At 39.2% G+C, this 144,179-nt stretch overlaps 5 protein-coding genes and 3 long non-coding RNA genes across 17 annotated transcripts; 2 read left to right on the top strand and 6 right to left on the bottom strand.

The window, feature by feature from the left end:
* Positions 1 to 1,093: 1,093 nt before the first annotated feature.
* On the bottom strand, positions 1,094 to 25,389 carry enpp6 (ectonucleotide pyrophosphatase/phosphodiesterase 6). The gene is made up of 8 exons (XM_088009266.1): positions 25,051 to 25,389; positions 20,799 to 20,978; positions 14,308 to 14,419; positions 12,701 to 12,842; positions 11,811 to 11,990; positions 10,634 to 10,771; positions 5,869 to 5,992; positions 1,094 to 4,188 (listed from the first exon to the last, which is right to left on the bottom strand). Exons 1-8 carry the CDS (start codon positions 25,304 to 25,306, stop codon positions 3,980 to 3,982), a joined length of 1,341 nt encoding a protein of 446 aa, XP_087865392.1. The 5' UTR covers positions 25,307 to 25,389; the 3' UTR covers positions 1,094 to 3,979.
* Positions 25,390 to 34,176: 8,787 nt separating this feature from the next.
* On the top strand, positions 34,177 to 67,040 carry abhd18 (abhydrolase domain containing 18). Of its 2 annotated transcripts, none has more exons than XM_088009264.1 (14): positions 34,177 to 34,382; positions 37,178 to 37,283; positions 38,193 to 38,277; positions 38,359 to 38,459; positions 40,293 to 40,368; positions 41,578 to 41,720; positions 42,331 to 42,363; positions 42,509 to 42,647; positions 43,701 to 43,790; positions 44,919 to 45,020; positions 45,250 to 45,416; positions 45,785 to 45,912; positions 58,453 to 58,615; positions 65,584 to 67,040. In XM_088009264.1, the coding sequence occupies exons 2-14, from the start codon at positions 37,192 to 37,194 to the stop codon at positions 65,639 to 65,641; spliced, it is 1,377 nt and encodes a 458-aa protein (XP_087865390.1). In that variant the 5' UTR covers positions 34,177 to 34,382; positions 37,178 to 37,191; the 3' UTR covers positions 65,642 to 67,040. The 2 variants fall into 2 exon arrangements, with proteins under 2 accessions (XP_087865390.1, XP_087865391.1); XM_088009265.1 differs by having other exon boundaries at positions 34,178 to 34,382; positions 41,578 to 41,664; positions 42,338 to 42,363.
* On the bottom strand, positions 48,758 to 49,972 carry LOC148156633 (uncharacterized). Its single transcript, XR_015764397.1, has 2 exons — positions 49,549 to 49,972; positions 48,758 to 49,291 (listed from the first exon to the last, which is right to left on the bottom strand). It is a non-coding gene; the product is annotated as an uncharacterized LOC148156633 (long non-coding RNA).
* On the bottom strand, positions 52,000 to 53,180 carry LOC148156632 (uncharacterized). The gene is made up of 2 exons (XR_015764396.1): positions 52,986 to 53,180; positions 52,000 to 52,460 (listed from the first exon to the last, which is right to left on the bottom strand). It is a non-coding gene; the product is annotated as an uncharacterized LOC148156632 (long non-coding RNA).
* Positions 67,041 to 69,448: 2,408 nt separating the features above from the next.
* ccdc142 (coiled-coil domain containing 142) lies at positions 69,449 to 97,582 on the bottom strand. 3 transcript variants are annotated; one of them, XR_015764394.1, is made up of 16 exons: positions 97,221 to 97,582; positions 94,711 to 94,948; positions 94,433 to 94,591; positions 92,484 to 93,730; positions 91,925 to 92,226; positions 90,394 to 90,480; positions 88,482 to 88,670; positions 85,098 to 85,264; positions 83,849 to 84,001; positions 81,855 to 81,969; positions 81,017 to 81,194; positions 80,108 to 80,218; positions 73,635 to 73,735; positions 73,366 to 73,525; positions 72,472 to 72,701; positions 70,452 to 70,589 (listed from the first exon to the last, which is right to left on the bottom strand). XR_015764394.1 is itself a non-coding variant. In XM_088009263.1 (15 exons), coding segments are annotated over exons 1-15 (3,318 nt in total). In that variant the 5' UTR covers positions 97,223 to 97,567; the 3' UTR covers positions 69,449 to 70,480. The 3 variants fall into 3 exon arrangements, 1 of the variants encoding a protein (XP_087865389.1); XR_015764395.1 differs by lacking the exon at positions 72,472 to 72,701 and adding an exon at positions 70,668 to 70,783 and having other exon boundaries at positions 70,519 to 70,589; positions 97,221 to 97,578; XM_088009263.1 differs by lacking the exon at positions 72,472 to 72,701 and having other exon boundaries at positions 69,449 to 70,589; positions 97,221 to 97,567.
* A 2,715-nt stretch (positions 97,583 to 100,297) lies between these two features.
* On the bottom strand, positions 100,298 to 116,719 carry immt (inner membrane protein, mitochondrial (mitofilin)). 6 transcript variants are annotated; one of them, XM_014986234.2, is made up of 14 exons: positions 116,517 to 116,719; positions 115,229 to 115,296; positions 114,918 to 115,107; positions 113,428 to 113,551; positions 112,530 to 112,625; positions 110,127 to 110,291; positions 109,666 to 109,799; positions 107,686 to 107,789; positions 107,355 to 107,490; positions 105,611 to 105,740; positions 105,275 to 105,498; positions 105,065 to 105,196; positions 102,972 to 103,101; positions 100,298 to 101,196 (listed from the first exon to the last, which is right to left on the bottom strand). In XM_014986234.2, exons 1-14 carry the CDS (start codon positions 116,556 to 116,558, stop codon positions 100,589 to 100,591), a joined length of 2,283 nt encoding a protein of 760 aa, XP_014841720.2. In that variant the 5' UTR covers positions 116,559 to 116,719; the 3' UTR covers positions 100,298 to 100,588. The 6 variants fall into 6 exon arrangements, with proteins under 6 accessions (XP_014841720.2, XP_014841723.2, XP_087865388.1 ...); XM_014986237.2 differs by having other exon boundaries at positions 110,127 to 110,246; XM_088009262.1 differs by having other exon boundaries at positions 110,127 to 110,246; positions 112,530 to 112,622.
* Positions 116,720 to 117,106: 387 nt separating this feature from the next.
* On the bottom strand, positions 117,107 to 123,007 carry slbp (stem-loop histone mRNA binding protein). 2 transcript variants are annotated; one of them, XM_014986240.2, is made up of 8 exons: positions 122,786 to 123,007; positions 121,986 to 122,099; positions 121,611 to 121,724; positions 121,449 to 121,514; positions 119,903 to 120,025; positions 119,632 to 119,790; positions 118,401 to 118,509; positions 117,107 to 117,639 (listed from the first exon to the last, which is right to left on the bottom strand). In XM_014986240.2, the coding sequence occupies exons 1-8, from the start codon at positions 122,842 to 122,844 to the stop codon at positions 117,577 to 117,579; spliced, it is 807 nt and encodes a 268-aa protein (XP_014841726.1). In that variant the 5' UTR covers positions 122,845 to 123,007; the 3' UTR covers positions 117,107 to 117,576. The 2 variants fall into 2 exon arrangements, with proteins under 2 accessions (XP_014841726.1, XP_014841724.1); XM_014986238.2 differs by having other exon boundaries at positions 121,449 to 121,520; positions 122,786 to 122,988.
* A 3,136-nt stretch (positions 123,008 to 126,143) lies between these two features.
* Positions 126,144 to 127,532, top strand: LOC148156631 (uncharacterized). The gene is made up of 2 exons (XR_015764393.1): positions 126,144 to 126,593; positions 127,234 to 127,532. It is a non-coding gene; the product is annotated as an uncharacterized LOC148156631 (long non-coding RNA).
* The last annotated feature ends 16,647 nt before the right edge of the window (positions 127,533 to 144,179 follow it).

The following is a 144,179-nucleotide window of genomic DNA, read 5'->3' as shown; positions in this document are numbered from 1 at the left end:
GAGGTGTCTGTCCCAGAGCAGAGGGTGCAGCACAGTGAATGCAGGCCTCAAACCATCAGTCCAGATGTTCCCACTCAGCCCATGTTGGTCAAAGATTGATAGGTCTACCTTGTATGCTATGTTTTGCACCTTTATAGTCTGTGGGCCAGAGGCCAAAATTTCACATTTTGGTCCATTTCTGGGTGGCACAGTCTATCCATATTTATTTTTTTAAAGATGCATGTCTCTAGAATAAAATTTTTGGTATGATAGCCCTTCCAAAGTGGTAGCTGAGCCATAGTTGTCAGCTCATGAAGTTAACCCCTTTAGACAAATTCTGTTTTTTGAGATTGATGTATGTCTAGTTTAGGCTCATGATATGAGCATTTGTTAAAGGTATATAATAGTGTTTGGTGTCATCTTAAAGGGGACACTCTTGACTTTCATTTGGGGGGATGGTGTTTAGGATTTTTAGGGTGTCACTGGTGTCTAGTTTGTTAGTTATAAAAACGTTAATCAGCAATAGTCAAAATTTACACTTGCATAAACTTTAGAATACAGATTTTAAGTTTTTCATCCTGGGCTACCATTACATAGCCTACGGCAACCACATAGAAACATGACAGCGTGGGAGGAAACCACCCTCACTAAATGACCCATTCTGAGGTAAAAAAATAAAATAAAATAAAATAAATAAAAGATATTTAGGCAATGACTGACAGCATAATTCAGATTATAGAACATTTCTGCCAACAAGATGATGACCTTAGACATATCGGTACCAAGTTATGCTTGCTGATGTTGATTTTTGTCCGGCCCACAAATGAGTTCATTAAAAATAAAATGAGTAAGATGTACTTACTTAGAAAGCTTTCAAGTCATGTTAACAACAGAAAACTACAGCGGGTTGTGTTGATGTTAAATATATTGGATAACATTTGAGTGACGGGACTGAAGTGGAAGCTTAGGAGTTATGGTTAGATTAGCATTGGAACAATTTATATACATTTAAAATTAAAAGCTGTAGCTGTATGCACTGACCCTTTTATTAGAATATCCTACCTGTTTAAAGTATTTTAAATGCAGAGGCGTTTGAAAGAATAAAACAATATCAGACAGGGGAAACAGGTTTTTATTGGAATTAAACAGATAAATACAGATCACCACAACTCTTTTTTGTGCATTAATACGTCGTATGACAGACTTTATTAAATGCAGCTCACATAGTTCGGTGGGACAATGTGTCCACCAAACTGCGCAGGTCACTGTGCACCTGAAATGATATGATTCATGTACACCAATATTATGCAACCATTTCAATTTGATGTCCATCACATTCCTAGGAAGCTGAACTCTACCGCTGACTACCTAACATGCTGGCCCATGGAGTTTCCAGAAGAGGGCAGTATGTGGAGTTTCCTTCAGCTTTTCCCCACCCAGTGATTGGCTGGGGAAGAGGACTGGTTGTAAGGCAAAACCAAGACGTGGAGCAATCCATCAGGGGACTTGACTCTGGAGAATCTACCTTAGTTTTTAGTTTATGGTACTAAAAACTAATTGGTTTTAGTACCATAAACCAATTGTACTATTAGTACTAATTGTACTATTAGTACAATTGGTTTATGGTACTAAGTTTTGTTTTCACATTTGTGTTGTAGTTATATGTTGGATTGAATTAGTTGTTTAGGTTTGCTCATTGTCTGTCTTGGTCTGTTCCCCCCGTCCCCCTTGATTGTGTAGGCTAGCCTTTGTTTGTGTATAAATACCCCTTTGTGTTCATTGTGTGAAGTCAGTTCTTGTTTGTTATTAGTGGTGGGTCAGGTGACCGACACCTAACAGATACGTACTCAACTTCTGTTTGTCTATAGCTGTTCTGTTGTTACACCTATATACAGAGTCCACCCCCTCTGCTTTTACCAGAATCCAAAGTCCTATCCCAGCAGAGCAGAGAGCGACCTGCCAGTTGCAGACTGCATTGGGTATTCCCTGGTGAAGCCCCGTCTCAGAGATAATCTGAACACAACGATCCCATTGCGATTTCCAATGTTGTAGTTCCAAATAAGCAATTTCTTGCACCAAAGATATGGGATTGGAAAGATACAGGCTCAGAAGAGGTGGCTTGTGTGGTTGATTCCCCACCTTACCCATCAGTCATCAATGACTGATGGGTAAGGTGAATGTCCTGGAGAAATTCCTGTTGTTCCACTTTACTAAGCATTCAAGCACATATCAGGACCCCCTGCAGTTTGGTTATCATCATGGAGTTGGAGTTGAAGATGCCGTCATAAACCTGCTTCAACAAACCCACTGTCATCTGGACAAAGCTGGCAGCTCTGTGAGGATCATGTTCTTTGATTTCTCCAGTGCATTTAATACAGTTCAGCCTGATTTGCTTTGTCAGAAAATTCAGAAGACCCAAGTGAAGGCCTGAACAATCACCTGGATATATGACTAGCTCACAGACCAGTTTGTGAGACTGACCAGCAACAGCAACACAGGAGCACTGCAGGGAACTGTACTCTCAGCGTTCCTTTTCACTCTACACTTCAGACTAATGGCACAACTCTGACTTGTCATCTACAGAAATACTCAGATGACTCTGCAGTTATTGGTTGCATCAGAGATGAACAAGAGGCTGAGAAAAGAGATCTGGTGAACTGTTTTGTGTCATGATGTGAAAACAATGATCTCATTTTGAATACAAACAAAACAAAGGACATGACATATCTTACATGTCCCTATAGGCTTAGAAAAATTAGATATACAGTTTGTGATTCTAAAACCACAGCAAAGCAAGTTTTACAGCCCTTTTCTGAATTTCTTTGAGAGATTCCCTGTTCCTTTTTTATTTTATTTTCCATTTTTATTTTTATTTCTTTGAGTATTTTTTTATTAATTAGTAGGACAGCTAGCTTTCAAGAATTTATCTGCTTTGTGTCTAGGGAGAACATTTAAATGTGAAAATTCTGATGCTTTCAGTATTATTGTACATTGCTTTATTTATGTGATAAAATACCTTAGATAGGAAACCTGTGGGGTCAGTTGAGTCATTGTGCAGAGGCTCTAACTCTATATCCCTCAGCCACAATGACCTGAAGGCTGCTCTTAAAGAAGAAATGGAGAACAAACCTCAGCAGTTTGTGAACAGCATGACGTTATTTTCAACCTGCAATTGATGCTAAAGGGCACATGGCATTGTTGTTGAGACACTGCAGGAAAAATATACCCCAAAATACTGCGTTTCTAAAAAAATGTTCAGTATCTTATAAAACAACAAGCAGTCACTGTGGAACAGAGCACCATGTGATTCCAATCTGAATCACAGGGTCCCATCAATTTTTTCATAATGCTTTTTTCCCTCTTCCTCTCAGTCTTATAGCCTATATCAAATTTGGACCTATTAATTGTTTTGTAACAATCAACAAATTTCAGCTTTGCTGACAGAACTTGTCCATTATCCATTTGTTAATTTTCAAAACTGCACCTCTGTTTTCAGTTTAGTTCACTGCAGATTCTCAGAAAGCTCACAAAACAAGTGGTGCCAATTTCTAACTGTGAGACCAACCCATTGTGGTCATTTTTACGTGAAGTTATTCAGTTTTTTGGGGAACAATTTTTGTAGTTTGACTTTTGGCCAACCATATATTCTCCTTGAATGTTACAGTTTTTTATACTGTTAATTAGTTCATCAGTTTATGGTAACTAAAAATGTTCTTAGATAAAAAAATAAAATAAAAAAAATAAAACAGAGGAAAAAAACATTGACCAACAACAATACAAAGCAAAATGATATCATGGATAGTATTTATCAATCTAAAAATCAAGCAAAATAAAAACAGAAGTAAATTGAAACGTATGTTAAAAGTACAATTACAGTATAGTCAGATATGTACATGTACTTGTCAGAAGTATAAGTGTAATTAAATTTGTAATTATTTTTTCACTAACCACAGCAGATCATTGCAACTAAAATCTATACATGATAATTCATTTGCATGCTCTAGTAAAATTCTAACAGTACTCCCAGTAAAGCCATACTGCAGGTCCAAAGCATTCCAAACTGTAACGGACTTTCAAAGCCATTTAGTAGGTACTCAACTCGAGACCAAGATCCATTATTAGGCAAAGGATGTACACCTAAAGTCCAGCACATCAGGTTGTAGACATCCACTGATCTAATTGGAGCTGCTCGAACATTCTTCTTGAAGTCTGGGTAGACAAAGAAAATATATTTAGGTCTCTACTTTATATTTTCTCATTCCAGTTTGAACACAATTTCATAAAAACCTGACAAGGCACCAACACACATGTCCTGTTCCAAATATACATCTTGTATTTTTTTTGTAATTTTTTTAATTGATTTTATAGATTTCCAACATGAAAATACCACACCACAGTCACCTCCCAAACAAACACACAACAGTGGGAGGACATAAGATAACAGGTGGTATTCCATAGCATATCCATAAAATACTGTGTATTATTTAAATTTATCCATCAAGCTAGTAATGGTTGTCAAATATCATAAAATAGATTTCTTGGTTGGTCAAGGTAAATCAGACTTTCTCCAGATTGTTATGAATATATGATTTTTTTCTCCTTCTCTTATCTGCTCACATGCACACTGCTGCACGCTTACATAGCCATAACATATAAAACTGATGACAGTCACACATAAACAAAACTGATCAAAGCAGGCCGATGCCTCTTAGAGTGGATGCAGAATGAGGAAAAAATAAAAGCAGATCTTGTGTTACAATCTTTAAGGTGTGCTGGGTGGAGCCCAACTGGACAGTGAATGTCACTGTATCTATTTCTTTTATATTACTTGTAACATTTTATCATTTTTGGCATTAAAAATTGTTTTATACTTAAACAAATCCCATTGTTTCTCAATGTAGTGTCTCTGAGGGGTAATGGTCTGGTCCCAGAATTGTTCAACAGACCTGGTTGTTGCATGGAACAGAAAAAGGGAACAACACAACAACTGGGGGCGTGTCCATAATAATTTACACAAGTTACAGTTTTCTAAAGCTATCAAAAGAAATAACCACCAGACCTTTACCTTTTTTTCTGGAGGTTACAAGAATTTAAGGATACTCTAAACTACACCAAAATAGTTTTACTTGATTTAAATGTATTTTCTATTTTCAAACTATTTTCAAACTGCAAGCATTAGTAAACAAATCTGAAATGGTATATAAGTAATGACTCATTTTTGAATTTTATTTAGATATATGATTGAAAAACTGAACATTTAAGGCTCTTAACTTAATGTTGTTCTTGACTTGTGATAAGTTAGAGTAACCCAAGATTTCCTAAACTTTTCTAGAGGAGAACCAGTCACAACTCTGAGTTGTTACTAGTATTTGGGTCCACTGGACCCTAATATGAAATAGTTTGTAAATGGGTTGAGACATTTACAAACCATCTGAATCGACACCTTTGGTAGAGAGAAGCTGTGGTTTTACTTTGAGGGATTTCTGAAAGCAGATGTTGAAGTCCATATGCCGTGGTCCTGGGTGAGGGTCAGAATGCAGATGGAATGGTAATCAAGAGTTTTGCTTTTTGGCTTGGCTCTTTTTTTTCTGTGCTGGCATTTCAGCAGAAAAAGCCCAAGTCAGTCTGTCCATCTCCCACTTTATTCTACCATCACTCATAAACAAAACGATGGAGCAGTCAACTTTTCTTAAAGGAGCTAACTGTCATCCCAATCCCAAAGAGTTATTTTTTTATCTTATGTTATAGGAAATCTTGTATTTTTGTCTCTTTTTGGCAAATGTATCTTTTGTTACTGTGTTACACACTAGATGTTAAAAGTGGTGTAAAAAGGTGTTACTAGATCACAAGTAAAACAAAATACCATAGTAACATTTGAAATTAATTTACCTGGTCCTACCGCCAAGAAAAAGCCTCTCATGTCAAGGAACTCATTATCATAACCATGCCAGCCATTTTGCCAAGCTGATGCCTCCCCAGAGTCATTTTTCCAGTAGGGTAATGTTGTCTTGTTCTGCAGAGAACACCAATAAATACTGATGACATGAGACATAACATGCTTTCACACAAAGTAAACAGCATGTTACGTAATATTATTGACAGAATGTATGTACTGAATACATAATACCAGTGTTTACTGAAAAAAATTATGAACAAGATGCTTCAGTCTTGCCAACATATTTTAAAAATTAAATCAGACCAAACCTCTCTTAAGTTTAGCTAGAATTATCAAAATTTTCTTCTTTTTTTTTAAAATTAATTTTAGATCAGTTACAAAACAAAGAACAAAAGAAAATTCTGTGCTGCCTCCCACATACACACACAAAAGAAACAAAAAACAAAACTATAACAAAATACCCCACATGAATAAGAGATCAGGAGTTATTAGTCTCTTCCTCCAGTTCACGTCACCTCACAACCAAAGGGGAAAAAAAACACTCCAGAAAGAATAAATAAAGCAGTAAAACAAAAATAATAAAAAACTAAAATCTTAGGGATTAAGTAGGAAAGACTCAAGTGGACCCCAAAGCTTCAAAAATGTCCAATTTGTGGTTAAGATCATGAGTCAGTTTTTCCAAAAGAAGGATGACACATATCTGTGTAATCCACAAATTCACTGTGAATGTGCATCCAAATGGTTAGGGGTATCATTTCAGTTTTTTAACTAAAACATACAGATTCTGTTCATTACCATCATGGACAGAATTTGTAGGTGCAGCTGAGGTGTTGAGGGGATCCGTTTTGGTGCCCTTAGGATCGCGTCTCTGCTTTTTGTGGATGATGTGGTGCTATTGGCTTCATCAGGTCGTGATCTGCAGCTCTCACTGGAGCGGTTTGCAGCCGAGTGAGAAGCGGCCAGGATGAGGCCATGGTCTTGAGCCGGAAAAAGGTAGAGTGGCCTGGGAACGCCTTGGGGTTCTCCAGGAGGAGCTGGAACAAGTGAACGGGAAGAGGGAAGCTTGGGCCTCCCTTCTTAGGCTGCTAACGCCACAACCTGACTACGGATAAGCGGAAGAAGATGGATGGATGGATGGATGGATGTTAACAAGGGGATGCATTTTTTTGGCAAAGTAAATTATTAGTTTGCCAATATTTGCATGCAATGTGTATTTTACCCAAATATTATCTTATCGATATGAAACTCATACCAGCAGTCAATGGACTGAAACACAGAAGCTGTCTCTTCCCTGTCCATTTTCAGATGTGTGATGTAAGATCTATCTATTAGCTATTAGCATTAGCTCCAGTTCGCATTCCAGACCAGATGGTGGCGGTAATGCACACTTTCAGTTTTTTTTAAAAAGTTCTATAAAAAGAACAGCTGTAAAGCTGGTGTTATGGCGAGAAACGCATCCCTGCTGAGAATGTCCCCTGTCCCAAAACTCGCGCTCCCTTCCTCGTTCCGCCCTTGTCCTTCAAATGCTCCTTCATCCTGAAGGTTAGAGGTCGGAGTGTGTCCAACATTCTCCACATCCACCCTTCACTCTGCCCATTTTGGGTCCTATTTCCGCCCTTACACAAAGTCCGCATTTTTATGGACTTCGGCGAAGTGTATTACCCACAATTCATTGCTGAATGTGACGTTTTGAGTTAAAAGGCGGCTTCATGGCAATGTTTTGTTTTTTTCAAGTCTTTATTGAAAATTAAAAGAAAATAGCATGACAAGGCACACGATAATAAAAAGTTTGATATGATAAACTGAGCATAAAAAAGAAGAAATAAAGAATAGTCACAAACTAACTGTGAGGAAAGAAAAACAAAATGTCATAAATGCAAGACATTCTTCAATTAAGATATTAAAATATTAGTATAAACATTGGGCTTTTATGATGTTGCAATATTTAAAGGTTGCAAAGGTTAAAATTATTTTGCATTAAAAAATTGAGGTGATTTTTAGAAAGTAATGTTTGCAAATAAAACTTAGCCAGAGGATTAAATATATCATAAATTAACTGTTCATCCCCTGTTAGAAGACCAAATTGTATTATATTAAAACTTAAAGATGGAATAGATTTCTTGTAGAATATCCACTTTTAAAAATCTTTCTAAAAACATTAATGAAGCTGCGGTTGAAAAAAGTGCATCGTCTCAAAATCTTAGCCACAAAACGCAAAGGAACTGATATTTATTTTGAATTTCTTTTGCATAAAGTCATTATAGGGAAAACTTTATACTTAATAAGGAAATTAATACCTTAAGTTTTTTGTGGGAGGGGAATAGAAAGCTCATCTGGTTCTTATTTTTTGTGATATCATTGTGATTTTTAAACAATCGTTTTCTTCTCAGGGTCGAGGGGAAGAAAATTGATGTCAGAGTTCCTTATGAATTTCTTGCAACATTTTTGGTCTATAAAGTCACAACATTCATAGTTTCTTTAAAAATGACATTTTAGTTCCATTAGTCTTTCTTTTTTCAAATGTAGCATCTGGCATTTTTTTTATATATGCCATATGTTTGTCCTTAACTTGATCTTTGTTGGCACATTAGCTCCACTTTATACCAAACTAACTTTTGAGTAAACATAAATCGTGTCTCTAATTAGTCAAATGGCAGACTGTTAAATTGATTATTAGTACATTCTAATATGTATTTTTTGCCATCTTGGAGATATGGCAAAGTTCATTGAGGAAGCTAAAATATTTTCAAGGTAAAGTATTGAAATAATTTTTGTTTCACTCTACCGAAAATGTGTGATTACATACAATTTTCTGTTTTCAACAAGTCATAACAAAAATGCATATCTCCAACAAATATCTCCACCAATGACTTAGAAAAGCAAAAATACATTTACTGTACATTTAAAATAATTTGTTTTGTTGTAGTTGTACTTTTTAGCAGCACAAATGCCTAAACAATGACCAGTCACAGCATTTTGGATGTTGAAGTTACGACACAGGAGTGTTCTGTCCCAATTCTCACATTTTTACACGCTTGTAAACCTACGTACTCGAACCCTTATGTGCACTTGACTGAATCCACACTTCACAGAGGGGTGCAGGGTGAGCACTGAGCATTAGGACCGGGCCTTGCAGGTCCTGTCGCGGGAAGGCGCATCGCTCTAAACTCTTGCAATATTGATGAAAAAACAGACTGAAATATGACCAAAGAGGCAACTTTTAAAGATACTCATAACATTATTGTGTTTCTTAACCATATAAGCTCTAAAACGGTAGGTTTTATTTCACAGATGAATTGAAATAAATACGGTTTTGACATCTTTACTGAGACATACGAGTTGAACGTTTTACACTCGGTGTCGGATGAATATGTTCTCTGCTCATGGTTTGCAATTTCCCGCTTTTTCTTTTAACACTGTTACGGCCCTGGGCCTTGTGGGCCTGGGTTGCAGGTCTTGCCTGTCTTTGTGCTCCTCCCTTTACAGGTGCTGCTGATTTGTTCATTTGGAGCGCAGAGTACTTGAACCTGCCTGTCTCCGTCTTCTGGGTCGCCTTCAGCATCCACTCTGCCGATTGACGCCTGTGGTGTTTGGTGGCCAGGCCTCAGCTCCCCTCCTGTTGCACTTTTGAGTTTTGAGTTTGTCTTTGTGTCGGCACCTCAACACTTCCATATGCACTCATACAACACATCCAAGCATTTGCTTTACACTACTGATACTGATATCCACAATCTATTGTTGTTTTTGTTAATATTCATTTGTATGCACTTTAACCACGGCATGGTTTCACGTTTTTGTTATGACCTTGAGCCAGTCGTAACACACAATAATAGCTTAACGCATGAGAAAACAGAGCCCCATTATGAAGAAAATGTGATATCAACCTTCAATGTCTAGTAGTGTATGAATGTAGGAGGGGATGTATTTGAATTTCAGAGCCTGCCAATATCTGCATCCCCCATCTATTGTCCTAATGATGTGAAACTTATACCAGTAGCTCAGAGAACAAGTGTGATCATGTAGAAAAGGTTATTTCACTCTTTGCTCTTTGTTTCTTTGAATTTGGAGGGGGATGCAGTTTTTGGCAATATGGGATTGAGCCTGCCGATATTTGCATGCCACATCTGTTTTCCCCAAATATTGTCTTATTGATATGAAACTTATACTAGTAACTTGGAGAATAAGTGTGACTATGTACAAAAATGAAATCCCTCTTAACTCTTTATTTTATACATTCTAAAGATATTTTAAATGTAATTGGATCACAAAAATAGTATACTTAAGATATACTAACCAAGCACGTTTATATTACACAAGAAGCCATATACTTATACAAAGAATACTGTTAGTTGTTCCAAAAAAGCACATTATAGTACACTTAGTACACTTTAAATAGTGATTTACTACAATTGAATTACTACTAAAATACACCAAGTAAAAAATTAGTTGTTCCAAAATAACACATTAAAGTATCCTGACGGTTAGTCTGGCTTCAAGTATGCTGAAGTTTAACATGCTTAGTATATTTATTTTTTACCTGGGCAGTTACAGTTTTTTATTTTGCAATTGCAAATGAGCAATTTTGTAAGTAAATACATTGAATTTAAGGTGATGTTGTTTTTTTACTCTGATATTTCTTTTACTTTGTAACTAAACTATTAGCTGCAAAATCATGTTCTATTCTCAAAGGCAAATACTCTAAAAAAGATGAGATGACAAATAAAAAATTACATATGTTGATATAATGCTATTTCATACCTTAGTGATAAACCAGCCTGGTTCAGCAACCAAAGTGAGAGAGGAAACAAACTTCCCTTTTTTGTAAAGGAACCGTTCAGGGATTTCCTGCCTGGAATAGACTCGCATGTTATGGACCTGGCTCAAGGCAGAATAGACCTGATAATACACACAAACAGAAACATTCACAACTTCAAAAAACTAATTTTATAAAGCAACTCTGAAATGGCTACTAATTAGCAATCAGAAATGTTATCATAGGCGTAGGAACCAGGTGGGACGGAGGGGACGTGTCCCTCCCAAGAAATTCACCACAGTTGCGAAAACTATTTGATTTTGACATTTTTTATTTTGAAGGTGCAACGCTCCACAGAGGCAGGAGACAGCAACGAGTCAGAAACTCCTTTGCATGAGGTAAAACGGTCTGTCGAGAACGTTGCCATGAATAAAAAAATATTTGGAAATAAAACTACTCTGAATTAATATTTGTTTTTAAATTTAACATTGAGCAAATTCTAGTATTTTAAAGACTAAAATGAGAAAGTTAACATAAATAAATAACATGAATGCAAACTAACAAATTTAGGCAAAAGAAAATCTTTTTTTTTTTCAATACAAGAGGCTGAGGAACAGTTTCTTCCCTTCAGCCGTCAAACTACTGAACTCAGGCTGCACTAAGTACAGCTTCACCTCAGAGATTATTTACACACAGACACAGAAACTACATATATATCACTTAAATTACTCTATTGTTCATTGTTTATTTATCGATTTTTTTGTGTAGTAAATTCTTAATCTGGGACCTGAGTACAAATTTCATACCACAAATGATCAAGGTGGTATGACAAGAAAAAAAAATCCTTGAATCCTTGAAAAGTCCTGAGAACAGAACCAGAATTCTTAATTCCTCCTTGTCTGCCTGTCAATTCTGATGGATTTGTAGAGTAAGTTAATTTGTATGTTTGTCATATATTTTCCATTTTCAAGAGATGCATATTGTTGGATTTTATTTTAGAACAAAACATTGGTTTAAATTTGATTCATCTTTGTTCCTGATATGTTTGTTGTGGTCCTTATTTTTATGACACTGTGTAAGCTAATGTTCTCTATCAAAGCTCTGAGGCAACAAAATTGCAACATTTATGCATAGTTTTATTATTAAAACATGTGAGTAAAGAAAAAAGTGACACAGGATTACCTTTTGGTATGTGGTATTTTTAGGCCACAGGCTGACTACTGGTCCTCTATCCATCATCTTCACAATGTCTGACATGTCTATATATTTGTCCAATTCTATCACCTTCTCCATCCACTGGATCTTTGTCATACCATGGTCTGAAAATAACATCACATTTAGCTGATTCTCCAGGTTGCTGTCCTGAAAGAAAATAAGCAACACAAAATTATGAACACACACACACACACACACACACACACACACACACACACACACACACACACACACACACACACACACACTTATTTCGCTTGTGAAATCAGTATAGCTGAACATGTTTTTAACATTCATATCAACATGAAACTCAAACCAGATGCCTGTAAGAGCCCCAGTGGTTCCCAGACAGAAATTAATTAAAGCAAGTTAATTTCTTAAATGAAGTGGCATAGTACAGGGAGTGAGTTTTGAAACCATAAAGACTGTGTAAAAAGGCCTAAAACCAGCTAGTTTAACAATAAAGGCTTGTAAAAAGGTTCATAATTTCCAAGTCCTTGTGCAATGCATGTGTGCAGTTTCTCAATAAGATCTAAGTCTGGAAGTTATTACCAAAAAAGTATTTTCCACAAACTATGCAAGACATTATTTTAAGTTTGTTCAACACTTTTTAGTGTTTGTACATCATCTGTGGACAATTTTGATGTTGTGCCGGGGCTTTAGTGCATTCCTTTTGACTTATTACAGAAAGAAAATATGTAGAACAGGGAGAAATCTTCATTTTAAACATTTCAGTTCATGTGTCTGAACTGAAGTGAACAGTCTTGACACTAGACTTACCAAAAAGAAGCATACATCAAGTACATAGATATACATACAAAGGTAAAAATCTGCAAAAGCAATAGTGATGTTATTACCTTGATTTTTTGGTTTAGGATCTGCATGGTGAGATCGAGGTGTTGCACAGCAGTTTTGACCTGAAGAGACTCTGGGCCAAAGTGATGTCCTTCCACATCTATTTTCTCATAGTAAACAGCTGCCATGTCTGCTTTTCCTGAACTACAAAAACAAACAAAGGCATATTATAACAAATCTCTAACCAATAGTATTGAAAAAATGTATATTAAAACAAATGAAGCAAAACATAAAGAGCCTCAAGCATGTGCAGAGGAGGGTGGGGCTGGGGGCTTGAGACCCTGCCCCTTTTATCCTTGACGCCCCAAGTGCCCTTTTTGAGGGGGTTTTACCCCCCCAATTTTCTCCTTGTTTTTCACATATTTTTATCTGCGCATCAGGAGACCTGCTTGTGCCCCTCAACAATAATATTTAGCTAAATATAACAATTTATCATTAGTCCGGCAACCCTTGGTCTAATAATAAAGGGGTGGCGTTGGGGGCGGAGGGGTTCGGGTCAAGAATACTTTATTTTCAACATACACACTTGTCTGTGAATAAAGATGTAGGTCTGATGTAGAAGTTAGAAAAAATATTTCTATTTATTTTTCTAATTGTCCTTGTAAATGAAGCATTTCTGTGTTTGCAGGCCCCAAACAGAAATGGTTCAGCTGCAGAGAAAACTTTGGACTTTAATTTCATCATTCTGCCCCAGTGCTGGACTAAATGCCCAACAAAGTTATTCGTTGTGTTGACTTTTTGGGAATTTGTAAGACTTGATTGAACTTGCATTTGTAAATAATCAATTTTAAAAAAGGAGAGGAGAAAAAGGCAGGAGTATGGGACTGAAGCCACAGAAAAAAAATATATTTGCAGTGACTTTGGAGTTGGGAATAATAATTTACACATTGCATTTAAGTCATATATTGAATTCCATCAAAAATATACACATTTTACGCAAATTATGTGTGTGTGAAAAAAACAAAACCACACACACATATCTCCATCCTCACCTCCTCTATCACCATATGGTACCCAGGGGCCACAACCAGCGATAGACAGACCAAATCGCATTGTGTGCCTCTAATAAGGTGACCGGCTACAACCGCCAACCTTTAAAGGGCCAGTACTCCATCAGAATTCTAGATACATTGTATATTTTAGTTTTTCATGTTTTATTTATTATTGTTTATTTACTTTTGTGCCATTACATCAAAGCAATTTCCTAGACTGTAAACATGTTTATTGGCTATGGCAATAAAATGATTCTGATAAATTTCTTTATAAGATTTTTATTTAGTGTTGACACAATAAATTGCAATTAAAGTTTGAAAACCCTTAAACCTGTAGAATCCATATTATTTTACTAAACTATCTACTGTTTTCTTTTTCAATAAAGGTGTATTGATGAATAGCAATACATCAATAATGTGGCCAGCAGGACAGGGACCCTGGGAAACTGCATGTGCATGCTAAGAGTATTTTTCTTTTTGTTAATAAATCACACAATTAAACAAAAAAAAAGTGAACCTTTTTTACAAGTGAGTATTACATGTGTTGCCAAAGTCTTATAGATTTTATTTTATAATATCTTTATAAGATATTATGTTTGAAAAAAAAGTCTTCTTACCTCAAGGCAGCAAGTGAACTGGTTATCGAATGTATAAGATCTTCTTCTGATGGACTGCTAACATATTCTTTGCAGAATTCTGGACGGACATTTAGAATTTCCACTTCACAGCCTAAAAACAAGTATAGGAAATCATTGTGCCTGTTATCTGTTACCTGCAGATGCATTAACAAATAACTAATATCACAGTTCAGATGAGTATGATTAGATTTGGATTTACTTTAACCTGAAATATATAATAGATTTGACCTTCTTTGAATCTTTGTTGTCTCCATAACAAACACAATTTTATTTCTATTCATGTGTTGCATTCAACAGGTCCATGATAAATTGACCTGTTGAGTTAAAAGGTCAATTTGACTCAACAAATTGACCTGCTGACAGGGGCATTTGTATTGTGGCAATACAAATGCCCCAATACATTGGGACTGAAATGTATTTAAGCCCCAGATTGATCATACATCTGGCAGATTTAGTTTTAAAGTAAGTTTAATTGGACCAACATGTTTCTTCTGACAAGTTCTAACGTTTTGATCAGCAAAGCCAGAATTCAGACTAGGATGTAATATGGAGATTGTGAATGGAGGTAAACAATAGAGCAGGGGTGTCAAAGTCAAATGGATGGAGGGCCAAATAAAAAATTTAGCTACAAGCCGAGGGCCGGATTGATCGAATGTTCATTGAATTTTTTTTAAATGACGCATATAGTCTAGTGAACCTAATTGAACCTACTGAAAACCTAACAAATATATTCCAATATGATCAGATAAATAAAGCAATATTTTCTTATGGCTCTGTCAGTAATCTTTAATTTTCAACAGACACAACTGAAATATTTTTAAAATATAATTGGATTGAAATACAATAAAATAAAGTGCAAAAATCTATTAATCCACATATGTCAGAGTCAAGGCATTTAGATGTGTCGCCGGCGACACATCTAAATTTGCAGTACCGTAATTCCGCCACACGTAGCGCTAAGTGGAAAAATTCCAACGGTTTCTGAAAGGGGAGATGTTGCACTTTCCAGCAAGTATCGGGTTAATACGGTAACTTCGCAGCTGCAGCTGCAGAGAGTGTAATTAATCCGGGGGGCACTCGTTTAATAGACGGTATATTTCGGCAATAACTTGGTGGATATTGAAAGTTCCGGTTGTTATGGATACATGGGTAAGTACATCATCTCACAGAACATTTAAAGAACTACTTACAGTTCAAATAAGGAAGATATTTTTTTTCAGACGGGGTGCCGGCTTGCTGCGGTCTGCGGGCCGGTTCTAATAATAAATCAAGATCATCCCAGGGGCCGCAAAAAAACTTCTCGCGGGCCGGATGTGGCCCGCGGGCCTTGACTCTGACATATGTGCAATAGAGTAACAATAGAGAGGCCTGCTGTGCCAAAGCAGAAGTCACATCAATAGGAGTTTTATTTTGTATGTTTGAGCTGCTTAGTAGGCCCAAGCAGAGGAAGCGCTGCGAAGGCCTATTATTTCAGCTCATTTTGTTGTTCTTTTCTGCCCGAAATTTCAAATTTGGGGGCTTAAACATTTTCAAAAACTCACCAAACTTTGCCCAAAATTGTCCCCTGCATGAGATGAACTAATTTTAATGAAATCACAAGTGGGCTTGGCAGACTGCGCCCCCAACATGTACATAGTATGTAGATAGATCGCCTGAAAGAAGAAAAAAAAGTCTCCTGAAGGTATGCTCAATGTAGAGGGAGGTGTCCATTTTGGGTCAAAGAATTTTATTTTTTTTGCCATTTCTCATGTTAACACCTTGAACTTTGGTGAGTATCTCCTAGGGATTTCAAGTTATCAGCCTCATATTTGGTCAGTATGCGTTTAAGGGATGGAGGATTAAACATTATCAAGATTGTGACTTTTTGAGCATCTTTAGGGGACGTGGTCAAATTAAGACGATCTTATGTCAGAAGAAAGAAAATAAGTTGACCTGACTTGCTTTAAAGCACATGGGGCCTCATGCATAAAGCGGCGTTGCGCACAAAAAATGTGCAGTTCCATATTTTACACAAAAGTCAGCATGTACTTTGCGTTAAGGTTTGCAAAAATATACATACACTTTTTCACTGGCGTGAAAATGTGCAGCCACGCAAACTTTTTCTGTGGATAATATCGAACTACAAAGCATCAAAAACTCACCTAAATACATTGAAATCTGACTACATTCGGTGTTATTTAGACTAAGAAGCATCAAACCTGATGTTTTTCATGATTTTAATATTTTATTGCTTCAACGTAAACGATGAAACTGAACCTCATTTATCCTCAGACAATAAAATAACAAGCACACAAAATAAAGGAAATATTCGCTCGAATGTAAATAGTACTTTTCCTCAGTTTTTGTCTCATAAAGATGTAGCGCATTGGTCTGTGAGCCGAAGCGCAGGAAATGCATCTATGGGGTGATTTCTGAAAGAAGAAAACAGGGTTGGATCAGCAGATTAACTCAAAGCTGCTGATTAAAAATAATCAAAAGGTTTGATTATTTTTTAAGGTGATCAAGGTGTGTATGCAATCACATGTATAAAAGTAGCTGCGCAAAGGTGAGCCGCGTAATTGTGGAGCACTTTGGCTCTGATGGAGAACATCATCAATGGAAGGATTCAGAGGAAGCGATTGATCATATTGATCTGCAGGGAAATGATGATGATAATGATGATGGTTTATGAGCGTTAGATTGCTCAGACTGATCATCCTGGATCTCTGAGCAAAACCTAAAGAAGGAGCAGTGCGGTACCGGTACCGGTCCAACTGCAGCCATCCTTCAGTCCAGCCACCCACTTTGTGAATGCGCCTTATGGACATAAAGCCTCTCTATTCTATAAATGTACAAGTTATACACACGATTCTACTATTTAGTCCACTTTCCCCACTCAAATGACCCTCTGACTCTCTGTCTGTCTTTAAATCCTGGCTGAACGCTCTACTGTTCAGACAGGCATTTGCACGATCTCTTTATTTTTTATGTTTTTAATTTGGATTTTTTTTCTTTAAAATGTAGTTTTTTTTGTGAGGTGACATCATGTGCCCTCTGAGTACCTTTTAAATAAAAGAAATAATAATAATAATTATTATTATAAATACTTAAACTGCTTCAAACAAGGACTTTGTCATGGTTATTGCTTCACGTGGTTCCAGGTATTTATACTAATTTACATATGTATTTGTGGGTGGCGAAGGGGCGGACCAGCAGCTGCGCTCTATTTCCCGCAAATTAGGATTTATAAAGGAAAGGTGTGCGGCCACATGCGTGTGCATGGCTTTACGCATCCGATTTTTTTTTTTTTTTTTTGTACGCCGCACTTTTCTAAATTTTTCCATACTCCAAGTTTTAGTGTCAAAACTGCGCAGTCTTTTATGCATGAGGCCCCTGGAGTTTTCGGTGGAGGACGTTTCTGTGGCGAAGTCACAGGTCATGCAGTTCCCATCCATCCATCCATCCATCCATCCATCCATCCATCTTCTTCCGCTTCATCCGGGGTCGGGTCGCGGGGGTAGCAGCTTACGAAGGGAGGCCCAGACTTTCCTTTCCTCAGCCACTTCTTCCAGCTCCTTCGGGGGAATCCCAAGGCATTCCCAGACCAGCTGAGAGACATAGTCCCTCCAGCGTGTCCTGGGTCTTCCTCGGGGCTTCCTCCCGGTGGGACGTGCCCAGAACTCCTCACCAGGGAGGCGTCCAGGAGGCATCCTGACCAGATGCCCGAGCCTCAACTGGCTCCTTTCGACGTGGAGGAGCAGCAGCTCTACTCTGAGTCCCTCCTGGATGACTGAGCTTCTTTCTCTAAGGGAGAGCCCAGCCACCCTGCGGAGGAAACGCATTTCGGCCGCTTGTATCTGTGATCTCGTTCTTTCGGTCATGACCCAAAGCTCATGACCATAGATGAGGGTGGGAACGTAGATCGACCGGTAAATCGAGAGCTTCGCTTTTCCACTCAGCTCTCTCTTCACCACGATGGACCGGTGCAGCGCCCGCTTCACGGCAGATGCTGCGCCAATCCGCCTGTCGATCTCCCGGTCCCTTCTTCCCCCATTCGTGAACAAGATCCTGAGATACTTAAACTCCTCCACTTGAGGCAGGACGACCCTCCCTGACCCAGAGAAGGCACTCTACCCTTTTCCGGCAGAAGACCATGGCCTCGGATTTGGAGGCAATGGTCTCCAAATCCGATTCCCATGCATTTGGCTCTAAATTCCACATTCTTCAGCCAAGCTGCACCAAATTCCCTGTGATCAGTCCTTGTCCACGCCTCGACAGGAATGTTGTCCAAAATTTGGTGGGGTTTGGCCTAGTTTCTCCACAGCACCCCATAGAAATCTTTTTTTTTTTTTTTTTAAATCAGCCCAAAGCCATGCTGTGACTCACAATCAAAAAATTCAGTACACATGTGTATCTTGACAGGACATACAAAAAAGTCTCCTGGAGCCATGGTCCAAACCCCACAAGAAGTCGGCCATTTTGGATCAAAGCTGCCATGTTGTCTCCGTTAGACATATTGTATCGGAGCAAAATCCTCCTACAGCTTTTGAGATACAAGCACACAATCACTCAGCATAGTATTGAGGTCAATAGCCATCTTTTTTTCCTATATCAAAGCATGTGGGTGTGGCTAACCCTCAAAATTTGATTATTTGTCATTAAACATCAAGTGTGCATGCCCCCTTTGAACAGGAAGTCACCTGTTTTCCTACAGATTCTCCTCCTTTTACTAGGTTTAAACTTGTGTTTAACGACATAGAATACCAAGATGGTAAATCCTGTGGGTGTGGCTGAATGGCGAATTTTAATCCCTGATGTTTGAATATTGTTGCCTCTCCATCACATGTGTTGTGTGGGCCATTGAAAATGAAGGTATTACATTGAAGGATGACATTTCCCTATTGTAACTAACCATTCATTGTTGGTCTGGGTATTCAAAACTCAATAACCCAGTACTTGACTCTCCATCTCTTTTACTGTTGAGTATCGAAAAGTAAAATATAACACAATTTCGGATGCTCTGTCACAAGGCCCTATTGGCATTTCAAACCATTCCCCACTTTCCTGTGCAGTTGTACTTCGGTCAATGCGAGACACTTCTCGTCTACACTGAACATCTGGAAGGCTCAACAACAAGATTCTTTTGTACAAAATCTTTATCAACAAATAACAGATCACTACAGGAAACACCAACCATCAAGTACACCATTCTACAAGACAAGATTTATAGGATTGTCCTATAGATCAACCCTATAGATCTTGGGTTGATCTATAGGATCAACCCAAGATCTATAACTGATCTACAGTTTTAGGGACGTAGACCTAAAACTATTAGGTCTACATCCCTCCATCATTTCCTCCACAATTATTGCATCACAACCATAATGACCCCTTATCTGGACATTTCGGATTATATAAAACCTATAAAGCATTGGCGTATTGGACAGGGTTGAGCATGGATATTCGGGTCTACATGAGATGTTGCCAAGTCTGCCAAATGCACAAACGAGAAACTGACCTGCTGACTGAGAGAGCTTAACAGACAGAGGGAGACTGTTCCAAATTCTAGGTGTCGCCTCAGAAAAGGCTCTGTCCCCTCTAGTTTTTTACCTAGCTTTAGGGACAGGCATTAAAAGTTGGTGGGTGGGCCCTACAGCCATTCCCCACTTTCCTGTGCAGTTGTACTTCGGTCAATGCGAGGCTGCAAGAGCTCACTTAAGTAAGAAGGGGTCATAGAGTTTAAACACTTAAAAACAATCAATAAAACCTTAAATTTTAATCCTAAAAACGTTTTGGTATATTTTTTAAAATTAACTCCCTTATGACCAACTACCTTCGAAACAAGAAAATAACGTTTATCTTTCTCTCTATTAGAATGGTTGGAACAACAGTACAGGACAGACTTTAGACATTTTGATCCTGGATCAATAGAAATAAATGGGCTGAATTTACTTCCTGCCCTCCATGTGCATTGGGTGACGTGCTACGTCATCTGAAATTCAGCAATTGTCAGTGCTGCCTTCAAGGAGTGCGGGATATTCCAGAACCAAAGAGCCGCACATGATCCGTAGAAGAGACGCATGCAGCTTGAGAGCAGCAGGTTTGCCACCCCTGAACTAGAAAGAATAAGTAACTGTAAGAAATAAACATAACTAAAAACTCTAAGAACTTAACTAAAGGAAAACAGGGACAAGATAGATCTAAACAAAATAAGTAACACAAAATAATAATGAAACAAGTGAAATCAAACTACAAATAACCTAACAACCCGGGATCTAGACAATAAAGTGCCTTGAATAAAGACCAGTTCACAACTTATGTTGTGAACTGGTCTTATTTACACCAATCTGAATGAAAAAGAAATAAGATACAACAAAGTCACAAAAAAGAAGCTATAGCAATGGATTTATTTACAGACAATCTTTCAGCTGCAGTTGAAGAAATTTTATCAAAAGTGTTAAGGAGTCCTTAAGTTAACAGTGTGTACTCACCAGGCCAGAAGTACATGAAAACTTTCTTTCCCAGGTTTTGCATGGTGACCCAGAGAGGTTCTGATCCATTCCACCAAAGAGGCAACCGACTATCAGGATTGGTTCCGATAAGAAACTCTTTGTTTAAGACTTCATTCCACATGTAATTTCCAACCATCTGATGGGTCTCACAGTGACGGCCTGAAAAAAATAATAGCATTGTAAAGTTTTAAAACTAATTATTTAAAATCTAAAAAAACTACTCACTAAATCAAAAACATTAAAAACATGGACATTCTACTATTCACTTTAACAGTGAATAGGGGCCTACAAGTACTTAAGAACCTGCCTCTTCAGCCTGGATGTTCAAAGTGCCTCTCAGAGAATAATACTTTTTTTCTGACAGATTTAATAAACTGTAAACAAGATGCAGTGGAGGGGAGAAAATAAATTTAAGTTAGTAAGATTTTATTTGTATAGCACCTTTCACAGATAAAAGTGCCTCACAAAAAATATAGGAAAAACATAATATCAAATTGAATTAAAATATGGCCTGTAGTTTAGATTTCTTGTCATTGCACAGCATTTTTAGCAGTGCAACAAGATTAATGGAGAAGCTCTGCTGAAAGCTTTATAAACAATCAAGATGCATAACATTAGACAGAGCGGCTGGAGTACCATATTGTGATGCAGGATGCCAGAACCCACTCAATAATGGACACATAGAAAGACACCAGCAACTGTTGTTGCAGATGGTTTTTTTTGAAGCAGACACAGGTAGCGCAGGCATCACCAGGCCTTCTTCAACACTGATGTGTTTTCTGACCAGTAGAAGTTCTCAGAGATGTGAACACCAAGGAACTTGAAGGTCTGAACCCTTTTCACATAGGTTCCATCAATGTGGAAAGGACATAGTTCAATTCTATTTTTCCAGAAATATAGCACCATCTCTTTTGTTTTTTGTTGTATTTAGCTGAAGGTTGTTTCTTCCACACCATTCTGCCAGTAGAAGAATTAACCTACTCCTGTAATAAGTCCAATTACAGTGTGTTATCATCAAATGTTATGATTGGAAGAGTGAGTAGCTTTGCAGTTATGCATATACAGAGGTGCGGGCTAAGCACACATCCCTGTGGTTGTTTTGTTAACAATAATCTGTGAAATTATTGAGTTAAAGCAGAGAAGTAGTCCACAAAGATCACTCCATAATTGTCTTGTTCTAGATGAGCCCTCTATGCAAATTGATAAGGATCCAAAACCGGTGGGAGCAGGTCTTTGATATGTTGAGCTACAAGTCTCTCAAAGCACTTCATGAATACTGATGTTAGTGCAGTAGCAGGGTTTCCCCCAGTGTATTAGAAGCCTGGCAGCTGCCATGCTTTACTTGGCCCCCCACCAGGCTAGTTTCTATGTTTGGAGAAATTAATAATTGTAATATATATATATATATGTGTGTGTGTGTGTGTGTGTGTGTGTGTATAGAGCTAACCCAGGGGTGGGCAATCCGGTGTCCTGCAGCTCTTAGACGTCTCCCTGGTTCAACACACTTGAATCTAACAGCTGAATCTCCTCCTCAGAGCAGTCAGGTTCTCCAGAGTCCTGCTAACGACCTCATTATTGGACTCAGGTGTGTTGAAGTTGAGATACATCTAAAAGTTGCAGGAGACCCTCCAGGCCTGGAGCTGCCCAGCCCTGAGCTAACCTCATCATGCAGGTTCAGCCCATTGAGGAGCTTTTTTGCTCGCCTCGTAGTCACGCTTCACGTTGGTTTTATACGGAAGCGCATTGCTATCATGCAGTAAAAAAAAAATTTTCGATCGCTATCTCGTTATAACGAGTCACGTATCTCGTTATAACGAGTTACGTATCTCGTTATAACGAGTTACGTATCTCGTTTTAAGATACGTCGTTTTAAGCCAACTTCAATCGAAGCTGAAGTTGGCTTTCGATTGTAGCTTCTGATTCGGGAAATGGCTAAAGGGAGATTATAACGGAGGCTCAGACGTATTTGCTGAACAGTTTCTGTTCAGATTTGTTTTAACAGTACACTTGCTGAACTACGGCTGTTCGTAACCAAGCAACCGAAATCAACAGAAGGCTCGATAGTGGCAAAAGACAAAACTAGATCCTGTTAAGCATTCTTCAAAATAAAAGACTTCCTCTCTCCAAAATAAATCATACATAAAGCTTTGAATTTAATTATTTTTCACGTCACCTTTTGGAATTGTGTACAATCAAGTTAAATTCGGTGAATAATTATTATCATGTAAATTATACTTAACATATGACTTGACATATGACTGTAAATAAGTAACTGGAAATTATATTTAACATATAAATGTTAAGAAATCATTTGTTCTGCTTTAAAAACGAACATACATCGACACTTCAAATCTGGAGTAGATTATTCTAATCTACGCTAATGGCAGAATATTTCAAACCTAGTTTGTGATTTGTGAAATCTTTATCTGAATTGAAACCTCAGTAATGAGAGATTTAAAAATATGTTTGCATCTGGAATGCATTAGAAATAAACTCCTATCACATTTACAATATTTGTTATTATTTTAACCTTCTGTTTTCTTTCACTTTTTTGTCCTAGAGCACCTGCCTTTTTGTGTGGCTTACAAGGATCCATCAGCTGGGATAATAATGCCAACAACTTTTCAGATTCCAATTTATAGTGATGCAACATAGCATCAGAGATGAATAATCTATTCCAGGTCGGAAGTGTCTAAGTATGTTAGCTTTAAAAGTTTAATAGTTAAAGATGCTACTCATCTCCTTAATTGGTCACATCAATATTATAAAAATTACAATATTGCCAAAATTCTTATATGTTTTCCAATCAGTTTCAATTTCCTCACTCCCCTTCTTCTTTAAGGAGCTAAATATAACTTTTTCCAACTTCACTTAAATGGTAAACGCCCGAGAATGAAACTGTCTGTCTTATATCAGCCATATGACAGAGGGTGTTAACAATTATCAAACCTATTATGTTATTTCAACCCAGATCAGGGCAGCAATGTTTTACTTTACTGCCAGACAGCCCCCAGCATGGGTTACTATTGTGTCCCACTGGATCTCTATTGCTATAGACTTGTACATGTACTCATCAGGCAGGAAAATGTTAATTAAGCAAACAAAATACCCATTTCTGAAATCTGATCTGAAAATCACATTTATAACCCCTTAGTTTCTCTGATTTAGCATTCACTTATAATATTATAATAACCATTACTTATTAGTTACTCTTATAATCATAATGTGTTATTACAGACATTTCTGAAAAGAAACCAAGAATAATTCATTATTCTAATTATTTGACACCATGTTACAGTTACTTGTTTCACCTTTAAGTACTTCCATAAGTATAAGAGTAAGTGTAAATATTCTTATAATCAAACCAACACCAACCACTGGTTAAACCAATATTAATTATTGGCTTAATAATACGTTATCATTATTAATTCAAGTATTTTACTCTGGGTTTTATCCAATTACTCAAAATGTTTAGATTTTATTCCTTAAACCTTTAAAGCTCAAAATGAGCAGTCTGAACTATTTTTAATCACTGCAGGCTGGAAACTTCCTCTTTTTCCAGGAAACCTGCTTTTCCTCATAACTCTCCTTCTGTCTGACTATGATTTTTTATGATTAAATAGAAAAAAGTACAATTAAAGCAGGACACAATAACAACACACACAACCAGATTAATTTTATTACCATCTGACTCTACTGTTGGGTCTTGATGTCACCTGTGTAATCAGTTTTAAAGATAACTTTATTTATTGTTATTATTAAACTAAAATCTCCAGCATGGGGAAGTGGGATGAGCTCGACTTTTCTCAACAATAAATATATATACATATATATATATATATACATATATATATATATATATATATATATATATATATATATATATATATATGTATATATATATATATATATACATATATACTTGCTTCATATACTCACAGTAGGAAGATGATTTGATACATGAAGAAAGTTTGATAGAAAGTCCTTTTTGAGTATGGATAACAGAATACTATGCCTTTCAGTCTGCTACAGATTGCTTAAAATCTATATTAAAATATTATCATGGCTGAGACTTAAATAATTTCACAACATATTATAGTTCTGTTCAATCAAAATTTACACTACCACAAAGGTATTTAGGCTGTGCAAGAAAAATGATGCTCATTTAACTTATAATCTGATATCATAGGGTTTGTGAACAGATAACTTGACTGATGGTTTGATAACTTACCTGTCATTAAGGAATAGTAATTTGGGTATGACAGACTCGGAAAATCTGGAGTCATGTAGTCCACCTTCACTCCTCTCTCCACGAGCTCGCGAAACCCCGGAAGTTCATGTAGTTCATCTATATAGTCATAACGAAAGCCGTCGAGCAAAAACACAAGTAACGGGCGGGCAGCGAGACCCGGTTGTAGCGCTTTAAACAGAAGTAGCAGAAAAAAGCACATATGGGAAAAACACGGGGAGATTTGTGTCGTGGACATATTAGGGCCTCGTTCTGAATCGTTCCACCAAATACCTACGGTGAATGTGGCCTGGAGCGTTCAAACAGGCACACTGTGGTGGGTGTGGTTACACGAAGCTGAAGTTGGTTTCCCGATTGCAGCTCCCTATTTGGGAAATGGCTAAAGGGCGATTCCTCCTAATTTTTCACTACCTTCAGCATCTTTCATCTACTCTAGTTAAAAAATTATAACAGCTAGATTCTTCAAACCTGGACTAGATTATTGTCAGTTAATAGCATAATATTTAAAACCAAGATTGTGATTTGTGAAACATTTATCTGATTTGTGAAACTTCAATAAAAGGCAATGTCACCTAATTTTTTCACTAACTTCACCATCTTTTATGACAGAAAACAAAACCCAAAACTGGATATATTAGCAAAACTAATGGAAATTTCACTCCTTTCACTCAAACTGGACACAGGCTGACCTATCTGGATATTTAAATCAACCCTCTTTGAGGATCTATGTTTCTTTGCAGAGTTTTTCATTAAGGTAGAAGTCAAGATTAAAAGGATCCAGGACTAGTTGAACATGCTGGCTTAAATATGTTGCAATATTCATATTATTTAAAAAAAATGCTGTTTTTGACACACCAAAACTCATAATTACTTCAAAAATGTACATCTTTTGTTATACTTTTCACCCATGGAGGTCGCCATTTTTTCACCACTGGGTTGATGATGCATAATGGTCCATTCAGTACTGTAGTCTACCGAGTAAACACAGGAAAGCTAACTTTACCCCAGTAGTTGTTTATCATATTCTATTTGACTGGTGTCATTTTAGAAAATGCCACACTGTGTCACTATCGGCTGTGATAAAAAATGAAAATTGAGACAGAATCTGGATAATTTTCCACATGAAAGAAAGAAGAGCGCAGTGCGAGAGGCGGGCAATGAAGGACCTGATCTGGACCCTGGACATTAGTCCACAACACTTTGAGCCATTTATACCAGCAAAACCAACGAAGGCTCTAACAGCCAACGTTAAGGTAGCATTAAGGTGATGGCTACCTTCCATCCATCCATCCATCCATCCATCCATCCATTTTCTTCCGCTTTATCCGGGGTCGGGTCGCGGGGGCAGCAGCCTAAGAAGGGAGTCCCAGACTTCCCTCTCCCCAGCCACTTCTTCCAGCTCCTCCGAGGAATCCCAAGGTGTTCCCAGGCCAGCTGAGAGACATAGTCCCTCCAGCGTGTGCTGGGTCTTCCCCAGGGCTTCCTCCCGGTGGGATGTGCCCAGAACACCTCACCAGGGAGGGGTCCAGGAGGCATCCTGACCAGATGCCCGAGCCACCTCAACTGGTTCCTCTCAACGTGGAGGAGCAGCAGCTCTACTCTGAGTCCCTCCTGGATGACTGAGCTTCTCACCCTATCTCTAAGGGAGAGCCCAGCCACCCAGCAGAGGAAACCCATCTCGGCTGCTTGTATCCGTGACCTCGTTCTTTCGGTCATGACCCAAAGCTCATGACCATAGATGAGGGTGGGAACGTAGATCGACTGGTAAATCGAGAGCTTCACTTTTTGACTCAGCTCTCTCTTCACCTCGACAGACCGGTACAGCGCCCGCTTCACAGCAGACGCTGCGCCAATCCACCTGTTGATCTCCTGCTCCCTTTTTCCCTCATTCGTGAACAAGATCCCCAGATACTTAAACTCCTCCACTTGGGGCAGGACATCCTCCCTGACCCGGAGGAGGCACTCTACCCTTTTCTGGCCTTGGATTTTGAGGCACTGATCCTCATCCCGGCTGCTTCACACTCAGCTGTGAACCGCTCCAGTGAGAGCTGCAGATCACTACTTGATGAAGCCAATAGGACCACATCATCCACAAAAAGCAGAGATGCGATCGTAAGACCAACAAAACGGATCCCCTCAACACCTCGGCTGTGCCTAGAAATTCTGTCCATAAAAGTAATGAACAGAATTAGTGACAAAGGGCAGCCTTGGCAGAGTCCAACTCTCACCGGAAACGAGCCCGACTTACTGCCGGCAATGCGGACCAGACTCTGGCAACGGTCATACAGGGACCTGACAGCCCGTATCAAAGGGCCCGGTACCCCATACTCCCAGAGAGTATGGGGAGTATGTCCCCGTGTCCCTCGGGGGGCCACATGGCCCCCCGAGGGACACGGTCGAACGCCCAAGTCCACAAAACACATGTAGACCCAAGCACCCTCCAGGACCCTGCTGAGTGTGTGGAGCTGGTCCAATGTTCCACGACCAGGAAGAAAACCACGCTGCTCTTGCTCTTCAGGAAGAGCAGTGTGATGGCTACCTTAACGAGCTAAAAATAAATGTTGTGCTCCCGCTGAGACATGCAGAGCTGGACGCTCTTTAAGATGATAACAGGAGCTATACTGCCTGCGGTATTGACATCACCAATCGACCAGGTCCATGGTGGTAATTAAGTCCAGTGTGGCTGTTACCACTGCACTGAACTCTAAGCAGCACAGCTGATGTCGAACAAGACACAGCGCTACAGACGCTGAGAGAAACTTCAAAGACAAGCAGCGCTAATGGGCTATTACTCCTGGAAATGCTAATGGAGCTAGATCACCAGAACTGTAAAACCACAAGTACCAACACCAAACAAATGACGCAGAGCTACAGAAGTACTTGCCAGATCACATAGTCCGATAAGTGACACTTGCCACTTTCCAGAGGTAAGTGTCATTCATTGTTTCATTATGAAGCTGAAGGCAGCAGCTCCTATGGCCAACTCTTGTCCTCTTCTTCTGTTTGCTCCTCCTCATCTTCATCACCTCTTGTTATTTCTACGTTCCGATTGATTTCAATGCGCTCTGGTTCAAATTAAAAAGGCTTAATAATGTTTCTCATCACTGTTTTGGCTAGAGGAGCCAGGCAGTTGGACCTGTACACGTCATTTACCCAGAATGCATTGCAGTGTGAAAAACATGGCGACATTCCTGTGAAAATATTTTATTAAAATTTATAAAAACTAAATAACCTACAGCATTATTACTGTATTATTTTTACATCTGAGATAAGCATTTCCCAAATAAGGTCTATTTTTATAACTAGTTGTAGTTCCCTTTTAGTCCCACCGTGTGCAGTATGGAGAGCCATTTCAGCCAAAATTAAATAAATAAATGGGTGAAATAAATAAACACGAGTAAAATAAATCAATAAATGAAAAAAATGAGTGAAATAACTAAAAAATGAGTTAAATAAATGTAATTTTTATCCCATTTATATTTCTTCATTTATACATTTATTTATTCCCAGATTAATTTAACCATTTTTTATGTTCCCATTTTCATTAGTGCAATTTTAACTTTTCCCATTTTTGTTTACCCATTTTTCATTTATTCCTTTATCCATTTACCCATCTTTCATGAATCTATTTTTCATTTAACCACTTTTCAAATTCCCCTTTTTCATTAACCCAATTTTTTATTTATTTATCATATTATCAATTTCCCATTTTCATTTATCTATTTTTCATTCATCCCTTTAACCATTTTTCATTTACCACTTTTCAATTTCCCTTTTTCATGATTCCAATTTTCAATTTCCCAGTTTAATTTATAAATTTCTCATGTTTCTCTTTTTTATTTAGCCATTTTTCCTTCATCTGTTTTTCATTCAACATTTATTTGAAAAAATTATAATTTTCCCATTTTTCAATTTCCCTTATTCATTTGGTATTTCCTTATTTTCTTATTTATGACATTCCATTTTCCCCTCTTCGTTTCTGCTTTAATATGATAATGAGGAGTGGGGGTCTTCAGGCTACAATGGCAGCCTCTTGGTTGATTAGATACAACTGACCTTTTTCACGCTTCCGCGTTTTAAAGTGATTCCACCTAATTTTTCACTACCTTCCGCATTTTTAATCAACTCTAGTTTAAAAACTACTACACCTAGACACTTCAAACCTGGACTAGATTATTCCCTTCTACAAGCTGGATATTTAAAAACATGTTTGGTATTTGTGAAACATTTTTCTGATTTGTGAACTCAATAAAGTTCGATTTTCACCTTTTTTTACATCTCTTTCATACTAGAACTGCTCTAATTATAAAACTACTACACCTAGATACTTCAAATCTAAACTAGATTATTCTCCTCTTCAAGAAGAATCTTTATAACCATGTTTGGGATTTGTGAAACCTTTTCCTGATTTGTGAAAACTCAATAAAGTTTGATTTCCATCACTATTTTGCATCTGGATCGTACTATAACTGCTCCAGTTCCTAAAATACAACTCATAGACTCTTCAAATCACCCTTTTTTAAGTTTCACAAATCAGAAAAAGGTTTCACAAATCACAAACATGGTTTTAAATACCCAGCTTGAAGAAGAGAATAATCTAGTCCAGATTTGAAGTGTGAGGTAGATTTTTAATTAGAGCAGTTCTAGTATAAAAGAGATGCAAAAAAAAAAAATTGTGAAAATCGAACTTTACTGAGTTTTCACGAATCAGAAAAATGTTTCACAAATCCCAAATATAGTTTTAAGTATCCAGCTTGAAGAGGAGAATAATCTTATCCAGGTTTGAAGTGTCTAGGTGTAGTAGTTTTTAAACTGGAGTCGATTAAAGACGCGGAAGGTAGTGAAAAATTAGGTGGAATCGCCCTTTAACTATTGGAAGCTACAAATAGAAACCAACTTCAGCTTCGTCTACTTTGCTCAATCAAAACAGCAGAAGATGCCTCAGCACTGAGGGATATTGTTGTTCGGATCGATGGACTATTGATGTGAGGGCTCCACAGACAACATTTCACAAGTAAGATGGACATATTATTGTGTATATATTGTGATTAGAATATTACTTTACTGTATTTATGTCCACCGGCGAGATACCAGCTAATATTAGCTACAGTGCTTGGTGTAATACGAAGAACTGTATAAGCATATATATAATAGTGAATTACTTATATATATATATAATTAACTATTAATCATTATTATCACTATTATTCACTATTAATCATTATTTATTTGTGCCATTGTTAATCTTTATTTATTAGTGTTTGTATAGTTATATAAATATATATTGATATTACCAAATAATTTATTAAATAAATTATGAACGGCTGTGTGCTTTGTAATATGCTCTTCATACATCGATATCAGAATATTCCATTCCTATTCTATTGTTATAGCCACTAAGCATATTTAAATATGATGAACTATGTATTAAAAACATACTTAAAAAATACAATTGTTTATAAATGTAGCTTTGATAGATGTTTGAATATGGTTTACAGTAACAAAAAAGCGTGGTATGATCGATTAAATGTCTTTACCACTTGTGTAAACTTTGCCGGTGAATGTTATAACACATAATATAAGTTTTATAATATGTGTTATATTGTTTCATTTCTAATATAGGCCCTTGTGTCAGATAATCTAAGTCAATGTTAGAGAATAATTAATGTTTTTAGATTTACAGAATCTCAGTTAGCCTTCATAGCGGGGCTGAACCCGTATTACACCAAGCACTGTAGCTAATATTAGCTGGTATCTCACCGATGGACATAAATACAGTAAAGTAATATTCTAATCACAATATATACACAATAATATGTCCATCTTACTTGTGAAATGTTGTCTGTGGAGCCCTCACATCAATAGTCCATCGATCCGAACAACAATATCCCTCAGTGCTGAGGCATCTTCTGCTGTTTTGATTGAGCAAAGTAGGAGGGTATACCGCTCCAAGATGGCCGCCGTATTTCCTGCGCCGGAGCGGCCAATGCGGGGTCTACTCTTATGTTATGTCTATGGCCTCCTGCATCGTTATGTTAATGAGGAGAGTTGCCTTCTATGTCAGCTCCTCTACAATTTTTTCCAATAGAGCTTTGGAATCAACGTCACTGCGTCAGACGTTGTGAGGCGTTTAGGTGCAGTCGCTCGGTGCCATCTTTACAGGTCACAGATCAAAACAAATTTTATCCCGGTGGTTTTATTGTGTTACCGACTGCAGTGAAGTTATTTTCGAGTTGGATATTTGAAGATCCAATATCCGCCGAGCCAGCGGCGTTTAGCTCAAGTTTGATCCGATTTATGAACGCTAATTTCGGCTAGCCGTTCTCCTCAAGCACTCGGAGGTTCACTTCACTTAGGGACCGTCAACAAATCTCCGAATCAAACACTCCTGTCAAACAAATGTCAATAAATGCCTTGCCTTGTGACCAACTGATAAAAAAGTGGTAATTCATGCTTTTACGTGAGACACACTAACCTCTATTAAAAGATCAAGTCATATTCAATATTTTAAATAATTTTAATATTAAATAATATGTTTTCTTCAAAGCTTCCATATTGTGTGCCACATTGACTAGAAATCAGTGTGTAATTGTACTAAACTGTATATATGAGGCACATGCATTTTTATTCCATTTTCACTAAATTTTTATTTTTGTTACCGATTTTTTTTAGTTTAAATTTAGTGTTTCTCTTCAGTAGCTTCAAGGTTATGTGACCTATTGAATCAAAATCAGTGAGAAATTGTTCTACCAGTCTGTACTATGTGCAATATAGTGTATCTGTTGGTTTATAATCAATATTATATATAAAGATTTTGTTTTATGTTGGGATAATATTGTCCTTGATTTCCATAATTATTCAAGAAAAGAAGAAAACAATTAATTTTTAATTAATCTGATTGTATATTTAGCAAAGTTTTTTATCCACTTGTAGATTTAATAGAAAAAAATCCTTGTTTTGTGTTGTTTAAAATTTACATATTTAACTTCTTTCAGTTATATATCTCATTGAAAAACTGTTAGGCAATTAAAACAATAATACACACTGTGTATTAATTAACTTTAATTTATGTACAGCATGTTGTAATATCCCTGGCTAGAATAGAATAGAGTATAATTTATTGTTTGTCAATGCACATAATGTACAATGAGATTAGATTTTGGCTGATGTTGCTACTTTTATATAGTTTACTTTTATACTTGTTGTATCTTGTTCTTTAATTTAAAAAAAAGGTTGACAAGGAGTTTCATCTTAAACAATGGTCAAAAGAAGAAAAATCTCATGTCCTTTCAAATAGTTAAGTTAATCTGAGATAAATTATCAAAGCTTAAGACCGATAAGATATTGAAACTCATATTTCATTTTATGTAGACATTTAAATCATCTGAAGTCATTCATTTCTGTATTTCTGACTGTGTAACAGAATATGTCATATTGTTTCATCTTCTATCTTCTTCTAATTACATCTTCTATGTTTCCCTATTGTAACTAAGGAACCATTTCATCGTGTGTTCAAATCTAAGACATGATTGTTATGGAGTGAAAGTTTCTTCAATCACCACGGAGGCTCAGATGTTTTTTGCTGAACATGTTTGTTCAGTTTTTATTGAGGAGAAAACCTCGACAGCTGATAATGGCAATAGCTGTTTGTAACCTAGCAACTGAAATTAACAGAAGGCAAGATACAAAAGACAGAACTAGGTAGCATTCTTCAAAAATAAAATACTTCCTCTGTCCAAATAAATCATGTCTCACACTTAAATATCCTCCTGACTACCAGGAAAAAAAAAATTGTCCAATCACCATTTTTTTTAAATCCCACATTCTTTGTAAGGTAATAAAAGGTTTTATGCACTTACTTTGTCTCGTCCCACAAAATGTGTTATTACTGATGAATGCAATTTTTATGTATTAGAAAAAGATACAAACAAAAGTCCCACCCCTTCATAAGTGGTATCATTGAAAGGCCCTAAATGTCCTCTCCAGATACCAAAAGGAATTAATTCAGTAGAATGCAGGGGGTGGGAGATATTCAAGTTTAGAAATGTCCTCTACAGAGGACAAAAATGAACTACTGGTAGTCAGGAGGATATGTTCACTTCACCTTTTGTAATTATATTTAATCATGCTAAATTCAGTTAATAATAATCATCATATAAATTATGCTTGACATACAATTGTAAATAAGTCACTAATAACATCACTTAACAACATATAAGTGTAAAGAAGTCACAACAATGACTTCTTGTCACTGTACATATGTACCCTAACCCTCTGTGAAGGTTTCTGTAACACTGAAACCTTCACACTACATTCACTCATTCACTTATACAAGAAGTGTATAAGTAGTAAGCTACTGGATTGTCTGACAGGTGAAGCAACCAGCAGGCAAAGGGGTGAAGTGTCCAGCCCAAGGAAACCACAACAGAGATGGACAGAGTGGGGACTATATCCTACCTCCGTTATCACTAATTCACATTTATTGCATATAAATAAACTGAATTGAATTGGAATGATAGTAGAATCAACTTTGTACAATTCATGGCCAATCAACATGCACAGACAGGGGAAAAGTGAAAAAATAAGTATTGTCTGTGATTCCGTTTTTTTATCTCCCTGTTTGGACCATTTTTGTCACCCTTCATTAAAATACCACTAATTAATTTTGGTGTTTAGTCAAGTACTATTATTTTAACTTTACAGTGGTAGAAAATACAATTATCAGTTTTAAAATGACGGACAAAACTAATTGGTTTCTGTTCGGTGTGACCGCTGACTGAACAGATCAGGCATCAGGCTTATCTAAGCCTGTCAGTTAGTCTGGTCTGAATCACCATGGTAATTTAGGTGTTACCTCTTTTGTGAAACCGAATTGAGGCTTAATTAAACCAAGATGTCCGGAAAACCCGGACTTAATCCGCTATCCTGGTTTTGTGAAAAAGCCCTAATGTGTGAGTTTAAGGAAAACGAAAGAATACAAAATAAAGCAAAAGAAAGTAAAACAAAATAAAAGAAAAAAAGAATCGCAATCAAGATGCTTTTTTCTGTTCCTCTACTGTTTCATACTCCAGTCCAGTTGGTGGCGGCCGCGGTCCTATTTGTCGATTACTGACAATCAAAAGAAAAACGAAAATCCATTTGGACGGAGCTTGAATTTACTCGGTTGTCTTCCTTCCACCCAGAGGTCCGGCCGCAGTTTTCTGCAACCTTAAAAGCAGCCTAAGCTTCGTAAGAATGCTCTGAGGTAGCGTGACCGTCCTCTGCTCATCATTTGACTATAATGGATCCGGCAGGCTTCCGTCATGCTTCTAACAGTGAGCTGAACTTTGACCAGCTTTCTAACAAGTGTTTTACTACTTTGCATTGGCACAGGAGGGGCAGTCTGTCTGTCTGTCTGTCTGTCTGTCTGTCTGTCTGTCTGTCTGTATGTATGTATGTATGTATGTATGTATGTCTGTATGTCTGTGTAATAAGCGACACGAGTGTCAGGTTTTCGATGTGTCGCTCGCTGACCTTCATTCATTACCTTACCTACATTGTCATCTCGGTTTCTCCGATTGTTCTGGTTTTCTTGTCTCGTTTCTGTCACAGCGCTGTCCTAAAATCCCTTTCTACTGTGTTGTTATCTGGAGCTAGGGTTAAAGATTTGTTGAGGGCTGCTTCACAAAAATATATGAAAGAAAAATGTGTTATGCCGAGAATTGCAGGCCCTGTCGCGGGAACGCGTGTCGCTCTAAACTCTTGATGAGAAAACCGACTCAAATATGACCGAAGAGGCAACTTTTAAAGATATTAGTAACATTATCATGTTTCTTAACCATGCAAGTCCTAAAATGATGGGTTTTTATGTCGCAGATGAATTGAAACAAATACGGTTTTGACATCTTTATTGAGACACATGAGTCGAACGTTTTACAATCAGTGTCTGATGAATATGTTCTCAGCTCATGGTTTGCAATCAGGTCGCCGCCAGGAATCTTGGGCCCCATGACAAAAAATGAAATTGGGCCCCCTCCTGCTCACCTGCTGTTATAATTCTTGAGTCTATTTGACCCATCAAAAGTGCCACAATTTTAAAGGCTTGCAACTGCTTCTGTTTCTTTGGTTCAATACTGATACTAGCACAATATTTACTGCTAATGAATTTTACATGCAACAGTCTGCATACACTATGCAAATAGGTTGCTTACATTTTTTTATTAGTTTTAGCTTACTTAAATGTCTCTCCCCACCAGCAACAGTCATAGGCAACTTGCAAAATATACATGAAGCAATCCAGACTTCTCAAAAAATGCCACATAGTTGCATTTTCTTCAAGTTGCAGGATATAACTTTAATAAAAAAATATGTTTTCTCCATATTTGTTAAAGCTGTTAGCATGTCATGATAGTTTGCTATGAGACAGATAATTGTGAAAAGATCAATTTCCCCCACCTCCTCCCTGAGCTGCTATTGCTAGCTAAAGTAATGCAACGCTCCGGCCTAAAACATCCAATCAGAACCAGGAGGAGGGTCTTAGTGCTGTCAATCAACCTCATTCGCTTACTGCTAAATATGCTAATGGTGGAGAAACAACTTGTCATTTCAGATAACCGTTTAGCTGCCTAACTAGACTTAGCATTCACAACAGGCTGTGCTAAGCTCCAGCATAGCACAGAGTGAGAGGATGAGCAGCCATATGAGATTCTGATTTGCAGCGCTAAAACCCGCCTACTGCCTCTGATTGGTTGTTTCTAGAGAGCACTGGGAGAGGGCAGAGGATTTTTCTTCTCACATGATCTCTCATACCATACAGTCACAACATCTTGACAGTTGTAACAAATCTGTAAAAAAAAAAACAAAAAAAAACAAGACAGACAAGATGGTAATGGAGAACCAACTGGACATTGTGGTGGTGGATAAACAACAGAGGAAAGCCGTTGTGGTGGATGTAGCAATACCAAGTGACCACAACATCAGGAAAAAGGAGCAGGAGAAACTGGAGAAATACCAGGGCCTCAGAGAGGAACTGGAGAAGGTCTGGAAGGTGAAGACCACAGTGGTGCCTGTGGTCATCGGGGCCCTCGGGGCAGTCACCCCCAAACTGGAGCAGTGGCTACAACAGATCCCAGGAACAACATCAGACATCTCAGTCCAGAAATGTGCAGTTCTAGGCACAGCCAAGATACTGGAGGAGAACCTGAAGCTCCCAGGCCTCTGGGAGAGAGAGAGAGAGAGAGAGATAGCTAGCTAGCTAGCTAGCTGGCCCGGGGTCTTTTTGCATGGAGTTTGCATGTTCTCCCTGTGCATGTGTGGGTTCTCTCCAGGTATTCCGGCTTCCTCTCACAGACTGTCGGGTTAATTGGTCTCTCTCTAAATTCTCCCTAGGTGTGTGTGGGCATGGTTGTATGACCTGTCCAGGCTGTACTCTGCCTCTCACCCGGAATATTAACTGGAGATAGGCACCAGCAACACTTCCAACCCCACTAAGGGACAAGGGTGTTAGAAAATGGATGGATGGATATATTTATATTTGTGTAATTAAAGTTACATACTGTAGCTTTAATTTCACAGGTTAGGAGGGACAGGAGATTGTTTTTTAAAATCATTTTATAAAGACTTTGAATTTCTGTCAGTAATAAATATATTGCTTTTGTTGTGTAATTGCAAAAAGAGCAGAGAGACAGGAAAAATCCACATAGACTCTGGAATGATGCTAACTAGCTTGTCACCGAACACAGTATTGCTCACCTTTCTCACTGGGACATGCATTTCTCGGCATAACATCTGTTGTGGGCACTGTATCACACAAGTGAATGAAGCAGGCAATTAGCGCGTTCCCATTGCTGTCTGTCTTCATTTTGCCAATATACTTGTTTAGTTACAATTGTTTTTACATATGTTGACATTCCACAGACTGTTTGATATATTTAATAATTGTGTGTGACATATTTAGTCTCTGGTCGGCCATAAATAAAATGTTGAACATTTGTCCTGAACTTGCACACAACCCCTCTCGCCCTCTGTTTCTCACTTTTACACCATTTTTGACTTCAGTTTGTAGTCATTTGTGTACCATAAAGTTCTGGTTGATCTACTTTGTGAAGGCGGCTCCTGTCTCTCTGTGTAGTCCAGGTCTAGTCCATGGGTATGAGTCGGCTGGATGTATTTTACAGAAGGCTTCTCCTCACCAAACTTTTCATTGGGGGATGGGGGAAGCCCGAAGACCTTAAAAGGTAACAAAATCCTAAATAAACCTAGAAGTTTCTTTACTAGTTGTCTGTTGTATGTCGGAGCTTACATTCTTAGAATAATGCAAAACTCCCAAAATAACTTTGGTTGAATATTCCACTTATTATTCCACTATGTTAAAGGTTCACCTGTCTATTTCAGGCTCTTCATCATACCCTGTTATATAATCCGAAAGAGAAAAAGCCATGCTTCTTTTCCTTCCACCTGAGACAGATACCTTTTAAGGATGTTTTACCTGCATGAAACCTGACTGTGACACAACACCAGCTAATGAGAATTAAAATGGAAAGGGTTATCTTTCTTCCTTGAAAGGCGAGTGGATCAGAAAGGGAGTGAGCTGAAATGCAGAAAGTTTGGATTTATGGATATATTTATGTATACAATTTGTAAACATTATTGAGTTAAAAGCTTGAGGATTGCTGAGTGTGGAACTTTCCAGAGGAGAAGTGAGGAGAAAAGTTAGAACTGAGATACTGGTGACTTTCCAGTGAGTTGGATCTGGTGGCAGAGGAGGACTGCATGGCAGCAGGGGGGAACTAGAGCCCTAGTAGGCTCTTTATCATTTTTAGTTTGTGGTATTAAGAACAATTGTGGAATTGCCCAAGCAGCTTCTTGCGACTCAGGTTGCAGACTCAGAACATGATGGATGACTGTCTCCCTGCCTCCTGACCAGCCCTGGGTACGGCCCACAGTGGGCGGGCAATGCCTGCCCATGCCGCCGGACCTGCTCCTGACCCCCTGTCTCGGTACCAGGACCGCTCTCACCAAGCTGACCTTGATCTTGCATAAGCAGACAATGTTATTGAATGGATATTTATGACCTCCATTATTCCTCCCAACACTAAATATACACAGATTTCAAACATTCATTCCTTGTTTTTTGTGTTTTGCAGAATCTTTGAGTTTCGAAAGATCATTGGAGACAGAGAGAAGTGCAAGACACTTGTGCCTGTGGATTATCCTGTTTATGTAAACAAGGTTTGTTGTGGATTTTTATTAAAACATATTTGGTACTAAGTTTTTGTGTTCTCAGCATCTTTTCTTCTGCATTTTGTCTAGACAGAGGAGCTCACTGACTGCCACATCCATGATGGTTTCTTCATTTCTCCACTGGAGCATTTGGTGCCAGGCATCCTGCCACAAGAGGCCGTCAAAGCAAGGTACCCAACAGGTGATCCTTTGAATCTGTGATGGAAACATTTGCATTTAGTATAATAAGAACTTTGAGTTTTTAGATAATCTCAAACCATTTTTAATTCATATTTACAAAATATCAAAATAAGTTGTGGTTTAATTTTGCTACGATTTTTTAGTTTAAATATAATACCATATAATTGTAGAAGAATAAAGTTTGTCCTCCAGCAGCCTAACATAGCAGAATATCTTCACAGATAACCTAAACCCTTAGGATGAGAGAAGTGGAGCCATACAGAAGCAGCATTCTTCTCCACCACACGCAACTGGGTAGTTGAATTTAGATTTTTGCTGAGAAACACAGGAGTTGTTGTCTGGTTGCCACGTTACCCAGACGACTTTTGTGACCCTTTAGTCCACCAGTTTGACATTTATCGTTTCACTAAATGGTGAAACTGCCTCACTAGCATGCAGTGAAGTTTTATAAAGCTTTGCTAATAAGTTCATATTGGAGCCAGGGGAGCTGAAGGAGAGAGACATCTAAAAGTTACCGGACCAATTTTTAGTCTAAGAAACATTGCCCTGTGTTTAAATATGAGCTCTACCAAAAAGGAACGTTTTAAGCCTAGACTTAAAGTAGACGTGGGGTTTACCTCACAGACTAAGCTGGTTCCACAGGAGGGGAGCCTGATAAAGGATCTGTCTCCCATTCTAATGTTAGAACCTCTAGGAACCAGCAGTGAAGTCAGTCTGAGAGCAAAGTTCTCTGTTAGGAACTTTGCTCTCAGACTGCAGGTTGGACAGTGTTGAAGAACATATTCAAACTCTGTGCTTACGTAAAAACTATTACGCTAAAATTTTTACTTGTGTAAAAGTAATTACTTTCTTTTAAAAATACATTAGTCTTGAAAGTAAAAGTACTTGTTGAATATATTCCTCAGGTTCTAGAAAGGCCTGAGAACCTTCTTCAAATCAAACAAAATTTGTGTCAAACGTTTGTGATCAGCACAGCACAAACATTCCACACAAAATTTGTTTGATTTTGTAAAAGTGGGGATGCTGGTTGACCTTTTGACCTTTAAACTTTCATTAATATATTCAAAGCCAAAACGGCACAAGCAAAAGTTTTTGCTGCACAAATGATGTTGAGTTGATTGACACCAATTTTGTTTGATCAGAAGAATGTGTGGGGCTGATTGACCCCTTTCATGACCTCTGGAAACATTTCTTCATATCTTTAAAATGATAGTGGTGCGCCCTGGTTCCGGTGATCATTCTTAGATCTGTGGAGCCAATTAAGCTGTAACGACTCCAGCTTCTTCTTTGAACACAGTCGTGTCAACATCTGGCCCTTTTTGCTAATCATTTTCACTCCTTGGTCTGAAATCTTGCGAGGACATTTGGTCCCTGTTTCTAATGTAATGATGTTCTTGTCACTTCTGGAGTTTGGCCCAAACAGTGCTCACTGGAAAGTACAACTGGATAAAAGCTTTATCCAGACATGTTCTACAACAACTATTTGAAGAGCATCATAAACATAGAATAAACTCTAGAGCTGCAGAAATGCTGCGCTTCTGTAGCTTATCATACACATTGTCATATGACAATGATTAATAATGACTTATGGAATGTAAGAATGAGACTGAGAAATATTCTTGGAAAATACATGGATCTAGAAGTTATTAAAGAAGGTATTAAACTTTTCTCCATGCTGTAGCAGATTATTTTCATCCAGAGTAATGTTTTAAACTAGAAAACAATAAAATCTATTTTGTCCCTTTAACTCTTATTTTAGCTTACATATAGTAATGTGTTTTTCTGATGGGTAAGCAGTACTTCCAGTGTGTGTGTTGTTTCAGGTTCCAATTTATTGTACCAAAGAGGTGGCAGAGGAACAGACCAGTATGTATTCAGTTAGCTGGGACTGGAGATCATGTAAGCTCTCTGCATTTTCATCTCCATATTATTAAATGTCTGAGTTTTCTTGTTTCAGGTCATAAAACAAAATCATTTGATATTCACTGGGTTTCATAATTATACAGATTCAGTTCAGTTTATATAGCTCTAGTTCACAGCAAATGTTGTCTCAAGGCACTTTACAAAAAAGACATTTCAATTCAATCATACATCAATTCCAATTGATCCTAGTTGTCAAACAATGCAGTATTCTCAATATAGTGTCTAAGGAAACCCAGTAGATTGGGTTTCCTACTGGGTCACCCCTCCTGGACCAGCAGGGGGCAACAATTACTTGTGTCGTTAACTTTACAGCAGTACCTCATTGCATGTTGCAATGTGTCATAATTTTAATACATTTATAACAAACTCTAGCAAAAATTATGAAACAATTATTTGTTCTGGAAAAATGAGAGTCTGTATATTTACATCAAGATTGGAGTCACATATTAAAACCTTGAGTATTTTGTCAGAACGCTGGTAGCAGTTTTTTGGACAACTTGCAACCACTGTATGAAGGTTTTGCTGAGACTTGCTTAAAATTAATTTCAATAATCCAAACATGATGAAACACAAGCATGCATCATTATTTCCAGCTATGGATGTGACGCAATGGATCTTAATTTGACAATATTTCTCAGATGATGGAAATAGCATGCCTGTCGAAAGTTAAACTAAAGTTCCTAACATAGGAGCAGTCAAAGCACCGAGAGGTTCATGTGTCTAGATGATGTTGTCACACAGTTCTTTTCATTTGAAGCATTCCAAAGAAAACAATACTTGGAGGAATAAAATTACTTAGAACTAAATTAAAAGAGTTTAAATATAATTTATATATATATGTGTGTGTGCGCGTGCAGTTGGCTTTGGGTGGCGCAGTGGAAAGGCGTGTGTACAGAAGCCTCAGTTAGCAAAGCAGTTGTTGCGGATTAGCTTCCCGTCCCATTACTGACCTTTGGCGCATGACTTCTCCCTCTTTCATAAACCACCATCTTGTCAGTTCATTATCAAATTAAGGTCACTTGGGCCAAAAATATCCTATAAAAAATCAAAACAAAAAACAGTGCAGTCAGCTTTGCAGCAGTAATCTTTCTCACACGTCTCCAGTGACAGTCCAAGCAGAACTACACATCAGACATACTATGAGATTTCCTCATTCTGTTCTGTTTGTCTTTTCTATGTTTGTAGTTTTTTTGGCGTCGTCGGACCTTGATGGCCAGGCCCATGATCAAGGAGGCAGGAATGGCTTCTCTGCTTCTGGAAAATCCATATTATATCCTTTATATGTCTTTGAGCATATGCCTAAACAGGCATTGTGTCCATATACACAAGTAAATACATTTATTTACATTTTTCTTTGTTAAACTGCTTTAATAGTGTATATATGTTCAATGCTTATGTTAGATGATTGAACTTCCCTTATTGTTTGATACTCCTGGCCTAGTTTTGGTTGTGTAGAGAAGTGGTACCCCCTAACAAGCTCAAGGTATTTGGTTGGAAAAATAGTCCCTAAATTATTCTACTTTGTACCTAATAAACCAAAAGTAATTATGTACCTGAAGATCCGTCTTTGGGATCATGAAAACATTCTCAGCTTATTATTATTTGTGCATAAATTCCTTCATTTGTAAAGAATAAACTTTATTTCAACAAAACTTTGGCTTTAATTGACCTTGCATTGTATTTTTAAGGATATGACAAGGTTATACTTTGCTTGAAAGAATGAATGAGCTCTTGATCTTGTTCAGTCTTCTTGCTTTATTTTGATTTGATAACAAGCAGTGGAAAGAAGGTGTTTAATAGAAATACATGGATGCAGATGCTTCAAAGATTTCTCTCCCAGCTCAGGTTGTTTCTGGGAGGACCAGGATGAAGAACGCCTCACCAAACCGATGCACAGTTTGGAGTAACATGCAATCTTTTATGTTCCTTGACCAACAGATCACATGGCTATCGTAAACCCAAAGATCAACTGTGAGTGAACTCTCCTAACATGTGGTGGCCTGTTTTGTAGAAGCAGATAATAATCTGAGATTTCCCAACATGGCAGTAGCACATGAGATAGTATTTGACAGCTGTAAGACCCGCCAGTTAACATCAAGTTATTTTTATACCTCAGGAGGTCGTGTCTAAAGAATGTGTCGGACCTGTTTGTGATGGGAGGGGCTTTGATCTTGGAGTCAACCGTGCTGCTGCGCTGGCTGGAGAGAGAAGGATACTGGCCCTTAGGAATGACTGGCATCTCTATGGGAGGATATGTGAGTAGATGGAATATGTTCTTCTGGAGAAACTGTTTGTGGCAAACGCTAGGAAAAAATGTGAATTATAGTCATTTAGCAGGTGTGAACATATGAAAACGGCAACATCCTTTTGTCCTGTGTCTTTGTTAACATGTTAAAATAAGTTTCAATGTTGGTATTTCTATGTCAAAAGCAATATTTGAGAAGACGAGGCCATCTATGCTAGTGATTGTAGATCACCTGTTGCTCATGTGGTGACTTTAGTGAGTGGGTGATGGGGAAGTCTACTTTTTGCTGACCGCTTTATGTTTGTATGATTTTTTTTGTCTTTGATCACTGTTTAAACCTGCGGATCCGTTTTTATGCTGCTTTTGGACGTGGTTGTCTGTTATCCACTGATGTTCAGTCTTGGATTTTGGAAGATATCGGATAAAAATAATTGATAAACAGATTGTGTTGGGTACCTGTGGACATTAACACACAGAAACAATGTTTTTCCTGTCTATTTCCTGCCTTGACCTGCAGTGCTGATAATTCCAAGATGCCATTGAACATCGATGTTTATGTATGTTCCTTGAATGTGCCTTTTTGAATCCGTCTACTGCTTTGTTTTGCTGTGGCGCGTTATGTGAGACAAGCTGGGTTATTACGTTCAGCGGAAAAGATAAATAAAACCTTTTTTGCACAAAAACAACTCCAGACGTCTTCTGTGCCTGATCCCAGCAACATGTTTACTGTGTTTTCGATACTCAGCAGGAGGTAAACTTGTTGCTAATTTCCAAAGTGAACTTTTGGAACTGATGGCGTAATTGCTCTGTTTCCAAACAGCCAATCACTAAACCTTGAAGCTCTATGGACAGACATATTTGATAAAATGATACCAGCCAGTGTCGCCACATTATTTCCTAGGGAGTCTTTTTCCCACTCTAATCACCAAGAAAGTCATCTTTCACCATCTTTCCATAAAGTTACTAAAATCTTTTTGAATAATGAAAATAAAAGAAGGCTACGTTACGATGAGATGATTTCTATGTACCGATCATTTGATCATGGACCCTGTTTTGTGTCTAGATGGCGTCTCTGGCAGTGACTAACTGGCCCAAACCGATTCCTCTGATTCCCTGTCTGTCGTGGTCTACTGCCTCCAGTGTGTTCACCACGGTAAGGCATTGTTTCTAAAATCCTGCAGATAAACAGGACAAAAGCAAGGAAATACACGTCTGGTTGATTATTTGTAACAATATTCTATAAATCTTTTGTCCATAGAAAGTATCTTTCACATTCATAAAGAAAATGCATTTATGAGTTGAGTATTTGTGCTATGGCCATGAAAACCTTCCAAAATACTATTTTTTCCAGCACCAAAAAGCTTTGGGTGGAGGCAGTGTGGTGGTGTGGGGCAAAGCAATGCTTGTAATCATTGGAGGCAATCTCAGTGCAGAGATGTTGAGATGAGAATCTGCAACATATTTGCACTCTATGGAGCCAAACTCCGTCCTCCAAGAAGTCAATGTTCTCCTCCACAGTTTGGGATTTATTAGACTTCCTCCAATCCAGACCCAACTCTACTGAAAACTGGTGGGATCAGCTCAAGAGTGCTGTTAGTTTAAAAGTGCAAATTCTTCAAGTTGCAGAAATGCAATTGTTTAATTTGAGTGGCTTTGTGTGTATATGTGTGTGTATATATATATATATATATATATATAATTAACATAATGTATGTTTAATGTAATTATGTGGTAAAATTGAGTGTTTTTAACCAAATGCCGCCATTCTTAACCAACTCGCAGCCAGATCTTTAGATCTTAGTGGGACAAACCTAGTAAAATAAAAATTATAGTTATTTATTATTATTATTATTATTATTACTCCCAGAGTGACTGAACTTTTAAACTTTTCTTGATTGAAGAAAATATTGTCATCCCTCAGCAGTTTGTGAAAAACTTCTAATGTCCATTGCTGAAAAATCTAAACGCCATCAAATAAAAATTTTGGCTCAAATTTCGGCAAAAACATGGACCAAGTTTAATTCCATGGCTACAAGTTTCCTATTCACTATATTTGAACCAGCTGTCCAGCCACAGCTGGTTGACTTGTGTTATGGCTGTTCAGTGTCGCCTGCGATGGTCAGATACAAAAATAAAATGACATAATGTCTAAAGAAAAACCCTGAACTTGTGCTTTAATGGATGGTTGAAGGCCTGCCAACTAGTGTTTCTGTTTTCCTTCAGTTGTTCCATCAAACTAAGAGTGAGCTGGTGTAATGTCTGTGTGTGTGTGTGAGTCCAGGGTGTGCTTAGCAGAGCAGTGAACTGGGCCGAGTTGGAGAAGCAGTATGCAGTTAATTCAGTGTATGAGACGGAGATCATCAAGCTGCTGGAGTACTGTGGGGTAAACTTCTCATCGTTCCTTCAACATCACTGAATTACTGCATAACAATTCCATTTATTCACAACCTTCATGGATTGAATAGTAATAATCTCATAATTCCATAATGTTTAAGAAATTTGAATTTAAAAAAATCTGTTAATTAGTGAGGTGAGCAAATTCAAATATACATACCTCGTCCCACAGCAAAGGGTTATGCTTATTGTTTCCTCTTTATGCCTCTGCCTGTCAGGCTGATTCTTTTAAGATGGGAACAGAACTGCAGAGGAATGTGGACTCTTTAGGGAATCTGCTTGGCCTTGATGGAGCTCTGCCAATCAAAGATGGTCGCTTCGTTAAAGTGGAGACGCAGTCTGAAGTCGGCTCATCACTATTCAGCAGCGGCAGAACTGTTACCGGGTAATTGTTGTTTGAGACCATAGTACATCTGTTTAGTCAATAATAAGAGTTCAGTGAATAAAGCCAGCAGATAAATGTTACATTTCCTAAAAAAAATCCTTATAGTTTAATAAAAGTATTTTTTCAGACAGGAAGCCAAAATCCTCAGTATGTTAATCTAAAACAAGATCTAGAAACACAGGATAAAGAAATGAACTGATGCACATAAAAATACTCTCATACATGCAGCTGTCCACCTCTCAAGAACTTAATGCATGTCACTGTTTTGAACTAATCTTTATTATTCACTTTAAAATCATTACTTCCTCTTACAAAGTGTTAGCACCTAGATTTGAAAGTTAAGGAGTTGGTTCCTCTCTGTGTTTCAGAACCATCACTGTGGGTCATAGGAAGAAGATGAACTCCCACAAATGCTGTCGGCCATCGCTGCACACAGAGTCAATCAGCTTCATGAAAGGAGTGATGGATGAATGCACACACATGGCCAACTTTTCTGGTAAGTTCTTCTGCCTGAGTGCACAGGTTCCTCCCTGCCAGGTGTCTGGAAAATGATCCTCTCCATGATAAAAGGCTTCAAGAGCTGAACACAGTTTTTCATCTTACACTCCACCTCCTTTTTCCATGTCGGTGCCTCCTCAGGACATGCCAGGTGTCCTGGGTTTTACATTTTTTTGCAAGTTCAAGTAAAATTTGATGTTGCAATCTTGCAACTAGCACTTTGGACTCAGGAATTTTGGCAAAATTAGAAACATCTAGGAGTGACGATGAACAACTAGTTCATGCATATGGTACATCAAGGCTGAACTACTGCAACTCTTCACTATCAGGAAGTCCACAAAATACAGTCAAAAGCCTCTGACTGATCCAAAATGCCACAGCAAGAGTTTGAATCAAAATTAAAAAGAGAGATCATATTTCTCCCAATTTAGCTTCTCACTCTGCTACATTCTCCTACTAGTCTCCGATTTTGCATTATCTCCTATTTTTTTGTGATTTTAGCTATCTTTTTAATCGTTTTTTTATTATTGTGGTACAAAATTGTGAATACTCAAAACCAGAAAATCAAACATCAGAGGATGTCTTATACATTGCTGTACCAAACTGAGGCACATATTTGTACTGAAACAATTTAAGGACCGCCATGTGGAGTAAAGAATCTGACGACACTCAGAAACTATATCTTTTCTTTCTTGGTGCATTTGAGTGAATATTTATTTTCCCCACATTTTAAATGTCCCAGTATGTCTTTTATTAAAGCCAAGTGAGGTAGGTGTAACCCACGTTAAAATCACGTTAAAATAGGAATAAATAGTTGCCCATGTTAAAATCTGACATAAATAGGAATAAATAGTTGATTAAAGTCTGTGAACAGAAAATAACGTCGCTGCCCCTTTAAGAAACCAGCGTCACCGACGCGGCGCCTGGGTGACGCTGCAGCGCATAGACATAATATAAGGGACAAGACATATAAGACACATAAGACATATATTATGTCTGGCTGCAGTACACAAACCTGAGGGTGAGAGCAGAGGAGGAATCGGAGGAAAAGAGCGGTGATTAATTAACAGAAAAGTTAATATTATAGTTGAGAAAACATAATTTACCTGGTCGGAAATTGACGTGGATTTTATGAGAAATAAGTTACATCGGTTTTGGTGAGTTTTGCGTTTATTTTTTTACATTTTCACCGTGTTGTACTTTTCCTTTTGGCGGAGAGCTAACGCTAAAATCGTAGCTGTGGCAAAGAAATGCTCCGTCATATACTTATCCGGTTAATATATTGGGTTTATGAAGAATTTATTTGTATAATTTAAGGATTTAAAAAGAGTTCTGTCGTGTTTGTGACCTGTTACACAGGTCAGGGTTTTTTGTTCGGTTGGAAGCTCGGACAGAGCGAGGATCGGTCTGCTATGTGCGACGTGCACATTTACAGACGGGATTCAAGATGGCGAGCCAGACCTAGACCTTCAATGGGGTATAGAGCTTTGGAGTTGACGTCACAGGATATGACGTTTTCGTCGCTCGGCGCCATGTCAGGGGTCCACAGACCGAAACAAACTATTCAGAACACCGGTGTTTTCATTGTGTTACCAACCGCAGTAAAGTTGTTTTCAAGTTGGATACTGGATAAACCGAGCTCCACGGAGTAAGAGACGTTCAGCTCAAGGTTGATCCGATTTATGAACGCTAATTTCGGCCAGCTGTTCTTAAGTCTCCACAAGCGCTCAGGGTTTCACATAGCTGCTGTCAATTTCCGAACACTCCTGTGCATAAATGCTTTGTCTTGTGACCAACTGATACAAAAAAGTGGACATTCATGCTATTGCACGAGGCACACTATCTTCTATTAAAATTTTAAGTCATATTCAATCATTTTAATATTAAATGTTTTCTTCAGTAGCTTCCAAATTGTGTCCCATTAACTCAATCTGCCTGAAATTGTTCTACTAAAGGTGAGTGTGCCTCATTGTATAGATGAGGCACACTCACCTTTACCACATTGGAACACCTTTTATATATATTTTTTTAGCTATTTCTGCAAATTTTTTTATTTTTCTTAGCTTGTAGGTCATGTAACCTATTAACTCAAAATCTGTGTACAATTATTCTATTAAACTATATAGATGAGGCATATTTTTATTCCATTTTGACCCATTTTTTATTTTTTAACCAGAATTATATATTTTTTTTAAAATTCATCAAATGTATTACCTCAGATGATCATGATGTTCAATTGCATAAAATTCTAGGCCAGGATCAATTTTATTACATGTTCACTTCCCTGAAATATGTTAAATACAACAAATATTTATTAAAGTGTGGTCTATTTCATAAAATTTGTCACCTTTATTGTTTAATTACACATTAAATGTTTAAAGATGGGCTCTTTCATCTGGTTTGTGTCATGATGTGGCAGTGGACACAAATGCAGCAGGCAGTGGACTTACTTTATGTGGATGTAGAAACAAGGCTGATCTAACAATAAGAACTAAGGAACACAGAGCAAGAGAAACTAGAAGATCTAAACAAAGAAATAACCCAATTAGAATGACTAAAGAAAGATACAGACTCAGACGTGGAACAATAACTGAACCTATGCTGATCAAATTAAGAAATAAACATTACTAGAAACCCTGCAGGGAGGCTGAAATAAGAAATAACTAGAAGGATAAAATAGAATAGTCATTAAAGAAGGCTTGACATGGACTCAGACAAACAAGGAAAAGCAATAATATTATTCTAACTACACTAAATACCATGAACCACTAAAGTGAATTGAAACACAAAGTTAATAAAATGAAAAGCAAAACAAACCCAAAAACCCAGTGTCTTGACAGATGTCTGATTATATAATTGTTTACTTTAATCACAAAAAATATTTAAAAATATAATCTCATTACATGTATGTTTATTATCTGAATATTTAAATATCAAATTGTTACTTAAAATGTGATTAATTTCTTCACGTTTACATGCAACTTGAAGTGCTTGAATCAAACGATTCATGGATGTTTAATACATTAAATTATTAAATGAGAGAACAGCCACTTCCAACTGTACACATATTTCAACACAAATGGTTCCTGTTCCTCTTCAGAGTCTGCAGCCTTGCTGAGCTCCTCTCCTGGGGTTCCTTCCTCCTCAGCCTCTCCAACTTGCTCCTCTTCTGTTGCCTCTGCTACTGTGTTTTCATTATTTACCTCTTCTGGGGTAAATAATGAAATCAGTCTCAGTAACCTGTTGATGGCTTTGCTGTATCGCCTCTTTAATTGACGCCCATGTCGGTCCGATGTTGTGGCGTTTACCTCAGTGACCCACATTCTGCACTGGACCCCAGTCAGGATTGAGCTCATCCATTTCATACGTCGGTTTGCCTTTAAGAGGACATATCAGAACACATCAATATTAAAGCTGTAAATTTAGTATGATTACTGTAAATTTGATAAAACTAGTAAAATAGTTTACTTCACAATAATGTAATAACCTCGATGTCCACTGACAAAACTCGCACTATGCTACATAAACAATATTAGCCCGAGCTAAACAACAGAAACTGAACGTAAGAACACTCGGACAAAATCATAGAACAAAATTATGACACAAAACCAACAAAGCAAATTTAGACACTCACCAGAAAGGAAATGTCTGGAGGAAACTTGTAGGTATCTGGGGATGTTGGAGAACGTGATATCAAGACGTGTCACCGCTGATATTAGGACATTCGTCTTCTTCTCGTTAGCACCGATAGCTTAGCCTCCTCACGTTGTTTCCAAGCAGGAAAATAGTGAAACCAAAGTCCGTCTTACATCCTTTTACCGTTTCAGTCATGTGATCGGACATTACAGACAATAACGTAGCAAGTTCGTACCAAAGCTAAATAATTTTAAGTAACTTGGATTGAAAAAAATCTGCGAGAGTTTTTTTATACTGCGAGACTGTTGTCTATGGACCCCTAAGATGGCGCTGATACCCCTCCGACTAGAGCAGTGACGTCACGCTCCAAAGCTCTATATGCCACGAGAGGTGGTGACGTATTTCCGTTTGAATTTATTCCACATAGGTTGGTTCCGGGTCCTGCTTGCTCCTATTGTTTTTGGCCGAAGCTGCAAGATCTGTACCATGAAAAAGACGCAAAACTTAAAATATCTGTGAGCTGCTGGTACAACAATCGAGTTTTGTTGTGTGCCGTTGTGTCCAGTAATTAGTCGGTACCATCCAGTGCTTAGTTTTTTCATTTTCCTGCTGATATCAAGGCGACAGCAGACTAGCCAAAACTTAGCCACTACAGCTAACACACGGTTTGTAGCTGTCTGCTATTTCAAAGCTTGAGGATATTGAAGATCCAGCGTCAGAAGCGGGAAGACGGAGGTTAAAAGGAAGCTGTACGTGCTTCGTTCACTGGAATAATTTGTTGGAGGAAAATAATGCCGGAGGAAATCTACTGCTACAGAAACGGGCTGAGAACAGAGGCAGCGATTCGGCACAAGGTAAGTCAATATGTGTGTTGATGTGTTTGTGTTATACGGAGTATGAAATTATTCTTAGGCAGCTCCTTAGCTTTTGTTTATATGACATATATAAAATACATTTAACATGCAGTCGGAGCGACCCTCCGATACCGAGCAGGTAATTTAAGAACAGCCGAGAGCAGCAACGCTTCAGCCCGATCCAAACCACACAGGTAGTCGGTCAGATTAAGGTCCAAAACCTTCGCTTTACAGCCGTTTAACTTTCACCGATCCACATGAAAAACCCACAGAACAAATGGTACAAATCACGTATTTCCCGAATACCGAAAATATGACATCTACCTTTGCTGTTTCATAATTATAATCCACGTTAGATGAATTTTTCCACTTGGCTGCTGTAATCTGTTCTTGCTTTACCCAACGTAATTTCTCTTTTTTTTTCTCTGATATTCTGCTTAGAAAATGAAGTTATGAAGTTACATCCTCCCGCTGCTTTTTGTTTTTAAAATGGTAAATTTAGGTTTGCCTCCACTTTTATAAACTAATGCCTCTATGCATCATTTTTTGTATTACTGTTGGTACAGATATCAGGTGAACACTGTGCTTTGTCTGCTAGTAGTTTAAATTAATTTCAGCTGCACACTTTCAAAAGAGTATTCAGATTTTAACATGCATTTCTAAGTAGTATTTTAGTTCACTCTTACTCAGTGACTTCAGTGTTGTTACACCTCTGAAACATGTTTTGCAGTTTCTTTGTGATACCAGAACTATTTCACTTAGACGTTTAATTTCCTGAGATATTGTCAATTTGTTTTCAAGCAAAACTCTCAAAAAGAGCCGAGGATTTATTAGTTTTGATTACGTTGTTCAGCTAAATATGGACGCTTATTGTTTTTTTTTGTGTGTTTTTAATTTTTCAGGTTTGCGTCGCAACACCTCGTGTTTCTGAGCCATGATCACAGTGCCGATTACCTTTCCATTGGATCCAAGCACCTGGACCTGCTGAAGGCATCCATCAGTCCACGGATCATCACAACGTGGACTAACTTTTTTTTTTTACAGTACTTGGTTAAACTATGATCTTGAAACTGGAGCACCAGATATGCAAAAATCTTCCTGCAGACTTTGTTGGCTACCCTGATGGTCATCCTGGACGGGGCTGAGCCGCTCTTCCTCTCTCCTCTTCCTCTTCCTCTCTCCTCTTCCTCTCCTCCAGAGTGACGAGTTTTCATCACCAGTAAAGACAAACAAGTCTGATGTCTGCTTAGCTGCTAGGAAGTATATTATATATTCACTGTTCATTTTGCTATCCTGTTTGTACCTACAATAAAATTTAATCTCTACATTTTACAAACCTTTTTTTCCCCTATTCTCAGTGTTTACATTATATCAAGTATTTTCATGTAGATCAGGAATTCAAGTGAGATGTTAAAATGCAACACTTTTAGGTAAACCAGCAAAGAAATGTGAATATTAGGTAATATGTAGTTAGTCATATAATTTAATATACTGAATAAGGCTGGACGATATGACTTACAAGATTTTTTTTCATACCAGATTTGATTTTAATCGATTCCTCCCGTCCTCAATTCCTATAATAAAATCACAGAAAATACTTTCAAAAAGTGCCTTTATTTCAATCATCTGTTCTGTGAGTTGTATAAAGGAGCATTACGGTCAGGATACAAGATTTTTTAATTGCAAGAATGCAGTCATCGTTACAGCAGAATAAGGATGCAATTTTATAACAATGTCTTAAAATTACAAGAAGTCGTTTTAATGAGAAATAAAGATTCAGATTGATCTGATGTAACCAGCTCAGTCCATGTGGTTCTGACATTTGTCAGTAATCAAGAGGATGTACATTTCCACCTCAACTGACCAGGTAAGCATTAAGGTAAAAATAAAAAATAGAGCAAATACTGTAAACAAAATGGAAAAAGCAACTGATAGAAATACTTTCTATATAAAGAAAAACAAAAACGTTAATAGCAGGAGAAAAGTTGTTGGTAACATTAGCTGAGCCAATCTCTCCCTCCAGGAAGCCACCAAACAGAACTCTGTCCAACTCCAACTATAATAAAGATTTAAAAAAAGAAAGAAAACGGGAAGTTAAAATAACAATGCCACTTTAATAATTCAGATCTAATGCGTTCTGGAATCTATTATTGATATTTTACAAATTTCACAAATCAATTAGAAGGTTTCACAAATGTTTTATTTATTCTGTTGTTAGTACAGAATAATCTAGTTAGGTTTGAAATGACTAGGTGTTATAGTTTTTAAAGTACAACATATTAAAAAAGCTCAAGATAGTGAAAAATTAAGTGTAATCGCCCTTTAGCTATTTTCCGAATTAGATGCTACATTCGGAAGCTAACTTCAGCTTCGACTGATAGCTTGGACACAATATAGACAGATCTATATATGTTTATATAGATATATATCTATATCTATCTATAAAGCATAGATATGTAGATTCCACACTGCACAGATAATCAAAACACTGAACGTTTACATAGCACCTTTGTAAGCTTGTCCCTGTTAGCTACGTCAGACATGAGGCATTATGGTGAATACAAACGATTTATTAACTTACCTTTGAAGTTATTGTGAAGTTTTGACACATCCAGTTTAAATCCTTTGTTGTTGTTGGAGCGTTTCAGGACGTCTGAATAATTTTATAAGCATCATTAATAGTCCTGCAGCGACTGAGGAGCCACTGTTAACATACTGCTGCCTGCGCACCGGAAGCAGGCTATGTGGGAAAAAAATGCGGAAGTGCTAAAACGGAAGTCAGTGGCATATACCCCATTCATCTCCTCCATCTATCAGGGAGGGACTCTCCTGCGTGGCGTAATTCGCTGCCGGAGCGGTAGGAATATCAGGAACTAGTTCAAACTGAACTGGACAGGATTAAGAACTGATTGAGTTATTATTATTTTTGGACTGAATCAAACTGAAGCTTTTCATTGAACTGAGCACCTGAACTTACATTTGGACTTGAACTTGAATTTAAAGTGCCATACTTTGATTTTCATATGTTTATGTCTCTGAATGTGATTTGAATAATTGTGGTCCACTTTGATTTCATTGTGTTTGAAGGTATTTCCTTACCTGTAAAAGACAAGAAAACGAGTTAACTCAGAAAAAATAGGAGTACTAAAATAGGTGTAAGCTAGGAGAAAAGAGACTGGTCTAATTAAACTAGATTAGTTTTACTAAAATAAACCAGGTGAACTAAAGAGTAAAAAGAAGGAGTGAAATACTTTTCTTTTTTTTCGAGGGGTTTCATGTATTGTATTTTATGTGTGTGTTTTGCATTCAGTAAATTGCTGGCTTTTTCCATTTAAAGCAGCGGTCTCTGGCGTTGTTATTCTTGCTTCCCCACTCCTTAGAGCCTAGAACTGGTCCAGTAGCTCAGTTAGCGGTGTGATACCGGTGCTACATAGGGGTTGGGAGTGTGTGTGTGTGTGTGTGCGCGCGCGCGTTTGTTTGTAATGCCTTGTGGGGACGATTTTCCTGACACATACTATGTTGTGGGGACTGAAGCCTGGTCCCCACGAGGGGAAACCCTGTTTTTGGGTCAGGGGTCAGAGTTAGGACTAAGGTATGAATTGAGTTTTGGTTAGGGTTAGGTATGTGATGGTTAGGGTTAGGAAAAGGGTAAAGGTCAGGGTTAGGCTGTAGAAATGAATGGAAGTCAATGGAAAGTCCCCACAAATATAGCCAGACAAACATGTGTGTGTGTGCGAGTTCTGTTTCCAAACTCACAAAATGGTGCCATTAAAATCACTAAACCAGGGGTCTCAAACTCAATTTACCCGGGGGCCGCTGGAGCACAAAGTCTGGGTGAGGCTGGGCCGCATAAAGGATTCCACAAAAAACATTTAACAAAATATCCTCAAACGTCATCAACATTTAATGATTTCTCCAATACATGAACTTTCCTGCAAAAATTTGAAAAGTGGCTCTGTGCTTCTTGAAGTCTCCAAATCTGTGATCAAATTCATTCTGTAGCTTCAAAATAGCATTAATATACTTCTCACCACTGAATGGTGTGCCTGCATCCATAAGTGCCTTACATGCTGGGAAATGGCAAAGGTTTGTCTGAGAGAGCTGGGCTTTCCATAATACAAGTTTTGTGGAGAATGCTCTCACGTTGTCATAGGCAGCACTGACAAGCTGCCCCTGGCCTTGTAACTTCCTGTTCAGTGCATTCAGCTCATGTGTGATGTCGACAAGAAAAGCTAAGTCCATGAGCCATTTCTGATCATTCAACTCAGGAACAGCCATCCCATCCTTCTCCATGAAGGCTTTCACTTCTTCTCTCAGATCAAAAAATCTTTTCAATACATTTCCCCTGCTGAGCCAACGTACCTCAGTGAAATAGAGCACATCTTCATATTCTGACTCCAATTCCTCTAAAAAAGCACGGAACCTCCTGTGCTTTAAAGCCCTGGATCTGATGTGGTTGATGCATTTCACAACAACAGACATCACATTGTCACACTTCAGGCATTTGCTGCAAAGGGCCTGCTGGTGGATAATGCAGTGCAGAGCAATGGCCTCTTCTACACCCTCCTCCTCAAGTTTTTTTTGAACAAGTGCCACCACTCCATTTTTCCTCCCCGTCATTGATGGCGCATTCTCAATGGCATCACACAGCTGGTGAAATATCTCATGAGCAGTGGTCTGGCCATGCATTGGAATTACTCTGAGCAACTCCTCTGTCACTTCACAATTGCAGTCAACACCACGGACATAAATTGTGAGCTGAGCAGTGTCAGTTATGTCTGTGCTCTCATCAAGAGCAACTGAATATGCATCAAAACATTTGGCTTTCTCACACAGTTGATGATAAATGTCACTTGACAGGTCAGAAATGTGCTCTGCCACTGTGTTGGCAGAAAGGCTGATGTTGCTGAACTGACTTTTCTTTTCCGGACAAACTATACTTGCAGCCTGTAATATGCATTTTTTTTACAAACTCTCCTTCTGTGAATGGTTTTCCAGCCTTAGCAATCATCTCACTAACCATATAGCTGGCTTCGACTGCTGCAGCATTCTCTTTGGTTGCTTTCTTGAAGAAACATTGTTGCCTCACTAGACATGTTTTAAGGCTGGCAACCTGGTTGGCTCTCTCATCCCCCTGGTATTTTGCATATTCATCAGCATGTTTAGTTGAATAATGACGTTTCAGGTTGTATTCCTTGTGCACTGCAACTTTTTCAGCGCAAATAAGGCATGTCGGGATGCCCCTGTGCTCCACAAAGAAATACTGTGTCTCCCACCTTTGCTGAAATTGTCTGTGCTCCTCACTTATCTTTCTCTTCACTGCAGGCTTTGACAGACATGATGAGGGTGTGACAAAATTTACTTTATTTCACTTGGCGTTGCTCTTGTTTCACGTTTCATAGAAGTGTTTAGCTAGCTAGCGACGCACGGAGAACGTCTCGACGCGTGACGTCATTTTCGCTTCTATTGGTTGCAGCATAGACATAATATAAGGATAGACGCCTCATGCCCCGCTGTCGCCTATTGTCGCTGACGAGATTTAGGGCGGCCATCTTGGAGCGGTATACCACTCTACTCGGTCCTATGTGTTTAACAGGCACAGTGACGGATCAGCGCATTTAATCGATCATAACACGCTTTTTTGTTACTGGAAACCATATTCAAACAGCTATCAAAGCTACATTTATAAACAATTGTATTATTTAAGTATGTTATTTAAGTTATTTAAGTATTTAAATATGCTTAGTGGCTAAAACAATAGAATAGGAATGGAATATTCTGATATTGATGTATAAAGAGCATATTACAAAGCACACAGCCGTTCATAATTTATTTAATAAATTATTTAGTAATATCAATACATATTTAAATAACTATACAACACAAATAAAGATTCATAATGGCACAAATAAATAATTAATACTGAATTATATATATATATATATATATATATATATATATATATATGTTTATAAAAAATAAAAAAAAAATTCCCCTCTCACCCTCCGTGGGTGGTCTCTTTCATCCTCTGAGCTCGGGTCCTCTACCAGAGGCCTGGGAGCTTGAGGGTTCTGCGCAGTATCTTGGCTGTGCCTAGAACTGCACATTTCTGGACTGAGATGTCTGATGTTGTTCCTGGGATCTGTTTGAGCCACTGCTCCAGTTTGGAGCAGTGGCTATATATATATATGTATATATATATATACATATATATATATATATATATGTTTATATATATATATATATATATATATATATATATATATATATATATATAATTTTTTTTATAAAATAAATATATATATATATATATATATTTTTTTTTTTTTTTTTTTTTTTTTTTTGCCGACTTCTAGCTTCAGAGATTCAGCAGTTGAGATTAAGTCCAAAATCTGATGAGATCCATCCTGCTGCAGTGAATTCGTCTCTCTTTATAGATTTCTCCCTCTTCTTCCTCACATCGTGTCTTTATGAAACTTTCAAAACAAAAACGGAAGATTTGGGATGTATCTTACTAGTGAAAGAATTACATATAAATAATAGTCTTTACCACCTGTGTAAACTTTGCTGGTGAATGTTATAACACATAAGTTTTATAATATGTGTTATATTGTTTCATTTCTAATGCTCTTGTGTCATATAATCTAAGTCAATGTTAGAGAATAATTAATATTTTTAGATGTACAGAATCTCAGTTAGTCTTCATAGCGGGGCTGAACCCGTATTACACCGGGTTCAGATACCAGCTAGGCGAGATACCAGCTAATATTAGCTGGTATCTCGCCGGTGGACATAAATACAGTAAAGTAATATTCTAATATATAATATAATCACAATATATACACAATAATATGTCCATCTTACTTGTGAAATGCTGTCTGTGGAGCCCTCACATCAATAATCCATAGATCCGAACAATAATATCCCTCAGAGCTGAGGCATCGTCTATTGTTTTGATTGAGGAAAGTAGGAGTTTATACCGCTCTAAGATGGCCGCCGTATTTCCTGCGCCGGAGCAGCCAATGCGGCGTCTACCCTTATATTATGTCTATGGGTTGCAGCGGTGAGGCGGACGACGGGCAGCCCGGTAGCAGCCGCCTGTCTCTGTGTTTGATTGTGGCATTTGTTGATGGTAGAAGATACCGGAATAGCGACCGCAAGGGAGGCGGGGGAAGCCCCCCTCCCCGCGGTCGCACTGAAGCGCCGCAACCGTGCGGCGCTTTTGACGCACTGTTGTTACAAGCATAGTGTGCATTAAGTCGGTGTAGCTTAATCTAGCACCGAATGTCAGCAAGGATGAGGAACAGTGGGAACAGCTGGGGCTCCTTCAGAGGTCCACTCTCCCTGAGGGCCGCACTAATATTATACTTTAACATGAGGGTGAGGGCCGCAAAAAATCGTCCCGCGGGCCGCGAGAATGAGACCCCTGCACTAAACAAATCATTTTGTCCTGTCAGCTGTAGCCTCAATGAGGCCCATCTGTCAAAGGAAGGGTCAAGAGAGGGAAACATCTCTGAACACTCGAGTTTAGATAAATACAATCTATGAATTAGATCTATGTGTAGATCTAATTCATAAAGAATGAGAATAAACATATGCTTGGTTTATTATGTGTAAAAATCACTCCTCGGTCTTCCTGCCAAACATTTTAACTTTAACAGAGTTTCAGACGAGTGCTGACCAGACCTCTGTGTTTTGACTATCCGGCGTTGTCAAAGGAATTCCTCCCCCAGGACAGATTCGTCTAATCACTGACTCAATTTAATCTGCTGGTTTTCATTTTCTAGAAAACATTTTAACCAGTTTCAATAAGAAATTGAACTTGACTGCATTTTTAATAACTTGGATCAACTGACCTCTGAATTAATTTAATTTGCCTTGAAAGAATATTTGATTGAATTGACTTTATTTAAGTCTTGCCTGTAAATAAACAACTTAATCCTGGCAACTTGCCATGAAAATCATGCAGCTGAATATGTTTTTGTAGAAGATTTTTAAATACCAACAATGTATACAAAAGTAAAAAACAGTTTTTCTGACTCTTCCAGTTCCCGTAGACACTGGTCTCATAATTGTGGTGCAGGCCAGAGAGGACGCCTACATTCCTCGAACAGGAGTCCTCAGCCTTCAGGAGATTTGGCCTGGATGTGAAATCAGATACCTGAATGGAGGACACATCAGCGCTTACCTGTTTAAACAGAATTTCTTTAGGTAAGCTAAAGACCTTTTCACATAATTCCTCAGAAACTGGTATTATGGTCAAGATCACACAACCCGAGACCAAGACTAGCGCGCCATGCTACATGACATCATCAAATGTGAAGCACCATCCAAACCTTCTCAAACTGATGTGAAGGATCCACATTCCAATGAAAAACTCCTGGGTATCAAAAATTGAAATGAGTCTAACCAGAATCATTGTCGATTCAAACTCTTCTTTGTTTTGCTTTGTTTCCACCTCTGTGCAACAATCCGCACAGTTTGGAGGTGGTGCGTTAAGCTGTGATAGAAACCAATAGAAATACAGGTAAGGAAAGCCGTTACCATGGAAACAGATTTAAATACCAAATTATTCCGCTCCCACCAGCCACCAAACTGAAACAACTACTGTAGTGGTGATGTGACGCAGACCGGATCTTCTCTTCAAAGAGCCATTCAAATGACTTGAAAACACGTTTGTGAGAACATGCCATTTTATCCCGCGGCATAAAATGGCAGTTTTCTAGTTTTTGTGGTTGAAGCTCACAAAAAAGTTGAATCATTTCAACTTTTTTGAAAAAGTTTAACACACATGATATGTTGTTAAAAACACATCATGTTCTTATAAAAGATAAAATTTCAAGATATCAATGTAAAATATATATATGTGTTGTGTGGATTGATAACATTTTAGTGCCATTTGTAATACAGAAAGAAAATCAAAGGAAAATGTGAGAGAAAAAAAGTGGACTTGAGTTGCTTTGGCAGAGACAAAATTGATCTCATGCATTATTAAATATAACAATTAAGGCAGCACAATAATGGTAAAAAACACTCAACTGTGAACATTAACTTAGCAGCAACAAGCAAGAGTGAAGCACATCATCCTCATCCTCATCCTGCAGCGCCCAGCCGAACAGAGCAGTGAGCATGCTCTCTGTCATCCTATGATGTTCTATTTAATTTATTCATTGCAGATTAGATATTTTTAATTAAAGAAAATAATAACTTCTGCAATGTGTGCAGAAAAAATGCCTAAGGTGCTGATAATGCCCGACACTCTGTTCGAGATGCAACAGAGTGTGAAAGACTGATATATTACAAATTAGTTCAGTGAAAGAAATATTTTCTTTTAAAACTGCAAAGAAATACTATTTTATAAAGCATGTTTTGCACATATGAATTATCAATGACTGTCTGACAAAGCAGTAAAACCCTTTTTGTAAACTGTAAAAATATGAAGGAGCCACCTTCATATGTTTACACAATAATACATAAAAATATATAACATGGAATACCATTCGAAGGAAGACGGGTTCTGCGTCACAGACATGAAGGTTTTGTCTTAGCAGATGTCAAGTCGTTTGAGCACAAATGGGAATCATTCAAATTGTCGAGAAAAGTCGAGCTCATCCCACTTCCCCATGCTGGAGATTTTAGTTTAATAATAACAATAAATAAAGTTATCTTTAAAACTGATTACACAGGTGACATCAAGACCCAACAGTAGAGTCAGATGGTAATAAAATTAATCTGGTTGTGTGTGTTGTTATTGTGTCCTGCTTTAATTCTACTTTTTTCTATATAATCATAAAAAAAATCATAGTCAGGCAGAAAGAGAGTCATGCAACAGGAAAAGCAGGTTTCCTGGAAAAAGAGGAAGTTTCCAGCATGCAGTGGTTAAAAATAGTTCAGACTGCTCATTTTGAGCACTAAAGGTTTAAGGAATAAAAACTAGACATTTTGAGTAATTGGATAAAACCCAGAGTAAAATACTTAAATTAATAATGATAACTTATAATTAAGTTAATAATCAATATTGGTTTAACCGGTGGTTGATGTTGGTTTGATTATAAGAATATTTACACTTAGTCTTATACTTAAAGGTGAAAGAAGTAACTGTAACATGGTGTCAAATGATTAGAATAATGAATTATTCTTGGTTTCTTTTCAGAAATGTCTGTAATAACTCACATCATGATTATAATAAGAGTAACTAATAAGTAATGGTTATTATAATATTATAAGTGAATGCTAAATCAGAGAAACTAAAAGGTTATAAATGTGATTTTGACATTGAACTGGAAATGGTGTAAAATGTGTAACTGTAACTAAAGGTCACTGATGTTGTGTTAGAGGTAGATGGTAGGTGAAAGGTCAGGTGGAAAGAGGAACTGATGGGAGAGCGGAGGTGTCCAACGCCTTATTGCTAAACTTCAACTTACCTAAGAGAAGGTTAGACACAAGAGGGCTGTTGAGCAACTCGGGGACATTAGAACAGACATCAGGACATGTCCAAAGATGGTGATGGATATGAGATTATCGGTCCAAGCAGTCAGCCAATGAAACAGGCACAGCAACAAAGCTAGCCAATGCAAATGCACCAAAAGGGTGGATAAACCCTATATAAGGTGAGTGCAAAAGAGGAATCTTTGGTTGGATCCTTCAGGCAGCTTCGAGCCAAGATCGAGATGGACAAAGAACTCTGCAGCTGAAGAAGAGCCGGGGCCACAGAACCGAAGACTGTTCTGCACATGGGGACCAACCCGTTAGCCCCGCAACATGTGGCTTCAAATCGCACTTTTCTCAGCTGGGTTCGAGACCCCAAAGACAAAGCCAAAGACAAAGACCAAGGCAAAGATGAAGATAAAGACAAAGATAAAGAACAAAGGCAAAGAGGAAGAACTGGTGTGTTCCTTCCGTGAGACCAGCTCGTCTACATCTCGAAGGACCAGAAAGATCGTGAGACGAGGAGAAAGGAGCTACAGAGCTGCAAGACAAGAAGGAGAGGGCCGCTACGAGCATGAGGAAGTCACCCTGAGGCCCGAGACCTGCCGCTCTGACTCAGTACTCTTCCTGTACTGGGAGCCTCCTGCTGCTGCAACACCTTTTTCATCATCAGGCCAGTTCTGGGGTTCAAAATGCCAAACTCCGTCCGTCTCTTTCAAAGTTTTTCTTTTTTAGTTCAGTGTCAGCATTAGGGAAAGATAGGCTAGATTATTGATTTTACTTATTTGATTATTTCTGCTACTGATTTAAGCTGTACTGACCCTTGCAAAACTGCCTTACTAATAAAAATACTTAGCATTAAGAAAATCTAAAAGATGTTGTGGACATTCAGTTAATGAGTCACCTTAAAGTTCTTTGATGGTTGTAGAATAGCTATGAAGTTTGATTCTGGGAGGAGAAAGTGGAAAATGTTTTATAGGTTGCTTTTAGCCAAAACTAAAACAACACCCTTGGGACTCGCCCGAGTCACTAAAACCAACCTGGTTCAATAACAAGTGCAAGTTGTAATAAGAGAGAGCGACCGTTAACAGGTGTGCTCTGTGAAACTAGCTGATTCTGGGCTGCTCTATCTGGCTAATTCACAGGGTGAAAAAGGGTGGGACATCTGGATGGAGGTCGTTAGAAACCAGGCTAGTCTTTCTCGCACCCAGCTTAAACAGAGTTTACTTCAGTTCTGGGTAGGGTAAATCTCGGCAGATTTAGGAAACTCAATTCACCCGTTAGACGGAGAGCTGGGAGCAACATCTCCCTCCTCTCAGAAGAGGAAGTAGAGAGAGAGAAGGGGGGGGGAGGTGTTGTGCAACAACAAGGTGGCGCCCAACGTGGGGCGCCATGTTCGTTATTCTGCAATAGCCAGCCACGCCCTAACCTCACCACTGACTGACTATTGACCAGTTCTCTGTCTAACAGGTCCGGAAAATCCCTGAAACCTGGGTCTTACCCTATCATAGGTTTACTAGAGAATTTCTGTTTAAACTGGCGGCGGAGAAAACTCGTCTAGCTCTAACTACCTTCAGATCCAGAAGTTACGGCCCTTTTCAGTTGAGAAACAGTCGACAGAGTAGCGCTAGCTGCCGCGTAGTTCCAACAACCACTCCTGTTAACGGTAGCTTTCCTCCTTAAAATAACGTGCACTTGTTATCGGCTAGATTGGATTTAGTGACTTAGATATAAGTCCCAGGGCCATTATTTATTGCTCGCCAAAGGAAAGTACGAAGCCACCAATTTCTAGAATCATGCATTTAAATTTTACTTATACCAGAAGAACCCTCATCAAACAGTGACTCAATTGAATTCAATGTCCACAACCTCCTTTCTTATTTTTATTATATTTTATTAAGCAAGCTTTAGCAAGGGTAAATGACAAGCAGATTTAATAAAAGTAATTGTAAACTTGTAACAAGTATTAATCTCAAATTATAAAATCAACCAAATCAACCATATCCTATCTTATTTCTATCCCTAACCTGTGTCACTAATCTCACTGAGCGAGGCTTTAGGGGCAGGGCAACTCACACCCGATGTTAGTCGATCTTGGCAGCCGAAATCTTTAGACGTCCTTGGTTAGAGTCTCTGTCCTGGCCGGGCAAAGTCCTTTTCCGGAAAAGCAGCAAAGTCAATCTGTCCAACCTCTTTTAGACGGACAAAATCTTCATCACTAGGTGACCTTTGTCTTTTCCCCAAGTCTGCTGCGGTTGAATAGGGATCGTAGGGTGGAGGTAGAGGAAACGGTCCGATTCAGGGGCCAGGGCTGGGGCTGACGGATCTTGTCCTTCTTTGCGGCGAGAAGTCTCAAACTTTTCCCCCGGTCCCAGGGTGTGGTCCTCCGCTGATCTTTCGCCTGCGTCCTCTTGTTGATTCTCCTTCAGCGCCGCGGACTAAGAACAGTTTCCTCCCCGGCTCGCTGGCTTTTAAACCCTCTTGGCCCACAGTTGTGTATGGGAGAGGTCTTATGACTAACCCTTCCCGATTATCTCATCGGAAAGCACTCGTCCCACCCAAACCTTGTTCCACCCTGAATTGGTAATACACCAACCTCCCTCTTTTGACTGTTGCAACTCCTTTGCAACACTTCTCTCTTTTCTGTTGACCATCTGGTAGTTATTACCTTTTTTGGCAATTCGTTCTGAGGACCCCGCCCAGCCAGCTCAGTGCTTGTGACTTTTCATTCTTTTATTTTACTGTGCTCAACTCTGCAATCTTCTTTATAATGTACCATGAAACACAATTAACTCAAAACATAATCAATTTGTTTTACCATTATCTGAAATCGTGTATAACAACTAAATTGTTACTGTTACCGCAGATCATGAATACAAATTATACATTTCAGTCATACATTACAGACATTGTGATTACAATACATCAATCATTTTAACTATTACACTACTATGTCTTTTGTATTTCATTTCTTTAATCATTCCTAAATCAATACAAGATTACTGTTACTTCCCAGGCCTTTACCCTGCTTTCTGCGTGTACCTAGAGAGATCTCACAAGTCCATGCCAGTTTTCTTGACAAAATAGACGGCAACCCTGAGCATTCTGCCAGGTTGGTGACAAAGTAGAGGTTTGGTTGTGACCATCACAGGAGTGTGATGTTCTGTGAACCAGGTGGCCGACGTGTCAGACTGAGTTCTGAGTGAAGGAATTGGGCAAAATTCCTTTTAACTATGGTGAGAAGCTTATGAAAGGATTTCTTAGATGTTTGACCCAAATCAAATATTTTATACTCTTAAAGTTTTAGCACCTCCAGGACACGGAGCTGAACAGGGTGAGCCAGCATGTAGTTACTACACTCCTCAGAAACCTGAAACGTACAGAAACTGCTGGGCAGTATTATGGACTTTTTTCAGCTTTACATCATGTCATAGTGTTATCCTCAAAAATATACCTGAGTGTTGCCTTTCATGCAAGTTTGAGAAATTCTTCAAACAAGTATTTTTGCATGTCGTGCAAAACGCTTGATTTCAGACTAGCGTCAGCCGCAGTTAGCAAACACCTGGTGGAACTGTGCATCTGCTGAGCTCATTATATGAGCAGCTTCTCAGAGCAACTCTGGTAAAATAAAGTTTAAGTGGTCAGTAGAGGAGCCATGTGATAAAAACCTGAAGACGGAATTTCAGAAAGAGCAGGACTTTCCTAAAGAGACGGAGGCCCAGTTTCAAGGTATTAAGTTACAATGTCACATTTCTTTTGTCATATTTGATATATATATATATATATATATATAGTCAAGTTTTTTGGCCTCTACAAATCACCTTAGCTTCTGCCCAAACTTGAAAAGGGCTTGCTCCCATCAAAGAAACCTAGGACCAACTCTTCTCAGTGTCATCTTTTCTCTTTTTTTTTTGAATCACTGTACTTTCCAATACATGACACCCAAGCAGGTTGAAAACCTACAAACAAACAAATTACAAATTACTTTTAAGTAATCAAAAAATAAACAAAATAAACTACTTTCATAAATCCATTTTTGTAAAGCCAGCTAGGTCCTCCGAATGCAGGTTTAAAGTTCAGTTCCTACCAGTGGTGTTTCTGCAGGAGCTTGAAGATGAGGTCTTTGTTTGTAGAGATTATTCTACCACAGGTGTGCTGAGTTGCCTTATAGGCTCCTGAAGGCCTGAGTGAGAGAGATGGGTGTGCTTGATTTTCTGTGAGGCACGTGCCAGCTGGGTGGAGATGGTATTGCACTCACACAAATACACCATTTGCTGTTTTAACTTGACATATGTGTATATATATATATATATATATATATATATATATATATAATATATATATTTATAGCGTTTTATTACAGCTGAACCCAACATAGGGTGAGGGTTAGGGTAACCCTACAAAATGGTATTATGTGCCTCTGAAATACTGTACATGATAATTCCCCTTTAATGACTGAAAACAACTTTTTTTGCAACTTCCCACAAATGTAGAGGTTATTTTATTATTAATGTCCCTTTGGGATTAATAAAGAATTTTTGAATTTCATTAATCTGCCATGATTGTCATTTGTTTTGAAAATGCATTTTTACATTTATTTGTTTACTGTTTTACATTGCAAAGACCTGGCTTCCTCAACAGAGTTATGGCTTTTATGTATTTTTTCACTTAATGTAATTTTCTTTCATCCTTGGCTTTAGGCATCATTATGTCAGCCAAATAATTAGATGATGTTTCTCTTTTTCCTCCAGACAGGCCATTTATGATGCATTTAACAGGTTTTCCCTGAAGTATCCAAGCTCGCAGTAGATGTGGGAGGCTGAGGCCCTGTTGACGCTGCGACAGGCACCACAGCCTGAAGAAAGGACAAGAACTTCATGGACAGCAGCAATGATCAGAAACACTTGAGTTCATCCAGCAAGCAGTGGCAGCTCTTGTATTGCCTCCTCCTGATTTTCCTGACTTGCCTGGCGTGTGTCTCTGGAAATCTAAAACTAATGTGGATGACTGAAGATTTGTGTGCCAGTATGTGGTGATTAAGGATAGATTTAGACCTTATTTTGTTAGGACCCTGTAGGAATCATGGTGATCTCCTGTTTTTATTATTTTGAAATCTCTGGACTTGGAAATCTCTGGATTTCGCAAGTAGGCAAATTTACAATAAGCTACAGAAATCATGAATGTGGGAGCGTAATTACAGAAACTAAGTATTCTTTTAAAGCTGCAAAAAATATCAGCCTGAGAATTTCTTGCTGTATTTGGAACACTGTGCAAATTTCATAAATTAAAATGTAGTTTTGTGAATATTTTAATCATTTTTTGTACCTTCTTAAATATAATGAATCTGAATGCTGTTGACTTGTGTGTTCTTTGTTCTTCCTCTTTTGAGTTTATGTGTTGGCTGTGAGTTTGTTTGGTGTGTAGATGGTTCAGTCTTTGACCAGCCAGAACTGATTTAAACAAATGTTTAAAATCTCCCAGACGCTCTGCAGCTGGGTTGTTGTCATGTCAGCAATCATTGTGCATCTGTAGTGTGGGTCCAAATCTGCAAGATGCTCATATGGAAGCTGTTTTATTCAAAGATTTTATAGGAGAACATAGATCAATTTTTATATGATGTTTGTTATCATGATGTAAACATTGTCTCCTTAACAACTGATACTCATTTAATTTGGAAACATTTTAAATTTGGAGACAGTTTTGGTGATTTCTGATAACTATGCTCCATTTAGAACTGGAGTATCTGACGCAGTTATACAGTGGGCCAACATTAAAGACTTGAAGAAAGTCAGCCTTGAAAACGTGCCTACTAATTGAGGATATTTTTCCTTTCCATGTGAAAATGAGCAAAACTTTACTGTAAGCACACGTGACATCAAATAAGTCAATCAATAATTTGCATTTGACTCACTCTTTAGCCTTCTGAGTAAAATGTCTATGTAGCAATTTTTTTCTAAACTCTAATGACGTTAATCCATCCATCCATTGTCTAATTGTTACTCTACTTTATTCTTTTCATTTTTTTAAACTACTTTCCTTGAAACAGTTTTGGTCTATGTAGATTCTTCCATTTTGATCTTGAAACCCTAGAAGACATTCAAATTGAGAAGTACTTAATTGATCCCAAAGAGAAATTAAATGTAAAGCATTTAATTGAAGAGTCATCATATTGCTTTGAATGTTGACAATAAAAGACTTTATAACTTCACTGCATGATCTTAATGTATGGAAGCTGGTTTCTGCCACTAATTTTAAAAAAGGTTATCTTTTTATGTGGAGATGACTATCTCCATCAGGCATTGCATTTTCTAACAACGTTAAGATAATAAAAGTACATTATAATGAGATACTATATTATGTTACTAAAATATATATTATATAATATATATATATATATATATATATATATATATGACAGTTAACATTTAACTGAAGTCCTCAAAAGGGTTGCTGGTTTTAATGTTTTTATCTTTTTAAATCTTTTTCAAAATGTCTTTCTCTTTCTCACTGTTTCAGTGATTTTAATGTTTTTATCTTAAAAAAAAAAAGTACGAGAGGTTAGAGTCCTTGTCAAACGGCGTTTTGACTAAAGTCCAAAGGGTTGGAGTCCCAGTTGACGGCGTCTCAACTAAAGTTCTACAGCTTTTTATTTCTCTTTCTCACTGTTTACGTTTTAATGATGTTTTTTAAATCTCTTTCTCACATGGTGTTTTTATTTTAATTATGTAAAGCACTTTGAAATGCCTTGCTGCTGAAATGTGCTATACAAATAAAATTCGATTGATTGATTAATATACCACTATATATACAAATATATTCTATTTCATAATTATGTTTTAATCATGACTGGAATCCAAAAAGATTTCTAAAGAAAAAAAACCTTCACACCATAACTGAGATAGGAAATAGCACCCCTTCAGTTCTGGAGTACAATGGCCCCACTTGCAAATAAGGGACTGACTGACATCTGGTCTGTCCCCGCCCCTTTCTGTCTGCTGCAGCGAGGTTCTTCTCCATAAATTGTAACTGAGTTTATAAAATGTATTTTATTATCAACCCTCTAGAGACAAAATGTATGTTTATGATGTAAATAAGTACTTGTTTTAAATATTGTGTGATTTAAACTGCATTTGTATAACTATATGCAAAAAATAGTTAATTTACCTTGTGAACGTTATTTTAAGTTAGGTTAAAATTCATCAGTAAAGTATTTTACAAATAATTTGGTTTGACTTGATTGCAATAATATCAATAATTTCTGTAATCCTCTTAACTCTGCAATGGTCTATTAAGGCCTTTGTGTCAAACGTAGAACGGAGGTCTTCAGAGACACAATCAAACAGCAAGAGAGGCCATGTGGGTCATTTTAAAATTGATAATTCTATTTTCTAACATCATAATGTCATAATAATAGTACTTGACTGAATATGAATTCATGGTATTTTAATGCAGGGTGATTAAAAAAAGGACCAAAGCAGATAAGAAAATTGAATAATAGACAAGACTTAATGGTTTCTGATCAGTGTGAGCGCTGACTGAGCAGATAAGGCTTCAGGCCTAAGACTGGCGGTTAGCCTGGTCCGGAGCAGGCTAGCTTCACAGAATTACAGCTTTTGTCAAGTTGAATGAAGGTTTAATTAAGCCAGGATATTTGGAAGATCCCATCAGTCTGGTTTCCTGGTTTGTGAAACAGCCCTTTGGACTTTGTTGTCCTTAAACCTCTCTGGTCTTCCAAATGGACAATAAACCTTAGAATACTGTCGGTCTGTGCCCAAACTTTAACTTCCTGGCTGATGTCTTTAGATGTTGCTTCAATATTTCTACATAATGTTCTTTTCTTATATGTACCAGTTTCTCCTGCAGCAAAACACTCCCACAGCATGATGCTGCCACCCCTATTCTTCAGTTAGGATTGTACAAGCAACAGGACATAATACTGTTATGAAAACTTTGTACTTTAGCTTATTTACTGGAAAAAGGAACTCAGGAGAGATCAGGGTATTTTGAGGGTTATTTTCATTTTAGAAAGGTCAGAGGATGTAGAACCCAACAGTGTGAGACTTGCATCTTTTTTGTGTATGTTGATGTTGAAATGGGAGGTTCTGTAAAAGGAAGTGTGAACTGCGTATGTAACAAGCACTGCAGGATGAGACTAAAAGGATGTACTTTGTCATTTTGTCTGAGAATCTTCAATGGCCTTTTTATTGGACTTTGAATAAAAGATCCTGAAAGACAAATGCACATTTATTTTCTGTTGATTTAACCAGTGTTTTCACTTTTTAATAGAGAACTTCCATAACAGCTGGCACTTCAAGAGTCCAAGGACTGTAAGGATGGGCTTCTAAACTTGTCCAAAAAGTAGTACAAAGAAAATATGTTTCAGAAGACACACCTGTCTACTGATGGAGAATGTTTACAGAACTAGTGGGTTGTAGAAGCTGCTAGCCGCACCGCTAACACATGCCATTAATCTACATGTGCCATTTGGACCGGTGCACTGATTACATGGCAAAATAATCCTGCAGAAAACTAAATACAGATTGAAGATAATGAGGTGCTTTTAAGAGATGAAAGCAGTAACCAAATTTCCAAAGTTCAGAAAACACAGCAAGAGACTTTATACACAAAATAGTTTATTTCAGAAATTCCAATTTCCAGCAGACCATTTGTAAACAATATTTATTAAAAGGCAGGAATAAAAAAAAAGACATTACTCAAGTCTCCCACTGAATATGTGTTAGAAATCCATCGGCAGATACTGCTGAGATCTGCATCTTCTCACCAAACAATTATGTTACCAAGTAGCCCTTGAAGTTGGCACTTTCAACAGTTCAATTGATTTTAAAATTTCCCCACACAGGGCCAATAACTAACACAGAGCAGGAATGATCAGACAGTTACCCAAGAGCCAAAACAAGATGGCTGCCGATTCTTTCTGAGAACAGGAGATCTGCCACCCTTCAACTTGTAGATGCATCCCAGCTCCAAAGCACCTGAATCAAATGAGCTGCAGGTGAAGCCAGATGGCTGCTGGTGTAGCGACTCAGTTCAGGTGTGCTGGAGCAGAAATACGTCTACAAGTCCAAAGCAGCTCCAGCGTATGCTTGGGACCGTGACCAGACGACACCAACTTTTCTGCAAAGAAAACAGCCCCCAGCAGAAACACACCAGAAACAGAAACAAGAGTCAGTCCTTCAGCTGCATTAAAGCTACTGCCACGTCTATTCTCGTCTCCAGAGGAGTTCTGACTCTGTCTCCAATTTTTAGCAACTTTTTAAGCTAGATAACAGTTGTATAAGTGAGGAGTCCCACAAGATTACCTCTTAACATTTTTTCCTCCCCAATCAAATGTCAGAGCTTTCCTTTCAAATCCCAGTTACTCAGATGGCAGCGCGAGTAACGGGACTCCATCTGCTGGAGCGAGAACTTCAAACTAATTCCATTAAAACCACTTATAGGTTGGGCTTACTGGGCTACATCAGATTGAAAGCTACTGTCACCAAACACATGCAGTTAGTGTGAGAATAGAAAATCTATTTACAAATAAATTTTTGATGATACAAACAGGTGAACACTTTGCAAATATTGAGCAAAGAGAAACCAAACCATGGTTTTTCTGCCGGTCTGTAGAGCCAGACTAAGTTCTGTTCAGGGTTCCATCTTGTACAGACACTGTAGTCCAGGCAGTCGCCAGCGACGAGTACTGCTGTGGACCCGGAGGTCCAACCACTCCTGGTGGGTCGCACCCAACACCGTACTGAAAGCACAGAAAAAGATTACACCTCCAGCAACCACTCAAGTAGGATGAGTAGAGTGGTACATGGCCTTTCCTTACACAGCGCTTCATCAAGTCCAGAGAACTTCAAACCACTTCACTCTACAAGCGGTCATTCACACACCGATTGTGGTAGGCTACACTGTAGCCACAACTGGTCTGGGGCAAACGGACACCTGGTGGTAAGGTACCCAGTGGGTAAGGACAATTAGTCTGTCCTTACCCAAGGACAGAATGATTGAGATGGCCAGATCGGGGTTTCAAACTAGCAACCCACTGGTTACAGTATGAACTCCTACCTGAGCCACTGTCACCAAATAGTATTGTTTTTTCTACACACAACACACCATAGAATATAATGCCTAAAAAGGTATTCAGCCCTTTGGATGGTTTGCCACTTTATGCCTTTTCCAGATCAAGCATGATCAACGAAATGTAACTTTTTTGACAAAAAATAACTAAAAATAAGAAAAATGTAATGTCAAAGTGAAAACTAATTTTAACAAAATAACGACAAAATATATGTAACATAATGATTACATCAATATTCATTTTAGTAGATGGTCCTTTGGCTGCCGTCCCTGCTCCAGGTAAACAGACTGAACCAAACACTTTTTAGCTTTTGCAATGCTAATCTGCTGCTCCTGGATGAAAGCCTCCTTGTGCTGAGGTTAATCATTAACCTCAATAAATGTTATTGAATCAGCACAAACCCATCCGCTGACTTATACATTTCTGATTGCTTGAGTGTTCTTCAGCTTTCATGCAGGCAGGAAATCTGCCTGCCATTGTGACATCAACAACCAGATGTCTTTATACTATCACTGGAGACGCACTCAAATTCAGATTAAAATTCAAAAATACTTTATTGATTCCAAAGGGAAATTCAACAATGTTGTAACTCATTAAAATTTTTAAAAAAATTATTGTAGATTGAGATGACTGGTGGTAGGAAAGATCTCTTGTAGCGGTCTGTGTTACAGGGAATTTGAAGAAGCCTCTGACTGAAGATGCTCCGTTTTCCCATGACAGTCCCATGAAAATGGTGTTCAGGGTTGTCCATCTCCAGAGGCTCCACAGTCGTCCCCAGAACAGAACCAGCCTTCTTTATCAGGTTGTTGAGCCTTTTTAGGTCCCTGGTTCTGATGCTGTGGCCCCAACAGATGACAGCAGAAGAAATGACTCTCTCAACAGACTTATAGACCTTAAAGGATCTTGGCTTCCTCAAGGAGTCTGCTCTGTCCTTCTTACAGACGGCTTCACTGTTGCATCTCCAGTCCAGTCTGTTGACCCAACAAACTTCCGAGGTATTTATATTCCCCAACTGCCTCCACTTCTCCCATAATGGAAATAGGGTTGGATCTAATCCTGCTTCACTAGAAATCAACAAGTGAAACCTTTGTTTTGTCTGTACTCAGCCTCTTGGCCGTCTCTGATACACCCAACAACTGCAAAGTCATCCAAGTATTTCTGTAGATGACGGGAGTCGGACGAATGTTACAGGAATCTGAAGTGTAGAGTGGAAAGGAGTGGTGAGAGTACAGTCCCCTGTGGCACTTATGTTGATGACCATCTGGTTACATGCACAGTTTTTCAGTCTCACAAACTGTGGTCTGTGGGTGAGGTAGTCATAGATACAGGTGATTGTTGAGGCCTCCATCTGCGTCTTCTTGAGTTTCTCACAGAGCAGATCTGGCTGAGTTGTGTTAAATGCACTGGTGAAATCAAAGAACATGATCCTCACAGTGCTGCCTGCTTTGTCCAGATGACAGTGGGTTTGTTGAAGCAGATGCATGAAGGCATCTTCAACTTCAACTCCCAATTCTACGGCAATAAGCAAACTGCATTGGGTCCAGATACGTACTTGTCTGCTTACTCGGGTTGGCCAGAAGGAGTGTCTTCCAGAACCTTCATGATGTCAGATGTCAGGATAACAGATGGCTGAGTTTTCTTTGCTACTGGAACCAGACAGGATGTCTTCCACAACAGTGGAACCTTCTCTTGGGTCTCCTGATTTGGATGAAGACAACTTGTGGAAGCAGAAGAGTCCATGACTGAGGTGGAAGATGAAACATCTGAGGTTTGACAGGAAATCTGTGGGTCACAGGAAGGAGGGATGTTTGTATGACTGGGGACAAGAGAAGATGATAATGAGCTTGTCCCTGAACTGAACCTGTTGAAGAATGTGTTCATCTCATTTGCTCTGTCCAGGCTCTCATCGATCTGATCCTCCTCCTTTTGCTTGAAGCCTATAATCTTCTTCATCCCTAACCACACATCTCTGACATTCAGTGATCCAGGGTTTGTTTTTCGGGAAGCATCTCACTGTTCTGGTTGGGATGGTGCTGTTCACACAGAGGTTTATGTAGTCAGTCTCACACTCAGTCATGGCACTGATGTCATCTCCATGTGGCTGGCAGAGAGTAGACGAGTCCACAAGGCACTCAGGCGATCCGCTCCCCTCACTGTGAGACTACAGGCCTGAATTGACTGACCTCTGTTAAATTAGGTCAGTCCCTTTAGAGGGGGTGAATATTTATGCAATCATTTATTTCATCATAAATACCTTAATTCAATTTTTATTTTGTAGAAATAAATTTTCACTTTGACACTAAAGGGTTTTTTGCTTGCTCATGGTCGATTTGTAAAAACAATAAAAATGGTAAAGCGTCCAGAGATGTGAATACTTTTTCTAGGCAGGGTATGTTTTGAATGTGGAAATGTAAAGAACATTTCCTCTACATTCCAAGTAACTAACCTTAAAGCCAGGTAAGGCTCTGCAGGGAGAGACGTGTCCACTGGAGAGTGGACAGTCTGATCAGACTGACTCAGCTCTTCACCTTCCACACAGCCCAGGTTGGTTATGTTACTGCCCACAGCAGCAGTGTCCAAGCTGTGTCTGCTGCCTTTAACTGGACCTGGGGTGTGTGTGTGGGGGGCAACACACATGGAGACTTGACATAGACACAACTGCAAAGCAAAGAGGTTTACAGGACTCATAGTTTGACTGACAGGTGGGGAACTTACAGCAGCATGTGAACGACTCCCAGGCTGGGTGCTGCAGGTACGGCTTGGCCTGTGGCTGCTGCAGCAAACAAAGGAGGGCCGAGTCCACCTGCTGAAAAACACTTCACACACAGGGAACAGGCCAGTCAATATCAAGTGTTGCCACATGTTTATTATTGATCTGATTAGTGTCCTTCATGAGCTAATCAAAAAGGGATAGACAATGTTTTTAGAGAACAAATACCTAAACTGCCAACTGATATAAATTATGACAAAGGAAGAAGCAAACTAAAAAATAAGTAGCTGTCAGGAAACTGACAGGAATCCAAGGCCATTTCAAAAGTCTGATGTTGTCATGGTAACAAACCTAACCTCTCCCAATCAGAACATCTATGTTTTCGTGTCTCATATTAGTCCATGGGCCAGACCATTTTTTTGTCCATTTCAGGGTGGCAAAGTCTATCAATACTTTTTGAAAAGATACATGTCTCTAGTTAATATTTTGGTATGATAGCCCTTCCAAAATGGTAGCTGAGTCATCGTTATCATCTCATGAAGTAAACAACCCCTTTGGAAAAATTCTGTTTTTTGAGACTGCTGTATCTCTGGTTTAGGGTCATGGTATGGGCATTTGTCAAAGGTCTATAATGCAATATTTGGTATCATCTTATAGGGGACACTCTTGGCTTTCATTTAAGCCATGTTTTGAGTTTCTCTGACCAACACAGAGGTCATTAGAGGTCGTTAAACCAAAATTATTACACATTTTTCCACATCTTTTGACCAAACTAGATACACTTCTTTCATCCCAGCGGTATCCAGGGACATCAGGGACACAAGAGTTAATGACTAAAATACTCAACAGACTCTAAGGAATCAGAAAATGTATGATATGCCTACACTGTCTGTCTATGGGAGGCGAATATGAGCTGTAATTTGAAGTTACAGATTTGGGCTATAACCTTAACTGGTGTATATGTTGGGGGTTTAGTGGGGGTTGTTTAGCGTGTCACTCATGTCTAGTTTGTTAGTTATAAAAAAGTTAATCAATAATAATAGAAATGTACACTTACATAGACTTTAGGATGCTGTATTGGCCTATTTATCAGATTTTGTGAGTTTTTCCATCCTGGGCTACACGATAGTAGCCCAGGATGGCCACATAGAGACATAGCAGAATGAGAGAGGAGACCACCCTCATTAAATGACTAATTCTGAGGTAAAATAAAAAAAATGATTATTTTTAGATGCTTAGGCTACTATTGACAGCATAATTCAGATTATTGTATTACATTTCTGCCAACAGATGATAACCTTAGGCCAGTGGTTCTTAACATTTTTTGAGGTACCAAACCCATCAGATTCATATGCGCATTCACCGAACCCTTCTTTTGTGACAAATAAAATGATTTTTTCCAAATTCACTCCAAGATCACCAAGTCTTCTTGAAAGGTAGAGTCTATGACAACAGTTCTTCAAAATATAGTCAGTGTTTTCAGAAAAGTTGAGCCGACTGTCCAGGAACGACCCAAGGAATTTAAAATGTGCCACAGTTTCAACAGGTTGGCCATCGAGAGAAACTGGAACCACTTTAAGGTCTCGTTTAGATCATTTAATTAGCTCTACATTCTTAAGATAATGAAAAATTAATAATAAATAAAGACTTTGCGGTATTCTGATTTAGTAATGTAATTATATTAGTTGTGTTACCACCCCCACACCACTAGAGGCAGTACCAACCCCAAAAAGATGTACTAAGGAGCAGATTTGGAAGTACACCGAAAGCTACAGAAAGCTTCAGGTGACCAGCAGCATTGAACAGCCTTTGTTTGTCTGCTATTCATTTACTACCACATTTCTTTTAACCCAGCTGTACCTGAGAGGAAGTTAACAACTGCAATACTCAACAGACTAAGGCAGTGGTCTCAAACTGCATTCCTCAAGGGCCAGAGTCCTGCAACGTTTAGATGTGTCCCTTGTTATACACACCTAAATTCATTGGCTGAACTACCTTACCAGCATGCAGTCTTATATTTCAAAGTAGTCTTGGTGCAACATTAGAGCTTGCACATTTCTGAGCTCTTCAGCCTGTTTGCACATCAGGTAGCTTGCATGCTACCCAACTGTTCCTGATGCTGGGGGTCCTCACATACATAGCAAGATAGTAGGCTATTAGACTATTAGATGTGAGGACATAAACCTGTACCAACTAGCTGGCTATGTAGATAGGCAGACCATAGTCAGACAGAAAGACAAAGAACTTTATTGTCATCATATGCTGACATTAAAATGTATTGCCTTGAGTAATAGAATTGCCAATAAAAAAGTGAAAAATTGCTCAAAGTATAAAAGTTTATAGTCAAATAAAAATAAATATTTAAAAGGAAAAATATGTAAATGTATAACTTTAAGTCAATTAATTTGTATGTCCAGTCAGTTCAGTTTTTAATATATAAAAACTCCCTTAGGATCTTCAGCATGACTGTCTCCTACTCTCTACATAAAGCTGCAGTATGTAATGTTTATTAAAAAAAATATATTTTTTACTTAACTGAAATTATCACTATGTCCTGAGAATATAAGATGGATAATCTGTGTAAAGAATTAGCTCCTCTGCCTTCTCCCTCTGGACCTGCTGTCATCTGAACAAATATTCTGCTCTGTCAGACACAACCAATCAGAGTGGGAAGAGGGTCTTAGCGCTGTCAGTCATCCTCATATAGGTGCTGCTCTACCCTGGTTTTCCTGGAACATTAAGTTGCTTCTCCACCATTAGCATATTTAGAAGCATAAACATGAGGTTGATTGACAGTGCTAAGACCCTCCTCCTGTCTGGGTGTTTTTGACTGGTTGTTCTTATAGCGCTGTCAATCAACCTAATGCTCATGCTTCTAAATATGCAAATGGTGGAGAAGCAACTTAATGTCCCAGGAAAACTGGAGTAGAGCGGTGCCTTTGTCTGCTGCTGTACAGTTGGAATACCTTCACTGTACAGCAGTAAGTCAGTGACAGAATCTGGTCATCAGCTTCTTGGACAGACGACACCGCCTGAGGGTTCTCAGAAAAAATGAAGCTCTTCTGGGCTTTTTTTAAAGAGGTATTTGGTTTTAAAGGTCCAGTTGAAATCCTTTGAGATGTAGACTCCCAGAAATTTGAAACTACTGACCCTTTCTACTTGCTCACCATCTATGCTCAGCCCTGGATGGATTGTCCTCTTTGTCCTGAAGTTGAGGATTATTTCCTTTGTCTTCTTGGTATTCAAGGTAAGGGAATTCTCCCTTCACCATGGGTTTACCATGTTATTAGCCTTTGAACATCTTCTGTATGTCATCCGCATTTTTGAACAAGACAATATTATTCTGGGTGGCTTTGCAGTCGTGGGTAAATTGGAAGTAAAGGATGGGGCTGAGGACACAGCCTCGGGGCATACCTGTGCTGAGTGTGACCGCGGAGAAGGTAAGGGAGTTGATTTGGACATGCTGGGGTCTGTTGGTTTAAAAATCCCTGATCCACCAGCACAGTCCTGCTCCTAGTATCAGGGACTCTAGCCTCTCCACCAACTTGTCAGGAGTTGGAGTTAAAAGCTGAGCTGTAATCCACATCCAGCATCCTTACTGATAAAGTAATATCAGTATGCTTATTATAATAAGTCTTGCCATCACCTTTTAGTTTTTGAACAACTTTCATTCCACCAATGATCCATCGAGACTATTATTCAACATCAACTGATTCTTCCAACTCTCTTGCAAGAGGAAACTTGCTAGAGTTATTATGAACATGAGAAAAGGCCATTGATAGTGGATGACCAAAGACTTTTTAAATCTGAAGGTCTCTTCTTTGTTAAACTATTATGATACACTCAAAAATATTTCAATCTGTTTTCTTTCCTTTTGTTAGATAGCAAAAACAGTGGTGTAAAAGAGTGAGCCCAGTATTTTTGAAGCTTAGGAATGTTTTTATTGTGTCATGGAATGTGGTTTTTGGTAAGTATTTTTCTAAATGACCTGTTCTGAACTTTATATAAGCTTCCTCTCCAGCATGATGAGCTTACAGCAAATCACTGACTATGTTTAGTGATACAATGAATCTAGTGAAAAGACTGACTGTGTCTGACTGAGGCTGACTTAGAGCGTTTACCCAGCTTTTCTCTATAAGTTCTACAAAGGAATATCTGTCCATCTCTATCCCAGGCTTCTGTAGGCCATAATGTCTCACACTTTCTGTGGGCTCGTTGTCTGTCATGTTCCTAAAGGTGCTGTTCTACCAGCCTGCCTCTAACTGGTTTGGCCTCAGTCCACCTCGGCCAGATTCATTTTCCTTTAGCAGATCCAGCGCGGCTCTGGCTGGCTGTTCTCAGATTTCCATATCTACTTCAAGTGTAGTACTAGCCTGACCAATCAGGGTAGGGACCAAAGCGATTTCATATATCACAAAATAATCAGCTGATCGAAGCCTTTATCATTATCTTTGGGCCAGCAATAAATTTCTATAAAACAAAATGAAATATCTTTGAGTCCATCTGAACCATAATCTTGAGGTTCTCCATGGCTGAGTGTCACTTCAAACCTCTGCGGAGAATTGACCAATTGCTGCGCTAAAGGCCCTCCCACAATAGTGAGGAATAGAGAGGGTAATGGAAAAACTCACTACCAGGGGTAAAACCGAACTACGCACTAACTGGTTAGTGTGTGACTTGCCAGTAGAAAAGCACTTTAAGTTACCTTAGATACTGAAGTCTGTTTTCTGAGGTGAGATAATATCTGGTAGCGGCTCTGGCTTTTAAAATGAAACCTTTGGTTCCTGCAGGTGTCTTAGTATCCTTATTCACACACACACACTGGATTATTTCCAAATGGATTGAAGATACTCAGATGGTGAACATTCTAATTTACTGTTAATAGCCATGTGTCATCTGAAAAAATAAATACAAAAAGTCAATAATATTTCCAGGTCTGTAACTGTAAACCAGCACTAAACTTTGCTCCAGATAAGTAGAAATTGAAAGTACAGAGTAAGACTATTTAGCTAAATTGTGTAGCTATCAGAGGGTAGGAACAGCATCTAAAGGCAGTTCAATGCTGCAGTATGTACATTTTAGGGAAAAAAATACGTATGTTATATATTTGTTGAAACTGTCACCATATTGTCACAGTATGCTGAGACAAATAATCTGTGAAGAAAAATCAAGCCTGTCTGCCTTCTCGCAGTGCTAAATTGAAACAACCAAGCAGAGCCAGGAGGAGGGTCTCAGGACAACATAGTAATAATTTTAATAAATACATAGATTTTTAAATAAAAGTTACATGCTGAATCTAAATGGTTACATCTTACTGATTTTATTTTTTAACAAACTCATTTGTGGGCCTGATTGAAATCAACATCCTCAGCAAGCATAATGTAGATGGTACCGATATGCCTAAGGTTATCATCTGTTGGCAGAAATGTAATATAATAATCTGAATTATGCTGTCAATAGTTGGCTAATCATCTAAAAATAATCATTTTTTTTATTTTACCTCAGAATTAGTCATTTAATGAGGGTGGTCTCCTCTCTCATTCTGCTATGTCTCTATGTGGCCATCCTGGGCTACTATTGTGTAGCCCAGGATGGAAAAACTCACAAAATCTGATAAATAGGCCAATACAGCATCCTAAAGTCTATGTAAGTGTACATTTCTACTATTATTAACTTTTTTATAACTAACAAACTAGACATGAGTGACACGCTAAACAACCCCCACTAAACCCCCAACATATACACCAGTTAAGGTTATAGCCCAAATCTGTAACTTCAAATTACAGCTCATATTCGCCTCCCATAGACAGACAGTGTAGGCATATCATACATTTTCTGATTCCTTAGAGTCTGTTGAGTATTTTAGTCATTAACTCTTGTGTCCCTGATGTCCCTGGATACCGCTGGAATGAAAGAAGTGTATCTAGTTTGGTCAAAAGATGTGGAAAAATGTGTAATAATTTTGGTTTAACGACCTCTAATGACCTCTGTGTTGGTCAGAGAAACTCAAAACATGGCTTAAATGAAAGCCAAGAGTGTCCCCTATAAGATGATACCAAATATTGCATTATAGACCTTTGACAAATGCCCATACCATGACCCTAAACCAGAGATACAGCAGTCTCAAAAAACAGAATTTTTCCAAAGGGGTTGTTTACTTCATGAGATGATAACGATGACTCAGCTACCATTTTGGAAGGGCTATCATACCAAAATATTAACTAGAGACATGTATCTTTTCAAAAAGTATTGATAGACTTTGCCACCCTGAAACGGACAAAAATGTCAAATTTTGGCCTCTGGCCCATGGACTATATGCTCTCATTTTCTTTCAGCATTTTGGATTTGGATGCTTGGGCTCCATCTTGCTTTGACACAAGAGCATGCTCAGATTGTCGCTCACCTTGGCAGTTCAACAATATGGAAATGCAGCAGATGAGCTAATGAGTCAGATCAGTGTGAACCGTGGTCGTGTTACCTGAGGCTGAGGAGTCTCTGGTGAAGTTCGGCTGACAGGCCGTACTTGTCAGACTTGATCATCTCCCTGACAGAATCAAAGTCTTCCTTCAGCTGCAGCGCGCCCTGCAGACTGAGGACAAACAATCCCAGCACACTGTTCAGACAGGCCACTGCAGGATGTGTGTCAGCACTCGCACACAAAAAAGTTTCCCTGAATCAAATGATCATTTCAGAGCCTGACGTCCCAAAAGAACATGGAGGTTGCCATGGCAGCATGTCTGTTTTACAGCAGCTTTCAGACATCTTTAAGATCGTCTTGTTACTAAGTTATAATAATATTTTGTTATATTACACAAAATGTTTTCTGTCAACTAAATAGCTCACATAGACTGTAAACAGCCAGTCCCCATTCAGAACAAGTGACTTTAAGTTCAGGTTCTTCCTCTTCATTTCTTCTTCTATGGAAAGTAAATTCTTTTTTATTATCTCTCATCCCTCTTCCCTTTTGTAATATTCACCTGGGCTGATAAGTAAGTAAGTGTAATGTGGCTTCCATCATATTTGTTTCAACCCATCAACATGGATATCTGGTTAGATTTATTCAAAGATGCATTTATGAACTAAGCATAAACAGCTTAAAGTTCAGGTAGTAACAGACTTTAGCTAAACATCAGCATGAAGAAACAAAACTTAAGGCTTTCAGTGGGCAACACATAATGTGGTTGTTGGTTTGGTTCACTGGTATTCAGAATGAAAAAAAACAACAGGGAACAAAAAGGCAAAAGACAATACAGAGTCACAGCAAATTCAAAAACCAGCAAGACAATTCTGGTTCCTCCGACAGAACACACAGGAAGTAAAACCTCTATCTGTCACAAAGTCAGTTGACGGTGATATGTTGTTCCAGTGAAAAATGCTAAAGCCAAACCTGAATTTGATCTTCTGCTTTAATATGTGCTCCATCCATGCCTCCATGAAAGCCGTCATCGCCACAGTTAGTGCTTGGATGTGAGCATCTTCTGACAATGGCGCAACAGCCTCTAGAACTTGGCCAATCACAGTCTGAGCTGCCAGAGATGCATATTCACTGGGACTGCTGGGAAAACCTGCAATGCATAAGATACATTTACTTTTACCTTGCACAGTGACTACTGTTGTATTTTGTATTTGAAACTATAGACCCCAGATTTTTTACTAATTGAAGGAAAGAAATTCCTTTTCCTCCGTCTTATGCTGACGAAGCAAAGCATATTATCATCAGCACTGCATAGGGGCAGAGATGATCAGAAAGAATGAAAGTGGTTGACACATCACTGCTGAAGTTGTTCTCCTTCAGCAGTGATTCTGTCAGATGGCTGCTTTCCATGAGTCTCATGATTCTACTGCTGAAATATCACAGATCAGGCCATTAAATCAACCTGATGTCCACAGTTGGTTCCACCAACTTTATCGCTTTTTACAATGAATTTATTTATTGTAAAATAGTCAATTGATGGAGAAGGGGTGAATTGCATGAAATATAGTTAAATAAAAGATCAGAGCAAAACAATCAGCATAAAGACTAAATGAAGAACAGTTTCAAAGGGAATCAAAGATTGGAAGAGCAGCGACTTCCACTCACTCGACTAAAGAAATGAAGACCAAGCACTGTAGCAACTGTTTACTATGGTGATGACTCAATGATGCCCAAACACAAATAGCAACCAGTTGCTCTGTGGAACTGATCCAGCCTGCTGAGCCCATCAGTACGACTCTGGCATGCATACCCGTCCTCTGGCTCGGCCTCCAGTATCCTGCAGACGGCATGGTGCGTTCAAAGATCTCCCCAGACATCCGCTTGCAGTCAGTAGAGAAGTTGCTCAGCACCATGGAAGAGAACGCCTTGTGGAGTAGAATGTCCAGATCAGACCCATCAAAACTATTTGCTTTGCATAACCTCATTTCTAACATGCAAAGAAAACAGTTTTAACACATTTATCTTTGGGAAAAATGTTAATGGGCTTTTACACTGATCATAATATTTTGCAAGGTTTCTACACATTTAGTATAACACTTCCATCTTACTTTAAAACCTAGAATAATAAAATGTATTCCCCTTGAACCTGCTTGAATAGTAGGCAGGACTATTGGAAACTAGAAAAACTTAGATTATCTATTTTTAAAAATCTCAGTCTAACTTTTGAAAAGAAAGTTTGTAAGGCTTTTATTACATTTTTAAAACATTGAAAGACAGTGAAGGGACAAGAACACATTTATAAAGTAATAAATGCACCATAAGATGCTTCAGTCCATGAAGTAATTGAGTTACAACATTGTAGACATAAGAATGAAGACTGTCTCACTGTTCTGCCACAACCTCATTTCCGCCGTTTAATATTCCAAGCATCATCTCACATGCTGAATTTTCAGTCAGTTTTTCTCTCCACATTTTGAGGGCTGGAGTCTGAGGTTCTTTCAATAGCATTAAAATAAGGTGAACACAAGTCACAAGTCCAGTATTTTATACTCTGAAAACTGTGGCACCTTGTTTCTGTCCCCAACAAAAACAGTCTTGGTGATTCAGGTCATTTAAACCCCCCACGAATGATAACACACTGCTCCATATTGGAGAGACTTGAACACTCCCACAAATCATGCAAGAGAGCACCTTTTGCTTCTTGACATTTCCAACACAGGACGTCTTTACCTATACCCATTTTGTGAAGTCTAGATGGAGTGAAACAGAATCTGCTGAGAATTTTACATTGAATAAATTCATCTTTGGCCTCCCTGACATATAGCCAGAAATAATTGAGTCCCAGGTTCCTTCGTTAAACGTACAATCAAGATCTCTACAATTTTTAAGCCATGGACAAGCAGACAACCATCTTCATGCCTTGCTAAGTAAGGGTGGTAATCCCAAAAACACTATCAGGCTTTTCACCTGAGGAAACTTCATTTTGACTTTTATACAATCTCTAATTTGTAAATATCTCCAAAAATGACTGCTTCCCTCCAGATCAAACTTTAAAATGAAAACATTGCATGATATAAATATGTCCTCTTCCTATAGATCAACAATTATTCTTATATCTTTGGCACTTATGGGAAGATATTCTATTTCTTGTGTACCTCTTGCCATATCTTCTTTGAGAACATCAAAATATTGTTATCCAGCTTATTCCTTTTGTTTTCTAGTTTTTGGGTCAATACCTTAATAGGGAGGTAGGTTTGTGTTTGGTTAAAACCCAGTCCATGTCTGTTTACGTACCTTAGACATTTCAAATGAAATGCTACAATGTTCTGTTGGGTGGGACCAGTTCTTTCTTTTTTGGTTGAGGCAACCTACTAATGCTAACAGTTGTTTAGTATTTTGACTAAATAAACAAGTCAAAATACTAGTTTTGGTCCAACTTGGTCCAACTTGGACCAAGTTGGACCAATTCAAGGTCCAGCTCAACTTGAATTGAAAGCATTTTAGGGACCACTGTCATTTGAAACAAGTATGGATTCAGTGAGAGTCAAAATTATATAAAATGCTGATGTATGAACATGAAAATATTAAGGCTATTTATAAGTTCAAAGATAAAGCATGTCAGATAACTATCAATCTCAGCATGTACTGGACACAGCCACAAAACGGTAAGAAAATGGTCTGAATAGTCAGCTATGAAAGGAACATTGTAGAAAACAACAGATCCTCACACATGAACAAAGGAAAGACAGAAATAACACTGGACCAAGCACCACCAATGAATCAAACTGTCCTACACAGACTCACCTGCAGCTCACATGCAGCCCGATCAAGAGCTTCCAGTTGGTGCCTCTGTAGATGCTGACTGTGACTCTGCAGAGTGGGACGATGGTCACAGTCTGAACTCAGGAGTACGGACTTCGTCTGACCAATTGTCTTATCCAGGCTCTCCATCAACATCTAAAGACAAAACAACAGCAGTTTTACACTACCTAAACAAACTGATAGTTTTTGGATTACATACACCTTCTATAACTGATCCCTGCTAAAAAAAACTCAAGTATTTGTGTGTCTTTACTTGACTAACTAATTCCAGGACAGAAAGGCAAGGAAATATCTTGTGAATGAATACAAGAAAAGGTTTTAGGTGCCAACAGTTTGATCTGGATTTTGTTTAGTAGTTGGTGTTTATGCACACATTGCTTGGCATAACATTTTCAACTGAACATTGTCTCCTGCATAACATTATTAATGCTGCTGTAGCAGCAGCAATAATAATGGCTTTCTGATTATTTGTTGTCAGAAAATGTGACGCTCTCTTTATTTAATAGGCTTCATATTCCACTTCTGTGGGTCTGCTCAATGTTCCATAAAAGTACTTGTGATCTGAAGATGGGAACATGCGTCTCAGTCAATGTTGAAAGTCCAAAGCGACGTACTCATGGAGCTGGTTAGTAAAGGCTAGGTTGGCATCTGAGCAGAGATCAGTGTAGTTCTGCTTAGGTTAACAGTGGCTGACTTCTTTGGCGGAGTTAGGAAAATGTTGGTGTCAGCTTAGTGGGCGGCTGAGCGGATATTTCCCTCATCTCCTCTGTCTCTACAGATATAGATTGCTATGGTGTACATTTCCTTTAGTCCAAAACTAAAGGATGTTCAGAGTGGTTTGAATCTGTCTTTGAATAGTTTGGAGTGAATAAAGCCAAACATTAAACTCCACTCTCTTTGGCAGTAATCCAGTTTTGATGGAAACTTTTGTAAATGAATTATACTATAAATGTGAACCATTATTGTGTTCAGTTGTGTTGGCTGTATACAGGCAAGGCAGATAAAGATGACAGTGAGAAAGTGCATCTGACATCATAAAACAGAGCACAGCTCGTGACTACTGACCAGGATTTTATCTTTACGTGTCATGATTTTCTTTTCAGATTTAATACTTATTTTAGTACAAAGTTTACTAAACTTTGGTAAACAAAACAAACAAAAAATTCTATGATTGTCTAATTATTGAAAACGGTTGTAGAAACAAGGTCTTTGAAATCAATGAGCAGCTCACTCTGAGATCTCCTTGGGTGACGAGAAGGAACTTATTAGGACTCCATGAAGAAAGGAACTGGTGTGCTTTGGACATGATCCAGACTGTAGAGATTTGGATTGAAGCAAACAGCAAACCAAAAGTCCATCTCTGCAGTACACAGCTGGGCAGGAGGAGGCCAAAAGATTCTGGAGGGAGAAGGATAAATACCCTTAAAGAGATGGTGTTTGAAGTTGCTTTGGGTTTATTTAACTTGAGTGGGAAAAATGCTTCTTTCCAGGAGGAGTCTAAACAAAATGGTACAGAATAGCAAGAATAACAAAGTTAAATCCTTAAAAAACAAAATAATTAACCGTAAATAACTGGTGTTAGAAGAATTACCAATTTCTTCAAAAGCCACAGGCTGTTTTATTGTCACAGATAAATTAAAGTTCATCCTTAGATTAACTGCCAACGTCTCTAGAAGGTTTCTCTTATTTCCGATGAAAAACTGAAGGGTCAATATTATGTGTTTCTTTGTGTGCTTATGGCACAATGTGCCATAAAATGGCACTGTCAAGTAACTGTCACCTTCAGTAGTTTATACATATATATATATATATATATATAAATTCCCTTCTCACCCTCCGCGGGTGGTCTCTTTCATGTTTCCTCCTCTGAGCTCGGGTCCTCTACCAGAGGCCTGGGAGCTTGAGGGTTCTGCAGTATCTTGGCTGTGCCTAGAACTGCACATTTCTGAACTGAGATGTCTGATGTTGTTCCTGGGATCTGTTTTAGCCACTGCTCCAGTTTGGGGGTGACTGCCCCGAGGGCCCCGATGACCACAGGCACCACTGTGGTCTTCACCTTCCAGGCCTTCTCCAGTTCCTCTCTGAGGCCCTGGTATTTCTCCAGTTTCTCCTTTTTCCTGATGTTGTGGTCACTTGGTATTGCTACATCCACCACAACGGCTTTCCTCTGTTGTTTATCCACCACCACAATGTCCGGTTGGTTCTCCATTACCATCTTGTCTGTCTGGATCTGGAAGTCCCACAGGATCTCAGCTCGGTCATTCTCCACCGCCTTTGGGGGTGTTCCCCACTTTGATCTCGGGGCTTCCAGTCCATATTCTGCACAGATGTTCCTGTACACTATGCCCGCCACTTGGTTATGTCGTTCCATGTACGCTTTCCCTGCCAGCATCTTGCACCCTGCTGTTATGTGCTGGACTGTCTCAGAGGCCTCCTTGCACAACCTACACCTTGGGTCTTGTCTGGTGTGGTAGATCTGAGCCTCTATTGCTCTGGTGTTTAGGGCCTGTTCCTGGGCGGCCAGGATGAGGGCCTCTGTGCTGTCCTTGAGTCCAGCTTTTTCCAGCCATTGGTAGGATTTCCTGATATCAGCCACTTCAGTTATTTGTCGGTGGTACATCCCATGTAGGGGCTTGTCCTCCCATGATGGTTCCTCCAGCACCTCGTCCTCTGTTCCCCATTTCCTGAGACATTCGCTAAGCACATCGTCCGTTGAGGCTTTGTCCTTGATGTATTTATGGATCTTGGATGTTTCATCCTGGACAGTGGTTCTCATACTCACTAGTCCTCTGCCTCCTTCCTTACGGCTTGTGTACAGTCTCAGGGTGCTGGATTTGGGGTGGAACCCTCCATGCATGGTTAGTAGCTTCCGAGTCTTAACATCCGTGGCCTTTATCTCTTCCATTGGCCAGCTAATTGATCATGCATGGTATCTGATTACTGGTAAGGCATAGCCGTTTATTGCACGGATCTTGTTCTTGCCATTGAGCTGGCTTCTCAGGACTTGCCTTATTCGTTGGAGGTATTTGGCTGTGGCTCCTTTCCTTGTGACCTCATCGAGGTTGCCATTTGCTTGTGGTATTCCCAGGTACTTGTAACTGTGCTCTATGTCTGCTATTGTTCCTTCTGGGAGTGAGACCCCTTCTGTGTGGACGACCTTCCCTCTCTTTGTAACTATCTCACCACACTTCTCTAGTCTGAATGACATCCCAGTGTCAGTGCTGCAGATCCTGGTGGTGTGGATCAGTGAGTCGATGTCTCGCTCACTCTTGGCGTACAGAGCAGACATTGAGGACAGTTACATACAGGACTTGTCATCCATGTAGAGGAGGTGACTGATTGTGGCCCCATTCTTGAGTCGGTATCCGTAGCCAGTCTTGTTGATGATTTGGCTGAGGGGGTTCAGGCCTGTGCAGAACAGCAGTGGGAACAGAGCATCTCCTTGGTATATGCCACATTTGATGGAGACTTGTGCAAGTGGTTTGCATTTGGCTTTAAGGGTGATTTTCCACAGCCCCATCCAGTTTGCAATGAAGGCTCTTAGAGTCCTGAGATGTTGTACATCTCTAAGCATTCAATGATCCAAGTGTGTGGCATTGAGTCATAGGCTTTCTTGTAATCAATCCAAGCGGTGCACAGGTTGGTGTGTTGGGTTTTGCAGTCTCGGGCGACTGTGTGGTCTACAAGGAGTTGGTGTTTGGCTCCTATGCTATTTATGCCGATGCCCTTCTGTGCCGTGCTCATGTATTTATCCATGTGCCCGCTTATCTTAGCCGCTATGATGCCTGACATGAGCTTCCATGTTGTAGAGAGATAGGTTATCGGCCGATAGTTGGATGGGACTGAACCCTTTGAGGGATCCTTCTGGATCAGGATTGTGCGCCCTTCAGTTAACCATTCAGGGTGAATCCCATTTTGTAGCAGCTGGTTTAGTTGAGTTGCCAGTCGCTCATGGAGGGCAGTGAGTTTCTTCAGCCAGCAGGAATGGATCATGTCAGATCCTGGTGCTGTGCTGTGCGTGCGAAATAAAAACTTAAAAGAAATTTGACTTCACAAATTAATGCCTTGAAATTGGGCCTCTGTTTCTTTAAGAAGCTTGTGCTCTTTCCCACACACCACCTTCAGGAAGACATCACAGTAATGGTCCTATGCTCTAACATTGTTTTTTGTAGCATTTCACTGAAAAGTACTTCTTATAATGAGCTAAGCAGATGCACAGTTCCACCGGGTGTTTAATTGCTGCTGCAGCTAGTCTGAAGGAGCTGAGTTGGGGAGTGGTGGAGAAGGATTGCCCTGTGAGGCGGAAGCTCTGCTGGATACTGCAGCTCTGAAGAGAAGCTTCAAGCTGGTGCTCAGTGAGAGCAAGTATTTCTAAACCTAGATGGTTGCCAAAGGAGATTCAAGGATTTCTCAAACATACATGAAAGAGTCAAAGCAACTCTCAGCTATGTTTTTGATGAGGGAATACATTATAGCATGATGTAAAGATCAAAAAAGTCAGTTTTACGTAACATGGCCCCTTTAAAAGCTAAAACATGAAAGAAATTCTGCTATTAAAAGAATAACGTTTGTGAACATGCAGGTGAGCAACCTTTTTCCTTCCCGATTGTCTTACCACACATTGAGCTGTTTGACTGGCAACAACACAGAGACGACAGCAGTGGAGGGAGGAGCTGGAGGAAGTGTGCCATTGTCTGTGATATCAGGACACTTCCCTCTTCGTTTGTAGTTGCTGCTGCAGAGCTGCTGCTCTCATTTCTGACACATTTATCCTTCAGGGCTGAACCCAAACCTCTGCATGCCACTGATGAGACACACACACACACACACACACACACACACACACACACACACACACACACACACACACACACACACACACACACACACACACACACACACACACACACACACACACACACACACACACACACACACACCAATGTAGCACATCATCATAGCAGGACTCACATGCATCTATCAACATGGCAGCTTACATCAGGTTCATCAAACAGCAAAGTGTTTGGTTTAACCTCACCTCAGTACAAGCACTCAACCCCCAAAGAAAATCTGACTTTTTCTACAAGTGGTGAGGTTTGAAAGTCTCTGACAGGCAGGTCTGCTGCAGATTTTCTACAGGTCCAAAACACCTGAGGACAACAGCTGTAATGCTGTGAAAGCTTTCTAATGTATTTGATGAGATTTATTGTGAGTGAAATGATCCAGCAGTATTCTAAGACTTTACAAGATGAGGGAGATTCTCTCCTGGGACCCCTCAGCCTGACAAGATAACACCGATACATAACATGCATTTAAACACTAATATAGAAGACGCACATTTTGATATTACAGCTCAGCTAGGACAAAACACAACTGCTGGTCTACAGTCATAAGGCACATCAATGTCTCATTTACAAGAGAGACCTCTTAAAGCCAATCATGTGTCTATTTACCACTAATGCCTGCTGAGGCAAATTCAACACATACCAAGGGTCAATATGGAATCACTTTGCTGCCATCTAGAGTTATTGGAAATACCCAGGCTAGGTATATATATCTGCTGTATGTGCTAAATTCAAGGTACCAGTCTTTTTTTGATTTAGAATATTTGACAGCATATATATTTTTTTATGTAGCTGTATATAAATTCAGACAGTAAGACATTAAACACACATTGCCAAAATTATACCCCTTATCTCCCAAGTCAATGCAAGAACTCTGATCCATGTATTATTAATAGCCAAACAAATTATCATAACAGTCTTGTGTTACATGATAAAATACATTTTATCACAGCAAATAATGAAAAAATCAGCAGCATGCTTTTTGACCAGACAGCTGACATTGTGATTTATAGGTCTCTTTAGTGGCTTCCTACTTTAAGGCCTGAATTTAAAAAAGTGTCAGTGTTTTGTTAATGCTTTAAGTGGTCAAACTTCAGGTGTTTGGCTGCTTCGTCAAACTCCTCAGATCAGGCTGAAGGCAGCTGGCAGCATTCAAAGTTTTAAAGGCAGACTCAAGACATTTCCTTTTAGCAAAACTTTATTCTTAATTTTTTAACATAAATTAATATTTTTATTGAATCTTTTTGGGTTTTATGCTGTGCCTGTTTTTAACTGCCGTTTATTTCTAAGAGGTCTCCAAAAATTATTTTTTCCATTTATTCTCACCTGATCTCAACTTTTCATTAACCATCTAATTGGTATCAATTTTACTGTTTAGTTTATAATATGTTTAACAGCAAAAACACAAATATAGTTTTTGTAGAATTTCCAGTAAGGCCTGCTTCATTAGTTGCCATAGTGATATGGACTTCCTTCACCTCAGACGCTCATAAAGAAGGATAGATATTGCATTCACTAGATAGATAGTGAATGCAATATCTATCCTTCTTTATGAGCGTCTGAGGTGAAGGAAGTTTGTTGTTTCTTCCCTGTACATTGATTCAAGTAAAGCACTTTGCAGTTGATGTTTGAGACGTGCTAACTGACTGGTTGGGACCATTTGATTGTGAGTGCAGCACTAACCAGAGTCCCAGTGGGCGTGTGCTGACTGGACAAACAAATACAGCCTGAAGTGCTCCAGTATGGTTCGGAATGCCTTTGGAAACAGACCTAAAATACACAGAACAAAATAAATCCTATTTTGTAAATACTCACTGTTCACAGGAACAGAACAGAACACAAGCCTGAAATCCTAACAGACAATATAAACTTTACTCCAGACTTGATCTTCCAGCAGCAGTTTAACCAACATATTTCTGAGTGCATGTGACTTGATTCTCTAAAGTCATCAAGGAATTCAGTGAGAAAAGTGGGTAAAACTTTATAAGACTGACATAACACCTGTCATGAACATGAAGAAATCGTCATGAATATTTATGACTGTTGTCATTCGGTAAATTATGACACTTTTAATACAAAGTTGACATTATTCAAAATGTCTTTGTTATGACAACTTGACATTAACCAAGAACTCATGATCTGACATAAATCTGTTATAAAAGTATTACCGATTACACTTTAAAAATTATGTAGATTTATTTTATTAAAGCTACAGTTTAATCAGTATTACTTTTATGACAAATTTATGTCAGATACCAAATGGCTTCAGAAAGGAGGGCGACATGAGAACTTCCCTCTTCCAAAATCAGAGCCTCAAATCATCTGTTTAAGAAACGTTATTTAGCTACATTTCCCATTAGTTTCTTTATTTTTTTACTTCTAAAATGAATTACGTAATTTCAGAATTCTGACTAACAATACATTTTCAGTGAACTAGATCTGCAAGTATCTACAGATCCATCAGATCCATTCTGGCCTAGTCCAACCAGACAGTTCCACTAGCATGTTTACGTGGCTGAAATGTGACTGTTTTCTTCGTTCTTACAGATTTCTAGATTGGCTCCTTTATCAGCAGGTATTCAAGCTTATATTAATTAACTGAGTGATCTGCTATAATAATATCATGGCACGGCTGTGGCGCTTGTGGAATATTATGCGCCCATTCCTGTCCTGGTCAGGTAGATCCAACCAGGCTGGGCCTGCACCTGGAGCTACAAAATCTCGGAAACAACAATTCCTTATTAGGAAGTAGGACTGATAAACTGGCACTGTTGAAAGTAACACAAATCATTGGTTATGTGAGCAGACAGTGATGCAATATTCCAGAAGCGTTTGTTGTGCAGCTTAAGGTGTGGCTTACATATTTAAGGCTGTGGGCAGAATGGATACCAGATCTAACTGAGTCTTTGGGTGCATTTTTCTGTCTGATCTCTGAAATCTTTTGCATTTTTATTAAAGTTTGGTTAATTTTAACTTGCTGACCTGACTTGATCTCTCATATGACAAGCTTGGGGGAAGACATTTGAATGTCTTTAACACCACATGGCACATCATCTATTCAGAAAACTAGCCTGAGATGACCTGCATTTTGCAGAAACAGATACTCTGACCAATATCATAAGAGGACAGTAGTGCAGGCTTCTTAAAACGCCAAAATTACACAGCAGTGTGTGTGTGTGCAACACAGTGGGCTGAGAGGAAATGTGCAGGTTACCTGTCTCTAAAGCATGAGTAACACTGTGCAGGGTCTGGAAGCTCCTGCGATCATCTTGAAGGTTGATGCTGCCTGCAGCGTTTCCTGCTGCTGCTGTGTGGAGTTTAAGCCGCAGAGCATTAGAGCAGAAGACCAACAGCTGAGACTGATAGTGTTGGAGCAGATCAGCAAGGAGAACTGATCGACCCATGTCCATCCACTGCACAGAGTGAGGCCCACCAACACACTCTGGCTCCACGGTGCTTAACCTTGTTCCATCTCTGCCTCTTCTCCTCATGTCCTCATCCTTCAGATCACCAGAACTGAAAAGCATAAACAGTCTCTTCATCATTAACCCGTGAGAAGTCGAGGAAAAATATCATGACCCGAATGCTGATGTAAACTAGCCTGCAGTGCAGAACGGATGACCACAGGTTCAGGCGCCTTTCAGTCATTAACTTTAGTCATTGCCAGTGGAAAATGACTAAAGTCCACAAAAAAGGAAAAGTGTGACTGCTTTCTAAAACAGCCAAACAATGGCACCAAGCAGCAATCATTTTCCTGCTCGTGCTGCCCCTACCTTTCTGGAGCATCTGCTCCCGATGCGGTTTTGACCCGGGTCCAGTCCTGTGTGTTGGTCCCAACAACGCTCTGCTGGCTGAACATCTCCAGCTGAGCTGCTGCAGTTACACCGACTGATCCAGCCTTCCTAGTGACCACACCTGGAGCTGAGACCGAGACGAGCTGAGCAGCTGCTTCTTCTGATGTTGGCCTATGAAGTGCCAGTGGAGCCAGCAGGTCAGTGGAGGTCATGAGGACCTGAAGCAGTGGATCGACAGAGGACTGGTCCAGCTGAGGAGGAGGCAGGGCTGAGGCATGATGGGAGGTGGCTACAGAGGGTGAAGGACAGTCACAGTTTTCTAAACCTTCCAGGTTAGACTGAGCTGCCTCTGCACTGAACTGAGTGAGTCCAGACTGAGTTATGCATGTTTGGATCTGGCTGGTTCTGGTTTTTCTTGAGCTTTCTTCTTTATTTTGGAAAGAAGACAGTTTCACCAAAACAGGGAGTTGAATTTCTAAAGCAGAACTCTGCAAGGAGCGATTAGGGCTGTAAATAGGGGAGCATTTATCAGATGTTTGCTGTGACAACATCTGCACAGAAGGCTGAATACTGTCAAGAAGAGGAGAGGAAGTCAGACATGTCTGCCACAGCTGTTCCCAGGTCCACTTGGGAAAGCTACAGCTGCATTCAGACTCTGGACTCCTGAAGTTATCACAGAATGTTTGGTGAGTGCAATGAACCTTGCAAACATGACAGCTCTCCTCAGAAATCCAGAGGTCCAGTAGTCTGGCAATCATTTCTGCCCGATGGACAGCCAAGACACTCATCAGACCTCTGACTGACACAGCAGAAGCACGATGTCTTATAATCTTTGGAAGTCTGCTAAAGAATTTGAATTTATGTGCCTCCTGCAAAACCAACATCCTCAGCTGGACTTTATGCTCCTCCACAGCCTGACTGTACAGGTCTGTTCCTGATAAAATGTCCTCCAGAACATCTCTGGGTACCAAGTCCAATTCTGTCTTCCCAATCACAGACAGAATACCATATACACATTGCTCCATTAGGAACAAAAGTTGTAGACCAAGTAGACTTAGAGTCCGTTTCATCTCCTCCAGCATTTTGGTGTGTGAAACTAGTGCCTGTCTCAGATAGTGGTCAGAATGGACTCGGCTGGTGAAGAAACTCCTGTGGTTCAGATGAAGTCGGAACTCCTGACTTAGAGAGACAAGGCTGATTCTGGATGAAGGTGAGCCGGGCAAGACCTGAAAAGAAAGCGACAACGGTTGAGAGTAGCTTCTGACACACTAAAGGTTTGTTAGTCATACGTCCCCACAAAGGTCAGGAAATGCACACATAGTCTACTACTAATACTTTTTTACTTCCATATCTTTCTTTTAAAAAACAACAGAACAGTAATTTGCACTTGTGAATACTTTCATGTAAAGCAGCTTTAACAACATCCACAGCTAAATGAAATCCTATAAGATGCAGCCTACAGAGTCTGTCCAGCTGTGGCAGACCTGCTACTTTTACCTCCCTTTACAGTCATATTGATCAGTGGACAAGGATGCACTTCATCAGGATGTAAAATCAGTTGCTATAGTGCAGTGGGAGTGGGCAATCTGGCAAGGTATCAAAATATTTCTTTTTCCCAATGAAATCATGATATAAAGTTCATCAAAAGAACAAAGAAAATGTCTTAAAACAGATTTAAATCAGTAATCACCAATGCTGCCAATTTCTGTCAGTTACCACTAACTTTTAAAATGCAAGTCTTTGAGTACTCTCAGACTGAGACCATTTTGCCTCACTCAGAAAACAGAGAAAGAAAACAGTAAAAGAGTGAACTGTCTAATTGTAAAACAAAAATCTATAATTCCAACAGAGCAAACAACCCATCCCTGCATCCCTCCACCCACAGCTAAAAGAGAAGAGTGTTTTTAAGGGTTCTGTTTTCCTGTGACCTTAGTTTGCATTAGGTGAAGTTCTCTGAGCTGATGCTGCAACAAGTGTTTCAGTCTGGATATGAAAGCTGTTGACAGATGAAGCCTTCTGATGTATTCATGTATGAAGAGCAGCAGAGATCGCTGCTCAAAGAGCCTCCACAGAGCTCTGTACTGCCCCTAGAGGAGAGAGGAAGACAGGACAAAAAGACCACCTTCAAATGGAACAGCCCACCCTACTTTCAATGTGACTCAGTCATAGTTAAAACAGAAAGTGACAGATATTTCCTTGAACTCACTGGTAGGGATCCCATGTGGCCCCCTCCCACTGGTGGGCCCTGCAACACCACTGTCAGAAGATGCTGCTGCATTCGCTGCAGACGTGCAGAGGAGCGCGACACAAGGTTGTGAGCCACAACAAGGTTTTCCTCCTCTTCATCTTGACTCGGAACATGGAACAGACACTTCAAACTGGGATTAAAAGTACTTCTGAACAGAATCTCAGCTCGCTGCAGGGACCGTGACATGACCAGTGACCTGAACAGATAGAAAAAAAATTATCAGAAAGGAGCAAAAATCCTAAACACCAAAGACAACCCTTTCAAAGTATTTAGAAATTATTCATATTAGAGTCTCTAACTTGTACTTAACCCTGGGTCCTTATGATTTTATGCCACCTGCAACCATTTAGTTAAATAGAATTTATGATCACCATTCTTTGCCTCACACCAGGATCTGTGGTTCCAAGACACTGCAACCATGCAACTGCAACTTGGAAACTAGGTGAGTGCCTGAGACTGTTCCTGCTATAAAAGATTACACTACCGAAAGCTGAACAACAAACAAGGATAACAATTAGTTCATGAAAACCAGCATGAATGTTTGCAGGTTTACTTTGTATTTTTGCTTCAGTCTGTGTATAAAAATACCCATATATAATTGTTATAGATAAAATGATAACTTCATTTTAGCAGCAATACAGACAGATGCTGCTTTGTGACTGAAATAAAAGGAATTTGATTATGTTCTGTTTTAAATTCCACATCATGAAACCAGAATATTTTTACTCAAGACCATCATACCAAGAGCTGCTCACTCCAGCTCGTGTCTACATACTCTATATGTCACTGGGAGTTCATGTACCTCAGCTAAAGATTCAGATTAACAGCATTTGCACAAAATCAATGTTTCTGGACACAGACATTATTCCTCCAAAAAAAGTGTTTATACCCTTTGTGTTGAACCGATCGTGCTCTGATCGTCCGTCACTGTGCATGAAGAAATGTTCCTCTCCAAGATAAACAAAAAAGAAACATATGAAATGAATGGAATTTAGTTTTTCCATGGGTCAATGTTAGCTCTGTTTCTGAGAATGGATGGTGTTGTGTACTAATTTTGTTAGAAAGACAAATCTGTGGTCTAGAGTGGTAATCTGGATTAGAAAACAATAGAAGCTGATGACTCCAATACTACACCTCTTATGCTTCTCAGTAAGTTCCAGACCTGTAACCTGTCAACAGTTATATGGGATTGTACAATGTGTCATTTCACTATGTCACACTAAAGTGAAAACTGCAGCAACAGCAGAGTCTGCAGGCGCAAACATAGTGGCAGCATATCATGACCTTCCTGTCAGTTTGATCTGTGAAATATGTTCATCAGCAGAATCTGATGTAGATAACATTTCAAAGATGGAGAACAACTTTGGTTGGATTTAAAGCACTGAATGCATGAAAGCAACCTGCATGAGGGTCAAATCACCGACCTGAGTCCAGTGAAGATTTGCTTTATGGCTATTTTACTCAAGATTATCAATGAATGTTGCAACCTGCAAGATGTGTCCCTTTGATTCCACAATTCCAGCTGCATGCTGTGAAAGTATGCAGAACACACAGGTGACCTATGATGTGAAAGGCCAAACCAAACTAAACTAAACTGCCTTCTGGAGGTGAATATTTACTCTGGAACCATTATCTGAAAGGGACTTGAGTCTCATCCAATCAAACTACACAGTTCTAGTACAACCACTGCATTCTGTAATGGTTACCAACTGGTTAGCATCTAGCTAGTCTAATTATTACCATGGAGACCTGGTGACTCTGTGATATAACTCTGTTGCTATTATCTAACAACATGTTTTGGCAAATTCCCTTGATTGGAGATGAAAATCATCATTAAATCATTAGGTGAGAGCTAACCTGCCCCTTTTCCTAACAGAACATTAAAGGTTCCCAATCTGAAAGAAAAAGCTGAATAAAACTCCAATCAATTTAAATTATCCAATATAATAAAATACTGTAAAAATGAGTTTTAAACTGTAAGTTTTCAACTAGTATTGAGCTCTTAAACATTTCTCCAAAGCCAACTGGAACCTTTCTTGTACTGTGTTTCTGTGCAAACCCCACGCAGAAGACAATTATTAGCAAAACAAAGAAACTAGCAGCTATCTGCAAACAAATCAAACAACAACACTTTCAACAGATAAACACAGCTAATACTCCAAGTGGTTTCTCCAGATCAAACACACTTCCTGAATACCTTCATGACAAGCATTATTAGGGCACATTTTGCTATCATGTTCTGATTTGGTATCATGTCTGGATGGTGCAGCTCTTCCTGTTCGTATCCAGGTGACGGTGAACAACTTTGGCTGGATTTAAAGCAGTGAGGGCATGAAAGCAACCTGCATGAGGGTTGTTTTCATGCATTCAGTAGCCAGCGGTTACTAGTTGAAGCACAAATCAAACCTTAAAGTTCAACAGTTTAGCTAAAGAATGTCAATAATGACAGAACTTTACTTTTTACCAACATCTCGTTACTTCTCCCAGCAACGGAGCGTCTTGGACGGGGACAGCTTATTCCAGCTAGCCTTTAGCCTCAGATCTTCTAAGGCGTTTAAAGTTCGACAGAAATGTTCCGAACAGACGCAGCATTGTCCTGAACTGCGCCTGTCTGTCACCACAATCTGCACAGAACAGGGGCGCTTTTTAATCCCGTGTTCATGCTACGTTCAATTTCAAGTCTGAAATCGGAGGGGGGGGGGAATCAGGTGAAACGAAAATCCTTTGGGGTAAAGAGCATCAACAGATCTGTCGGTAGGCGGAAGGAGCGCTGTTGCCAAGCGGAAACACGTGTGCTCTAGAGCGGAAATAGTCAAATATGGTCATTCACAGCATAGATTCACCGCTCCCCCTTATTACCATCGCATTGACGGAGAAAATATAATGCATTACTTTGTATTTGCTTCTGAAAACTGCTTGACGGACCATCACTGAATGCCTATGTGCTGTCCTTAAAATATGTAAACCAACTGTGGCCGTTTAATAAATCGCTAAATGATTAAGAAATTATTCTAAGTACTCTGGCGGTGTTTTAACACGGTTTTTAATGTTTCTGTCACCACTTCATTAAAGTCATATCTCATTTAAAATAATATTTAACCCTCAAATAGCCTGGCCACAGATCATAATGGCCCGAATAATTTGTGACTTTACTGTACAGGCCTGTAAATTATGTTAGAGTTTAAAACTTTTCAGAGTTCTACCACTTCATTATTATTTGGGTGTATTCATATTAATATTTATAAACAAAATCACACTGGTCACAAATTATAACAGTGAAGAGGTGGCAGAAATATTAAAAACATTTTCTCTGTCAATGCGATGGTAAAAAAGGAGCCGTGAAGTTTACAATCCCAGCTGTATCAGTAAATACACCGCCATGTAGCGCCCATGTAGGCGGCGACCCTACATAGGCAAACCCACCATGGAAACTGGGGACAAACCCATGTGGGACCCATATTGTCTGCCCTCCTTTTCCCCATATGGGACCCACCTAGGTATGCTGGCTGGGTTACGTAAATACTTTTCTTCTCGCTGATCTTCAAGTCGTACCTGCGCTCTATCGCCCAGATTTTGCTATAACAACTATTCTGCGTTTGCTGTCAGAGCGCAGCACACAGCGCTCCTCCTGCGGCTCCACAACTCAGATGGTCCGCTGCACAGATTTGTGACACTCAGTGGCGCAACTGCACATTATTCAGGTGGATGCGAAAACATAAATCGGCGTCCCCCCCCCCCCCCCACCGAGGGAAGGAACTTCAGGGTGAAGGAGCGACGCCCCCCATCCCGAGGCGACGCTACGTGAAGTGTAAAATTCGCTACATGTACCTCGTTATGTGCGAGAGGTGAAGGAGCGTGAGGCGCGCTGAAGTGTATGGGAAAACATAATCGGTGCGTCGCCCCCTCCAGACGGGGTTTTGGCGCCCCCTCTGGTGCTGCGCCCCTATGCGTTGCATACGCTGCATACCCACTTTTTGAGCCTCTGGTGACACTTGTCTTAATATTAAAGATTATATTGACGTTTAGTTGTGCAACTTTACGGACAGGTTCATTCGTGGCTGTTTTCACTTTTATTGCGCTGTCCATATTAGTCTCCATTCCAGTTTACAAACTGTTGAACTTTAAGGTTTGATTTGTGCTTCAACTGGTGAACTGACTACAGTGGCGCAGTTGGTGGTAGCAAGAAGGTCCTGGGTTCGATTCCCGGCCTGGGGTCTTTCTGCATGGAGTTAGCATGTTCTGTGTATGGTGGGCAGTGGCGCAACTACACATTATTCAGATGCGAAAACATAAATCCCCCCCCCCCCATACCCCTCTCCCCCGAAGGAAGGTTGAAGGAGCGTGGGAAACGTACGCTTCCCCCCCTCCGCCCCCTCGAGACGAAGTTACGTGAAGGGTAAAACTCGCTACATTTACCTCATCACGTGCGCGAGGTGAAGGAGCGTAAGGCGCGCTGAAGTGTATGGGAAAACATAATCGGTGCGCCGCCCCATCCATACGGGGTTTTGACGCCCCCTCTGGTGCTGGTTCTCTCCGGGTGCCCCGTCTTCCTCCCAGTCCAAAAACATGATAGGGAGAGCCTGACTAAAACCATCTGGTTGTGTCTCTGCTTATTTCCAATCTCAAATGAGCAACTTCACGTTCAAGAACAAGCCCAAAAACATGCAACTCATTAAACTTTTAGAAAAACAAGCCCAGTCAGCCCTGACTGGGATCACAGCCAGATGCTGTGGGGTGACTTCACATAACATGAAACCCCTCCAAAGTCTCACTTTATGGTTTAAGTGTAATCAAGTCACAGTTCCAGAGATAAATAAAATTAGAGGAGAAGCAGCAGCATTCAGTTTCTATGCGCCACAAATTTAGAACAAACTTCCAGAAAACTGTAAAACAGCTGAAATACTGGGTGCCTTTAAATCTCAACTTAAAACCCACCTGTTTAGAGTTGCTTATGGCTAAATTAGGGTTAGAGTCCCAGTTAAACGACATTTAACTAAAGTCCTACGGGATTTAGAGTCCCAGCTGACAGAGTTTCAACTAAAAACCTAGAGGTTGGAGTCCTTGTCAAACGGCATTTTTGACTAAAGTCCCAGATTGGGTTTAAGTCCCAGATAAAGGACAGGGGTGCGGGTGTCATCCCCCCTGGTTGAAAAGGAGTGTGGGTTTTAATGTTATCTTTTTTTATTCAAAATCTTTCTCTTTCTTACTGTTTATTAACATTTCACCAACACTTGATTTTCAACAGAGGAATTTGAAGTCTAACAACTTCAAATGTTTGACATCTGAAAACAGCTGTTCTCTTGTTGAATGATCATACTCACATGTTTACATGTAGACTTGAGGTGGAAAACAGTGAGGACAGTTCATCAGTCCTTCACAGAAACACCACACAGTCTCAGAGATCAGAGTCTCAGTTAAGAGAGATGAGTGTCTCCTGCCAGTGCAGGTTACTGGGCTGGAAGGAGACCAGAGGACCAGCAGGAAGTGAAACCTGGAAGGACTAAACTAAAACTCCACAGAGGACAAAAGCAGTAAATAGACAGCATTCCTTCTTAATGATTTATTTAATGTGCAATATTCACAACAGTGCAGCATAACTTATTTATTAAGATGACCATGGCATGTTGCCAAATAAGGTAAAGAAAATAAAGCTGAGACCTAAACTGAGACTACATCTTATCTTAGTGATTTGAAACTAATCTGTGGGTTAACGTTAATAGATGGTTCACTGCAACAATATAGCGCTTTCCTTTGCTGTTGTAGATCCGACCACATTCCAGCTGGATTCCTCTACCAACATACATGCTACCTTTGGGTTGCCTAGTCAACGAGGCAGCTATGGAGCCTGGGTGGTGCCTAAACCCACTGCATTGGCATAGGCTGAAAGCAAACTGATGACCTGCCTGGTTTCCAGTGTGAGTCTGGCTTCAGTCAGCCAGTCCTCCACCACTCTCCTGGCCTCCCCTCGCAGCTGGTTCACCAGTTTGGCTGCCAGCTCCAGATCCCCGTGCTCTAGGCAGTAGCTGGCATATGAGAGCAGCTTGAAGGGATCCAAATCCTCGCTGCGTAGCTGGGTGGGCGGGACTTCCTGTTGCCTCTCAAAAAGCAGTGCAGCTTGGACATATGATAAAAAGTACTGGTACAGGGTGTTGTGGGATTCATCGATGAGAGCAACTCTGCGAGCGAGCGATCGCAGAGAGTTGAAACGAGCACGAAGGGAAGCCTCGCTGTACACACCGCGCTTCAGGGATTCTTCAGGCAAAGCTGACGTCAGAGCCAGGGCAAAATCATTGTCAACGCAGCTGGCACGCACAGCCTCAGCAGCGTCCTCCAGGGGCATGCTGGGAGACTCAGCGCTGGCTGTTTTTAAGGTGTAGGTAAGTGCTTCCACAGACAGCCACAGCCGATGAGCTTTCCGGGCCTCCTCCTCTGCTTCCACATGGCCTGCAGGCAGAAACACTCAATATTCACTTTCCATCCTGAAGAATAGTTCAGGAATCAAGTATTCTTCAGGAATACTTCTGTTAGAGATCTCCAGCTAGCGACATGCTAGCTGGAGAGCTAGCATTCAGGAATTTACTGTTTGGGATGATATTTTCAGGCTGCAGGGTCAATGTCCCCCATTGTCTTCACACAAACATTCGATAATTTGATTTCACGTCCAATCCAGTGACCTTCCTCTCAGAGAACTGTTTCTATACAGTACAAATATTACTGAAGAAAAACAAGTCTCAATCACACAAGTGTTTAAAACAATGGTGACACTCTTGTAGCAGATACATTACTTGGTGTCCCACAATTCTCGAATTGACCATATTTTGCTATTCAGGTTGGAGTTGAATAGCTTTAACCTGCAATAAAGCTATTCAGCTGCAAATCCTGTATTTGCAGGAACTTCATTGCAACTGTCAAACATTTCTGATTTCAGAAATATTTGGAGAAAAACAGACCGAGCTCAGTCCTAGTTTCGATCCTGTTGAGGGTCCCTGCAGGTTGGCTTAGTGTGAGTTAGTGGAATGTTGAAGTGATTTTGCTTTTGAACTAATTTTTCATTTGGTAAATAGATAAAGAATTATCACATGATCCTCCTCTGTAGAGAGCATGTAGGAAACCCTAAAGTGCCAGACAGAAGATCCCAAAGTTTACACACAGACTGATTTTGCTTAGGTTTGTACACCCTAAACCAGGGGTCTCAAACTCCAGGCCTCGAGGGCCGCTGTCCTGCAGTTTTTAGATGTGGCACAGGTACAAAACACTGGAAGGAAATGGTTTAATTACCTCCTCCTTGTGTAGATCAGTTCTCCAGAGCCTTGCTAATGACCTAATTATTCTATTCAGGTGTGGCGAATCAGAGGCACATCTAAAAGTTGCAGGACAGTGGCCCTCGAGGACTGGAGTTTGAGACCCCTGCCCTAAACTGATCAAATGTTAGCATTTAGCTTGGGGATTAAACTTTGCAAAAAGAAACAACATAAGACATCAAAAAAGGTTTTGGGGTTTCTTTGTCAAGGAGAATGAAATTCTGAATATTTCCCATCAGTCTTGACCCAAATGCTGCTGAACACAAAGAGACCTCTGAATCAGCCAAAAGCAGATTTATTGGCAGATATAGTAACTTTTGAAATTTGCTGAGTCAGATATTTGAAATTTGCTGAGTCAGATATTTGAAAATCTGGGAGATTATCTGAAAAGAGCTATGGACAAGAGATGCTCTCATAATGTGACAGATATGAAGAACCTTTGCCCAGTAAGGTGGGAAAGTCGAAACCTAGCATGCTGACAGACTGAATGGCTTCATTAAACATTTACCCTAACCCAGTGCTTCTCAATTCCTGTCCTCTCCACCCCCCTGCTCTGCATGTTTTAGATGAGCCTCTATTCCAGAACAGCTGATTCAAATGACAGCATGGCCATCAAGTGCTGCAGAAGCCTGTTAATCACCCACAGATTCAATCCAGGTGTGTGGCAGAAGGGAAACACCTAAAACAAGCAGGGCAGGGGGCGGTGAGGACCGGAATTGAGAAGCACTGGTCTAAGCACATCTGTTTGTTTTTCAGTTCAATAGTTCAGAAAAAAATGTCAGCTAAAGGACAAGGAAAATTATTTATCATGGTCTCATTTTGTAACATAACAGAAACCTGGGATGTGCATGCTGATGACATCCACTGTAGTTCTAGTTTATCCTGGTGATTCTGAGGAGACGCGTGTGTTGATCTTACTGTCTATGGCCTCCTCCACTCCCTTCAGTCTTGCGTAGGCAGCATTCATATCCAGAGTGAAGTCATCGAGCTGTTCCTGAGTGAGCTGACGGTACCGGGTTTCCTGCTCCAGCAGCTTACTGCTCAGGTCCTGAAAACGCACAGCAGTCATTACTACGTCCAGTCACCTCACTAGAGAGGTGAGAAACAGATATTTTGTTACAATTACAGGCAATATAAAACATTTTAAAATGAAATGATACACTTGAATTCAACATTTAAAAATAACTGATATATAGACCGACAAGCAGTAAGCAAACCCTAGAAAACCATAACCTCTAGTTTTTCTAGTTCTTCCTTCATGCAGTTCCAGTCCAACCTGTTGTCCAACATTTGTAATGTACTCTCAGAAAACTGAATAAAAGTTTATCTTATTCTTGATTCTCACGAAACTCTTTACTTCTTGCTCAGATTTCAGATGGGATGCCAGTTAAGAGTAAGAAGTAAAGAGAACCAAGGCTACAGTCTCCAGTTTTTCCCTCACAAACTCTGCTCTGCTCTGTTTAGTTCACCATTGTCCATTTGGTGGACAGCAGCAGTACAAGAAAATTAAGGCATAACCCACAATCCACACGTGAACATTTAGCAACAAGTAATGAACCACAGCCCTAGACAGAACTGTTTTTTTTTTTTTAATTTAGAGGTCCCGTGTTGCCTTCTCTTAATCTCTTTGTGTTTTCTTTGCCATATAAAATATGCCTGGCCCTGGCTTTCTGTGTGCTGACAGCACCGCGGGGGATGAAAGGGCTCTTCTCTGACCCTGAATGAGGTTCTGACCCTCAGCTTTCTATGCAAGGAAAGCTGAAGGTTTCCTTCCATAGATATTTTGATCTCCAGGAGCTTTTAGAATCTACCTCTGTAATGAGATAGGCCAGCCCATGTGATTACAAAATAGCTCAAGTTCTAGTCTAAACGTCAATTTTGAAAAAGATTTAGGTTAGGACTTTGATTAGACCATTCCATCACATGAATGTGTGTCGATCTAAACCATCCCATAATATGTCTGTCTGTGTGTTTGTTGTTGTGCTGCTGGAAGATGTCAGGCCTCCTTCAGCCTCAGACATGTTTTCCTCCAAGATGTTCTACATGCTCAGAGACGTCTAATGGGAACTCCGTTTACAAGCAAGGGATTTTTAAAAAAATAATTATCTGCAGTGGATTTCAGGTTTCCGCTGAGGGAATTGGAATACAATTGTAAGGTGATGTATGATTCAAAACAGAACTACTACATCTACTATTCACAGTAGATGGACAGAGTTGCAACTAAAAGTGAAAAAAATGACAAAAGTGTTTTTCTTCAGTAAAACCAATAAACATACAACTGGTCTGTTTTTGTAAAAAAGAGGACATGAGCAATATTTACAGGTTCATCATTTTTTTTAACTTAGTTTATTTAATCAAATTTTTATTTAATGTCCCTTTGGGATCGATAAAGTGTTTTTGAATTGAATTTGAACTGATCTGTATACTGTTCATTTAATTCAATGATACTTTACTATTCTTGGGGGGGAAATTCCAAACCATTTGCTGTAAGAATAAGAGATTATGAGAGACGCTAAAGCTGCTGGCAGGAAAGATCTGTAGTAGCCTGTGTTGCAGCAGATCTGAAAGAGCCTCTGACTGAAGGCATTCTTACTGAGTTACTGTGCATCAAGAGGATGGTCAGGTTGGCTACTAGTATGGCACATCCTCCTTTGTCCAATCAGCTGTAGGGACTCTGCATGATGGGACAGAGCAGACCTCTACATACAGACAGACAGACAGACAGACAACCCTCCCTCCCCACCTTCTTAAGGAATAGAGTCTAGTCTAGGGTAGCCCAAAGTCGGACCTGGAGGGCCGGCATCCTGCTTGTTTTAGTTCTCTCCCTGGTTTAACGCACCTGGATCAAATCATGGCTCGTTAGACGGCCTAAGAGGAAGATTGAAAAGCTGAACAGGTTGTTACTACTACCAGGGAGAGACCTAAAAGGTGCAGGATTCTGGCCCTCGAGGACCGACTTTGAGTACCCCTGGACTAGTCCATCTACGGTAAGTGTGCATAGTGATGGAGACCTGCTCGGCTTCAGCTCTCAGCTCCTGCTCCTGGACTTTGAGGACATCTCGGACGTGGTCGGTGTGAGCAGCCGCCTGCCGCCGCAGCTGAGTTCTCATCTCTGCCTCGATCACTTCTCTCAGCTCAGCCAGCTGCAAGCACAACACGCCTCACATTAGGATGGATATGCAGGATGCCTGCCGCCTCCCTCAGGCATCAATCCACTGCACCTTCCTCTCCTGGTCCAGTCGGGCCTCCTCTTTAACGTGCTGCGTTGCTGTGCCGACGGCTTTGTCCAGAGCTTTCTGGTCCTCGGCTCTCTGCTGCTCCAGCGCTGCTTCCATGTGGATCTGTCCTCGGACTCGCTGCTCAGCCAGTTCTCGATTCAGCTGGTCAATGCGCCGATGTGCGTGGGCAATCAAAGCGTTCAGGTCATCTGTTGACAGTTTACCAGCTACACACAACACACACACACACAACTAGCTTAGGATTCACTAAACATTTAAACTCTCCTGCTGGAGCCTGCATGAACAATAATGGTTGATGTGTATAATGTGTGTACTTACTAAGGCCTTTCCAGTTGGCCTGGATCTCTGGAGTTAGGCTACTCACTTCCCTCTGAAACTGCTGCTTGGCTTCATTAACCAGTTCAGTGTACTGGGCCACAATCTTTGCTTCCGACTCTGCTGATTGGACCTACAATCCAGGAGACGGGGTGAGGGTTAAAGGGTGTTCTGGATGTGGAACCATGAGCAGATCTTAGGAAGTCTATGTACATATAAACAAAACCTAAAGTACTGCACACTGTCACTGATTTACATTATTAGAACATGTAAGCATATAGAGAAGAGGAAAAATATGATGGAGTGCCCAGTTAAAAATGATTTTAAACATTTAAAATTGAAAACCAAATCCAGGAATATGTGGAACAAAACAAAGTTAGCTAATGATCAGCTCCAAGGTGATCATAGTCAGATGGGAAGATCAGGACAAGAAAATGGTTTGTTGTCACCAAGTTCTCCCAACATGAGAAAGCTCTATCCCTGAAACTGTTCCATGCCCTGAGAAAAGCTAGCAGTGTGTGAGCAGCATCTCTTGCTCCTCACAGATTACATCTGACTGGAACAGACAAAACTTGTCAGAAATTTATCAGCAGAACTGACATAGTAGTGCATTTTTAAACAAATCAGTCTGAAGGTAGGAAGCTAATAATTTGTTCCCCTTTTCTTCACACTGTGCAGGCGGAACTTTAACGCTCCACAAGACATTACTGTGAGAGTGGATGGGCAAGTTTGCCTCTTGTGAGGGAAAAATACCTCATAGATGAAGCACGCCAAAATACATCAACACAAAGCTTTAATTTAATATGACATTTAAAAAAAACAAGCACTTGAAGAAGTACAGTGAGTTTTTGAGGCTGACTGAAGGTAAAAAAGACATCTGGAGCAGCCAGGCAGCAGATAAAGCAGTGCACACTTGGATGAGTACGACGGTCAGAAAGCTAAGCATATAACCTGAAAAATAACTTAAGTCATTGGGCTGGGGGTGTAACATGCTGGGTATTGCTTTTGCTGTTAAACCACCGCTACGTTCTGAGACGTAACATTTCACAGATGTGGCACAGTTCGTGCTCCACCAGACGGTGAACTTTCACATCCAGTGTCTCCGTAAAGCTGCAGCACGCAATTTTAAAAAAGATGTTTTTACACATGTATGAAAACTTTTGTGGTCTCAACATGACACAGATGAGCTGTGTGTGAGGGGGCCGGGGGGAAATCGAGCTCATCTGTCCTCTTCCTGTATTCTGCAGTATTACGCTGCTCGATCAAAAACAACCAACCAGAGCCAGCAGAAAACAGCTAGCCATGCTCTCAGGCAGTTTTGATTTAGTATTTAGGGTTGTTTATTTTGGCGCAACCTGCATTTGACTTTGAATGAATGTTTTATATTTTGCTTGACACCATTTGATATAGGCAGTGATGTGAGTTTTATTTCACTTTATAAAGCTCAATTGAGCTGTAAAATTAAGCTCAACAGCTTAATTATGCATAATTAAGCTGTTGAGAGCCTTGTTGTTAAATATTGTACTGATTACAGGTTTTACATTTGTCTTTTTGACTGAATACCTGCTGCATTGTGCCTGCAAGAATTTTGCATACTTTTGTCTAAATTAGGCAATTCTTTGGTTCTATTTTGCCAGATCACATAGTAGCATTTATACCTAAAGTGAAAAATTAACAGCCAATCGTGATCAGTATTGGAATCGGCAGAAAAAACCTGATCAGAGCAACCCTTATAACCAGGCCTTACCTTGGAGACTACTTTGTCTAAGTCTACCACCATTTTATGGAGATTCTCTTCTGCTGCTAAGATCAGCGGCCGTGCAGCTGTAATCTTCAACCCTCTGGATTTGTCAATCACTGATTTTAGACCGTCCAGAGTTTCACTGCAATAGTGGAAAGAAATCAATGTGAAGATTTACCTCAACTGTCTGAATTCAAGACAAAATAAACATGCCTCCATGACAGTAAAAACATTATTTTTAAGATATTTTTGTTTACAAAACATATAAACAAAATACTGTGTGTAAAGACAAGTTGAATTCATCGCAGCAGGCTCTGAATGTGTGTACATGTCTTACTTGGCTTTGACAAGAGCAGTTTTGGCAACATTCACAGAAGTTGTTCTGTCTGCCAGAGCAGCTTCTAGATCTTTCCACTGGGTTGACTTTTCCTCCGTTGGACCCTGCATTCATCAAAACATGAAATTCAACATCAAAAAATTAATCATTAGCAAAGGATATGTGCTAAAATCATTTTATTAGAACTTTCAGCTAACAGCTCTTGTACACCATAAACAAGACCCACCCTGTTTCTACTCCAGTGCTTATTCCTGGATGGAGAAGCTTCTTGCAGCCATGCAGCACTGTGAGCACATCTGCTCTGCCTTGTGTCTCCTAACTTTACACACACATTTGGGCTATTTTCCTGATTTTGCTACATTTACCACCCTCAAGCATTTTATAGACTTTTATTTACCATAAACAGTGAATGGCTTTAAAATTTATAAAATTCACAACAAAATAAAGAAAAGCCCTCAAAATAATTGTCATTAATCAGTAACACTGTGTGGCTATTTGAACCATTTCTCATCTTTTCTGTCTAGATTTCCCTGTTGTCACACACTGAATCAGAAGACGAAGACTTGAGAACAAATGAGGCTCAGAGGAACCCCTGATGCTTCCAGCTGTTTTCAAAAGAAAAATCTGTCTATAAAAATGCATAGCCTAATATATATATATATATATGTATATATATGTATATATATCATTCAGTATTAATCATTATTTAATAATCTGTGTTCCTCTACATTTTATGCTTGTATACTTATATAAATATGTATTGATATTACCAAATAAATATAAAATTATGAGTAGCTGTGTTTTGTAAAATGATCATCATACATGAAATCAAAATATTCCATTCCTATTCTATTAACCTCACTAAGAATATTCAAATATGCTGAACCATGTATCAATCACATGTAGCTATGATAGCCGTTTTAATAATGTTTTCAGCAAAACAGTGTGAACATTTGTTTAGTACTTATCGAGATATGATTGATTAAATGCGGTGATATTGCACTGCGCCTGCCAACCATATAGCACCTAGGAGAGGGGGCAACCGCTCCAAGATGGCCGCCTTATGTCAAGTCAATGAAAATAGGCAAGAGTGGTCCATGAGGCGTCTACGTTAACGGAGCTGACGATACGAGCGCGGATGTTTAGAAACATATCTACCAAAACAGAGGAGAGATAGAGAAATTTGTGACAATGAAATTTCACAAATTTTATTGCAACATGAGTGTTATAAGTTTGATGAATAAAGTAATATTACGTGAATAGTTACACTATAAAGTCTTTAAAAGACAAGGGAAAAAAACGCCACTTTAGTAAGAAAAAAAGCTTCTATAGAGTTATCAAGACCTGACGTGAATAGCTCAGCAAGTTCTTTGAACTAAACAGTTCTTTAAATAATTGTTTCAAAGTCCTGCGGCTGATGTTTGATTCTGATGTGTTAAAAGATTAAGTATTTTCTTATTTGTAAAACCAATACCAACAATAACTTTACAAGACCCTCAGTATTCCTCATTTTAGCACAGTGTGGTACAGAGTTCTCATAAAATTGCAACTTTATTCTTGTATTATCACAGCTTCAGTGTCATATTTCAAACAAACCAGTAAAAAAACTCCAAGTCTGGCCTTACTTTGTTATAACCAAGTAGTGGTAGCTCTCAGAAAAAGGCCAGGACATAGATAAAGCCTCCCTACTTACTATGATCATAAAATGCACTTTTCATATCTTCTGACAAGCTGGAATACAAGCAATATTGTTGCAAATTTTGCACAAAAAATGTTTAAAAACTATATACCCTTTTAAGTTCTAATTTTTACAAGTTTTGCAAAGTTTTACTGTTAGCTTAAATATGTAAATATGTAATATGTATTTTCTGTTACCCCCCAGGGAATCAGTTCCCTGGGGGGTAACAGAAAATAATTGAAAACCACTGCACTAGCAGCAACAGTACAGTAATTAGTGTGTATATAAATGTGACTCTGTACCTCTGTCTCCATTGCCTCCTTTAGCTTGTGTGTGTGCTGAGTGATGGCCTGCAGAGCCGCCTCCTGAGCTCCAATAGCCTGCAGTGTTGCCTTGGCAGAACTGGCCAGGGAGTCGTCCAGTCGGGCCGACAGCGCTGCAACACACACACAAGATGCTGAAGTTTACAGCTCACATGGCATTTCAGTTTTACTTGGTCGTCTAAAGTACAGACAACTATTATATTCACCCATTAACCTTGTCAGGTCATATTATGACAAAATAAACAAGTTTATGAAGAAAGTTTTCCACAATTATTGATTTTATACTTTATCAAAAAATTAAACCACAGATGTGAGGTAACACAACCTGAGAGTAACAATGTTATTCTAGGCAACATATCAGTCCCACTGAACACTCATAAGTATGTAAAAGTTGAGATGAGTAATATTGTGTGTGTGTGTGTGTGTTACTGAAAACTCACATGCGATAATGTCTTTTTCGTCCTGATTCTGTTGGGCCAGCCTAGCAGCCACTTCTTCTGCTGACCGCTCTCTCAGAGGCTCTGCTGCTCCAGCCGACTCTGTCTCCTGAAGGACAGCCGCTGTTTCCAAGGCAATATTATGATCACTGCATTCTTTACAGTCCTCTAAGGAAAACCAACACATATCACTTTAACAAAGGATACTTTTAGACATGTTAGTTTCCAGTAGCAGCAGCCTGCTCTGCTTGGGTTTTCAGCCTTTTCATTCTAGACTGCACTGTTAACATGTTTAAAAGCATTTTACACATTTTAACATGTTCAAAATGTCAGAAGTGCAAAACGTTTTACTTTTTTCACTTCTAACATTAATTAAAACATTAATCTTTTTTGAAGTCAGTTGAAGTGACTGGTGTGCGTGTCACATTCTAACAGCAGCAGGTGAAGAACATCTCAGGTACTGAAGAACCTGAGATGTTCTCTGGAGACATCAGTAGTATCTTCTGTCAGTCTAACCCAGCTTCTCAATTCCTGTCCTCACCGCCCCCCTGCTCTGCATGTTTTAGATGTACCTCTATTCCAGAACAGCTGATTCAAATGATTGCATGACCGTCAAATACTGCAGAAGCCTGTTAATCACCCACAGATTCAATCCAGTTGTGTCGTAGAAGGGAAACACCTAAAACATGCAGGGCAGGGGGCGGTGAGGACCGGAATTGAAAAGCACTGGTCTAACCACTGATTGCACTGAGCCAAGATAAAGGTGCTCCAACTCACTGCAGCCGGATGTGTCCTGCTGGATTTTCCTCAAATGATCACTGGGTGTTTGAAGTCTCTATGCTACAGATTGTTTAAATCAAACTGAATGTGACTGCAAAATTTAGCTCCAAAGACCCTCAGATCCAGATCTGACAGAACTTTCTCTGAGCCACTAAAACTTGATCTTTTTTAGTCTCTGCACATTTATTTTATTTATCTTCAGCAACCTTCTGCTCTAGTTAGTTCAGCAGGATGACTGGTGTTATTTCTGCTACTTTTGGTTAGTTTTGACTTTCTGTTGCATAGTTGCTGAACTTTTGTTATATATAGAACTCTGGTAAGCTGTGGCTGTTTTCAGATGTCGAGACATTAGATTTTTTGCCACTAGAAATACACCAGAAACCATATTCCCATCCTGACACCCTGACTGTTGAGCTCCTCCTCTTTTGCTACATGTTGGAACAACATATAGAACAGGCTTATTAGTCCACACAGAAGTTTGTCCTAAAATCTAAAGTTTCTAGACAAGTTTCAGCTTGACTGATGGGTGTTACTCCACACCCATCAGTCCTTGGACAGAAGTTTAGGCAGATTACAAATGATTCATCAAGCAGGTAGTTAAATAAGAAGCTTGCTTTAAAAAAAATTATGGACCGTAAGAGTTTGACAATTGTCAGACAGGAAGGTGGGCTGTGAGAGTGGGACTCAAACATGTGATGGCCGAGTCAAGGAGTAAGACAGGAGTCACGCTTTACACCTACACCACCACTGCACCCCAGAAGCTAATACTGGCAGTAAATGTAAAAAGTGATGAATAATAAGGTTGTTCTTAGGAACAGCTGCATATACACTTCAGTCAGAAAATATCTCAGTACATTATTATGGACAGTGTGTGTAACATGCTAACACTTCTAGAACTTTTACACACGTGTGATGAGTCTCATTTATATGCAGGTATTGTCCTTATTTCCTGGACTATAAAGTGTTTGAACAATAAATATTGAACCACTACTGACAGGTGAAACATTGTTGGGTGAGGCGGCCTCATGTTTGTCGACTAGCAACGAGGGAAAGTGATCAGTTTCTCTTAAAGTCACAAAGCATCAACGCAAACACTGCCCATAGAACCAATGATGCTCATGTTGCATCATTCAGTGGGATTAAAGCACACAAGGCCACCTAGCGCACCCAGCTAGCAACTGCTAGGTCGATTTAAAAACCTACCAGCACCTGAGTAATGCAACATTCTTATAAGTGGAGCAGACTTCTGTTTTTTCTTCACCACTTTTTGACAAAAATATATTAATTTCTCCCATCTTGAATGAAATATTTAAACACAGTTCTCCCCCCAGAAACAACAACTTGGACAGTGTGTGTTCAAGCTGGGATTTACCTATTTGTTCCAATAAGTCCCATTTTGAACCTAAAACCTGCTTTAGTATTTGTTGTTTTCAACAACAGAGTTACAGAATGGCCTTTCTAGCATAAATCAAATAGTCCAGTCTGTAGGTGGATGACGTTTTGGGGAGGTTGCTGTGGTAACCTATTTTTACAGCTGCTTCACAGGTTCTGTTCCATCAGAACCTGTGGAAACGTTCGAAGGATGAGGAAGCTCAATGTTGGCACGGCATGAGTGAAACATGCTACCTGCAGCTGCTGCGGGCTCGGTGTCGCATGGAGCTGGAATGGACTGGACCTCACTGATGGCCGAGATGATCTGAGTCGCCTCTGCTGAAGCCTCTGCTTGGAAACCCATTGAACAAGGAAAACACTCATACAATGCTTTGACTGGTTTGTTAGAAATGTTACAAAAATGTCACAATGAAGGGTAAATTATAAAATGAGCCAAAACTAAAAAAAAAAATACCTTTAAAGTGACAATTAGAAAACCTGAGTCAAATCTCAGTGTCCCAGTTAAAAAGCAAGAGAAAATTAGTTTAGTTTATTTAGAACAGGGACAATGTGAGAAAAAACAATAAAAAGATGCTTTGCACCAACTTTAGCTTAAACTAGTTTCCATCAGTAGTCCCACTGTCAGAGTTGACATTACAGTCCAATATCATAAAATATACATGGAAAGTCCCCATATTACCTTTGTGGGTATATGGGGACCTTCTCTCTTTAAACAATGCTGCCACACCATCTTTTACCTTTTATGTGAGCCACCACTAATTTGGCATAATTTGCTAAATAAATCAATAATAAACTGATGTTTGGTAACAATACAAGTTTCGAAAGCTTATTTCAAAATGTTACATATGGATTTATTTAATTTTTTCCAGGTCATTTGTAATTGTTTGGAGGTGTTTCCTCCCTGTTCCCTTTTACTGCCTTCTAGTTTGCTCCTTTGGGAAGAAACAAGTCAATCAAGCAGATGCAGTTTGACTTCAGAGTGAAAGTATGGAAGAAGAAATTTCTCCAGACATTGCTATGAAGAAAGAAATTGTTTTGCAAATCTGTTGGAAATGGTTTGTTAAGAAACAATTCTTTTTATAAATACAGCAAAAAGTTTTGAGAAAACCATGCCAACGCAGTGAGGTTTTACCCTGGATGTTTTGTGTCGGCTGTGACAATGCGGGCTCTGTTGTCTCTTTTAGTTTCTTTTCTGACTTCGCTTTGGACGTTCTCATCTGTTTTTCCATCATAGAAGGAGGCTGGATGGACTCCATCTAAACAGCAAACAGAAGAGCAGACTCACTCCACAACCAAAGGATTTTAATTGAGTGTCTCAAACCAACGTGAGGAAACAACCAGAACTGAAACTTGCAAGCACCTACAGGTAGAATTACTTCTGCTGGTTTTCAGGCATATCTGAAGTAAAGATGCTTTCACACACACAGCATCAGACTGTCACTGCCTTGCTTCACTGTAGAATCTCTGTGTATTGTGAATGATAGAAGGGGTAAGGCTTTGCCCCATTCTCTTAGAACTGAAAGAGTCAAATCTCCATCAATCAGACCTGACAGATCAGGGAGCTCTCTCTTTCTTTCCAATATAATCCAACAGTCTATATTTAGAGTTGACTGCTATGGCAGAAATCTTTTTCATACATCAAAGCATGTTTAAATGTAAAAGGATTCATTCAGACATTCAGCCAGAACTAACAGAGGCTGACATGGTTTTATTAGGTGCACCGATGGCAGGTCATTAAAAAGCCTCACCTGCTGACTCTGATTTTGGCAGATTTTTTTTTTTTTTTTTTGTCTGAAATGTTGCTAAATATAGCAAGTAAGTAGCTGAATTGGTAACTGTGGGGTGACTATTGTTAACTGCAAACGTGCAGACATGACCTGGTGGGCCGGTCTGTCAGTCAAGCATATCTCACAGGAGAGCAGAAGAGGAGAGTGGTTAATCTTTGTACCTTGGCAGAAGTAGATAAGATCGGTGGATAAGATAAGACTCACATGCAAGTATGAGCTGATCACCGATCTCCCAAAATTAAGGAAATTCGCTGGGCAATTTCCTTAATTTTACAATGTTTTACCTAGTTTTACCATGATTATCTAATAGTAGAAGGTTTTTGGGCACGAGTGGTAGAATAAGAAGAGGTGTGTGATGCTCTATTTTACCATAAATTAACTTCCACCTTATTCAGGGTTTTCTGTTCTAAAGTCATGAGAATAGCAGGGGATAGCTCTGTGTCATTGGCCAATCTGAAGGCTGGGAGCAACACACAGTGCCTCAGGAAAAAAAAACAAAACAAAGAAAAATCACACCTTCAACCAAACAGTGATGGAATTAAAACAGTAAAGATTTGACCCAGATAAAAGAAATGTCTGCATCAGACACAGTGACATGCTGATGCTGCAGTCACTGACTTCATGCAATCTGCTGGGTTTCCTTTGACAGAAAACTTTTAAACAGTTTAATGAGTGAACAGAACTTCACTGCATTGGTTGACAACTAGGATCAGTTAGGAATGGATGTAACGGGCTTTGATATCGTCTGTAACATTGGTGTGAACTAAATTGTTTCAATAAAGTGCTTAGAGACAATATCTGGAGGGAACTGGTGCTGTGGTGGGGTTCAACTAACCTGTTTCCTGATGGGAAGACCTGCATCTTGAGAAGCAGGTCCCAAAGCCAGACCTAACAGCCATTCCGAATATGGAACATTTTTCTCCACTGCTGCTCGAAACTTGTGGTCCCACTTGGCGTAGATGATTGTGCCTCCAATGCCCCCAGTTACTGTCAACAAGCCAGCTGCTACCACTCTGGAAGCACCACTGAGGTGGAAGAGGGGAGCACACACAAGGAATGTTAGAATGCAACTTAGTAATTGCAATAAGCAATAAAAAGTTGACTGGAATATTTGCCTTAAATTCAGCTCAGATATGACGGCATTACCTGCTTTCTCCTGTGGTGTATTCCCTGCACTGCTGCACATTAGTCAGACGGATTCTCCCAGAGCTCTTCTAGAAGGTAATGGGACACACAAAAAGAAACAAGCCACATGGATCTTCACTTCAGTTTTAACATCAGAACCAAGAAACCTTCTGTTATGTTCTGTCCTGAATTCTCTTTAGAATGACTACAACACATCCAGACCTATTCCTTAGCCCAGTTAAGAAAAATAAATGTTGTAATTCATCCTGTTCAAGAGTTATTATTGATCCTCAGTTCTAAAGTCCTTCCACTGGCTCCCTGGAGCTCATATAACTTTAAAAATACTGCTGTTAGTTTATAAATCGCTGTACAGCTAAACACCACAATATATTAAAGATCTGTTGTTATTGTATCAACCTTCCAGACCTCTCAGGTCTTCTGGTTCTGGTCTGTTGAAGGTTCTGGTCCTGGTCCAGAATCAATCATGGAGAAGAAGCAATCAGCTTCTATGCATCACAAATCTGGAACAAATTAATCTAACCCCGTTTCTCCTGAAATCGAAAATCATCTCCTTTGTTTTGTTTACATTCAAAATGAGATGATTGTTCCCACAACATGCCACCAGCTCTCTGTACTTAGCCTCTTGTCTGAAGTGTAGAGAGTGGAAAGGAGTGGTGAGAGTACAGTCCCCTGTGGCCCTTCAGCCTCACAAACTGTGGTCCGTTTGTCAGCTAGTCAGATCCAGGCGATTGTGGAGGCCTCCACCTGTGTCTTTTGGAGTTTCTGACAAAGCCGATCAGGCTAAATTCAAGTCAAGCTCTACAAAGCTCTGCTAATAAGTTCATATGAGAGCCAGCTATGCTGAAGCAGAGATATCTAAAAGTTGCAGGAGTCTGGCCTTTGAGGACTGGATTTTGAGACCACTGCACTAAAGGGTCTGCTGCTCCTCACAGAGCGTAACAACTCACTGCGTCACAATCCCGCCATGACATTTCACCAATAACGTCTCGCGTCGAATGGTTCCAAACTTTTCTTACGCTTTTTCCTTTTCCTTGGCTGAAGTGTGAGGACCTTTAGTCAGTTCCCTGACCAAGAAGGTAAAGAGACCACAGGTTCGTTTAAAGTGAAAATGTATTTCACACTAAGGACCAGCGTGCTGGAACCGCTGTCGTCAGAAAGATCCGAACAACCACACAATTGCAGATTAGCAGTGAGCTCTCTGAGGCACCTTGAACCAAGCTGCGGGTCATTGAATGACAAGCTAACACCAACATGGCAGCTAACAGCTGCAGTGTAATTTCAGTCCTACCTGAGCTGTGGCCTTGACTCCACGCAGACAAACCCTCAGCATGGTCCTCGCTTCCTTTTTCTGAATTCCGACCTAGAACTACCCACTCAGCACCACTTTGCTCACTTTTTCCTTCTGGCTTTTGTCTAACTGACGTACACCAGCATCTGACAGGGCTCTTCTTCTCGGCGCTTATGGATCATTTCCGGTGGAATACTCAGCCTATAGGAGCTTTACTGCCACGCAGTGGCGCGGAGAGGGATCACCTGGGAGTGCCTTATCCAAAAGCAGACCCAGAACCTCATTTTAAAGCTGTACTAACTTCTCTGTTTAATTACTATTAGAATACAACCATTAAAGTCTCCACTTGTTAAAGTATGCTTTAAAAAAAGCATACTTTTTTAAATATGCTTTTAAAAAAGTAAAAGCATATTTACTTTTTTATGTTATTTAAAAGTAAATAACATACTTTTAATGTTTATAATTTAACTGCATAAATATGCAAGTTAAAATATGTACACCTAATTGTCCAAGTAATTCCATGAGTCTTTGCATTTCAACATCAAGTCTCAACACTTTCTATTGAGATATAAACTTCATTAATAACAAAATTAAGTTTTCAGTGTGCTCTTTTATTTTAAACTCTTCAATATGAAACAGGAATAAAAAAAACAGTTATAACTGTATAAAAAAATTCAACAATTGACTTAAAACATTTCGGTGCTTCAATTTTCCACCTTCCTCCCATCCCAAAAGGGCTTATTTAAGACAAAACTATTTTTCCTCACTGAAATGGAATCTTCCAACAGCAACATGCATCAGAGACATTAATTTCCCAATATTTGATTCATTGAAATGAGTCCAACTTGGTTAAGACAGGAGGTATAAAATCCTGTAAATAAGACTCCCTGAGCAGATGAATCTGTAAGAAATTTCAGCCTACAGACCAGGAACAAGCAAACTTTAAACAAGAAAACCAAAAGCATCCCCAACTTGCGAAGCAGTCACAGACACTGTCCATGTTAACTTTGAGAGACGTCAGTGTAAGGTGAAATCCTTGCGCATGTTGTCATCAGAGGCCCTAGGCCACGTCAGGATCCTCTGTCTTCTTGACTTTAACTGGAGTAGCTGAACAGTCTTCATTCTAGACAAAACAGAGCACAAAAGGTCAGGCTTGATAACATGTTCAAGGGAGGCGCACACACAGCTACATTGGCTTTCAAAAAGTATTTGAGTGTTTGGTTTGGAAATTTGTTAACAGTGCATAAGTGAACCACCGAGTGTTTGAGGATGTGAATGTGATGAGGGCTGGTCTGTACTGAGACAGAAAGTCTGATACAGCTGTGACCTTTTATGTGGATGTTAGTGAATCTTGATGTTGCATGGCGAATGGTCAGATTTGGAGGGTTGGTCACACCAATGTCCTTTGACATACAAAAAAGTCTATGCTTCAAGACTTTGCTGAGTGATTCTGAAGTCTGTGTCTCAAAAGCTGTAGGAGGAGTTCACTCAGATATGTCCATTTCAAAGACACAATGGTGGCTTTGACCCAAAATGGTCGCAGTCATGTTGGATTTAGGCCACGGCTCCAAGAGACTTATATATACTGAGTTTCATGATTCTGGGTTAAAGCATGACTTGTGGGTGGTTATTAAAAGTGTTCTAGGGGGCGCTGTAGAGGAATTAGACCACACCCAGCAGAGATTGTTATAGATTCCTGTTGTGGAGTGGATAAGGACTGATCCTACCGAGTTTGATGCAGCGCTGACAGAATTTGTGGAATTTAGAACCAAATGTGTGGCAACGGCATTAGAGGTGACTTCACCATGCTGCCACACCCACCTCCCCCACTGAAACCAGTCACTGTTGGAAACCAAGTCAGGTGTAGCCTGTAGAGGAGCTCACCTCGGCTGTAGAGCTGTGGACCAGCAGGGAAGACGGTGCGTTCTGGGAATCAGCCAAGGCAGGAAAGTCCAACTCAATGTCCACAATATCATCAAGGTCCAGCTCCTCTCTGCAGAAACCAAGCAGTGACTCATCATGGCCATGCAAGTCATCAAGGCGTTACCACTTGTTGACCACGTGCCACATGAAGGACACTCAGTGTTGCCAACACATTAATCATTTCACACTCAGATTTCAACTTTTTTTTAAGTTGCTGTTATTTTGTTTTTAACTCTGTTCCTTCCTCATATCCTGACAGCACAATTCTGAAGGACTTTTTATTGTTTGTGTGGTGGCTGTTTAGCTTTATTTAAAAAGATCCAAAATGCAGAATTGTCAAAACTGGATTTAATGTTTTTTCACTAACAGATGATTCTTTAATGCACACTTTGTGATACCTTGCTGCTAAATCAGCTGCAAGTAATTTTTTTTAACAACCAGGTACAGTATTTGGACCCATCTCTGTCTATGGGGCTGTGTTCACACAGTAGGTAAATGCTCCACTAAAGGATGTTATTGGTTTTTGTCAGCTTTGACATGTTATGATCTTGTGATTATATTATTGGCTCCCATTGCTGGATAAATTTTAAAATTCATAATTACTGCCTTAAACAGAGCACTGCTGTGTGATGTCAATGTTCTTCTCTGCATTCGGACTGCTTTGGGGACATAAACACTTCACAGAAAAGTCTCATTGCAGTTGGGTTTAACTAATATGAATGACCAGGCAAAATAAAAAAATTAAAAAAAAGTGGATTTCAAGAAAAACAAAAAAATAGCGATTTAGAATGAAAACCTGCTTTGTGAACGTAGCCTCGAAGAAGTGTATGTCTGAGACTCATCTGTCAATAATAACTTTCTAGACCATTGGTTTTTAACCCTGGTCTTCAAGGGACACTCCCCTGAATATTTTAGGCATTTACCTGGTTTCAACACATCTGATTTCAATTGATGGCTGATTTACAAGCTTTTGTTGATCTGCAATCACCCGACAGGGTGTGTAAAAGCAGTGAAACATCTAAAACATGCAGGGCGGTATGTTTTGAGAACCAGGATGGGAAACACTGCTGTAAATATCAGGGTTTATTGCTCTGCTCATTTTGTTTTCCTTCCCTTTCAGCTTCATGACCCAGCCTGCCAGAGTAATGATGAAGCAGTTACTAGAAACCTGAGGGAGTCAGTGTTTTCTTACATATTGTCACTGAGGGTGTGTTCCTGGCTGCAGCCTGCAGGGGGGTCCCAGGCATGCAGCTTAACTCTCCACAGTTTGATCTGCTGATCCCAGGAACGCCGACTGTACTTCCTGAACTTGTTGGGAGTCTTTGGGTGAACGCCCGGCTGTCGCATGTGCCTGAAAACAGAAAGGATTCATGTTTGTACGTCTAGCATTTAAACACTCAAGACCTGTTGTCTATGTTCAATGTTGCTTTAAGATGCTGACACTGTAACATGCACCATCTTACTTTGGCACCTCTTTGATGTAACGGTCATAGGCCAGGGTGTTCTTGCCGTAGCTGATCTGCTTTTGTCTTCGCATCAACACAGCTTCGTCAGTCTCCATGTTTTCACCCTCTCTGGAGTCACAGCTGCAGTACACAGAGATATTATTGTCCTTTAACTAAAAACCTGACAGAACAACTGATTCCACAATCCAAAGATGAAGTGACAACAGCTCTTTTTACAAAACCAATTTCTGTCCTTAAGAGCAAGTTCCAATCAAAAAGATTCTAACAAGAACTTGGAGCAAGTTCAGAGGAGGTGTGAACATGGCAGACATGATCTGAAGGGTGATTGGCTTAAGGAAGAATCCCAACCTGTCATAGGACGAGCAGATGATGATGATGATATTTGCTTGGTGCAGTGCTAATGAAACATCTGCAAAATAACTTGAGATATGGAGCTGAACAGTCGGTTTTCACGGGTCAACAGGTTCTCATCCAGTCAGTGAAAGGTTTAGTGTTGCAGTATTATGGAACAGATTTTCACTGAAGAGAGTAGTTTTCTTGAGGATAGCCAGTAAGTATGCTGACCCACGAGAGGCTGATGGGCCAAAAGCTGCTTCTCCACTAGAGAATCTTAAGCAGTGTCCAGACCACATGTGTAAACTGAATGACCGTTCTTGTCTGGATGTGGCCTTGCTGCTGCTCTCATTTTAGACAGCAGCCGTTTCTGCAGAGTAGAGGAGCTCAATGATGCCTGATCCCTGCTGAGCCACAGCAGATCACACGCCCCGTCAGCTGACAACAGCCAGCCAGGCTGTGCCACCTATCAATCCGTCTTACCTTGTGGTAAGACGGATTGATAGCATAGCACATCTATGCTACGTCACTTTCTGCTTACTCATCAGATTTCTTTATAAATACATCCTACCTGTGGAAGTTTTGTTTCGTCCGTTTTATTTTATCAAAGATTAAGGTAAGCTTTATTTGATTTATTTTATACCTGGGTTTCCTTAAGCTGTTGTATTACTTTATGTTTTAAGTGACAGGCAGCTTGTAACTATATTTGTAAATGGCTTTAGTTTTGCCATTTACAGGTAGGATATTTTAATGAAAGAAATTATATTCTTGTGGTTTCGTCATGTATATAAATTGTTCCAATGCTAAGCTAAGCATAACTCCTAAGCTTCCATTTCAGTACTGTCACTCAAAGAATGTTATCCGATGATAATATTGAACATGATGGTAGCAGTTTTAGACGCATAGCACCAACACAAAGACATAACTATCTAGCCATCCTATGGTAGGAAAATCTGACAAGGTAGCACCGACAGAACACTGGCCACAACATTAGCACCCCAAATACAATCAGACTGTTCTGCTGGATTTAAAGTCGACTCATTCACCCATTAGTTACTTTTACCAGCAAATTAAGCTCTTCCTTCCAAACCAACGTGAGACTTTCACATTCCTAATTATGTATGTCACTGCATCTGTAATGCTTCATGCTTTAAACTTTTGTGTAACGTTTGAGTCATCGAGTAGATATTCTTGATGATGCCATGTTTACCTGCCAGAGGAGCCAGATGAAGTTTTTCTCTCCCTCTGATTGACCTCTGAACCTAGTATCCTCCTCCTGTATCTGAACAGGGGGCACATAACATCAACAAACAAGTAATAATGACAGCATTCAAGAAGACTACTGAAATTAAAATGAAAAACATTCTTTTACCGTTGCATATCTCTGTGAACATCTCGCCTCATCTCTTCGTCCTCCACCTGGCTCCCCCAGTCAGACTGCCGACCACATCGAGACACAGGCGCTGCGCTCTCTGGGGTGGTGAAACTGGGGGGCAAAGAAGAGCTCAGGCCTCCTTAAAACCAAACTCAATTCAATAACAGAAGCAGCAGGCGCAGCAGCTAGCTGAAGCCCCGTCTGACTGCAGCTGGCAGTAAGCATTACATCTGTTTGAGTAGCTGAAACTGCCAACAATTATTTAGGCTTTTTTCAATAAGTATTTTAATGATAACATTCCAGATATGCAGTTTCTGATTCAAGAAAACAGTTCAATAAGTAGGCATGCCTCTGTTTCAAACAAACTCTTACCTGGAATTCCTGCTGTCAGAGTGTCCATCATCACCGTCCTCATCACTGTGGCTCCTCAGATTTCCATCTATTCCTCTCTTCCGGCAGTGGGACCACCGAGACGGGCCACTGCTCCTGTGTCCCAACAAAACATCGAGGATCTATCTTAGTTTGGCCCTGTAGTTAAACATCTCAGACCTAGCACAGTAAAAGAAAGCATCTGTGTGGATACTCTGTGGCAACACTGACAGCACAGCAGGCCACAGCTTTTCCTGCAGACCAAATGAGCAACACAAAGCAAAAGGCTCCATTCAAGAAAATACACAACATGCTGATATGGCTGAAAAAGTCTTAGTGAAGGTCAACAGAGCAGGGCGGGACATTCATTTACAACAGCCGATGAGTTGACTGATAATTAGCAGAAGCTGATGAACGGGTTTTAAAACTTCTCCCGCCATTTACTTCTTACTTCGAATCCTCCATAGATCCATTTAGTTGAGTGGCGGGGATCCACAGCTTTTATTCGACTGATCTTTGATGCCAATGTTAGACATGTATCCTTTCAACCAGATCTGTTTTCGCCAATTGTTTTCACAGAAAAAAATCGTTTTCGTTCACATGTTTTTTCACATAAGACAAAGCGAACATAAAAAGTTAACGGAGCAACAAAATAGATACGCTACGTTCTGCCATTTACTTTCTGAAACTGATGGAGGCCTTTTACCGAGCTAAAATGAACCATAATAGTAACACAGTAAGATTTCTAACATACTGGTAACAAAACAAAGCTAACTCAAGTAGCTAACTGCATTCAAACATACCTGTGTTTAAAGTCACTATCGTGAGCGTCGCTGCGCGTGGCTCTGTACCTGTGAGACATTTTTAATATAATATGCTAAATGAGTGTGAATTCGCTGAGCTAAAGGACAGCAGTCTGATCTAGACAGACCCGCCAAATGAACAAGAAGCGCGGCCACAAACGACACAACCAGTCACGTGAACGGAAAAGGCGGATCCTTTACTTCGTCTTTGTTTTCTTTCTCGGTGAATCTGAATCCAAAGGTTGTAACACTGCCACCTTCTGGACTCACTTTATAACTACAAACCACAGCAATCTCAGTTACTTGCCACACGAGGCACGTCACTTTTTAAAAAAATGTAATAAAGTTTTTTTTTTGTTTTTCTTTTTTTTTGTTGGTTAAGATTGTGAGTGAAACATGTGAAGCCCTCATTGGTTGAGGATTATCTCAAGGTAACCAATACGATTTTTGACTAATATATTCCATTCCATGCATGAAATTGACATTTTGCAAACAACAAAATTTTATTAAAATATAGCTGAGTTATGACTTCTTGTGTCATTCAAATTTCAAAGTAATGTCCTACTTAGCCAATGAGATCTGTTGTTGAACTTGTGAACATTAATTAACTGAAGTGAAATATTTCATAAAAGTATATTTTGCCATGTCTTCTTTGTGCATAATTGTATTAAAATTTAATCCAATATTATGTTTAAAATTAAGCAATCATTCATATTATGAAATAATTATTCTTTAAAATAAATTATGAAATAATTTATTTCAAAATAAATTAAAGTGCTTAAGATCTTTCGGACTCTACCAATCTTGGGGAATCTTGGGGAAGTGTAGATTTGTGTGTGTATATATATATATATATATATATATATATATATCACTGAACAACTGTCTACAATGTAAGATTTTTCTTGTTTCTTTTCCATTATTGACATATCTACTGCTCCTTCTGGTAGAATCCAAGGTGGTATAACTGACTTTGGTGTCATTTGACTAATTTCTAAACTATTCATTTTATATTCTTTAATTTTCCTTTCAATTGTCCTTCCAAAACTCCTACCCAGATAGCACATGATGTTAAATCAACGTTGAAAAATAGTTAGAATCGTTGATTTTTGGTTGAAGTCGACAAATGACGGTGGATCAACCATCAAACAACCATCCAATCAAACCGTTGAAACTGTGACATTGAATCAACGTTGTTTTGTGGTTGAAATCTGATCACTGAAATGCCGAAGTCTGATTAATGGTTGATTTTTGGTTGAAGACGACAAATGACGGTGGATCAACCATCAAACAACCATCCACCTCTAGCCAAGTAACCAATGTTGAAACTGTGTCATTGAATCAATGTTGTTTTGTGGCTGAAATCTAATGACTGAAATGCTGATGTCTGATCAACATCTGATCAATATTGAATCAATGTCAGATGTATTGCCGCACCCCTTCCCCTCCTCTCCTCCTCATCAGAGCTCTGGGTCAGAGTATTTTATTACTGAGCGGGGATTATCACATTTAAATTAACCACTGTAGAGGATAGTGGGTGCTGATTCCTTTCTGTACATTTTCTTACTTGTTCATAACAATTCTCACTGACTGTGTGTGTGATATATTGACACAAAAACATCTACAACTTACTAAAAGGAGCGGAGCGGTCCACCCCCACCGTTTATATGAGTGGGATGTCCCAAACACACAGCTGCTTCGCTGTTGGCTTGTTGGAAAATATGTTAATTCAATGTTGAATTATCATCACAAAGGTTGCATGTTTGGTTGAGATCGACAACTGATGGTGTTGACCTCAACCGACACCATCAGTTGTCGACCATTCAATTCTAGCCAATTAACTAATGTTGAAACTGTGTCATTGAATCAATGTTGTTTTGTGGTTGACATCAAATAAATGAAATGCCAACGTCGAATCCAGTGTGTTTCAGCACTGGTCCTCCAGGCCCTACAAGTTTTAGGCATTTCCCTAATTCAACACACATGATATTAATTGACATCTGATTAACGGGGTTTTGCTGAACTGAAAAAACGCAGGTCAGTTTGATTGACGTCAAGGTTTGGGGAAGAACTACCCAGATAGCACACGATGTTTATTTAATGTTTAATAATGATCACAAAGGCTGCATGTATGGTTCAGGTCAACGACAGAAGCTGGATCAACCATCAAACAACCATTCAATTCTAGCCAATTAACATTCATTGATTGAAATGCCACATTGAATCCAATGTTTTTCAGCACTGGCACCAGGCACACTGCCCTGCAAGTTTTAGCCATTTCCCTAATTCAGCACACATGATTTTAATTAACATTTGATTAACAAGGTTTTGCTGAACTGAAAGCATGCAGGTCAGTTTGCCTTGAGGATAAGGTTTGGGGAAAAACTAGTAATCAAAGTGTTCAATCAATGTAAGGTGTTTTTTGCACCCCTCACCACCGCCTGCCATTCAAACGCCCAACCCCCTTCCCTCCACCTGCCAAAAACACACACACCTCTTTCCCCCCACCTGGGCCCATCTACCCCTCAATCGGGTGAAACAACTTTAATTTTAAGTGAGGCTTTTTCATTTTTTAAAGGATTGTTTTGGCTAGTGGCCTTTATTTGATAGTTAATTGACAGGAAAGTGGGTAATGAGAGAAGGGGGGTAATGCAGCAAAGGTTGCCAAGGTCAGGAATTGAACCTGTGACAGCTGTGTCGAGGACTGAGGCCTTGATTGTGGTTTGTGCTTAACCCCTGCGCCACCACAGCACAACCCCTTTTAGGTGAGGGTTAATCACGTTTTAACTTAAGCACTATGTGTTGACAACACTGAGTTGTGATTCCGTTCTGTACCCAGATTCACTAGCGGAACAAGTCAGCGTTGGGCCAGGGGGCGGGGCTAATTACCGGACCCCTAACGAATCACCAGGCCCCTGACGTTTATCGCCTGCGCTACCAGAAACTGTTGAGCGAGGGGCGGGGAGGTTGGTCTGCGTTTTTTGGTTGATCTTTACCCAGGAAACACATCGGCTAAACCGTGAGTGAAACGGTCACTGGGACTGACTAGTATATATTCCATTGAGGGAAAGTAACTTTAACATTAAATAGACCTTTCTCAACAGGCGGTAGACTTTCTCAGTCTATAATCAGATATTTCCTTTCTGTACATTTTCTTACTTGTCTGTAAATATTATTACTGACTGTGCATAATGTGTTGACACAAAAACATCTATAAGTCTGTAGTAGGAGTTGTACAGTCCACCTCCCCGATTTTACACTTGTGGTTTGTCCCAACCAAAAAGCCACTTTGCTGCTGGCTTGTTTGCTACCGGCTTCTGAATTGAATTCTCCGCTGAGCACTTTTATGGTAAGTTTTTCAATATTACTTTGATCTTAAATGTGTTTATTGAAAAATAAGGGCATTGTTTTGTGCCCATAGTAATCCTGGTTATTTTGGGGCAAAACGGATATTTTTAATAATTAAGGTCATGTCTCCTTTTGTATTATTTTCATCCTACCCACCACTCCAGGCCTAAGTATGAAATCCTGCGAGATTTTGTGGGATTTGAGTTTTTAAAATAGGGCGGGGCCTATTGTTTGGTCTGGGAGAGCATGTGGTGGACAAGGAAGTGTAAGGCTGGCTGGTCCAGGTGGGCTTTAAATTGTTGTGATAGTAATCACTTGTTTTTAACTTTTTATTATGATATGCTTAGGGACGTGCTTAAATGAGCCTCTGTACCAGAACAGCTGAGTTGGATGATTACATGACCGTCTGCAGCCATCAAGAAGTGCAGAAGGTTGTTAATCATCCACAGATTCAATCCAGGTGAGGCAGAAGGGAAACACTTAACATGTAAGGCAGGTGAAACACTGAACTAAACCTGCTAATGACTGATTCAGTCTGTTGATCCTTGGATTGGTAACTGGTTAAATTGAACTGGACTATTGTTACTTGTGTCGGATCTTTATTAGCATATAGACACTTTTTAAGGAATTTAATCAACTTATTTGGAAATATTTGTAGTTGATGGAAGATTGAACCAGCTATTTGATGGAAGTTTATTCTGTATGAATTATAATTTTTCCAACTACACTATAAATCACCTTTTGTTTGATTTATTTGTTTCTGGTGTGTTAAATAAACCCTGATCCTCCCTGAGTTTTATTGTTAGGTTTTCTGATAAACAGCCCTTTATTTTAAATATTGATTTAATATCAATATCATAAATCCTACACTATACTGCAGCTTGATGGGTAAATGCAGTTGTATATGTAAACATTAAGATAAATATTAATGAGAGATTAAGATATTAATTTAACAGTGAGTGTACATGGGGAACTATATGGTTTGTATTTGTTCTCAGACCTGTAACCAGTACACTGTTTAATCTTTCATTGTGTTTCAGAACTTTTCAAATGTTTATCATCTTTCTAACCGGCACCTTCCTCACTTTTATTTTTTTCAGCTGTTGCTCTGCAGTTTGACCGAAAGCTGACTCTTGAGGACTGCAGCAAAACTGTCAAGAAGTGGCTTCATTATGCACCAGAATGAGAGGAAGACATCACAAGGAATCAAAGTGACGCCAACCAGAGTCAAACTGGGGTTACCACAACTTGTACTGTTTCCCTACTTCATACAGTACAAAGCTTAACCTCATGGACTCTGTTCTTCTGTGGACAACAGACTGTTGTTTTGACAGTCAAAAAGGAGTCAAATATGTTTAAAGATCTGTCCCTCTTTTCTTAAATAAAATGTTAAATCAAACCCATGTTGTCATTTTTAAACTTTTGTACACAGTTTACGCATCATCTGCCAATAATCACTGTTTAACACCAGTGAAGAAACTTTTAGTGGCATGTTATGATGTAGACCTATCAGACTAAAATGTACATAAATCCTTAGCTTTCATTCAATATAAAAACAACCCAAATCTGCATGTAGATCCACAGTCAAATGAGTGTTGAATCAACATTGATTCAATGTAGAATTAACACAAATCTGCATGCAGATCCACGTTCAGATGATGGTTGAATCACCAATGATTCCTAACTTATTCAATGTAGAATCAACACAAATCTGCATGCAGATCCACAGTCAAATGAGTGTTGAATCAACATTGATTCAATGTAGAATCAACACAAATCTGCATGCAGATCCACGTTCAGATGATGGTTGAATCACCATTGATTCCTAACTTATTCAATGTAGAATCAACACAAATATGCATGCAGATCCACAGTCAAATGAGTGTTGAATCAACATTGATTCAATGTAGAATCAACACAAATATGCATGCAGATCCACGTTCAGATAATGGTTGAATCAACGTGGATTCCTAACTGATTCAATGTAATATCAACACAAATAGGCATGTAAGTTGACATACAGATGATGGTTGAATCAACATTGATATAATGTCAGTTATGGTTGAAACCCTAACGTTGATTCAACATACAAGTCACCGACCACTTTCAATGTTGTTTCAATGTCAGCGTTCAACGTTGATTCAATGTTTCTGGCTGACATTGATTCAATGTTGTTTCAATCATTCTGTGCTATCTGGGTAATTTCTTTCTTTTCTTTTTCCCAACATGGATTTAAAATTTCCCGAGCTGGATGATCAAAATTGTTATCTTCTAAATTTAACCAATACTTGATTTCTAATTTTGTTCTTCTTAAATCTAATGGCATTTCTCTGCATGGAGTCTGAACTGACTGGAGATGACACACCTGAAGCTTGTATGAAACTTTTCCAAACATACAATCTTTATGTACCTATATTTTCCGGCTTTTAATCCAATCGCCTTCATCTGTTTTGACATGCATCGTTATGAGAACAGCGATTGGTTGGTTTAATCTTTTAAAGCAGTGTTTCTCCACCCTGGTCCTCTCCACCCCCCTGCTCTGCATGTTTTAGATGAGCCTCTATTCCAGAACAGCTGATTCAAATTATTGCATGACCATCAAGTGCTGCAGAAGCCTGTTAATCACCCAGAGATACAATTCAGGTGTGTGGCAGAAGGGAAATACCTAAAACATGCAGGACAGTGGGGCGGTCAGGACCAGGGTTGAGAAACATTTGTATAAAGCAGTGTTTTTCAACCTTTCTTGAGCCAAGGTAATTGTTTTAATTGAAAAAAATCATGAGGCACACCACCAACCAAAAATGTAAACAAAGATACTCTGTAGCCGCCTACATAATCATTCTTATCAAAGTGTCTTGAATAGGAATCAATGCTGATTTCAACAGTATATAGTTTGTCAGGGTTTGTATCAAAGGCCAGTAAGCTAGAAGCTGATTTAAAGGCCCAGCCTCATACTATGCTGGGAAATACAGTGGGCATATTTTGTAGTTCAAGTCTGATTTTCCGTTCGGTTCTTTGCTGATCCCCAAATCATTGTAAAGCTCATTCTCACCCATATAGTTTAAAAGAGAAGTTCATGCTGAATCCAACGGTATAAAGTTTAACAGGGTTTGCATCAAAACGGTCAAACTAGAAGCTAATTTAAAGTCCCGACTGCTAAGCATGATGGGTAAATGAAGCAGACATGTTTGTAGTCCAAATCTTATTGTGTAGTTCCAGCCTTCGGCAGAAGCTCAGAAGTGAAATTAAAAGCTGTATGAAGCTTCATATCAGGAAAAGGAATTTACAAAGAATTAAAAGAGCTTGGTGAAAAAGCGAAGTTTTAAAGACAGCATTCAGCCTTCAGAGGAGCGATCAAGTAACCGCAGTGCATTCTGGGTAAAACTCGTGGACATATTTGTAGTTCTGATCTAATTGAACCATTCCAGCGTTAGGCAGGGCTCACAAGTGAGAATAAAGGCTGAATCAAGCTTCATGTCAGAAAAACTGATATACAAAATAAAGAAATTAAAAAAGAAAAAAAAAGAACGTGATGAAAAAAGGACTCCACAATCAAAATTCCAATCTTCAGAATAAGAAACAAGCAATAGTCCTGCATCCTGTGGAAGCTCAGAGCGGAAACCTAAAGCTGAGTAGGGTGTGTGCATTTGATCTCGGGGTAACCATGTTTGTGTTTGGTGATGTGTTTAATGTATTTATCTCCTTTAGCTCCACAGACAATGCTCTGAGGCCCAAAAGGTGGAGGCAAAGCTGTGAGTGATACACAGACCCGGGCATTTCTCTCAAGTCTTTTCGGATAACCCCGACTGATGCGCCGCCTCCTAAAAAGAAAGTGGAGGCCAGATTCCCCCCTGACAAGGAGCCTCTTTGACAAGTTGCAGTTGATTCAGTTTAAGACAAGGTGGGACCACCTGATTGAGTTTTTTTTTGTTTTTGTTTTCCTCCTCTTACTGACCCTACCATACCAGGTTCTGATGAAGGGCACATTATATTCAGCTCTAACTGCATGCATGGGTAGTTTCTGTCTCCTGGCCAAACGGAGCCAGTAGAAGCCCATATTGGTCAAGGTGGAGAGTTTCATTGCAAAGTCCAACTGAACTGTGTCGAGAAAACTGGCATGGAAATGTGAGATCTCTCCAGGTACACGCAGAAAACGGGGTAAAGGCCTGAGAAATAACAGTGATCTTGTATATTGATTTAATGATGATTAAAGAAGAGAAATACAAATTACATATGTGTGTAACAGATGGAATGATTGATGTTTTTTGAAATTATAATGTCTGTAATGTATAATTGGAATATATACTCTGTATTCATGATCGGTGGTAACGGTAACAGCTTAATTGTTGTATATTGTCAATGATTTGAGATGACACACAAGTCACAGAATAGATAAAGAATGGAGAAGTATACTGAGGGTTATAAGCAGATAAAGCAAAATGATTATGTTTTGAGTTGATTATGTTTCATAATGCATTATAGAGGACTGTAGATTTGAGTACAGGAGAAAAAGGAACGAACTGTGTCACAAGCAGTGCACTGGGCTAGGCGGAGGTCTCAGAGCAACTCCAAAAAAGGCAGTAACTGCCAGACGGCCAGCAGAAAAAGAGAAGACCGAAAAAGGAGTTGCAGCAATCAGGCGGAGAAAGAGGAAGGTCCGGGACTTTCCGCAAGTCAGGGAGGAACAAGGTTTGGGAAAAGTAGGTACTTTCCGCTGAAGGATGAGTCTGAGTCATGAGACCTCTCCCATACACAACTATGGGCCAAGAGGGTTTAAAAACCAGTGAGCCGGGGAGGAAACCGTTCTTAGTCCGCGGCGCTGAAGGAGAGTCAACAAGAGGACGCAGACGAAAGATCAGCAGAGGACCATACCCCGGGACCAAGGGAAAGTTGAGACTTCACGCCGCAAGGAAGGACAAGATCCGTCAGCCCCAGCCCTGGCCCCTGAATTCGACCGTCTCCTCTGCCTCCACCCAACGATCACTGTTCAACTGCAGCAGACTTGGAGAAAAGACAAAGGTCACTGAGTGATGAAGATCCTGTTCGTTTGAAGGACAACAGGCTGATCGACTTTGCTGCTTTTCTGAAAGAGAACTTTGCTCCGCCAGGACAGAGACTCTGACCAAGGACGTCTAAAGGTTTCCGCTGCCAATATCGACTGACCACGGGTGTGAGTTGTCCTGCCCCTAAAGCCTCGCTCAGTGAAACTAGTGACACAGGTCAGGGATAGAAATGAGGATAGGTTAGGATTGATTTTGTAATTCAAGTTTATTATTTGTTATAAGTTCATAATCTCTGTAGTTGAATCTGATTGTCATTTACCCCTGCTAAAGCTTGCTTAATAAAAAATATACTAAAATACCAATAGAGTTTGTGTACATTGAAATCAATTAAGTCATAGATTATTGAGGGTTCTTCTGATTCGAGTAAAATCAACATGCATGATTATAGAAATTTGGTGGCTTCGTACTTTCCTTTGGTGAGTAATAAAATAATGGCCCTGGGACTTTTATCTAAGTCACTAAATCTAATCTAGCCGGTACCAAGTGCACGTTATATTTTAGGGGAAAAGCTACCGTTAACAGGAGTGGTTGTGTTGGAAACATGCAGCAGTGAGGGCTACTCTGCTGACTGTTTCTCAACTGAAGAGGGCCGTAACTTCTGGATCTGAAGGTAGTTAGAGCTAGACGAGTTTTCTCCGCCGCCAGTTTAAACAGAATTTCTCTAGTAAACCTACGATAGGGTAAGACCCGGGTTTCAGGGATTTTCCGGACCTGTTAGATAGAGAACTGGCCAGTAGTCGGTCAGTGGTGAGATTAGGGTGTGGCTGGCTATTGCAGAATAACGAACAACTGGGAACTCTTAACACTGCAGAGGAGGTCCTGTAGATCTGCACTGCGCTATCCACCGCACCCCAAAAGCCAGCCAGGACTTGATGTGCCACATCCAGGACCAGAAGTGAACGGGACTTGTCATTTCAGAGAGCAAGAAGACTGTCAGCAGAAGAGGTGGGTGGATATCAAGTGCTGGTTCCTGGATATTTTTTTGGAAACTGACACTTCTGTAATTACAATAATAACAAATTCATAAAAAAAATTTTTTTATCTTCCACATGACTCTTTGCGACCAGGACTTTCATCAAGGGGTCCATCGCATGTGACTACCATAGAATATTCACTATTGCTGCCGAGGCTAGCGGCTTGAGGGGTCCCTGAAGGCGGGACAAGATGCATAGATTTACTTTTTCAAGTCTGGGGACCAAGGACTTATGCATAAACTCTCAAGTCCACCTGTGTGACAGTCATCCGCAACTCGCCATGTTTGACTGACCAACCTTTCTGCCAAAAACATCAATGCCAAATGTCTGTTATTGAAGTTCCCAGCCCTGGCAGACCAATTTCTCCTAATAAAAACAAGAGACATCAAGCTGGAAGAGGAGACCTACGTGGACCATGGGCTGAGGCAGCACTCGTTTAGGGTTGGAAGGCCAGGGGATGATCTTAACTGGATGGGTGAGGTTGGCTCACCTCCCCCCAAGAGAAATAGTTTAGTCTTATGTTGACAATGTTCTATTCAATAATTTATCAGTTAAAATTTTGATTTTAATTTATTTGACTGTGGTGTTGCAGTAAAAAGTTCAGTGTTTTAAGTTTTAGTGTTGTAATTGTTCTTTTTTGTGTACTCCAAAGTTCAGTACGACTTTAAATTGTGTCTTTGCAATTAAAAGTTTTTGTTTTGTCTTGTGCTGCTGATAACCCCCGCAGCCCCCCATTTTTTCCTTCTGGTCCTGGATACAAGACGGTTGACCAACCATGGTACAGAATGTTTTCCTTTTGCATTTCTTTTAAACTTTGGCTTTGAGCATGTGTAAAATGTTTGGTCAAAAGGTCAAGGCAGCTGACCTTCCTTGCAGTGGAGGACATTTTTTGTCAGTTCAACTGACAAACTTACCGCTTACTGTTCCTGTTATCATCCACTAGATAGAGGCATTGCCATGTCAGGTGGAATCTGGATCACTGTTACAGCTATTTTCAACTTTAGCATTGCTTCCTGTTGCATAAAGATGGCCCAAATTAAACACACTGAGGTTTATGGATTAGAGCTGCGAAAATGGAACATATTAAGAGGTCAGATTTCTTTTGCAAGATACTGTAAATGTCATGTTGGGTTCCAGTTTCTTTACCGACATACAGAACACCACCAGGAGAACAGATAATCAGATAAATAAATTTTATTTCAACAATGATAAGAATGTGAGAATCTGAGTCTGGTCCTTGGGAGGGGCTACGGGGATCGTCTGTTTTCTGAAGAGTAGTAAGAGGAAAATGGTGAGTTTGAGGTCGTCATAAAAATGGAATCTTTGAAACAATCAGAAAGATCTTACTTGTTTTAGAAGGAGACTTTAGCCAAAGAGGAAATACTGTGGGTTCCAGGGTTAGGTCTCTCTTTGGGCGCTCTAGAAGTGATTCAGATTCCAGTGAATTCTTTATAGAATGGGTTCTTTGTTGGAGATGAGGAGGCCGCATGCTAGTGATGGGCTATCTCAGTGTTTCTCAACCTTTTTCGGGCCAGCGCTCCCCTAGCCTTTATCCAGGTCCCTCACCAAACAATTTGTGTAGGCTACTTTGCACTGTGTTACGGCCCCCCCCTTCGTGAGGAGGAGGGGAGTAACACGACAACCATAAAAACTTGACAGAGTCCAAGTGAATGTTGTAAAAAGAAGGGATTTATTGATAACAAAAATCCCAGAAGGCTCACACAAACTGTGGGGGAGAAAGGGGCGGTTAGGTGGTGCCAAATCAAAGAAAATAATAAAACAAAACAGGGCCTAACTACCATCTGTGCTAAAGAAATAAAAGAAAACAAAAACCCTGCCTATCTAATCTAACAAAAAGTTTCCACCAAAACTTTACATGGGTGGCACCCACCTACTTACCTAATGTATCTAACAGAAAAAACACCTACGTGATGAAATGTAAAGGGTACCCCAAACTTACCTCACCCTCTAACTCCCACCACAAACCTTCACACAAAGAGCAACCAGTCATGCATCAGGTAACAAAGCCAGATCTAGCCCAGCTGGGGAGACTCAGCTGGGCTGCTTAAATAAGGCCTCCCTGGATGCTGATTGGCCCATGGTTGATGAGGATCAATCAGGGGAGATTGATACCAGCTTTCCATAGTACCTGTGAAGAGACAAAGGGGGAGGGGAAAGAGAAACAGCCTGGCAGGCATGTAACACACTGACTATTATTTTATTAATATTACTATCACTATTGTAGATATTTTTATTTTTATGCTTGTTTCTGTATTTATCATCAAAAACAATTTCCCAGAGAACAACAAAGCCATGGGAATAGAAATTATTTTCACAGGTGTCTACGAAAAATGCAATGAACATTCAAGTTAAAATTTGTAGTCCAACAGCAGCCAATCAGAGTGGAAAAAATATTCTTGTTCTTTGCCATTTTCTATTTGTTAAATATTCCACAAAATGATCAGATAAAAGATGTTCAACATGCCAGTTTAAACTTTGAACTATTTGCAAAAAGACAGAGTTCTGCAACATTAAAACACGGCTAGAACTGTAACTACATTAATCATAACTCTTCTTCTCTTCAGTATTTCTGTGGGTTTCTGGTGGTCCAGCTCTGTGCTGCCTTCAGGAGAATGGGACATCAGAGTACATCCATAAAATTTTACCTACATGGCATTTATTGTGCAAACCAGAGTTTTCAGTGGAAAAACAAAAATTCCAGGTCAGGGTAATGCCATAGAAATATGAGACAGAAACATGGACAGAAATTACAAAGAACAAATCTGGTTCTTAATCAAATCCTACTGAGTCAAATTGAAAGTGTCATGGAGTCGTCAGTCTCATGACAATAACATTGACATGAAAAATAATATTGAAGAAATAAATATATCAAATCTAATTAAAAATATAAATAAGTCATAAGTTCTTTGCTGTTATGGCCTGTAAGATATATTTATTCTCAGTATTAGATGTGGTCTCAACAAACCCATAGCACTTCAACAATATTATTTTACCTTTTATCGAGAAATAGTGTCTGTTTATTCTTGCCATACAGTCCTCTGTATTAATTATTGCTCGAAATGTCTTGCCATATCAGTTTATTCCTCTGTGTTTACTGTAGTTTCTTAGTTTATTCTTGCATTTTGTTCTTCATTCATTTCCATTTAGTTTCCTTTGATTAGTATTATCCTCTCAGTTTATTGCTATGTCCACTTTAGTCTCTTTCCTGTTGCTAGATTTATTTGATCATTTATTGACCATCATTAATCTTCACTCACCACCTGCTGCGTCACCTAATCGTCATGTGTTTCACATTATGTGTTGATTTTTCACTGTTCAGCGTCGGATTCTCTGTTGTTATGCCATAATTCACATCTAGTTCGTTGCTCCGTTTTATGTCCAGCTTCTCCTGCTTCAGAGTTTTGCGCAATGTGTGCGTCATTTTGTTTTTTTTTAACTCCCTATGGTGCGCAGTGTTCGGGAAACGTATCGATGGGGAAAAGGCAGACTGACATAAACTTTTTAAAACAATGGAAACAATTGCGGTATTCCGATTATTGAAATTTAAAAGTGCTGTGGTTCTGTTGTTCTATCACACCCGTTTCATACCGGACCACTTACAGCACCGGTGTTAACTCTATAAAATTAACACCTTCTATCGTGGTATCATCTATGGAGGGATTTCTTTATTTAAATGGGTTCATTTTTCAGAGGGATACACAGTGTTATGAAAATAAATTTAAAGTATGCTAGTTTTAAAGCTTAACATCTCTTGATTGAAATAGCCTATTTATAGTTTTGAAATTAGTAACTTATTCTGGCCTATTGACCTTTATGTTACCTGTAGTTACAACAGATGGTTTGCTAACATCTTTTGAACTGCCCTTTATCTGTGTGGGAAACAATCAGGAGAAGTTCCAGCTTTTCACACTCATTTGTGAAAAGCCATAAAACAACAGGAGTTCAGGAGAGTTTCTGCTCTCACTTTGTTTAAGCAAAAGGGGACAGATGGCCTTAGATTGTGACTTGCAGGAAGTTTAAGAAGGGTCAGAGATAGGTTCTGGTTGGATGAGCAAAGATATGTCTTATTTGAATAAATTAAAGACAAGAATATGCCTTTGCTATAAAACTTTCTACACAGGAGTAACAAATCAGATTTGCTCTTGCAATTCTCCAAAGACGTCTTTGCACGTCTTTCCTTTCCTTTCTTTCTTCCTTCTTCTTTGCCATTTGTCTCAGGTAAATTAATGTATGCCTCTGTTGTTCTGCAGTTTCTGTTGTAATTTGCATAAGTTGTCTTCTATTCGATTAAACTCTGTAATTCTGTGACGTCTGCACTCGTTGTTTTCTGTGTGGCTACACGCGGCCCGCCGGGAGAACCTGGGATTGAAGAAGATTGAGCCAGAGAGTTTTCTTACGAAATATTATAACCTAAAATCTTCTTCAACAACAGCAAGGATATCGTGATTTTACTAATCACATGTTTATAAGATCGATTTTCTCTTGTCCTTTGTTAAGAGAATAAAATCATTAACTTCTGGCTCATTATATTCTCTTATGCGCCCGGATTCAATGATTCCATGCGTGGAAACAAAAGCCACACAGAGATGACAGTCAATGCTCCACGTCATACATTTTCAGAGTTTATTCTAACATTTAAAAGTATAACATCACATCAACAACAAAAGTTCCACTATTATTTGCAGTCTGATTAGCAAAGATATAGCAGTCTTACACAGCAGAAACAGATTTAATCCTGTTGCAAAACTAAAATTCAACATGTAGCAAAATATAAGGGATCAGAGCCAATTAGAAATCCAAGAAAAAGTGAACGCCCCAACAGGCACTGCATTCCCAAGACACTAAAACATCAAATGCCTTTATTGTCAAATCCGTCTATGACATAAAATAAAACCCAACACAACCACTGACGTTCAACATCTACCAGGATTAGATTAGCTACAAATAATTTTAATAATTAAAACATATGACAATTAAATATGGTTTCACTGATTCTCCTGTTAATAAACATTAGTTTGATGAAAACTTTGTGACAATATTGCATTTAGTAGTTTTTGTAAGTATGATCCAACTGAGTGACAAGGCTGTTACAGTTTCATCAGCAGATGTCACTATTGAGTGATGAATGAAGCATCAAGTAATGAACCTTTTTGTAAAGCAAAGGGTAGGAAAGCTTCATTGCTTCATTGCTTCATTTACCTATCTCTACCACATGCAGTGAAGGGCAGATAGGTAAGTACAGGCGAGGATGAGCAAGCCAACTGACATCAAGGTGTTGGCAGTCAGCTCCTCATATACTCCAGGATGATTAGCTGATAGATCACAGGTGCACTGGCTGAGTCAGCAGGCTGCACTGGCTGACTCCACAGGTGCAGCCTCCAGTCGCCCTCTAAAGGATGAAAAGAGGAAGCAGCAGGCAGACAGAAACCCCCCCACAAAGAAACAAAAAACCATGGTTCCCAACATGCTGAAGTAGGTTTTTTTTAAAGTTTAATAGGACAGAATCCAAGACTTTTTCATTTTTATCCAACCAAACTTGAAATTTTTCCAAATCTGTTTCTGCTCAACCTGTAAAAGAAACAAACATATAAAAAAATAAATCCTCATTATTTCAGAAAAACATGTCAACTCCATATTTTATATTTTATTGGAACATCTTTATTGATAACTGGGAAAGGATTTGGACTTTACCAAATATATAACGAATAAGTAAAAGAAGTGTCTTTTAAAATTATTCACAGAATTTACCCATCCAAAGTTTTTCTACAACATTTTAACAATAACATGGATATTATTTGCTCTTTTGTGAAGGAAACACAGAAGATGTTTGATTTATTTTGGACTTTTCTCTATTCAATTTTGGAAAAGTATTTTCATTGTGATTTATGCTTCTATTGAACCGTATGTCTCCATTTTTTAACATGTATTGTTTTGCTTCATTAACTATGCAACAGCTAAAAAAAAACATTTTTATATTATTAATCTTAGCCAAATGGCACATGCATAAATGCAGTTACACTAATAAAAAAAAAAAATCTTTCCATTTTTGGCAATGATAATCAAACAATATATCAAAACTATTGGAAATTCCAACAACACTAAAGCTATTAAAATTTGCACTTTATGTTCTCTTTAATTTATTTATGTAATACTAGCTTGATGTACTGCCTCAATGTTTATTGCCACCTGGTGGTCATTATGTCACACTCTATGCTGTTTTTGTAATATGTATTTTGTATCTCAATCAAGATTATAAACAAACAGAAAAAGACAGATGTATCCTGGAAGGCCTGCCATGTGCATGCTTGAGGAGAGAGGGTGGAGGGGTGAGTGAAAGGGTTTTAAGGTACTCCCCCTTCTGGCAGCCCCATGAATAGCATCATAAAACAACATGGAACTATACACTTTGAAAATATATACAAATACATGAAAACAGAAATTAAAAATACTTCTACAAATAGATGGGCTGTGATTGGCCTTACAGTGTATTACAATAACATTATTTAATATATATACATTGATATCTTTTTTTACTTAATGTCATGCACAGTGTTGTAATATAATAAAATTTGTAATTTGTTATAAAATAAATGGCATTTTTTAAATGATTAATATTTGTTGGTCTCTCATTTGATTAGGTTTTGATGTGGTTTGGGCTTCTTTGGAGAGTTTCATTTTCAATGACAGTCCTATGCAGCCATCTAGTGGAGGATTAGGGATGAAACCCACTTGCACGTTAGAGCAAACAAAATAAATAAAAAATTGTAGGGGGGACAATCTTGGCACAGAAACTATCTGGAAGGGGCCTTACATACCCTCCAAGTTTGGTCAGTGTGGCTCCTTCCCTTGACACACCTGCCACTGACCTCCATTCATTTAAAGAATTGCTCATTCAAAGCAACTCCAAAATTATAAGTGCTCTTTTGACCAGACTTGGTTTTCTATGCTCCCTCCAACCCTCTGCAGGTGCCCACCATGTTTGGTGGTCTGAGCTAAAGACTCCCATTCATTTTTCTGCCTACTCAGTCTGGCTAGGAATTTCCTATAGGGCTGGGGTTTAACCTAACTTCAATTGCCTCTTACTTCAACTTAGCCAGATTTTATTCAATTTTTATTTCTTTTTGAACTCTGTTTTGGAAATAAATCACACTTCACTTTTAAAATGCCATCTCTGATCCTCTGTTGGATGAAAGATTTGCTGCTCTGAAGACTGGACTTTGGTTTTAAGCGTCTACTCTTTTAATCATGTTTTATTTGATTTCATTTGTCTTCAAACTCAGTTTTTAAGACAGAAATCACAGCTCAGATTCAAATCTCATCTCTGAGCTTCTGCTGTGTGCCAAAAATGTTTCTAAATGCCATTCTGAACATCAGAAATGGGCTTTAAAATGTATGTCAGCATTTCCCATAATGCATTGCATAGTGGGGCTTCAAATTGTAGATCATAGTTCAACTGTTTTTGCTGCAAACCTTAACCAACCATATACTGTTGTGATCAGAATGAGCTCAACCGTGGAACTGGATGACTTAGAATGAACTTGGAAACGTGTAAAAAATCGGCACCATGACTCAGAATGGGATGCATTTAGTTGAACTGCTGCCTGCTGATCATAGAAGATGCATCCCATGGTGTCAGTTTTTGGTAAGTTAATGTGGTTATATACCCTCTTTGGATCACACAATACTGGTCATTCTAGAGGTCTTGCGGTGTATGATGGCACTAGAATGACTCTTTACTCATACTGGGGTGATTAATCCCAGCAGGTGCCTGGAGACCTGTAAGGCTGCAGCTTCCTGTGGCTGGTCCAGGTTCTCCTTCCTTCCTTGGGAGGATGGCTGGGTGGTGATACTTTGCCATGGCTGCTTTTGTTCATTCCTCTAGGTGGCACTGTGGCATGGGGAGGTGTAACAACATTGTGGAGATCTGCTGGTACACAGTTCATGTTAACTAGCTTGGCAAAGGTGAGTCATTACCCTACCAAGCAGATTGTCAGCACTCAACCCAGACCGAAAGAGAATCAACGGAGAACGCTTCTGCTTCTTGGGCATGCTAGTTCCACCTTGCGGTGTTAACGGATAGCGTGTTTTTGAAACCAGGGGTGCGGTACGTATCAGCCTTCCCAGGTTCCACCTATAGGAACAGCACGTGGGAAAGGTGACTCTAGGACTCAGGAGTCTTAAATGCAGTCCAGTCTTCTATGAGGAATAGCCTCACACAACATGCACACCAACTGGTATTCTGTCTTCAATCTTACAGCTCCACTCCTAACTGCAAAAGGAATGATTAATTTCAGGAAATCTTCACCTTAAAGGTCTGCTAAACAACCTTAACCTCCTAAGACCTGAAGTCTTGTATTATTAAATCCTTTGATTTTTGCAATCATTAGGTCCCAATCAGCCCAAATATTAAATTTTCTTTTACATGATGTAGTTGAGAAAAATTATGTCCACCAGGGCCGTGCAGAAACCAATAAAAGGGCAGGTGCTCAAAAAAAAGGGAACGTCTTACTGCATTCTAGGACAGAATATTAACAAAGCCTCTCAGCTTTCAGAGTTTAATAAACAATGATAAATTGTGAGATATACAATCAAAGCTAAGGTAAATCTCTATACAGAGCATACAACTATGCATATGTAAGCTATTTTATTAGTAATTTCTTTCTGCAGGTCTATTTTGTTATAGGAAAGTATTGCAATATTCAAACCCGCAATTTAGCAAGATACGCAAATCAGAGCTGGTGTTTTAGCTCTGATTTACATATTTTATCTTTACAGAATTACACTATTACAAATGTAAACAAGGGCCCGATGCAACCTTTTAGTGACTGTAATCTATAAAAAAAGAGCTGCCCGTTTGCTGCAGTGGAGATGAAGATGGTCCATTCAGGAAAGCAGAGCTGCATCAAACTTTAAGGTGGAACTGCAGAAAAAAAAAGAAAAAAACAAAAGCAAAAATTGAATGTCACTATGGGAAAAGCCTACTGAGTTTTGCTTAAAACTTTTTTAAACATTTAAATCACACATTTTTGTCTCATGAAGGGAATTTTTTTTGCAAAACAAACTTATTTGTGCATGTCAGAAATCTTTTCTTGATATTCTAAGTTTTTGTTTGACTCAAAGTTTTGCTTGTGATTCTCACATGACGTCATGGGCAAGACCCAAAATCGCAACAAAAGATTTCTGATGTGTGCAAATAAAAGTTTGTTTGGCAAATAACTTTTTAAGTTCACAAGACAAAAATTAGTTATTTAATTTTAAAAGTTTTTTAAACAAAACAATTTGTTTTTTAAAAAGAAATCATTACAATTCCAAAAGTTTTGATTACAATTTTATTTACTTAAGTGAGGTTAGTTTATTTTTTCCCATTGAATAATTGGGGAAAAAATTTAACTACATACTCTGCGAACCAGACCCTAAACTTAAAGTCTGGGTTGAGTTTTTTCCCCTTCATTAATGACGTACATTTTATCTATCATGGTAGATCAGGGTGAGTTATTTTTAATTCTAAATGAATATCCTTGTTGGACTTTTATTTAAGTGCTATTCTCCTTCAAGATACATTTACTTAACGCCAGAATAAATGCGATGTACATTATGCAGCAAAGGAAATTAGAAGATCTGACATTTATCCATTATGGAAATAAGTTTTGGACGGGCGATGTGCCTCGTACACAGGGAAGAAGCTTTTCAGTTATCTAGCTTTGCTAGCAAAGTCGTTAGCTAGCAGCTAGCTAATGGCACAACAGCCTATTTTCTGTATGATAAAAATACTGAATCGATAGAGGCCTGTCAGTGTCTGTTGTATCTCATTACCTCTCTGCTTAAACCGCTACTCCGTGCTGAAGCAGAAACGATACTACGACGTTTTCCGTCATCTGACAAGAAGCAGGTCTGCTCCACTTTATTCACCAAAAACGTTTTATTTATATATATATATATATATATATATATATATATATATATATATATATATATATATAATATATAAATAATTCACCAAAAACTGATCTGTAATCTGGAACGTTCACTATGCTGAGCTCCAGTTAGCCGCCTCATCTCACTGTGCGAGAGGCAACTGCGTCATGCGTCACGGGCAAAAGGTCAAAGGTAACAAGGTGACCGGAAGGCTTATTATGTTGTACAAAAAACAAAATAAAACAAAAAAATAATTTTAGTACATGTTATGTGTCAGAAGAGGGCTTAGAAAATAATACCAACAAAAAAACAAACACTTTGGGGCAAGGAGCAAAAAGGGCAGGTGCTCAAGCACCCCCAGGCCCCCCCCTCTGCACGTGCCTGATGTCCACATATGAGGACACTCAATTTAAATTGCAGACAACTTTCTCACAATTTATTAATTAAATCCAAAACCTTTAGTTTCTCTTCACATTAGTATCATTTCTGAGTTCAGAAACAAAATGATAAACAGTAGTGACTGTTTCAGCAATGTGTCCCATTCAAAGTACTACTGACATGTATGGGAAGACACAAGTCCCTAAAGTAAAATCCCTCAAAGTAAATTGCATTGCTGCTGTTCTAAACAGTTGATTTAAATTTTTGAATGTTATGATACTTGAAACATTTAATTCAGTCTTAATGTACTTCAAACTATTTTTCCCCTTATGGGATCATTCTTATAGTAATCTGTAAACAGCTTTGTAACAATTGCAATCTGCCTGTAAGCAGAGCACCTTGCAAATAAAACTGCACTCAATTTGTTTTGTTGTGCTTTTTGTTGGATTTTATTTTTTTATGTTGGGTTTATTTCTCTAGTGAGTCTCCATGTTGTCCTGTCCTCACCTTTATTGTTCCCAGGTGTGTCTCATTCCCTGATTATCCCCTCTTTATTTAAACCCACCTGTACTCTTTGTTGTCAGGTCCTTGTCTAAGTTGTAGTTCCAGTCAGTCCATGTTCCTTATTAGCCAGTGCTACCAGTGTGAGAACTTTACTGTCCGCTCATTTGTGCTGCCTGTGTTTTGGAACCATTATGGATAGCTTTTTCATTAAAATCAATTTTTTTCCATCTATCAACCTGGTCCCACGACATCTTCCTCACCGCACCTCAATCCAATTCATGACACTTGTATTCTGCATTGCATTTTTCAAGTTTCCTGCCTTTGGCATATGGGCATTAGCCGTTCCATGGACTGAGGCATGGAGCAATGCCTTCACTGGGTGCTTTATCCATTGGAGTAAAATGTCTAGGTCCAATTCCCACTCAAGTCAGTTATCATCAAGCCAAGTTGAGACAATTTTTCCTACTTCCCTGCAAAACTGCAAGACATGCTTCTTGGTGTGCCACACAGAGGTCTTTACAGTACAATAGCCAGCTATTGGCCAAAGCCAAATCTGTAATTGGTACCATCAAAGTCCATTTCTTGCCACTTGTGTGGTCGCAACTCATCATAAGATCAGCTACATCCATCTTGGCGTTTTATATATGGACAATAATTGGTTGTGAGATGGGACACTTTCAGTTTGACATCTTTGTTAGGTATCATCTGGATCTCTTGCATGAACAGTAGACATCATTGGTAGTGGCACATTACAATACCATTTCATCAAGTATATATATCAATACTTGGTGTAACTTGGGCTGTGGAAGCTCCCCCAACCCTTTAGTTGGTATCTTCATCAAAATGATTCTTACAGTAGTAACCTACATACATTTTATTTTAATGCATTCCCCACGTTTGGTAGATGTAAATAAACCTTGGCTGCAGAGTCTGAGACAGATGACCCATCACCAAACCTTCCAAACCCAGATTCTAGATCTTCAACCTTTGAGAATCACCCCTATTTAATCCCAGTAACCCCATCTCTTTTCAGAGTAGTGCTCTGAAAAAATTCCTTGTAAAAATCTTTGTAGATTTATCTATGAAACGTGCTATAGTTGTACAAGAGTAAACTACTAAAACCATCCCGCAATCTAATTTCATTCTAATTTTTTGACATTAATAATATCCTAACATTTTCTACTAAACTAA

This window comes from Poecilia mexicana, unplaced genomic scaffold, assembly GCF_051168715.1.
Source record: "Poecilia mexicana isolate PSO_F unplaced genomic scaffold, ASM5116871v1 scaffold_10, whole genome shotgun sequence".
Taxonomy (NCBI): Eukaryota; Metazoa; Chordata; class Actinopteri; order Cyprinodontiformes; family Poeciliidae; genus Poecilia; species Poecilia mexicana.
The sequence above is the reverse complement of the archived record's forward strand: the minus strand, read 5'-3'. Positions and strand labels throughout refer to the sequence as shown.

Coding starts and splice junctions, on each gene's coding strand:
- abhd18 (XM_088009264.1), top strand. CDS start 37,192: ATGGGTATGAGTCGGCTGGATGTATTTTACAGAAGGCTTCTCCTCACC. Junction 37,284..38,192: donor AAGCCCGAAGACCTTAAAAG/GTAACAAAATCC, acceptor TGTGTTTTGCAG/AATCTTTGAGTTTCGAAAGA. Junction 42,364..42,508: donor CGTAAACCCAAAGATCAACT/GTGAGTGAACTC, acceptor TTTATACCTCAG/GAGGTCGTGTCTAAAGAATG.
- enpp6 (XM_088009266.1), bottom strand. CDS start 25,306: ATGTCCACGACACAAATCTCCCCGTGTTTTTCCCATATGTGCTTTTTT. Junction 14,420..20,798: donor TTTCATGTACTTCTGGCCTG/GTGAGTACACAC, acceptor ACTTGTTTTTAG/GCTGTGAAGTGGAAATTCTA. Junction 10,772..11,810: donor AAAATACCACATACCAAAAG/GTAATCCTGTGT, acceptor GTGTATTATCAG/GTCTATTCTGCCTTGAGCCA.
- ccdc142 (XM_088009263.1), bottom strand. Junction 90,481..91,924: donor TACTCATGCTTTAGAGACAG/GTAACCTGCACA, acceptor TGTGTATTTTAG/GTCTGTTTCCAAAGGCATTC. Junction 88,671..90,393: donor ACACGCCCACTGGGACTCTG/GTTAGTGCTGCA, acceptor GTGTCTCATCAG/TGGCATGCAGAGGTTTGGGT.
- immt (XM_014986234.2), bottom strand. CDS start 116,558: ATGCTGAGGGTTTGTCTGCGTGGAGTCAAGGCCACAGCTCAG. Junction 113,552..114,917: donor GTCTTCCCATCAGGAAACAG/GTTAGTTGAACC, acceptor TTTGCTGTTTAG/ATGGAGTCCATCCAGCCTCC. Junction 101,197..102,971: donor AGTGGAGGAGGCCATAGACA/GTAAGATCAACA, acceptor TTCTGCCTGCAG/GCCATGTGGAAGCAGAGGAG.
- slbp (XM_014986238.2), bottom strand. CDS start 122,844: ATGTCTCACAGGTACAGAGCCACGCGCAGCGACGCTCACGATAGTGAC. Junction 122,100..122,785: donor GATAGTGACTTTAAACACAG/GTATGTTTGAAT, acceptor GTTGGGACACAG/GAGCAGTGGCCCGTCTCGGT. Junction 117,640..118,400: donor TCCACAGCTCTACAGCCGAG/GTGAGCTCCTCT, acceptor TGTTTTGTCTAG/AATGAAGACTGTTCAGCTAC.